General features: G+C 41.6%; 1 protein-coding gene across 2 annotated transcripts; it reads right to left on the reverse strand.

Moving 5' to 3' along the window:
- Positions 1–24930: 24930 nt before the first annotated feature.
- mag (myelin associated glycoprotein) lies at positions 24931–95544 on the reverse strand. 2 transcript variants are annotated; one of them, XM_080850854.1, is made up of 12 exons: positions 95425–95544; positions 64841–64924; positions 64692–64758; positions 60162–60530; positions 58180–58476; positions 57213–57470; positions 43441–43701; positions 42499–42807; positions 42168–42267; positions 36783–36885; positions 31988–32044; positions 24931–26386 (listed from the first exon to the last, which is right to left on the reverse strand). In XM_080850854.1, exons 3-12 carry the CDS (start codon positions 64735–64737, stop codon positions 26228–26230), a joined length of 1959 nt encoding a protein of 652 aa, XP_080706980.1. In that variant the 5' UTR covers positions 64738–64758; positions 64841–64924; positions 95425–95544; the 3' UTR covers positions 24931–26227. The 2 variants fall into 2 exon arrangements, with proteins under 2 accessions (XP_080706980.1, XP_080706981.1); XM_080850855.1 differs by lacking the exon at positions 36783–36885 and having other exon boundaries at positions 26254–26386.
- Between the last annotated feature and the right edge of the window lie 48635 nt (positions 95545–144179).

Consider the following 144179-nt stretch of genomic DNA (forward strand, 5'->3'; position numbering starts at 1 on the left):
TCTCTCTCTCTCTCTCTCACACACACACACACACACACACATAAAATAGCACAGCATTCCAACACCAGATCCAAGCAGCTTGTATGTTGTAGAATTTCTTTCACCTAATGACTATATGTTATTAGGATCAGTATTAAAGACTTCTCTCATATCATGACACAGTTGCTAGTTGTGTGAAACTGACATAGAGGGGATTCCTGAAAAATGCACATTTCAAAAGAGATACATTAGTGCTGTTATTTAAGGTGCTGCGCTATATATTAATTGGAGATCATTTCCAAAATGAATGTTAAACTGGCTTTTGCCAAAAGCAAGTCTTACAAGCCTCCAGCTGGGATTGTCAGGGGCAGGTTTGTTGCCATTGTGGAAGCATATGTTTGGTGCCAAGAACACCAAATGATTTGCATTTCTTTTATATCAATTTTACAAAGCAAAAACTCTCTCTTGTGTAAAAATGATCCAAACTTGAGTGTTGCAATTAATCACAAGTGAAATATATTGGCCCATGAAAAGGCCTAATTCTAGCTGAGGATTTTTTTGAAAGTGGGAGCAATCATTTACTTGCATAACATCTGCACCAAGCTTCTTCACTCAGTGATGAATGTTCCTTTAAAGCTGTATAGTTTGGCGTCATTTAAACCAGCATGAAAGATATAAAGAATTGCACTATTCTGTGCTAGACATTGCACACATCAGTCATGCGTTGAAAAGCAAACCATTTTCTTCATCTCAAGTAAAAAAAGAAATATGAGAAATGCACCCTCTGACAAATAATCTACTAGTTTGAAATATATGTGAAAGGGTAAATGGTAAACAGGATCATGTTAACGGTTACATTTTATCATTACTCATTTCATGAAATTATACGGATTTAGGGATTGAAAATTGGATGTATAATCATTCAAGAGGTCTAATATGTCTGATTTCCACATTTAGAATATTCTGCTGTCAATGACAAATTCTCTTCCAGGGATCTAGAACCCATCTTTAAAAAAAAAAGGGACACATAGAAACCAGGACCAGAGTCAGAACAGCTGAATGGTAAAAGACAACTAGAAGAACTAAAGATTATATCTTTTTAATTTGTTGCTAATGCTGTCATATTGGGATCGGTTTTCTACATTTTGAGTAATAGTATTTCAAAAAGATTATGTCTGATATATATGTAGGTAGAGCATTTATGTAAATGTTTCAAGAAATCATGATCATGATCTTTAATACAAATATTAATAGGCATATTGTCCACCATTTGTCTACAAAAGAATATATGGCTTCATAAGCCCAACTGTTAAACAGTGGTTATACCAGGTATTGATTAAATATTAATTCAAATTCAGAAAGTCTAAATGCATTTATTTCATTTAGCATGGGGTATGATGTACACTAATTTCCTCATTTACTTTTCTATTGGTTGATCCATATGAAAAATTCTTGCCAATTGTTTGAAAATGGAGCAGTAATTTGTGGATATTCTATGATTTTTTTTAAATAGAAAAAGGTATCAAGTCTGTTTATTGCTTCCCTTGATTCCCTTGCAAGATATGGATTAAATATCAAATTAACAATAAGAGGGAACTAACTAAATAAAAAGGTATAACAGTTGTCCTCTTGTTGCATGGGTGACTTCCCCCCTAACATTATTCCTGTTTGTTTCACAGAACAATCCATGAACAGTGACTTTTTTCTTTTGTAATCGCCCTTCATCAAAGAATGAATTAATAAAGGACAATAATTAAAAAATACATAAACATCAATATCAGATCTCAGCATTGTGGAAGTGCATACATTATTCTGGGTAATGATGTTTGAAAGGGATTTCAGGCCCTCTCTGGGACCTTTTTAAACCCCTTAACTCGTAGGCAGTTGCTTATTTTGCAACTCTTTGTTGTTAAACAACAAAGGGAATGGGCTCTCATGATGTTATATTAATCAGCAGATTAATATTTCAATTTGATTTTCTTTATAGTTGAGGTGCTGTTGGCATTTCCATTTTCCCTCCATATGTGCACTGATGTTAAGTGCTATCATTACCATTTTCTACCTGGGGGTCCTGAAGATAACAGGCATCACTGATAGCTCTATTCTAAATAGAGGAGCTTTGGGTAGAGGTTCATGCATTTTTAATGGTGCTATTTGGTGCAGGCTTCACAGCCATTATTTTATAATGTGGCAATGCAAAAAGCTGAGTCACAGATTTTGAGTTCTAAACACATTTCTGTTCAGACAGGGAGGGCAGAACAAAATGAAGAGAGTCCATTTATTGCAGTAAAAATTCATCCCAGTTTATGATGAGGATTGTGCCATGGATGTGAGAGAGTACATGATTATAGAGCTATATAGAAGTGAAGCTCTGTGGAGCTCAATTTAACAATTCCTAATCATTACAGGAAATCATTCCAATTTGAAGCTGTACCAGGAGAGAACTGACGGAAAGAACACTGAAGATCTGGCCTGCAACTGCATCTTTGATGATGAGACTGAAGGCTACCTCCACGGCACTGAGAACTGAATCATAGTTTTCAAATGAAATGCTTCAGTATGTATGAGTAGCCTCTGACAGATATGTAAAACGCAAATGTTTCTGGATATTCCACATTTGATTGTTTGAATACATTAATGTTACAGTGCAGAATTCTGTCAAAATGAATTGCACGTCTTTTTTTCTTGTTTTCGTTGCCTAAGCAGCAGTCAATAAAACATAATTGTAGTACTCACTTCATCCTCTCCATTTAAGTGATCAAAGCAAAGTAAATGGGGCATTATACAATAAAACAACTATACAGGGCAGTTCATCATTCTGATGCACTTAAATAGAAGAATATTTTTTATCAGCATTGTCAAAATAATCATTGTGTCCCCATCAGTGGCTCTGATTTAATTGAGCTACTACTGATAGAAGCTCTTCATGATTGGACTGATGCAGACTGAGACTGCCCTAGAACAAGGCTGTAGGTCTGAATCGAACCGCCCCAGGGTCCTGAAGGGCTGTGCAGACCGGCTGTGCAAGATTCTACAGCACCAAAGAACTCATTCATCTGCCATCAATGACTTTAGACTTGTAACCCTAAAATCTCAAATCATCTTGGACAGTCCTGGACAGACTGGTTTTGACCATCTTATACTTCAGGTGACCTGGACAGTCTGGTTTTGACCATCTTAGACCTCAGGTGAGCATCTCTCTGGGCCCACCGCGGTTGGAATTGAAGATGCCAATGAGCCCTGCGTCAATGAGCCCACTCTCGCCTGGACAAAGCATGCAGTACTGTGACAATAATTTTCGATCGATCGATTCAGCCTGTTTCGATCAATCGATTCAGCCTGTACTGCTGCATGAGAAGCATCCCCATCCCCCACGGATTCATACATATTTCAAGATAAATCATATTAGCGTACATGCAGCATTTATACACGAAACATATATGATTCAATGAAACAGAAACACATAGTAGTTTAAATCAATAGTGGATAAACGGAGAGAGACAACATTCATTATTGGTATTGGTAATAGATCAGCTGAAAGGACTTTGGCAGCATCCCACAGTTGGTATTCTGGAGTCTTGAGTGAGAGGGAAAGAATCGAGACAAAGTGAGTGAACAGAGCTAGGTAGCCTTATATGAGTGTACTCCTCTCTTGATTTGAGTTAGGCACACTGCTTTGGTTTCAATTGATGGCCAATATCCTACATTTGTGTTGTATGCATTAGTGTTATTCCTGTCTCATATTACCTTGTCTATAGGTCGACTTAAGTAAAAACCAGCTCAAATCTCCCTTACTTAAATTAGCCTTCATTCACACTGACTAATCCATCCTGACAGTGTCCAGTTTAGCTAAGGGGTTATAGTTTCACATCAGGTGTTTAATGACTAAATGTAATGTAAATGCAACTGCTGATTCTTTTTTTTAGACGAGGAGTCCCATTGAACTGCATGACTTCCATGGACTGTCGCCACGTGCTTTGGTCTCTGCTGGTCTGCCGCATCTGACTCTGATGGAACAGCAATAGGGCTTCCGATGCCATGTGACTTCCGGAACATTCAAGTTTAAACCTGTTTTGAACTGTAAAGTGCAGTTCCATGCAGAGCAATACTCCAAAGGATCTCTTCTTAGATGAGAAAGCAGCTTGTTTGTTTCAGTATGGAGATAAACATGTGGTAAGGGGACATTTTGAGAGATTCCCTTAACCACTAGCACTAGGTAGTCTTGTCATGTATTCTATTTAAATGACTTTATTTTGATGTATTTCAAATTCAATCCAGGTGATAATGGAGTGATACATAGATTAGGTTGACACAACCCTGCTACCTAAGGCGTACAACACACTTTTAGGGACCTTGCATCTTGACTTACATTTATCAAAATTAGCTTCATCAAAGCTCCTTCAAACTGCTTGTGTCAAACCGATTTGTTGTTTGTGTGCACCAGTTTGATTGGTTCTTGAAATACACCTTAAAATAGGCATACATTTTAACTGGAACCCAGTACTTCAAGTGTAGATGTCCAGTCTGCTTCTTGGGCTGAATGCTGAATGCTATTTGCACATGCAATCCTCTCCTCTGGTCTATAGAATGCCTCCATGGTATTGACACAATATATTTGAACTGTGTAGATCACTGGGCTGCTCCGGCTTTCCTGAAGAAAAAAAATGTAGGTTGTCTCAGGATGCCATATTTATAAAAAGAACAATTTGATACTGTTGGATCATTGACTGTTTTTTTTTTTTTATTCCTTCTGCGTTACATATTTGCGCCTCGAAACCATTTTTTTCAATGCTCCCAATCAGGAAAGGCTAATCAAACAGTGCACTTAAGCGAGCAGTTATAGCAATTACGTAATCTCATAAACACCATCTAATTCCTTGTGGAAATTACAGAATTACCAAAACAAGCTTTGATAGACGTGTCATTTGATATTTCCTCGCAGCAGTTGATTAGTTTATGTCATTTTTTGTAGTGACAGTTCAACAAAAATACTTCTCTACACTCAAGCCAGGTGGACTAAACATACAAAGGTCATGACAACATAATACACAACAAAATGATTGTGAAAAGAAACAATGCAGTTGATTTAACACCCTTTCAACATGTATAAACAATGCTGCTTAGAAATATGAGTTAAAAACACAATAATTCCCATGTCTACCATTACACTTTTCCACAGGGTAGCTCATCTGGCATTCCCTCTACCTTCACTGAAAGCAGTTACTTTTATACACTTGTCATGTCACCCAAGAACCTTCATTTATTGGGGACTAATAGAACTGTTAATTTACTTGAGGTCCCCTTGGGTATAAGACCCAGACCTCAGAACTACACACACACACACACACACACACACACACACACACACACACACACACACACACACTCACACATATTACACACAATTTCAAGCAGGGAAATAATGAGGCGGTGATCAAGCCTCTTCTGCTTGAATTGCCCACAGCTGCAGGCCCCTTGTTGTGCTGGCAGCAGCGGCCCCTGTCACTGGGCTGCACCGCCTCCCTGACCTGCTAATTAGAAGCATATGTAACAGCACTCAAGAATGGCGCCCCTTCTCCCTGTGCCACAAACAGCAGCTGCGGCAGCTGCCCTCCAGTAGCAAGAGGCTTTATTTAATTCAATTACATCTCTGGAAGACAAGTAAACGAGGATGGGCGAAAAGGGGGAGGCAAGGAGGTTGAGGTGGGTGAATGGCTGTCCCCCCTCAGCACAGAGTGTTGACATCCCACACACCTTCAATCTCCTAAAACATTTGCACAGTCAAAGCCCAGGTGGTGTATGGTGCAAATGCTTTGGTGAATATACAACCTCTCCTCTCCATTGGAGATATGGTGGGAGATCAGTGTTGTGGCTTTCAATCAGGGTCAGAGGCCTTCAATGACACTGATCAGTACAGTTCACAAACCACGCAGCCCAGCAATTATTGTCCCACTTTAAGAAGAGAATGGTTGTGCCAGGGGATTTGTGGAGAGGCCAATATCCACTACCATCTGGCAAATAGGGGTGTATAGACATTGAAGACTGGGATTGATTGTGATCTGATTCCTCTATCTGTAGAGATGATGCATTCACACAGCTGGCCATAAGCCCAGCCTTACCACACTGCATTAGAGCTGGAATCAGATTTGCTATGTAGTGCTTCAACAAAGAACTGCATCGTTGTGCAACCGTCCTGCATCATTTGAAGGGTAGAAGGTATGAAGGTTGGCAGTGTTTTTAAATTTTTTTGTGTGCATGGTGAGAGACTTCTTGGAAAACCTCTTCCGCAAAATTTCACTAATAGAATGACTAATTTTTCTTTAATTTATCTTCTTCAATATACCATAGTGTCAAAGTACTGTAATGGTACATGCAATGGCACAGACATGTAACATGAACAAAATGTATTAGTCAATTAGACAAGACAATGTCTTTAAAATGCATTTTAGTTATAGAAAAACAGAAATACTTCTTCATAGTCAGAAAACACACTATATCATTAAAAAAACCTGTTCCCTGGTATTTCAAGTAGGCTGCTATTACTTAGTTCACTTAACTTGCAAGAACAATATAAACATCCCTCTGACAATATGGTCAGCAGTGCTGATTCAACATTTGTGCCATTTCTGTGGAATCTGATGACCCCAATTCACACTAATTGCTGACATCCCTGCAGCTTCCTGCCACTGCAATGATTTCATATGAGGGGATAATTACACATATTAAATTATTAATTGTCATTATCAAAGCATCTGCCTAACTTGTTTTTGCTGTATTGTACAGTTCCTCTGATCTTTGGCAATCATTACTTATTAAAACACTGAATAAGATTGGCGGCAAGAGATAAACCAGTTATGCCTCAACTTTTCCCGGCTCTATGAAAGAGGAACAAAAACTGTTCAGTGGCTGGTTAGAATCCAATTACCAAATAAGCCAATTAATTAAACTAGTATTTTGACTTAACTGTTTATTTATCTGAGTAGCAAGTTTTCTTGGACCACATCTTTAATTGCTGTTTTTCTCAAGGGTTCAGGCTAAACATGGCCAATAAAATGCATTCAGCTTATGAATGAGACCAGTTAATGAATACAAAAAAATATGTATGTAACATAGAAAAATACAAATATCATATCATAATTAGCTTTTTATCATAATGCACTTTTAACAACAGAGTATACAAAGTTAAATATAACATAGAAACGTATAGTAAAGCTGTAAAACATACAAACAAAAGAGAACAAAATACAATAAAGTAAAAAACAGACTCAAAAGACAGTAAAGGACATGTAATTTAGAATAGTCAAAAATCATATTTTTAGATATTTTAGGGATGAAGAATAGTTATTATAATTATTATGTGTAGAAAAGAACTGATTAGGTCTATTGCTCTTAGTATGAGAGAAAATTCCATAGTTCGAGGTTAAGCAAGAAGCTTTAGTAAGATAAAGAACAGGTAAACATTTCAGGTAAATACAGGTCAAAGTTCAAAGTTCAAAGTACTTTATTTGTCATTGCCACAAAGACAACGAGACAGTAGAGGCAACCAGACTTCTTACACAGCTAAATAATAATAAGTCACAGGTAAATATATCAGGTAAATAGCAAGTTGCAGCAAAAGGATCTAAGTAATCCCAACGGAACATATTGTATTATATCAGTAAGCAAGGTAGGGAAAAAAAAATTCAGGAGAGAAAATTAGAACTATGGAAAACTAGAAGAATCTTGAAATAAACTCTGTGGACGACTACTACTACTAATTTAGATTAATGTTTGTGATGCACTTCCATGGACAGAGAGGAGACGATCACATGAATCCTGCCAGCCTGCTTTAGCCTTTTCACTGACAGCCATTGACGTTCTATTGCACACTTGGAAAAGCTGCAGTGGTAAGAGGCTGCTGTGCAGGTGTTACTAACACGGTTCTTGAAAGTTAGATGACATGTCTCAAACACCCACCATGACATCCAGCAGTGTCATTTCTGGAACATATGATACACATCTCTTGCAGGAACCGTCACACAAATGGGTGTGCTGTCATTCAACCTCCTTTTAGTTGTTTGCAAAGATTCATCAGGTTTAAACATTTTCTACCTGGGAAGTCAAATTGCATTTTCAGAAATATGAAAATTATGGATAATCCAATGAAGTAAAATTAATTTAATGTGATCAGGGGAGTTATTCGACAAGGAAGGAAAAGACTAATTTTAAGTTAGACCAAACCATTCTGAAATTGCGAATTAAAATGCATAGTCATTATCATACTGAGGCTATGTATGTATTATATAAATGATAGTGAAGGGCCACTGATAATGAACCTATGTACAATAGGTTCATTATCAGTGGCCCTTCACTATAATTTATATAATGTCATATGATCAACCGAGACCAATCGATTTTTGCCATTTCTGTTCAGTGGTCCTATTTGTATTCTCACAAATCTAAGCAAAAGTAGACAAGAAAAAAACACACCATGTTTCACATCTGTTGTACAAACTGAGATATTGCCGTGTGACAGTAACAGTGCCACTTCAATGAACATTTCCATCACAAGATAATCAAAATGATTCATGCTTTCCATTGACATATATCTGTCAAAAGGTTCGACAAATAGAAATTCTTTCCATTTTTGTCAGCACGGTCTGGAGATGATGCATGCCACATGTCATGCACAAAGGATGAACAGCCTTTGAGGGAACTTCGAAAATCTAGATTTTTCAGAAATTTTTAAATGGAAAAATGTGTGGCATCTCATTGGAAGGAGAATTGTGCTCTAAACTACACGGTCTAGATTAAACCTACAATGTGCTTATTATAGCGCCCCATCATGGCAGACAGAAGGAATTACACTTTTGTGAGATTACACTGAAGAAAAACAGAACCTATGTACAAAGTCTTAACCATTTTAAGAGGTTAAAAACAGCTTACCTGCTTGGACCCCAGCTTATAACAATAATTAGACTAAATCTTATTTCCTTAGTGAGTATTATTCTGTTTGGGAAAAAACAACATCCTGCCATGAAAAAGACCTAGCCAACAAGTCAGCCCTGAAGACTCTAAGCACATCGACCTGTGGGAATAAAGGGACTATTCACACAATGGTAGTCATCTCATTTCACTCAGATACAGAACAGTGTGGAGCAAAGATATCTGAAATGTGGCTGCTGATGGCATTTACGAGGTTACACTGGCTGAGTATAGTGTAGGTCAGAAGAAAACACAGTAGGGACACCAAAGAGAGAGAAACAGACAGTATATGCGCTAGTTATCTACCCACTAGCCACTTGGGTTTGGATTGCAAAACATGTTCACCGCTTACAGCTTTGACTGCTTTGTTCTTCTCCCACCCCTTGGCCTCATCTGCACACTACAGCACACATACTCTGAGACCATAAAATGTCTGATGAAATAATCATTAGTGCCAGGATGTGCACACCTCCTTTCTAACACACACACTATCATATATGCTAGCACACCCCCACCCTAGCACCTCACCTTGGGGACATATTGTCCCCTGTCACCAAAACCTCAGGGACAGAAGGCAGCATGGCGGGATGTCACAGCAGGAGTGCGCAGGGCTGATGAAACCCGGCAAAGCTAATGAAGGCAAGGCCCGTGGCTTCCATGGATAAGCCATATGCTTCTCCAAATGCAAATTACCACCAATTCAAACAAGTTTTTCATCTTGATATATGCAAATGTGTTTATAAATACAATCTTGTAAATATAGTATTAAACTTGTAAAAGGAGGGCCTGAACTATTTTCACACAGCCTCTCTCTATTTATTTACTATGCAGCAGAGATATAAAAATACTCGTCAACACAATTTAAAGTATTTACATGTGCCTTGTGGCACAAGATCAATATCAGTTTGAGCATTTGAATTCCAGACAGATGGATAACGGTATTATCAAAATCAGCAGACTGTGTAGTCCATTGCTGCTCCAGTTTGTTGTCTTTCTTTCTTTAGGAAAAAAAAATAAAAAATAATAATCCAGGGAGAAACTGCTGTGCAGAGAGGTAGGTAAAGAAGGCGTGGAACTATTTCCACTTCTAAACACAAAGTTAATTCAAATAAATTGTTTGGATGAAAATACTTTTTTTGTAGTGCAAGATGTTTCTGACCATGAAAAATAGTATCAATGAATGTACTGATAAATGAAACGAAGAACAATACATTATTTTAGATGCTAATGATCTGTGAGTTTCTTCATCAGTGAAATCACCTCAATGTTGTGACATTTAGTATGTGTAGCTGCCAGGGATGGAGAGCAAACATCAACATCAAAGGCAGAAAATGATAAATAATGCCACAGAAATAATCTCAGGCCAATTAACATGATTGGACTACCCAGAAGCAGATTTCGGTCAATTGTGTGGCCCATAATCCTGTTTTTGGCAACAAAAAAAACAGGCCTTACTCTGAAAGAGATTAAACATGTGTGTACATTATTTAGTACTGGTCCAAACAGTTTAGCTTCCACTGGAGCAGTATGCACACAATACCAACTCATGGAACTGCAGAGAGAACAGGGCTGGCTCTGGGCTCGGGCACACGCATCACTGCTACAGTACAGAGCAGACTTGAGTGATACATTTTAGTGATAATTATGTGACTTGCAAGATCATGTGGTCACACTGTATGGTCTCCTAAAATTGTCTACATATGCTCAGAGATGCTCAGAAGCAAAGTATCTGTCTAAACTCTGTTTACCACAATTTATGGTTGAGGTTAGGGTTAGGGGTTGGGTTTGGTTAAGGTGATGATCAGTGAACAGTTAGAAACCGATGGTTATTAGTTTCATTCATTATAACTGGGCCACTATTGTACTGGGGGAAGATGAGAGACTGCCTTTGAAAACATCAATAACCATTTAGTTATTTTAAATTGTCTGTCACAAAAATACAAAAACACATAAATCATTTATCTTTCAAAAAGCAAAAGTTCCTTTTTTTCTTTCACGTAGGATTGGCACACATTTATCAACACACACATGTACACACACTTAGTCTTGATAGGTGAGGAACTGCAGTTATTGTAACCTAACATCTCACAGCCATCTCATTAGCCCTTGTGCTCCAGTGCTAATTTGGAGGGTTATGAACGGGATGTTAATTAATCACGCTGCTCTCCGAGTGTGGCTGCCCATTGTGCATCTGTGAGCATGCATATCAACCAGGCTGTCGCAAACGCCTCACAGACACACTGCATTTAAGGGTTGTTTAGAGAAAAAGGACTGACAGGAAGTATTAACTATGTCAGGTTCAAATGTGTTATTGTGTGTTTATGTGAGTGTAAGTGTACGAAATATTAAACATAATATACTTTCAGCATTGTTCATTAAACATACTTGTGTATATGTCCTGCATTTATACAGTGTATATGGATATTTTACTACAGAGACATGAACTATTATGTATTATAACCCAATGCAATGGTGATTAACAGCAGTTATTTCTACTCCACTACATTATGTGGTTGTAAAATGTGTCCTTTATTTGTCCTTTGTCTTATATTATTAAACCTGGAGACGAACTGGTACTCATTGTAGATGATCTGGTACTGGTGTGAGTACCATCAGTTTAGGTGAGACTTTGAGGCTAAATGAGAGATAGTTTATGCAAGAGCACCCTCAGCTGGCAGAACAAGTGAGTGGACTTGGATATCATGTATCCACTGTCTGAAGGGACTATACATGTACAAAAATGGATGAAAGCATCTGGAGTCCTTTAAACTGGTTAGAACAGTTTAGTCATCTTTTTAATATTTTTTAACCTTTTAAGCACAGTTTACAAAAATAGAAAATAAAAAAATATTCATCAAATATGTTAGGGATATAATGAGCAATAATATATGTCATCAGTCTCTCAGCACATTATAGTATTCAACTAGCCAAAGTATCAGAATGGGGAAAAGGAGGAGACTGAAAGCAGAGAGGTAAAATAAGACACACAAATATATTGTAATGTATACCGTGTAAGCAAAATGACGTCCCCTCGACGTCCTCTAATGGTCTCTCCGACGTTCCAAAAACGTAAATGTGTATGGTTCCCTTGACAACCCTATGACGTTTTGCACAACGTTCCAAGTTCCGGTGACAATTGACCCTTCCGCGACCACTCCCCAAAACGGTAACTGATCAATCATAGCATAGCAACGGTTACTAAGCTCGGGACCTCAGTCAAGCGAGCCATTTTGATGAATGGAAGACAATGAGAGAGACGTCTGCTCGAGAAGAGAAAATGAAACGTTGTGCTTATGGAGTGTGTAATTCTGACAGCCGATATCCAAAAAGGCTGGAGGGAGGGGTAACATTTTATCCCTTCCCGAAACCCAAGACCCAGAGAGAGAAATGCCTTTCGTGGATCAAACAATGTGGACGACCCCCCCATCAGCTGAATGTCAGCAACGTAAACAGAAGCACCTACGTTTGTTCCAAAAAGCTATGTCGCTAAAATCTGCCCACTGCATCGAAAACGTGAGAAAACCCTTGCTTAAAATACGATTCAGTTTTACCACCTTACATGTTTGCGTAGCGGCGACTGTGTAGATAATAGAACGCATAAACATAGCTGGAATGAACCTGTTAGCCTTAGCATTTGTCTGTCTACAAACACGGCAGGTAATGTCATGGTTGTAGCCTATATAAGCATATTGCAGACCCTTTTGCCTGCTTCGATCTGAGATCTTGCCGTTTTTCCAAAAAATGCTTGTGATTTCTTTGGGTAGAGCTGAAATTGACACGGTTGAAAACATGTTGCCACGCCATTCATACCAATGCTGAGAACCTGGGAAACGTGAATGCTTGACTGATATAGCAACCGTTGCTAAGGGGGGCGGAGTTTGCGGAAGGGTCCATTGGGAAACGTCTTCTATAGGTCCTGGGGACGTTCTGCAGGACGTCCCAAAAACATCCCTAGGACATTGTGGTGACGTCTGGGAAACGTGTTTCTATAGGTCCTGGGGACGTTGCAAGAACGTCCTGAGGGCATTGTGGTGACATCTGGGAAAACGTGTTTTAGACATCATGGGGAGGTTATTAAAGGACGTAGCAGGCATGGTTGCTAGGTTACGGGGACGCTGGCGAGTTTAACGACGCTCTGTCTGGCATAGTTTTTGTTCGATTTTGTACCATAATCTTAATTTAATATAAATGTTAGTTCTTCTTTTGTATTATTAGTGTAGTAAAGCTAAATCGCTGTACTTAGCCATTGTTTGTCGTTCTTTTATTCACTGTTTAAATACGTTTAAAGTCTTTTGTTAGTTCGGCAACCTAACATCTTTCCGGCGACCTGTTTTGAATTGAATTTTAAATTGAGGAGAGGACGTTGGCGTTATTTAAATACAATAGTTAGGCTCTTAGTTAGTCCGGCTTACTAATATCTTAACAGAGACTTATACACGATTTTCGAACGAGGAGGAGACGCTGGTGTTTGTTTTGATTTTACCGTTTCTCCGTCTGACGGCTCAATCTACCGGCTGGGCCAGCTGTCGGTAACATCAACGACACCTTCGATGTAAGTAATGTTGGAGGCTTTATTGCTTTTAAAACTGACCCATATTTACATCTGTTGATCTGTGTATCTCTTCTGCTGGTTTTTCACCCATTGCTACCGAGGGACATCATCCGGAGAGCCTCCCTGCCGTCCCATTCGTGCTGGTTAGCGACGCTGGGCTGACGGGTGGAAACGGCGCTGGACTGGTGTTTATCCTCTGGCTGTCATGGCGCTGACATACTCCACGGCGGAACTGATGAAACTCAACCAACCCATCATTCCTGGTTGCATAGACTTATTCAGAAACCTTGGACTTCTACGTCGCCCTCGCTACATACACAGAGGCTGCCGTCTCACGGATCGTATAATCCACAGACCTTCTGGTACCTGTCATCTCACACCTGTCAATGTTCAGCCAAAGCTATCAGATGCTACTTTACGGGACTGTTTACAAACTTCAGACCGGGGAGATTTTCCGGATGCCGCTGACATAAAAACAAACCTAGGAGTCATCGTCGGAAACATCGCGAGACAACCCAAACCTAGGCTAAATCGAAAACATGGAGTGGATCGCAGTGTATCACAGAGCTTACAGAGACTTCCACCCTAAGCTCTGTCTCCCACCACCATGGAGCTGCTAAACACACAATCCCTCACTAATAAATCCCTCCTCATAAACGACCATATTCTGGACAAAGGGCTTGACTTCATGTGCCTAACAGAATCCTGGCATAAACCAGGGGAATACTCTGTGCTTAATGAAGCATGCCCCCCTGGATATAACTACATGGAGTAAGCCCGCAGCTCTGGTCGTGGTGGTGGACTAGTCATCATACACCGGGCTGAAATAAAACTGTCTCCTCTGCCAATGCCTGAATTTTCGTCTATGGAATGCCTGGCCTTCAAATGCAAACCGCCACAATCCATGACAGTGCTTCTAAAATACCGTCCTCCAAAACCTAACCCAGCTTTTCTACCTGAGATAAGTGATCTGCTAACCTCACTCTGCACTACGTCAACTGACATTGTCATTGTTGGTGATTTAAATATCCATGTTGACAACCCCTCCTGTCAGTTTGCAGCAGATTTTCTGAGTTTGCTTGAGTGTCTTGGCCTGCAGCAGCATGTTGAGATTCCTACTCACACCAAGGGGCACACTCTGGACCTGGTTATCACTGACTCTGCTCCCATCAGTAACCTACAGGTGTATGATATTGGTGTGTCTGACCACAAGGTGGTCTCAATGGCCTTGACTTTTAAGCTGCCTACTATTAGACCTAAGCGTCAAATGTCTTTCCGGAACTGGAAAAGCATTGACTCAGCCACCATGACCATGGATCTCCAGCTCATCACCTGCCCAGCCTCTGCATCAGTGGATGAATTAGTGGAGCTCTATAATACATCCTTGAGCAGTGTTTTTGATCTCCATGCCCCTGTCAAGACACGTGAGGTCAATTTCTCACGCTCTGCTCCTTGGTTCACACATGAGCTGCGGAAAATAAATAGCTGGGCGTGTCCTGGAACGACGCTACAGACACTCTGGGCTGACTGTGCATAAACTGGCCTTCCGTGAGCATCAAAGGGCCTACTCCAACTCACTTAAAGATGCTCGCTCACAGTTCTATTCCAACTTAATTAATAAAAACCCTGGCAACTCTAAACAGCTTTTTACCACCATAAATCATCTCCTGAAGCCACAACCATCCTCTTCAACTGAGGCTACAGAGGAGCAATGCAACAGCTTCATTGACTTTTTCAGATCCAAGGTCAACAACATTCGCTCTCTGATGTCCAGCTCCCCAGCTCTGCTTCCCTATGACACCAACACCTCATCTGCGAATGTGCTGTCTCCTTTACATCTCTCTGAGGTTGGGGAGAGCCATGTTGAAGAAATCCTCCGAAAAATGAGATCTTGTACCTGTACCCTGGACCCCATTCCCACTGCTCTGCTCAAGTCACACATCCCCACTCTCAGTCCTTTCATCACCAAAGTCGTTAACCTTTCCCTTCAGTCAGGCTATGTCCTACCTGCTCTCAAGGTTGCTGTCATCCGTCCCCTTCTTAAGAAGCCCACCCTGGACCCGGAGGTTCTAGCCAACTACAGGCCTATCTCAAACCTTGCCTTCCTGTCCAAGGTGTTAGAGAAGGTAGTTGCTTCTCAACTTCAGGACCACCTCAAACACAACAACTTGTTTGAAAAATTTCAATCAGGATTTCGTTCAGCACACAGCACTGAAACAGCTTTGCTCAGGGTGACAAATGACCTGCTGATGACAGCCGATGCAGGATCACCCTCACTCCTCATCCTCCTGGACCTGACTGCTGCATTTGACACAGTGGACAACACTATCCTGCTAGAGCGCCTCCACACCACCATTGGACTATCAGACTCTGCACTCAAGTGGTTTCAGTCCTACCTTTCTGGCAGAACTGAATATGTCTCACTGGGAAGTTGCAAGTCCAGACAGCTCCCTGTCTCCTGTGGTGTTCCGCAAGGGTCGGTCCTCGGCCCCATCCTCTTCATTATGTACATGCTCCCCCTCGGACGCGTCATCAGCAGACATGGGATGACTTTCCACTGTTATGCTGATGACACACAGCTTTATATCAAAACTGCCCCAAGCCCCACTGCAGCCATGTCATCTCTCAACGCCTGTCTTGGGGAGATAACGGCATGGATGAGCAACAACTTTCTCCAGCTTAATAGTAGCAAAACTGAAGCCCTTCTTGTTGGCACTCCACACCAGGTTCAGTCATCCTCCTTGACTCATCTCACCTTCGACAGCCAGGTTATCCCCCTCTCCTCCACAATCACTAATCTCAGAGTTAGGTTTGACTCTCACCTGAACTTTAATGATCATATAAAACACCTGTGCAAAACCTCTTTTTATCATCTAAGAAACATCACCAAACTCCGCCCCACTTTAACCCTATTAGATGCAGAGAAGCTTGTCCACGCCTTTATCTCCTCAAGACTGAACTATTGTAATTCACTTTTCTATGGGATCACTGGCAAGAATATCCAGAAGCTGCAATACATCCAAAACAGCGCTGCCAGGATTCTGATGAAGGTCCGGAAATATGAGCACATAACACCAATATTACACTCACTACACTGGCTCCCTGTCTCTTTCCGGATAGACTACAAAGTCCTTATAATCACCAATACATGCATTAATGGACATGCACCTCCCTACCTGCAAGAATGAATTACTCCCCAAACCTCCACCTGCACCCTCAGGTCTTCAAACAGCTCGCTCCTCCGCGTCCCCAAAACCAAGCTCCGCACCATGGGCGACCGGGCCTTTTCCTCGGCAGCGCCACATTTATGGAACAGCCTCCCTGACCACCTAAGGGCAACACAGACGCTGGACTCCTTTAAAGCTGGACTTAAAACTTTTTTTATTCAAGAAGGCATTTCTGGCCTTGTGTTAAATCTTTTCTGTTATGCTTATGCTAATATTTAAATTTGTTTTTAATTTTATTGTATTATTATAGTTAATTTCTAATATGTAGGCACTCTGAGATTCTTTGGAATGAAAAGTGCGTTGAAAATAAAATTAATTATTATTTATTATTATTATGGTGGGGGTAACAACCGTTTTTGCTGAGCTAAATGAAAAAAAACAAAACAATAATAGATTGCGCGGCCCCCTAGGGTAGTGACAAGGGATTCAGGGCCTGATTTACTAACAGGATTGAGCCCATTTCAGGTGTAAAATAGCGGTCGTAAACATAAAACGGTATTTACTAAGGGGGCGCATTTGAGTAGAGGCGCATATTAACGCTGTGTGGGTGTTAACCTGCAAACAGGTGGGATGGCACGGAAACGTGGGTGGTAACGTGGGCATGAAGCAATTTAATGGGAGGAGAGAAGTTAAGTGCGCCTTATGATGTATTGCGTGGTATTTTCAAAAACTGCCTGGCGAGTGCACGACTCTGATTTGCGGGCTAATTCTTTGCCTCATAAAAGCACGTCTTAACCAGGAAGCGCATTTCCATTGAGTCTGAAAACATTGATATGGCAGCAGTTACAACAGCAAGGCGAAGAAAGAAGACAGAGACAGCGCACAGAAATAATTTTTTCAACTCGTATAACACTTTTTCAGTTAAGCGAACCACAAATCATTAGACGGTACAGGTTAACCAGCCACGCAATACTTCAATTACTGGACCAGATCAGAGACGACATCGAACCCTCCACCCGGCGATCACATTCCATTCCATCAGTTGTTAAACTCCTGGCAACTTTTGCAAATATTGGCCAAATATTCACCCATGTACTCGACACATTGCTACGGCGCACTGGTCAATATACATTTCCCCACTAAAATAGCTGAAATTAAACTTTCCGAACGTAATTGGAGCCATTGATCGCACCCACATGCAAACAGTCCCACCTTCAATCCACGAACACATTTACCGAAACAGAAAGCACACATATCCAATAAATGTCCAGGTCATATGTGATGCCAACATGACCATTACTTACGTGGTAGCCAAATACCCTGGATCTGTCCATGACAGTTTTATCTTCCGGAATAGTGCCATCTATCCATGATTGAGCAACGGTGATTTTGGAGAGGACTGGCTACTTGGTAAATGTATTTGTTTCAGTGGGGATATATTGTAGTGAACCCATGTCCCTTGTATAACTTATTAATCTCGCCATGTACACATCTATATTGTTACAATAGACAGTTTATGCATTAATGCCACCAATAGCATATTCTTTATAATCGTGTTCTTTTAAGCATCTCGCTGTAGGTGATGGCGGGCAGAGCAATTATACCTGCGTGCACATTGAATCAGGTTCAGTGATTGAGCGAACGTAAACCAAAATATCTATCTCCTCTTCGCTGAACCTTAGTTTTTTCTTCCTCGAATCTCCATGGTGGCAGTAACTTGCAGGCGATTTCTCCCGTCTTTTAACGGTGCGCTAAATAATGATTGCCCAGCGCGGATCTGGTTTGATAAATATCACGGAAAATGCGGGGAAACACTGTGCGTTAATGTGCGCCTGGCAAAGGCGCAGATTAAGCTGTGGTCGCAATGTTAGTAAATCAGGATCTAAAGAGCGGAGTAAGCACAGAGTGCCCAGCGCGGATCTGGTTTGATGAATACCACGGAAAATGCGCAAAAACACTGTCCGTTAATGTGCGACTGCAGATTAAGCTGCGGTCGCAATGTTAGTAAATCAGCCCTCAGTGTCTTGCTCAAGGGCGCTTACAAACTTGATTAGGAGGAATGGGAATTGAACTGGTGACCTTCCTATATAGTCCATGGGCCAGAGGCCAAAATGTCACTTGTCGGTACCACTCAAGGGGGCAAAGGTTACTTATAATTTTTGAAAACATCCATGTCTGTTGATGATATTTTAGTATGATAACCCTTCCTGAGTCACAGCTAAATCAGAGTTATCAGCTGTTGAAGTTAACGCCCCCTTTGGGAAAAATGCATTTTAGACGCTGGTACATATCTGGGTTTAGACTCAAGTTCAGGATATTTGTCAGTGCTTAAAAACACTGGCTCCTGTGCCGTTAGCTTGACGACCCCCCCCCCCCGTATTAAGTTGTGTATTTATTTGATTTGACTGTTACATGTTGATCCACCAAACCAACACCTCTCATATGAATTAGTAAAGCTTGTATTTTTATACTTTCCTAAGAACCTGTGTTTGTACAGATTATTGAGACAGAGTTCCCCTTGCTCTGGCATTAGCACAGATCAATTTAGGTCAAGGGGTGGTGTAGTCCGCTGTGCACTAGGGGGCGCTACACACTCTTGATTTATGTCCTTTACAAAGTTTGCAGCATATTTCCGAGAAAAGAGAGACTCCAAAAGCAGAAGCACAGGGAACTGCAGCAAGCAGCTCAGGGTAGCAGCTCTCTTTTATCTTGGATCAGGCCATCAACTAAAACAAATGAGGGAGTAACCCTACCTGGTCCAGATTAAGTAATTTAAGTTAGTTTGTTAACAAAACAAAAATAAATGTATAAGTTGAGAATATCCTACTGTGTTTTTTTTATTTATTCATTCATTCATTTATTTATTTCATAAATAATTTTGGCGATGGGTGCCCTTTTTTTGGTTTGAGCACCTGCCCCCCAAAATATCTGTGCACGTGCCTGCATCCACTTCTGTGTGGATTATAGGCAATTGAATCAAGTGAAGGGAAAGATGAATTCCCTCTGCCACGGGTTGAGGAAGCCTTAACCAGGTTGATGAAAGCCCGTTGGTATTCTACCTTAGACCTTGCTGCCGGATATTGGCAAGTCAAAGTGGATGACAAGGACGTGGAAAAAAACTGCCTTCACAACCCCAATGGGACTATTTGAATTCCAACTAATGCCATTCGGATTGTGCAATGGACCTGCCACTTTTTAGTGGTTGATGACAAGTTATATATTGGATGCTGTAATTGTCTTTCCTGCTGACTTTAAAACACATCTTGACTGACTTTGTGTTTTTTATCGCCTCTCCAATCAGTGCCTAAAGCCAGGTAAATGCAAGCTCCTCCAAAGCAGCGTCCACAACTTGGGCCACATAGTGTCAGAAGCGGGTATAGCTCCGGACCCTGAAAAATTTACAGCTGTCCAACATTGGAAAGTGCCAACCTCTTCAACCGTGCTGCGAGCATTCCTAGGCCTGTCAGGGTATCATCGCAGTTTTTCCGAGGGGTTCTCCCACAGGGCTACACCTCTGCACAAACTTCTGGGGGGGGGGGGGGGGGGTCCAACTAAAAATCTAAAGCAAGAACCTCTGGCCCGGCTTGGAATTGGACAGAGGAATGTGCACATCTTGGGACAGCTTGGTTGGGGGATGTGGAGCAGTGCTGGGCAGCACGGCTAGCAAGCTATACATTTCAAGTCAAACATCGTTCAGGCAAATTTAATGGGAACGCTGATGCTCTTTCCCGTTATCCAGGAGGTGCTGCAATGACGCAAGAAGAAGAGGATGGCATGGAGATCCCTGGGTTTCCAAGAGGTGACGGTTGAGGTGGTGCAGGCATGGATTTGTGACACAGCTTCATTGTCAGCACAAGACAATCCCTCCTTTGCCAAAGGGTCCTGTACAGGGCAGAGCTGGTCAACAGAAAGGGTGGGCTGAACTGCAGCAGCAAGCCCCTGTGATTTCACATGTGCTGTTCTTCTTTCAGACGGAACGGCCCCTCAAGGCAGCTGAACGGCAACGAGATAATCCTCAAGTCTGAGGCAGATGAGGGAAATGCCCCGGTTACAAATTCAAGAGGGAGTGCTGTACCGGCATACCCAAGACCCCAATACCAGCATGCTGCGCTGCCAGCTTGTGATCCCCCTGAATCAAAAGAAAGAGGAATTTACTAGTGGTCATGATAACATGGGGCACTTTGCGGCAGAAAACACTCGAGGCGGTTGTAATAGGATGGACTGAAGTTGGTATGTGTGGGTGTAATGCCGGGACCAGTGGAGGGGGGGAGCCGACGCACTTAAGCAGGGAGTGCAGGAAGTAACAAGGGGAGGGGAAGAAGACCGCCATATATTAACTGTCAGCAAACGCCCCGCTCCCTCTTGGTTCTTGGTCTCTTGGTCTCCATTGTGTGCAGGGGGTAAGGTAGATGGCGTGCAGTTCATTTTGTTTAAGTTATTTCTTTTGATTTTGTTTTTGTATGCCATCTACTGATTGTAAGTTACTCAGCCAGTGGTCAGCTTGGTAAATAAGATCAGAAGTGGTAGCACTAGTTTTATCTTGGGGATAAGTTGGGCATTCACTTAATAAAGAATAATGGGCCTCATTCTCGATCATTTTCTGAAATGTCGCTAACACGACTTCGTAAAAACAACCTAAGTGAAACACTTCCGCCGCATTCCTGCACGCTTGAAAATGCGTTCATAAGCAGCCGAAGTCTTCTCAGCTGTGTTCCCCCGGACTAGTTTCTTAAATTGATGCGCGTTCTCGTGAAAGTTGATTTGCATACATACACGCCCCGCCAGCTCCTTATTAGGGCACGCAACCGTAGAAACGTGTGCTATCGGAATCTCCAGAATCCACACGAAAGCACCTCGTAAGTCGAGTCATGTCTAAGCGGAAAGCGAGCAAAAAGCGCAGATTTAGTTAAACCGGTGCAGACATGGAGGTACTGCAGGATGTATATGTGTTAACGCGATTGGGTTTAGTGTTTATTTATTTATTCGCTTACATTTTCTGATCCACCGGCTGTTGATATCACTTTGTTTAGATGGGACAAGAAGATGGGCCTAAAGGAAGGAGGGAAACTGATTATGCCCACCCAGGATTCAAGCCCAGTTGCTCCTCCGGCTTTGTTAGATGTGTCAGCTGTGGTTGCAAAGCCGGGTTGAAATCTTGCAAATCAGCAAAGTGTAGCTGTGCAGCTGCAGGTCTGGCCTGTACCAGTTATTGTTCCTGCAAAGGCAATGATGGGATATGCTGCCACATACTCACTCAACAGCAAGAACACAAAGAGAGTGATGAAGGATCTGGAGAAGATGATGACAGAACAGACGAGGATAATGAAGACTAAGAGGCTGCCTTTTGTTGATTAATTGTGAGGCATAGCCGTTTGCCTGAAGGTGTTAGCCAGTGTGTGTTTTTTGTGGTGCAGAGGTTAGGCCCTCTTGGTTAGTCTTGCGTCTGGCGGGCTGACCCGGGTTGCCCAATCTCAGTTTTAACTTTTTCATTTTGGGGTGTTTTAACTGGGTCCTCATTGGATCTTGCGACTTGCGGACCAACCTGAGCAGCCTTTCTGCCTTTGGGCATGACGCTAGCGACTTGCGGGGCCTGTCTTGTATGGCATGTATTTAGTGTATATTTGTACATAGTTCGGTGATCGCACATATGGGACATTCAACAGCGTTACGTTACACACCGGTTCGTCATGTGGTTGGTGGTTACGATGCACACCGGTGCCCAATAGCTTTTGAGGTAGTTTAACCGCGTTTAGTGGGTGTGCCAGAGGTGATACCCTATCACCATCAAAGTGTTTACATTGTATCTGGTGACATCTGTTGACCCTAGCCACCTCACAAGCAAACTGGCCTTCTCAGCTTCAGCGTTCACATGAGGCAACAGGGTGTTTAACCCCAAGGATTTAATTGCAGTCGCAATGCTTTTTACTCTAAAAATGCAAATTTGAATCAGGAGTCAAGTATCAGGAGGGGATTTAGCTTCACTACACCCTGAACAATAATGCTTTAACATTCACAAGAGCACTCATGTTTCTGAAATGTAAGATTGTTGAGTTTACCATGAAAATAACCTTAGATTTCGTCAAAAATGTACAACAAATGTGTCTAAATGTATCCAAATGTGTTATTGAGTTACCATTTTAAAGTAAGAAAGTGCCAGAATTGAATTCAGCATCCTCTAAAACCTCCAAACAGACTCCAATATTGCAGGAATTGGTCACACAGTGCAAAATATGTGGTCAAATTGGACGATTAAGCTAATAATGCTAATTATGCAAATTAGCATCCGGCAGTTTCTGTATACTGGGGACCCATACTTCACATTTCTGCAATAAAACTTTGGTGTACTCAACATTTCCGGGTTCACCTAGTTGGCTACTAGACTATTTGCAGTGTTCGTGTAGCCTACATTTACATTCCCATTCAGTCATTTAGCGGATGCCTTGTCCAAAGCGACGTACAAGGGAGAGGACAGTCAAGTTACGAGCAATAGAGACCTAGTGTAACAATAAATACTATTTTACATAATTGTTAATGATACAAATATCCTCGTATTTATTATTATTATAATTATTTTAATCCGAGGATGTCTGTAGAGTTGACGTGAACGCAATCACCAACGGTTTCTCACAAATTCAGCCATTAACCCAGTTTTTAAAAATGCGATTCCTCAAATAACTACAAGATGGCCCCGTCGGCCATCTTGTGGTTATCTTGTGGTTTGAGAAGATTCCGCCAGAGTTACGACTGCTATTTCGCTTTCTGAAAGTCTTCTGAAGTTTAGAAGAAATCCCACATGAGAAAACTATCGAGAATGGCAAATGTTTTCCTAAATCCACCGAAGTGGAGTTCAGAAGAAAGTCCTTCTTAAAGTCTTCTCAACTGCTGTCGAGAATGAGGCCCAATGTTTTTAATCTATTTATTGCCATAAACATTATAGTCTACAGTGCTGCTTGAAAGTATGTGAACCCCTTGAGTTTTCTGCGTTGTTTTACCATGATTTTCTTTTTTTATCATCACCAGTTTTCCATGTATGAAATGTCAGGTTTATGATTCTCAATTGCATGTACTTGTTTAGAGGGAATTGTGTGAGTAGCCAAAAAACTACATGAAACATGGAATTAGTGTATGTGCAAAAGTACAGTAAGTGAACCGCCGGCTGCATTAGTAAAGTCAAGTAGGTAACAGATTCGGTGAAACACATTTGGGTGCCTAATTAGTCATTATTACACAGGTCTTCTTAATGCTGTAGAATGCTTCATTCACTGTCAAGGACAGTGGCCTTTTTGCCTCTGATTCACGTCTTTCGTAGCACTCCACAAGAAGTCCGGTAACTTATTTCAGAGTTTCAGCGGATGGTTGAGCAGCTGTGATCTAAAGAAAGTTCAACGTCTTTAGCAAACTATTTCTTTGCTTTTTAACACTACGAATGGCAACAAATACATTGTAAAAAGACACAATGTTATAAGTTATTTTTGTTTTGGCAAGTAGCCGTGTAATAAGCTGGATAATGTATAGAACGCCGGGGTGCTGTTCGCCCTGTCAGGGCTTATTTTCCCGATAATGACCGGCGTTCTATACATTATCTCTTACATAAAGCTAACCAATCAAATCACACATCCTTAGGAAAAGGGTTGGGCATCACAGATTAAAAGAGAGAAGAAACCAAACAAACTACTGTAGTGCCAAGGTGTACCCACACAGATCAACAATATAAACAGCACTGTATACAGTATATTTATGGGCCACTGGCTGTAGCCCGGGGTTAGCTGCTTGCTTTTAGGCTTCAACGGGTTGATGTGTGTGGATGTGATGTGATGTGTCATGGTTGAAATTCTGAACTCACTCTAAACTTTGCAATTGTTTGATTGTAGTGTGTCCACTTTGCTGTGAGCTCTTAGTGTGCCTTAACCCCTGAGAGTGAGCAGGGATCCCCCTCCATACTCCCCCCTATGTTACCAATGGTCATCTAAGTACATTGGTAACGTATTGACCTTTACTGTGACTTTTCTTTGGTGCTTTACCCTTGTTTAATCAGGGAGAATCTGGTGTTACATCTATGTATACACGGTTTAAATAGTCCCCCCCCCCCCCATTTTTATAACATACATGCAAACATACTTAACTGTCTTTAGACAAATACTGATTTAAAGGAAAAATCCAGCAGTTCAGTTTTTGTCATTTTCTGTCACACATCAAATAAAAACATATGTTTGTTCAGTCCTAATCTTTATTGGGCTTTGTAAGAAAATGACATTTGGGTATCAGAACAAGATTATATCTAAAATGATGCAAGCACACAACACCATACATATTATACGGTCAATATTTAATAGCAACGCTTTTTATATTGCAAGGTTCAGTTTGAAATGATCAAGTCATCGTACAAAGACTTTACAATGATCATCGATGAACAGTCACGTGGACACTGTATCTCCTGCATGCAAAAATAACAAAATGTATCCCCAAGTTTTTACAGTTTTCACAACAGGATTGGTCATAATGGATTTTTGACATCCTTGAAATGAAGCCTAGTTATTTGTTTATGATGTGATTATTTGGTATGGCATGCTGTGGACCTCCATTAAACTTCATACCCCTCCCTTGTCAGCTTTCAAAAAAGTTCAACTATTTAGTTATTTAATCCATTACTGTACTGTGTTGCCATGGTTTACAGAAATATGCAAGACATTAATACACAAACAAATTCAGATTTAACAGTGATTACAGTACCTTCAATAGCAGTCAGTAGCATATTATTTTTATTACATTAGACATTATGCCTAATTTAACTTTGAATACAAACATGAACCACATGGTAGCTGAATCCCATAATAAACCCACAGCATTTCAAGTTCATCCATAGGCGCACGCCTTACATGGGGAGGTTTAGTGGAAGATGTAGGCTTCATGCATATTAGACCAATTTAAGGTGTGTGGGCATACATTGTGTTAGATGTAGGCTTCATGCTAATTTGACCAATTTAAGGTGGTGGGCATACATTGTGTTTAACAGGGAAAAAAACTCCATACGCAAACTCTGGGAAGAATGGACACATGATACGATGACCATATGGTCAGAATGTGGTAATCAAATCAATCTAAAGAAATCAGTCAAAATACTGAAAGTCAAACAATGAACTACGTGAAATGTAGAATAATATATAAATAATATGCAAACAGTAGTGGTAAAGTTCGCTCAAACATTATTCCAAGGTTGCTGACACAGAGGCAAGTCTTCCCTGACACTTTGGGTTTCACTGGATAGAGAAAGGATAATGCATGGAAAGGACACTAAAGGTAATGAAGGACTGAGTAGGAACATATGGTCTGTGAATAATGTTGTGGAGAGGCGCAGGATTTACTGTTTGTAGAAACCACTTTTTGCAGTAGTTTGCAGCTGTTGTCGGACATACTGATTTGCACCAAACCTTAGCAAATATTACTTAAGAAAATAAGATCAATGCTATGGTGGTAACTTGGAGGTGAAGTGGTGTTGAGTAGTGTATGGGGAGAGTACTCATAAACTGTGTCCGATGCAGCAAATGTGTCAGAGAAGCATTGCTCTTCACTTGGTTTTGATTTCAGTGTAGTCACTGGTGTCGTCCCCGTGACCTGCTCTCCCCTCCCTAGGCCTCCCTCTCATGAAGTCCAGGGCAGCGTAGTTCAGCTCTGGCCTCTGTAAGCCTGCCACAGAGCCCACAGACTGATAATCCCCCTCTTCTCCCTGCAAGACGGACCAAGCAAGTGGCAAGTCAGCACGGCAAAACTCAAATCTCAAACTGATAGTAACTAACACTTAGAGGACAAGTTATTTTCATTGCAAACTTAAAGCTCAACCACAAACATCAAAGTAGTCCAAACTTCTGCTTCTGCCTAACACTTTCTCATGGTATGGCATATTGTGTCTAAACAACAACAGAATATATATGTTGTCTGACAGAATATATATGCATTCAATAGTTACACAGAGCTTTGCGTTTTATTCTAACAAGCAAGGATAAATGTTCTTGTGTGAATGCATTTTAGGAAATGCTAGAGACGGAGAATACAAAATATAGTGGTGATCATCAGGGTCCAAGCAGCATGTGTGAAGTGCCTCAAGAAGCCAAATTTGAATGATTTGAATGAAAGAGGACCAGTTATAAGCTTTTTAAGGAATAAAAGGATTTTGAAAATGTAACAAACAAAATGTAGCACCTCTGTGTAGTTGATTTCAGTCAAAATTTGGAACATAGCTTCTACAGTGCCCTCCACAATTATTGGCACCCCTAGTGAATATGAGCAAAACAGGCTATGAAAAAATATGTCTTTGCTGTTTATCCTCTGAGTTTTTCACTCTAAATATGCACAAAAATCTTACCTTTTCATTGAAGTAAAATTATACAGCCGCGGAAAAAATTAAGAGACCACTTCAAAATGATCAGTTTCTCTGGTTTTACTATTTATTGGTATGTGTTAAAGTAAAATGTACATTTTTGTTTTATTCTATAACCTACTGGCAACATTCCTACCAAATTTCAAATAAAAATATTGTCATTTAGATCATTTATTTGCAGAAAAATGACAATTGGTCAAAATAGCAAAAAAGATGCAGTGTCTTCAGATCTCGAATAATGCAAAGAAAACAAGCTCATATTCATTTTTAAACTACACAATACTAATGCTTTAACTTAGGAAGAGTTCAGAAATCAATATTTGGTGGAATAACCTTGATTTAAAATCACAACTTTCATGTGTCTTGGCATGCTCTCCACCAGTCTTTCACATTGCCGTTGGGTGACTTTATGCTACTCCTGGCGCAAGAATTCAAGCAGCTCGGCTTCTTTTCATGGCTTGTGACCATCCATCTTCCTCTTGATCACATTTCAGAGTTTTTTTTATGGGATTCAGGTCTCGAAATTGGGCTGGCCATGACAGGGTCCTGATCTGGTGATACTCCATCCACACCTTTACTGGCCTGGCTGTGTGGCATGGAGCATTGCCCTGCTGGAAAAAACACTTCTCAGAGTTGGGGAACATTGTCAGAGCAAAAGGAAGCAAGTTTTTCTTCCGGGACAACGTTGTACTTTGCCTGGCTGAGGTTTGTAAAAGACCATAAGGATTGAACCAAAGCGGACTGGAGGGTCTCCTAATTCGTCTTCTCTGATGAGTCCAATTTTCAGCTTTGCCCAACACATGGTTGTCTGATGGTTAGACGGAGACCTGGAGAGGCCTACAAGCCACAGAGTCTTGCACCTACTGTGAAATTGGACTCATCAGAGAAGACGAACTAGGAGACCCTCCAGTCGGCTTTGGTTCAATCCTTATGGTCTTTTACAAACCTCAGCCAGGCAAAGTACAACGTTGTCCCGGAAGAAAAACTTGCTTCCTTTTGCTCTGACAATGTTCCCCAACTCTGAGAAGTTTTTTTTCCAGCAGGGCAATGCTCCATGCCACACAGCCAGGCCAGTAAAGGTGTGGATGGAGTATCACCAGATCAGGACCCTGTCATGGCCAGCCCAATTTCGAGACCTGAATCCCATAAAAAAAACTCTGAAATGTGATCAAGAGGAAGATGGATGGTCACAAGCCATGAAAAGAAGCCGAGCTGCTTGAATTCTTGCGCCAGGAGTAGCATAAAGTCACCCAACGGCAATGTGAAAGACTGGTGGAGAGCATGCCAAGACACATGAAAGTTGTGATTTTAAATCAAGGTTATTCCACCAAATATTGATTTCTGAACTCTTCCTAAGTTAAAGCATTAGTATTGTGTAGTTTAAAAATGAATATGAGCTTGTTTTCTTTGCATTATTCGAGATCTGAAGGCACTGCATCTTTTTTGCTATTTTGACCAATTGTCATTTTTCTGCAAATAAATTATCTAAATGACAATATTTTTATTTGAAATTTGGTAGGAATGTTGCCAGTAGGTTATAGAATAAAACAAAAATGTACATTTTACTTTAACACATACCAATACATAGTAAAACCAGAGAAACTGATAATTTTGAAGTGGTCTCTTAATTTTTTCCGCGGCTGTATATATAAAAAAAAACATTCACATTAAAAAAAGATTTTTTCCAAAAACATGTGTGCCACAATTATTGGCACCCCTTAATGTAATGTTTTGTGCAGCCTCCATTTGCCAATATAATAGCTCTAAGTCTTCTCCTATAATGCATGATAAGGTTAGTGAACACATGGCACGGGATCTGAGACCATTCCTACATGCAGTTTCTCTCCAGATCCTTCAGATTTTGAGGTCAAAGTTTGTAGACTTGGCTACAGTTTTTCCCACAGATTTTCTATGGGGTTTAGGTCAGGGGACTGTGATGGCCATGGCAAAACTTTTATTCTGTGGTCGGTGAACCATTTTTGTGTTGATTTTGAGGTGTACATTGGATCATTGTCTTGCTGGAAGGCTTTTTTTTTTAAGGCTTACTAGAGGGGGCTGTTAGGTCTTCATTTAATATCTGCTGGTATTTGATGGAGTCCATGATACCATGTATCCTAACAAGATGTCCAGGGCCTTTGGAAGAAAAACAGCCCCCCAACATCAAAGATCCGCCACCATACTTCACATTGGGTATGGGGTGCTTTTCTATATGGCTATCTTTCTGTCTACGCCAAACCCACCTTTGATGTTTGTTGCCAAAAAGCTTTATTTTGGTCTTATCTGACCATATAACTGGGTCGCATTGAAAGTCTGACTTACATTTGGCAAACTGTAGGCGCTTTTGTTTGTTGTTGATTGACAGCAGAGGCTTTTTTCTGGCAACCATCCAAAACAACTTGTGGTGATGTAGGTGGCGTCTGATGGTAGTTTTGGAGCCTTTCTGACCCCAATACTCAACTAACCTCTACAATTCTCGAGCTGTGATCCTTGGAGATTATTTTGCCAGTAGAACCATCCCCCTCACGGTGCGTGGGGTCAATGTACAGACACGTCCTCTTCCAGGCTGATTCTTAACATCTCCTGTCGCTTTAAACATCTTTATTATTTCCATGATAGTGGAAAAGGGTATTTTCAATTGTTTAGAGATTTTCTTGTGTCCATATCTTGATTTGTGCAGCTCAACAACTTTTCGTCGCACATCGTCACTGTGTTATTTGGGTCTTTCCCATAGTGATGAATGACTAATGGAATTTGGCCTGTGTCATTTCATATTTGTACGCCAGTGGAACTGGAAGTCATGGTTGACCTCATAAGAGTTCCTTATCAAACAGGTGAACTTAAAAATGTCAAACATGACTAGAAATATACCTCAGTTAGATTTGAATTAGAGATTTTTCTAGGGGTGCCAATAATTGTGGCACATATGTTTTGGGGGAAAAAATGTATTTAATGTCAACAGTTTTTTTTTTTCTTTTAATAATTTTACTTCAAAGAAAAGGTGAGATTTTTGTGAATATTTTGAGTGAAAGACCAAGAGGATAAACAGCAAAGACATATTTTTTTAAAGCCTGTTTAGCTCATATTCACTAGGGGTGCCAATATTTGTGGGGGGCACTGTATGTGCCATTCTGAATTAGCTTGTAAAGTTTAATGAAGATCAGCCATTCACAAAGGCAAAAACCGACTGCTGAATATTGACTGGCCATTTGGCACCCATTTTGTAGAGTCTGCCAATTGGCACTTCATGAAATATAAACAAATGAGCCAAGTATTAGTGTACCAATTTTTTGATTATTTCCTGTAATATTGCAAGGTGTCAGCTGTAGCTCCCCAATGGACAAAATGTCATGACATTTGCGAATGTGGTAGTGATTGGTGTGTATCAAGTTGTCAAGTTTGGGCCTTTACATCACAAGATATTGGCCACAGAGTCATTGGCCACACCTTCAAATATAATTGAAGAAAAACTTTAAAACGGCTTGCCAATTGTCCATATTGTCTGTAGATAATGACGTACACAAAATTTGGTGAGAATTGGATTAATGTCCTTAAACTTGAAGGACAAAAATTGGCAGCAAAAGGTGGGTCATGGGTCAGCCTTTAAGGAAACAGAAGGGTAAAAATAGTTCTAGCCCATATGATTTCTAAGATATGAGCCAAAATGTAAATACACTTACTATAGTGTCCCCTTTGTTATGTGTCGGACTTGTCTTATTTTTTCTCATCATTCTAAACACTCCACATTGACAAAGCAAAATCAGGTTTTTAGACTGTTTAGTTCATTCATTAAAAATGAATAACTGAAATATCATAAGTATACGTCAGTATTCAGACCCTTCACGTAGTACTTAAAGCACCTTTGGCTGCACTGATCCTACAAGCTTAATACACCTTTTTTGGGAATTTTCTCCCATTTTTCTTGGCAGAGTGGTTCAACTCGGTGCACAGCCATTTTCAGATCTCACCAGATTCTCTATTAGGACTCTGGCTGGGCCACTCCAGGACTTTCACAGTTTTCCTGAAGCCACCCGTGTGTTTTGTTGGTGGTATCCTTCAGGTTGTTGCCATGTTTAAATGTAACCTTTGCCCCAGCCAGAGATCTTAAGAAAAGACTCTCACTCAGGATTGGTCTATATTTTTCTGCATCCAACTTTTCTTCTATCTTTACTAATCTCCCTGTCCAGCTCATAGAGCATTACCACAGCATGATGTTTCCTCCAGTGTGTTTAACTGTAGGCATGGTATTAATGATGTGATGCTCTGTGCCTGGCCACATTGCTCAATCTTTGTTTCATCAGACCATTTGCTTCTCGTGATCTGAGACTCATTCATCCCCAATTGATCAGTTTGGCTGGGCAGCCAGATCTAGGAAGACTGTTGGTGGTTCCAAATCTCTTTGATTTCAGAAGGAAGGGAGGCTGCCTTGGGCATGTCCAATGCTGAGGATATGTTCTTGTATCCTTGTATCTGTTTCTTGACACAATACTGTCTCGCAGCTCTACGGACAATTCTCTCGACTCTGTAGCTTGGTTTTACCTGATACACTTTCAACTGTGATGCCTTATATAGACCGGTGTGTGCCTTTCCTAATTAGGTCGAACTAGGCACACATACAATCAAGTTGTAGAAGCATTTCAAGAACCACTGATAGAAGTAGGATGCACCAGAGCGAAATGGCATAGGGTGTCAATTGCTTAGGGTCTGAATACTAAATGGGATATTTCAGTCTTTCATTTTTATGTGGTGTGTATACCTTACAGTTTTTTCTCCCCATACCATTTTGTGAAAGAACCTAGTTAATAATAACTATAAAATCGTTAATAATAATAATCATGACAAAAACAATAGGGTTCCAGCAGCTTCTCTGCTTGGACCCCTGATTAAAGATGAAACCAAGACTGTATGCCAATGAATGAGTTAAGCAAAAATGCTTTGATATGTTTGCCTTACCGTGGTACTCTCTTCTAGGATGGAGTTAAACTTTGAGCCCAGCAGCTCAGTCTTAAGCTGTTTAGTTAAAGGAAAATAAACAGAGAGAGGCATAGAAGCATGATGGTTTAGAGAACATTGGCTCAAATATACTCCACCTAAGGGTAAAAATGGGAATCCTGTAGAACATCATTAACAGCTAACAGCAGGTCTACAACTGAGAAGTAATCAGCCGCTTAAGTATCACAAAGCATTTTAATAAGTTGCTTATTAGCAAAGCAATAAGCAAGCAAGCACATGTGAACACAACACTGTAAACAAAAGCTAGGGTTTCCATTTTCATATCAACTAGCAGGAGAAATAGCTAAATTTATGGAATATTTCTGTGACCATGGAGCCATGAAGCATTTAGAATGAATAGGCTGAGATGCTGTGATGCAGTCCTGCTGAACCAGAACACAGGCACAAATCTAATAGTTTTCATATGAATAATAATATCCACGCTGTCATTTACACAGAAGTTTGACAAGCCACTAGCATTCTATACCCCCATGAAATTGGGTTTACTTACATGAAATTGGGTTTACTTACGGGAGTAATAAGGCATACTAGGATATTTTAGGGAGTGTGGAAGTGTTTATGTATATGGCATACTAGGAGCAACAAAACTGTTAAGTGAACATGATGTAAATTTGTGTTAATATTGTGTAACTCTTCCAAAATACAGTACATATTTATCAGTCTCCCTCTGCTTCTTCATTTAACCAACACGACTGTATTGCATTCATTCTCTAAGTTAACTTGTGCTATCTGCAAACCTGGCTACCTGTTAGCTAGTGACCTAAATTGTTTCCTATTCCACACACCAAGCAAATGGGGAGCAGTGTATTACTAGGTTTGTCCACCCCTACCTATTAGTCACAGAAGTAACTAAAAGATTTGGCCAAGATGGCCTAGGCTACAGGCTTCATGTAGTATAACAACAAAGATAGATGGATTACGTTATTGGACTACATTAAAGGACTTTGGCTTCCTGAAGAAGTAGAGTTTGCCTGGTCCCTTCCTGTAGACAGTCTCAGTGTGTCATTACCCATTCAGTCTGTAGCCCTCCACCACCTCAACCTCTTCTCCCGGGTTGGATATCGTGTGCAACTCAATCCTGGTCCTCTTGAAGTTCACAACCATCTCCTTCGTCTTTGGCACATTTAAGACAAGGAGGTCGTTCCCACTACATGCGTCAAAGCGGTCCAAAGGTTCCCTGTTTTCAGTCTCTTGTCTACCACTGATACACCCAACAACTGCAAATGTCTTAAATCTGAACATTTCTGCAGATGACAGGACTTCAAGGTGAGTGTACAGTCCACTGTGGTGCTCCTGTGCTGGTAACCACCTGCTCAGACACACAATCCCTCAATTGCACAAGCTGTGGTCTATCCATCTGGTAGTCAATAATACAGGATGTTGTGTAGGTGTCAATCTGTAACAGTAAACATGGCAGATTTTGAACTGGAAGTTCTGCCCTGTCTTATAAATAGACAATGACATTGTTGGAAATGGCATTACAGATGTTTCGAGTTATGTATCTCTACCAATTCATTCAGATAGGAGCCTGATGTTGTTTGCCCGAAATAGCTGTTCGGGGTTTCCACATTTTCTAAATGTTTTCTAAGACTATTTTGTAAGTTATTGTATTCGTCAGTATTAATCCAAAGGAAAAGCTTTGGAGGTTGATGGCAACACTAGTATCACATGGTTGTGAGACTGTGGTGCAAGGACTGGACTGGAGATTCTAGACAAATCTGATCGTATTTTTCTTGACAGCACCGATATCAGAGGACCTCCTGCAACTGCTCTAGAGTCATTGAGGGCAGATGGAGAAAACTTCGACAGGATGTCTTCAACAGCTCCTCCTAAGGTTAAAGAAGTGCAGTGGAATGCCACATAGCTGGTCTACATGGGCCTTCAGGATCCTGGGGCTGATGCCATTCTTCTGACACAGCCTCTGTAGCTGCTTCTTCACCTTGCTGCTGGAAACAGACAGATAGGTGGGGGAGGTCAAGGGGGCACATTCAACTCGTTGGCTCTGTTCAGGTTTCCCTCAGACTGATTCCCTTTCATCTTGAAGCCTGTGATCATATTCAATCCTGACCACACATCCCTCACGTTGTTTTGCTGGAGCTTGTTCTTCAGCTTTCGCCTGTACGCATCCTTGCTCTCCCTCAGCCTTATGTACAGCTCTCTCTGCACACGCCTTAGTAATTCTGTCCCCATACCTGAAGGCTCTCTTCTTCAGGTCACTAGTAATCCAGGACTCATTATTTGGGAAGCATCACAATGTCCTGGTAGAGATGGTGCTATGGACACAGAATGTATTATACCCTCTAAAGCAGTTAGTCATTGAGTTGATGTCCTTTCCATAGGGCTCACAGAGTACATCCCAGTCTGTGGCGGCAAAACCCCCCTGCAGAGTCTCATTCACTACTAATGATCAAATGGAGTGTGATCTGATGTGCCAGGGGAGGAGGGCAGAGGACCTGCATGATGCATAAGGTAAATCCAATGTTTTATGGACTGGTGCCCCCAATTGACAATTTTTGGAAAAGTTGGAAGTGTTGAAGAGAGATTCAGTTGAGATTCTGGTGTTATGTAGCATGACATGCCACGTCGTAATCACCTGATGGCAGGATGTAATCAGCAACAATAATGTCACACGTGAGCTCACTTGGCAGATAGAACGGACGCAAACTCAGTAATGCTCTTTTAGCGTAATATGGCTGTGATTACACCATATGTTGACATGCACTGCAATCATTCTCCTTTCTGCTCGATTTGCAATACCTGCAGACATTTGTATGATTACTAAAGATCTAGTTGACCAGTATTGTCTACATCAACTTTGATTGATATTTATGTTTTACTTTAACTCAGTCGAAGCAAATAGGGGTGTAGGTCAGGGGTGTAGGTCTTCATTTAAAACTTTTGCTTCTGAACTTTCTTATAGGCAAATCAGTAATGTTGGTCAATGGGGTTGCTACTAAACACTGTTTTTGCTTCAGTTATTTATTGTATTATGTGATCGGGTGTAATAATGCTAGCTGCATAACTTACTTAGTGGATATCTTGACAAAAAGCATAGGGGGTTTTGACATAACGTAAAAAATAAAGTGTTATTGGTTTACTTTCTGATGATCATTTACACATTTATGAATGTTTTAAACACAATTTCTTCAACCTCTAAAGCTTAGTGACAGATGGTTATATCTGCTGGCTAATTAACACTTCCTAATACAAATACTAATAGATGTAAATATTAAACACTTAATTGTTACTGGGTATTGTATCTGATTTTAACAGAGTGAACAGAGATGTTGTTAATGTAGTACACATTTGTGGCTGTTGATTGCTTCTGTACATTTCCACATTTAATGGCAAATGGCCAACTTCCCTCATCGTTTTTTTCCTGTAATTATCAGGGAGGTTGGCCCCATGCCAACCTTGATTGAGTCTATGAACTTTGTGCGTCACTACAGCATGAACACTAAAATCGGGATGTGCCACTGAAACAGACTTGTCAGAATGCCCAGGCTATTTAGTATGTAGTTTATGCCCAGGCTATTTAGTATGTAGTTTATGCCCAGGCTATTTAGCATGTAGTTTATGCCCAGGCTATTTAGTATGTAGTTTTGTGGAATGGGCATGAAGCGACGATGAAATGACTCTTGAGATTTTCTCACTTTATAACAAAATATGCATTTACATTGACAAAACAATTATGACTTCCCAATTATTACTTCCCACACTATGCCCCTGTTTCCATTGTGCTTGCACTAAGGGGGTTCAGGCTCTGGGCTCTGTAAAGTGCCTTGGGACAATTGTATAAATATAACTGATAGAATTTAATTGAATTGTAAGAATTATTTAAATCTATGGCATGGCACTGTTCCACTGACACTAGGACAGTAGAAGTGATTTATGATTTCCCAGTAAAGTGAATTTTCAATTTGAAATATTCAAACCGAACCACATCGAGTAGTTGAATACTAATCTCAATTTAAAACCAAAACTTGTGGTGTTGTGGTGTTAAGTGGATTTGCATAGCCACCTAGAAGTGATTTCAAGTTGTCAGTAATCCTAGCACATCCCCAGCTCATTCAGAAGTTTATACATGAGACTCATGAGGGCAGAAGTGAGTGAACAGACTGAGCGACTATTTGATTTGACCGTTCGGGGACTAATTTTATGCCATAGATGCTGTGCAGGTAGGTTACTAACAAAGTTCTGAAGTCCTGAAGGGAACAGAAGAAATCAGTAAGAGATAACGAAATGCATGTACCTAATAGAATAATTAATAATCATCATTTAATACTTTTCCATTCTGATGCATTGTATTTTCATTTTCTCGTTTGGTTGTTCCTGGCTTGTTTAAGTATGCCCTTCTCCTACACTTTTGCCCTTCATCAGTGATACTTTTTTAAAGTGAATGTCTATAATGCTTAGTATTAGGTATAGCATAATGCATAAAGAGAGTGTCTATGCTGTTTGGGATTAGGAATAGTATAATGCATAAATTGAGTGTCTATGCTGTTTGGGATAAGGAATAGTACATTACATGTAAACATGATGTGGCCCAGTTATTTGTCACACGAAGAATAATCTATTAACTGTGCCAGTGGGAAGAATGATTCCAGCCGGCCGTAGAAGTGAAAATGGAATTTATGAAAACCCCAGAAGAAAAAGTAAATGTTTTAACACAAATGACTATTATTACTTTGACTCATTCCATAGGCATCACCATAGTTATAATATTATTTCTCACCACTTTCTTCCTGAGACTGTGTTTGTCCTTCTTGACTGCGCTGTAGAACATTGATGGATTCTCCAGTTGAGAAACCAGGTCCTGCCCAGGGTTGCCATTCTCTCTGGGGGACATGTGCCATATGGTCAGACACACTTTCACTAGGACTGTCTCTATGTCTAGGAACCACAATTAGCTTGATCATTTTAAAACAATCTTTTATATCACTTGTCACATCATTTTACTATAGGGCCCCTTATGGACTTTAGGGATATTATTTTTTGGATATAGAGCATCTCTATGTTTTTGACCTCTATGTCTGGTAAATGTGGTTTCCTATTATAAGATTGATTGTATACTTGGAATGCATTTATACAATCTATATGCACGGCCAAACGTTTTTAATATAAATAGGTAACATCAATTGAATTATGTACTTAGCTATATCCATTTGCCTGATTACCTCAAGAACCTCACTATTAATTCTAAACACTGCTGTGTACACTTGATATATACTGTAAAAGCTTTAAGCACTTCATCACATATAGAATGATTAAACAAATGGTCTTACCTGAAATCAATTGAATACTATGTCATAAATCTAACAAAACAAAATCAACATTTCTCAGGCTTTCCCCGTGCCCCTTAGGTAACTCAAATACAGCGAGAGTGCCCTCTGTGTGGCCCCCACAGTGGAGCAAACAGGAGCAAATGATCTCTAATGAGCCCGCACCAATGAGAAACCACACAACATGTGATGGCTGTCTTAGTTATGGTTAAAGCAGGATGGTGTGTCCCATAGAAAGCCCCCATGGGTGCCTTGCCTTTCATGGGGAAATGTGACAGTGCCCTGTAGAGTACAGGAACATAATAAAGTGCCTTTTTGGCTCTCTTTTAGTAAAGAAGATGCAATCCCATGAGTTGCCATTATAATGGGGTTAGCTGGATGTTCTGTATGGCTGCCCATATGGAGATGAAGATTTGATGTATTCATAAATAACATGATTAAGTGCAGTCTAAAGTACACCCTTATGAACATAGCTTTTTGCAGTAAAATAAATATATGAAATATATATGAACAAGGATGTATTACTAATGCTATTTATTTTCCTACGTTTACTTTCTGTGCAGGCCTGTACAAAAGCTTTTTTTAACATGCTAAATAATATGCTAGATAGATACTGTCTTGGTAGCCAACTATATATCCTGCTTAGTAATAGCTACACTAAATATGTGGGACAAATTAAACTACAGTAAATAAAACACATTTTTATATTATATTATAATTATATTATTAGCCCAGTTGAGAAATTACTTAAAATAAGGCCCTCTGAGAGCTTGCTATTGTCAAATGAGAGAGATATCCACATTGACAATGACACATTCCTAAGCATCTGCAAACTGATGGACAAGAGGATTCTACAAGAGGATTCCTTGTGTCGGACTCCGCCCTCACCTGATTATTGTCTGCGATGTGTACACCTGCCCTGACTGAGAGAGGTACGTAGAGCAGGTGGATCATAATGTACACTTTAGTATAGCTTAAACATGAGTCTGAGTGCTGTAACAGTGTTTTAGTGTATTTGATAATTAGTATAACAGTATAGTGTATTTCGGAGTTAATGTCTATATTTGTAAAGTGTATTTGAGAGTTTAGGATTGCTAGCTTTGCTAACCATGCGGTTTTGCTTCTATGCTACTGTTATATCTCAATGAAAAGCTGCTTCAGCTTAATTGTCTCTTTCTCATGTTAGGCTGTCTATCTGGGGATATGTGATCGCTTTGCTCTGTGTTTGTATTAGGTGTCAGGTATGTAACCAACTCATTGCCATGTAAATCAAATAGTTTGTATTTTTCTTATAAGAGTAAGTTTTCTATTCAATGTTGCTGAATAGCACAGGTTAGCATAGACCAGTGACCATGAACACCATGAGGGCAACTCTCCGATGTATCTGTAATCATTCCAATGTACTTTATTTTCTTATTGAAATATTATTATAATCAGTCTGTGTTTACCCTGACTGAGAGAGGCTGTCGATCTGGGGATATGTGATCGCTTTGCTCTGTGTTTGTAGTACGTTTCAGATGTCCTGAATAAACGGCTGGGTGCCAAAAGAATCACCGTGTCGGTATCGAAATCACAACGCAAGACAGTGTACTACACCGCTACATAGGTAAACACTGGAGAAACAGTAAGCAATAAGCAGATTAAGCACACTGTTTGTTTATGTGCATGTGTTACTATAATGGTAGCAGCATCTGTGTGTGTGTGTGTGTGTGTGTCTGTGTGTGTCTCTATTTTTTATCAGCATAGTCTGGAGATAACGTATATCCAATTTTTGGGGAATTGGATGAACAACCTTGAAAGACTTTTGGCAGGCAGACATCTGCAGGATTGTGTGTGTTATTTTTCAGGAGATTAGAGGGGAAAATATTTTGTATTGAAACCTGTGCGGTTCCCGAGATATGAGTTAAATGTAAAGTGGCTTATTACAGTAGTCCTTTCACTTGTGTGAATCATTTCACCAATGTGAAGTTTATGGTAAAAATGTGGTGTTTGCGTGACTTTTTGTTGGCCATCACATTTTAACGAGATAAATAGGAAGAGGAACAAGAGGAATCAGAACAAATACAACAGGGATCCAACTGATTTTCTACCTGTTAACATGCACACAAGGAATGCATAATATGTACTCATTCCAAAAACGGATTTATCTTTCAGGCCTATCTGCGCATGTGTGAATGAACACATGAGTGTAATGGCATACCAAACCCTTATTCTGTTCATTCCTATGGTGATGGAGTTGTGCCAGGAGGGTTAGGGTGATGGAGTTGTGCCTGGAGGTAAACACCGAAAGTAAGGTCTTGCGTGATTTTTTGGGTAACGGCAATTTATAAAATACAATGTATACATTGATTAACAAATTTAAACTGTGCTTTGGAAATAAAGAGAGTGGACATTTATGTGATATGTCTGTAACAGTAGCCAGCGGGTGAAGTGCTGTGCAGTGAGTAACACTAGCAGTAGCGACAGACACTAGCACCCATGGGTTTAACCTTCTTGCTAGCATGCTTACACCCCACGTTGTGAGTTGGAGTCTTGCGTTAGACTGTGCTGGTCTACACAACACAGGTTCCATTGGTTCTGTAGAGCCGGAATGGGAATGAGATTAGTGATGAGTGTAACGGTAGACAGTGGGTACAGGGAGTAAACCTGCCTGAGGTTACGATACATGTGAGATGTGCAGCCCTGTCCCTGCAAAGGGGTGTTGAAGTGACCATCAGTATGGGGATGTAGTGGTAGCAATAGAGCTCTCTCTATGCACCCATAGAAGTGTGTTTATGTCACAACTGACTGTGCCCTGCTTTTATTCCCATGCCTGATCTGTGCAGTTTCCGTTAGTGGACTCTACTACTGTTGAGCAATCATTCAATTCATTTTTGCAGAAATGCATCTCTAGTAATTATCATTCTGCGTATTTCGTGCCCGAACTCCTTCTCCTACAGTTTGAGAGTTACTGACACCATCCAATGTTTACATGTCCATCCTTATGCTTTGATCCTGGCAGGTATGGTTTTTTGATGCGCCCAGACGTTCTTTTTTTTGTTTTATATCCCTTTTTATCAAATTGAAATGAACAGAGAAACACATTAGGAGAACCTGACAGCCACAATCACGTCACAAGACACCGGTCACAACAGGTTAGATTGCAGGAGCAGGCTCTGTTTGTGTTTGTCATTACCTTGAAAATTAAATGTTATTCAACTTTTTGTTATATTTCTTTAAATTCTCGTTACATCTAGCCTAGCTGTGTATACTGTATGTTTGCAGGTGTCTGTATTGCAGTTGTGAACAAAATTCATTTAAATGTATTCATCATATGTTTTTCTATATTTTGGACTTGGAATAAGTGGCTTTAGAGGGAAGCCTGACAGAAAGGTATTTCTTTTGGCTGTACACATTCAAAATCTAGAGTAATTATGCTGGTCTCAACAAAGCCTTGGTGTTTCTACACAAACACAGAATGGACAGCTAATGGACTGTAAGGAACAATTCCCTGAATTAGACAAAAAGTGTATGAGATTAGTATCGTAGGCTGTACCTTTAATAGCACATGCTCTATTTAAAGAAATGGCTAGTGTAGAGCCCTGCTGACTTCTGTAGTAAATTCAGTATTACCGGTCTGTTTAACCCTTGCCATACACTTTTATCACTCGCAAAGGACTCATGTAGCACCTACTCAAGTGTCACCAACTGAATTAGATTTTAGTTTTACAATGAACTGCAAAACAATGGCCCTCATTCTCGACAGCAGTTGGGAAGACTTTCAGAAGGATTTCAGAAGGAACTCCACTTCGGTGGATTTAGGAAAACATTTGCCATTCTCCATAGTTTTTTCTTCTGTGCTTTCTTCTGAACTTCAGACGACTTTCAGAACGCGAAATAGCAGTCGTAACTCTGCCGGAATCTTCTCAAATGCGATTCCACGGGCCATCTTGTGGTTATTTGAGGAATGGCGTTGAGGAATGACATTTAAAAAAACTCCTCAGACATCCTCGGATTGAAATAATTATGATAATAATAAATACGAGAATATTTGTATCATAAACAACTACGTTTCACATTTATAGTCCTAATTCTACGAGGTAGTATTTATTGTTACACTATGGCGTCTATTGCTCGTAGCTTGACTGATCTCTCCCTTGTATGTCACTTTGGACAAAGTCGTCTGCTAAATTACTGAATGTGAATGGACACGAATACTGCAAATGTAAGTGAATAAATAAATAACACTAAACCCAATCTCTAAGAACTAGTAACATTTACTTAGACAGCACTGACTGCAGTTTATACTGCTACTCGTGACCGGTCTTCACACTAATGGTGGCTATTTAAAAAAAAAAAAAAAAAAAAAAAGTGACTTAAATGTGTTTTACGGACTTCGGAAGTTCAACGTAATAAAAGATCTCCACCTTATTAATGAACACCTGTTACAAGTTGCTTTCGTGTGGATTCGGGAGATTGCGACAGCACACGTTTCTAAAATTGTGTCTCCTAATAAGGAGCTGGCGGGGCGTGTATATATGCAAATCCACTTTCACGAGAATGCGCATCAATCTAAGAAACTAATGGGAAGGAACACAGCTGAGAAGACTTCAGCTGCTTATGAACACATTTTCAAGCGTGCGGGAATGCAGCGGAAGCGTTTCTCTTACGTTGTTTTTGCGAAGTCGTGTAAGAAACATTTCTGAAGAATTACAGAAAAAAATCGAGAATGAGGGCCAATGTCTTTATATGCCCAAGTAATGACAAAGCATGACCAATTCTATCAAATGTATACATACATGACCATGTTAGTTGTCCAACCTCTACTGACTTAGTTCTGGCCATGTCATAACACTTACTTCTTGTTGTTATGGCCAACATATCTCACTGCAGCAATGATGAAGGCAATAACTGCTACTCCTCCAATAGTTCCCACTATCACAGCCATCATATACTTTTCTGAAATACACAAAGTGACTCCATTACAACATAGTACATATTAATGACCACTAGCACCATGCATCCCTGATTGAGAGAGGAAATAGTCAACCTACAGACTCAAATCCTAGGCAGTGAATTAACTTTAAATTAATTTTTAACAAATCATGTTCCTCTAATTCGTTCCTCTGTATTCATTCAGAAACATTATTTTCTGTGGTTCATGTAAGGAAGGAGAAAGTGCTCACTCACTCTCCTGCTGCAGTTCCAGTTGGACGGTTTCAGTGCCATATATGTTGGTGATGCTACAGTGGACATGAATACCAGTTCCTCCATTGCCCATTTGTTCACCCTTGTCACGCAGCTTGATCATTCCAGTTGATGTGAAGCCATCTGTGTGTGTGTAGTAGTTGAAGCGATTCTCTGTCTCATTTATGGTGATGTTCAGGTCAGGAAGGTAAAACTCAATAGCTGGCTCAGGGTTTCCTGTTGCCATGCAGACGCACTGGACACCCTCACGGACTACTGTGCATTTGGACTCGTCCAGAAGAATGGGAGCAACTAGAACACAAGGAGGAGGAAACGGAAAGGAAACTGTGAGGATTGAAGAGAAAACAGATGCCACCATACAAATGTGATAGGAGTCCACGGGAGCCCTTAAATTCAGTGAAGATATGATTAAGATGTTTCTTTATCCTCTTGTCAAAGTCACACAGGCAAGTAGGCTCTGCTGCTTCAACATACAGTGCATTTGGAGCATTTTCAGACCCTTTCAAGTGTTCCACATTTTGCTATCCAATTTTGATTTTAATACATTAACAAACCACTCCAAACATATTTTTGTTTTTGCTTTGTCATTGTGGTGTAATGTGTGTAGATTGATAAGGCTCTTTGTTCTAGCTTGGTATTTACAGGAGGTGAGAATTTGTGCTTTGAGTGTCTCTGTAGAATAGATAGAGCTCCCCAACAAATTGTTTGTGTGTAGCCATATCTGTGTCATTGGGTCTGAAACTTGAAAGGGTCTGTACTTTCTGGATGCACTGTTTATGTACACCACATGCCCATAATATCAACAACTGATGTCTTTAGCTCTCCTTCATATGACTACATGCCTTAACAGAGAATATTATATAAATAATTCATTATTGTTAGAAATATAACTGGTAAGATTGGTAAGATTAGGTAATCACATACACTCTACTGTGACGTTGAGCGAGCTAGATGAGCGCCCATGCTCATTCTCAGCCAAACAGCGGTACTGGCCGCTTCCCTGAGGTGTCAGCTCCTCCAGTTCCAAGACAGAAAGCTCATCAGCTGTGATGGTTCCCACCAGCTCCCCATCCTTAAGCCAGGTAAGAGTAGGCACTGGGCTGCCTTGTGTGTTGCAGTGAAGGAATATAGATGTACCCTCCACCACTGTCAGAGAGCCATTCACCCATGGATCACGGGGTGGAACTGCAAAGGTATGAAGACAGAACGGACATGGAAATAAATGAGATGACAAAGAGAGAGGGAGAGAGTTGGGGGGGGTTTGATGGTAGAGTAGATCTTGAGATACTGCATTATGTGAGATGTATCATACCCTTATTTCACCACATTTGCAGAGGGTGATTGATTTTAAAGTCAAAACTCCATTACATATAGAGAATATTGACCATAGAAATTGGGCAAGTGATGGCAGATATACATTGGAAAACACAATGCACATAGTGACTTTTCCAGTCAGTGGAAAGCAAATGCTGATTTTTGTTGAATGTATGCCTACTAAACTTGCAGCGGACTGCATATTCAATGTCACTGCACTCTCACTGTAATTTGTGGCGCCCGGTATAAAAGTTCAATTTAATGAATAAAAAGGCAATGAGTTTAGTGATCAGGATATAAATATTTTCTTTAATGTGGTGTCAATGTGGCGTTTGCTAAGTTGCTCAGTTTGCTAAGAGGACTGTGCCTGTCTGGTACAAATGTAATGTGTGCTATGCTATGTCAACTGTAGCATGATGTTCAACAGAAGAATATTAAATGGTATTTGTAAATACGTCACCAATTTACACGTGAAATAAACCGGAAGAGACTAGCTAACCAGATGTCATGCCAGAAACATGGCTAACTGTACATTGTAATGCTGTTTAGTTCATAGCAAGCTAAGGGTTGCTAGCTGGATACAGGGCATTTAGGAGAAAATTAAGGCAATCTTTCATCAAATGTAGAAACCCTTATCTGCCCTGAAAATGTCCAGTTAGCTAGATATCAGGTATTTCTCATCAGGTGTAAATTATTGATTGTAGATTGTTCTTTGTGGATGAGGAGTCCCATTAAACTGCATGTATGGCTTTTTTGGGATTTCCCTTTTTCCTCCACATTTAAGCCACGCCCCCATTGTATGACACATTGCAGAAGTTGTGTGTATGCAAATCATGCATCTATTGCCCCTCCCCTCAAACTCCTCAAAGCCTCTCCTCCCCCAAACAGAGGAAGAAAGTTGACATTGAAAGAGATTGTGTCAAAAAATGCTGACATGAATAAAAAAGAGAAGATCATCATTGAAAAAGCACATCTGAACAAACAGAAAATATACAAATTTAAATAATAAGATTGCAAAATGTATGGTAAAAAAAGGATCAAGTCCGTTACAAACTCCTTTCGATGCATTTTTTTTTTAATGCCAAACTTAAAAGACTCTTTTTAGCTCCTTTGACATCAAATATAGAGATATTACAGGGCCGGAATTCTATACCCACAACCTTTTGGATTTTGGTTTTCGAGGACAGTCAGTCAAAGGAGTTTAAAGGATTTGTATGAGGCTGCTGAAAAAGCAAGCCATTGGTTCTGGCTAAGGCATTCACAGACGACTTGGAGTACTACCTGTATTATTATTACGCCACTCTGTCTGGCATAGTTTTGTTTGATTTTCTACCATAATCTAAATTTAATATATATAAAAGTTCTTCTTTTGTATCTATTAGTGAAGTTAAGTTAAATCGCTGTACTTAGCCATTGTTTGTCGTCCTTTTATTCTCTGTTTAAATACTTTAAAAGTATTTTGTTAGTTCAGCAACCGAACATCTTTCGGGCGACCTGTTTACAATTGAATTTTGAATTGAGGAGAGAACGTTGGCGTTATTTAAATACATTAGTTAGGCTTTTAGTTAGTCTGGCTTACTTATATCTTAACGGAGACTTATGCACGATTTTCGAACGAGGAGGAGACAATGGTGTTTTTTTGGTTTTTACCGTTTCTCCGTCTGACGGCTGTACCAGCTGGGCCAGCTGTCTGTAACATCAACGACACCTTCGATGTAAATAATGTTGGAGGCTTTATTGCTTTTGAAACTGACCCATATTTACATCTGTTGATCTGTGTATCTCCTCTGCTGGTTTTTCACCCATTGCTACCGAGGGACATCATCCGGAGAGCCTCCCTGCCGTCCCATTCGTGCTGGTTAGCGACGCTGGGCTGACGGGTGGAAACAGCGCTGGACTGGTATTTATCCTCTGGCTGGCACGGCGCTGCGATACTCCACGGCGGAACTGATGAAACTCAACCAACCCATCATTCCTGGTTGCATAGACTTATTCAGAAACCTTGGACTTCTACGTCGCCCTCGCTACATACACAGAGGCTGCCGTCTCACACATCGTAGAATCTACAGTCCTTCTGGTACCTGTCATCTCACACCTGTCAATGTTCAGCCACAGCTATCAGATGCTACTTTACGGGACTGTTTCCAAACTTCAGACCGGGGAGATTTTCCGGGTGCCGCTGACATAACAACAAACCTAGGAGTCATCGTCGGAAACATTGCGAGACTATTGAAAAATCGAAAACATGGAGTAGATTGCAGTGTATCACGAAGCTTACAGAGACTTCCACCCCCAGCTCCATCTCGGGTGTAACAAATCTCGGCTAGACGCTCGAGTTTCGTCAACAAAAATCAGGGTTCGTAAAAGCCACGCAAAACAGAAAATAACGTGAATGTTCTATTTATTTAAAGTGTCTTGTGAGTGATTAGGGGATAGGGAATAACAACAAGTACTCAAGAGTCCACAGGCCACAGAGTTAATATCTAGTCCACATGAGGAAGCAAGGTGCGCAAAACATAAACGCGTCAGTTTATCCACACAAAATAATGGGAACAATGCACCACGAGCTCCGACGTGCATTCACTGTCCCGGTCAAAAGTATATTCCACGGCAATTGTCCAAGAAGCAAAAAGATAATCCTTCCTTAAAAAATGCCACCAGCGCAAAATAAGGAAAAAAGGGATCGCTCTCACCTCCTTAGAGTGCTCGTCGTGTACAATCCTTAAATAGGGCGGGCTGTATAAGGCTTAATCCGTTTTAGTCACTGCAATATATATTCCGGTCTTTGCGGTAGTTCACGAGGACATCGTGTAGGTTTCGCCATTGAAAGCAACTACCTCCATTCATTTCCCCTCTCGGGTTTCCGCGTTCCCATTTAAAAAGAAAACATGTGATCGCGCATAGCGCAGCAATAGGACAGACAGGGAAAGGGAGTGAGTGAGAAGGTGAGTGACGTGAGAAAAACCTATCCTCTGCCCTAGCCTTCCTTGCTCTACAATCTGCTACTCTCATAGGAAAACAATCGAACACATTAATAGAGATCTTATATTATGATTACAATCATTGAAAAGCAGAGCCATATTTATGTGGCTGATGTCACATAGTCCCCCCCCCCCCCAGACTGGTGATGGGAGAAGGACCAAAGTAGGACTTCAAATTCACAACGTTCACTGTGTCCGTGGAGTCATCAGGGAAACAAACTCTGTAGTTCAGAGGTCCCAACTTCTTCTGCACAGTGCATGGACCAGTCCACTTTGGCGCCAGTTTGGCAGTGAATCCTTTTGAGGCATCGGACAATGGATGGGCTTTGACCCACACCATATTCCCCTCTGAGAATTCCACGTTGTTCCTCTTTAAGTTATAGTAATTGGCTTGTTTTTGTTGGGCCTTTTTAACATTTTCTTCAACTTCCCTTTTCAGCTCCAGCTGTCTTTCCAGAAGCGAGTGGGTGGATGAGGTTGGTGACGGAGCTTTGGGCAAGAGTTGGTCGAGGGGGCCTTTCAGAGCACGTCCCAGATGCAGGAGAGCTGGAGCAAAACCAGTGGACTCCTGCCAGGCGGAGTTGATGGCAAACCGGAACTCGTGTACCCATCTGTCCCAGTTGTTGTGCTTATCTGCAACATATGATGCAATCATCCTCTTGAGTGTGCGGTTGACTCTTTCTGTCATATTTGTCTGGGGATGGTAGCTTGTGGTGAATTTATTTATTACTCCCCATGACTTGCACACTGCTCTGAGTAGGTGACTGGTGAACTGGCTTCCCCTGTCCGAGAGGAGGTATTTTGGTGTCCCCCACCTGGTGAATATCTCCTCTGTGAGAATCCTCACCAATGTAGGTGTTCGACTAGTACGCACAGGGAACAGCTCAGTCCATTTGGAGTAATAGTCTACAAGGACGACCAGGTAGAAGTTACCTCTTCGGCTGCGAGGGAAGGGGCCCATGAGGTCAATACCCACCATCTCTCCCACTTCAGATACTTGGGTTGACTGCAACAGGCCACTGGGCCTGGTGTTAGAAGGTTTGTATTGTTGGCAAACAGTGCACTCTTTGATATGGGTCCAGGTGTCTTTCCGGACATCTGGCCACCAGGCAACTTCCAGGATGCGTATAAGGGTCTTCATACGCCCAAAGTGTCCACCTAGTGGGTTATCATGGTAGTATTGCAAAAATGAGAGATGCAGTTCTTTTGGGACAACGAGCTGGTACTTAAATCCATCCCGATCAATTGGTACTCTTCTGTAGAGCAGCCCTTGTTGGTTGAGGAAAGAAATTCTGTTTGGAGGAAGAGAAACACGAGACGACTCCGATTTCCGTTACGTAACTGTCTCTGGCTTGGGCCGCAGCAAGTTCAGCTAGAGAACTTGGAAGGTCAGCAGTGACTTTGGCAGTGCTACGGCATACAGCAATGCTTGGCATGACAGAAGCAGTATTAGGAAGTGACTCTGGGATTCGTGACAGGGCATCAGGAACCACGTTCAATGTCCCCTTCCTATAGCGTACTGTGAATGTGAAGGGTTGAAGTCTCAGGGTCCAGCGGACGAGGCGAGAAGAGGTCTTTGGCGTGTTGAACACCCAGGATAATGCTGCATGGTCCGTCACCACTTCAAACTCCACCCCCTCAAGGAAATGTTGCCATTTTTCAACGGCCCAGACCAGCTAAACACTCCTTTTCAGAGACGGAGTAGTTCCGCTCCGCCCCATTCAACAAACGGGATGCAAAGGCAACCACATGCTCTCCATCGGCGTCATCCTGTGTCAGTACGGCACCGAGCCCAACATCACTGGCGTCAGTAGAGACTTTGAAGGGCTTGGAAAGATCTGGGTGTGTTAGGACTGGAGGGGACTGTAGAGCCTCTTTAAGCCTTTCCCAGCTCTTCTCGCAGTCTTCCGTCCATTCCCATGCAACATCCTTTTTCTTGAGGTGGTTCAAAGAAGCTGCTAGATCGGCAAAGTTCTTAATGAACTTGTGATACCAGCCAGCTAGTCCAAGAAACCGCTGGAGCTCCTTGATATTCTGAGGTCGAGGGTATTCACTGATGGCCTTGAGCTTCTCTGTATCGGCTGAAACGCCTTGACTGGACACCTGATGACCTAAGAACGTCAAAGATGTCTTAAAGAAATGACATTTCTTCAGGTTCAGTGTCAATGAGGCCTGATGAAGTTTCTCAAACACTTTTCTCAGGTCTTCCAGATGAGCCGATTCAGATTTCGAATACACGATGATGTCATCAATGTACACAAAACAACAAAAACCCTTCAGCTCAGCCAAGACATTCTCCATAAGTCTTTGGAATGTGGCCCCAGAGTTCTTCAGGCCAAAAGGCATGGACAGGAAATGGAAGAGGCCGAATGGCGTGATGAAAGCTGTTTTTTCAACACTGGCCTTGTCCATGGCAACCTGCCAGTATCCAGAGCGTAAGTCCAACGAGCTGAACACACATGCACCCGAAAAGGACTCAAGGATGTCATGTATCTTGGGCATGGGATAGGCGTCAAACAGAGTCTTCTTATTCATGCGTCTATAATCAACACAGAAGCGCCATTTCCCATCATGCTTCGGCACCAGGACGACCGGAGAGGCCCACGGAGAAGAAGAAGGCTCAATGACTCCATCAGCCTCCATCTCTTTCAGCTGCTGCTGGATGATGTCTTTCTTCAGAGGTGATACACGATAGGCTGGACAGCGTAAAGGCATATCGTCAGTGAGGCGGATAGTGTGTCTCACGACAGATGTTCTTCCCAACTCTGCAGAACACACGGATGGCCATTCTTGCATCAACTGCAGCAGTTCAGGTTTAGGCTCTGAAGGCAAGTTAGAAAAAATGCCAAGATGGACCGGTGGTGTTTTGGGGACGGTGTTCTTAACAGGCAGAGCATAATAAATGGAAACATTTGCTACCCCTTCAGCTGTGTGCCACTCTCTCTCCCTTTCACTCTGGTCCATGTATGCATGGTATGTTATTTTATCTCCATTTTTCACACCATATGTTCCCCGAAGGAAGTCAAGGCGCATGCCACTCTTTTGCAGAAAGTCTAAGCCTAAGATGACTGGGAAGGCTAGATCTTCATCAGCAAGAACATACATAGAGTGGGTCCAGAAACTATTATGGAGGTCAAGTGTACACTTGAGTTTGACTCCAACACTTTCTTTTCAAGTTCTTTCAAATGATTATTAGTTTCCTGTAGGTTTCTTTGAAGCTCGTTTATTTCTGCTCGGAAAACCGGCATGTGATTGGAAGATGTATGGGGAACCATTTCCTCTTCTTCCTTTCCTTCTTCTTCCTCTTCTTCTTCCTCATCTTCCTCTTCATCCTCCTCATCACCATTATTACTTTTCCCACCCCTTTCTTGTGTATCAGAGATTGTAGTCCTACTCTCATCTAAAAGGGAAGCCCTACTCTCATCTGCATCAAGGTACATTGCACTAAGAGATTGAGTGAGCTTTTCAACTCGCTTTCTGACGGTAACGTGAGGGTTCCGAATCTGGCCAATTTCAGGAGGTATTGGACTGCTCATGATCTCGTTTTCCCTCTGAACCGACATTCACAAGTTCTACCGTCTCCATAGTGGAAAAGAGATATAGAGAGAGAGATAATGAAAAGCGTTATATCTATCAAAAAATGCGTGTTTTATCCCCGTACTGGCCACCACTGTAACAAATCTCGGCTAGACGCTCGAGTTTCGTCAACAAAAATCAGGGTTCGTAAAAGCCACGCAAAACAGAAAATAACGTGAATGTTCTATTTATTTAAAGTGTCTTGTGAGTGATTAGGGGATAGGGAATAACAACAAGTACTCAAGAGTCCACAGGCCACAGAGTTAATATCTAGTCCACATGAGGAAGCAAGGTGCGCAAAACATAAACGCGTCAGTTTATCCACACAAAATAATGGGAACAATGCTCCACGAGCTCCGACGTGCATTCACTGTCCCGGTCAAAAGTATATTCCACGGCAATTGTCCAAGAAGCAAAAAGATAATCCTTCCTTAAAAAATGCCACCAGCGCAAAATAAGGAAAAAAGGGATCGCTCTCACCTCCTTAGAGTGCTCGTCGTATACAATCCTTAAATAGGGCGGGCTGTATAAGGCTTAATCCGTTTTAGTCACTGCAATATATATTCCGGTCTTTGCGGTAGTTCACGAGGACATCGTGTAGGTTTCGCCATTGGAAGCAACTACCTCCATTCATTTCCCCTCTCGGGTTTCCGCGTTCCCATTTAAAAAGAAAACATGTGATCGCGCATAGCGCAGCAATAGGACAGACAGGGAAAGGGAAAGTGAGAAGGTGAGTGACGTGAGAAAAACCTATCCTCTGCCCTAGCCTTCCTTGCTCTACAATCTGCTACTCTCATAGGAAAACAATCGAACACATTAATAGAGATCTTATATTATGATTACAATCATTGAAAAGCAGAGCCATATTTATGTGGCTGATGTCACACGGGCGACCTGTTTATAATTGAATTTTGAATTGAGGAGAGGACGTTGGCGTTATTTAAATACATTAGTTAGGCTTTTAGTTAGTCTGGCTTACTTATATCTTAACGGAGACTTATACACGATTTTCGAACGAGGAGGAGACATTGGTGTTTTTTTGGTTTTCACCGTTTCTCCATCTGACGGCTGTACTAGCTGGGCCAGCTGTCGTAACATCAACGACACCTTCGATGTAAGTAATGTTGGAGGCTTAATTGCTTTTGAAACTGACCCATATTTACATCTGTTGATCTGTGTATCTCCTCTGCTGGTTTTTCACCCATTGCTACCGAGGGACATCATCCGGAGAGCCTCCCTGCCGTCCCATTCGTGCTGGTTAGCGACGCTGGGCTGACGGGTGGAAACAGCGCTGGACTGGTATTTATCCTCTGGCTGGCATGGCGCTGCGATACTCCACGGCGGAACTGATGAAACTCAACCAACCCATCATTCCTGGTTGCATAGACTTATTCAGAAACCTTGGACTTCTACGTCGCCCTCGCTACATACACAGAGGCTGCCGCCTCACACATCGTAGAATCTACAGTCCTTCTGGTACCTGTCATCTCACACCTGTCAATGTTCAGCCACAGCTATCAGATGCTACTTTACGGGACTGTTTCCAAACTTCAGACCGGGGAGATTTTCGGGTGCCGCTGACATAACAACAAACCTAGGAGTCATCGTCGGAAACATCTCGAGACTACCCAAAACTAGGCAAAATCGAAAACATGGAGTAGATTGCAGTGCATCACGGAGCTTACAGAGACTTCCACCCCCAGCTCCGTCTCGGGCGACCTGTTTACAATTGAATTTTGAATTGAGGAGAGGACGTTGGCGTTATTTAAATACATTAGTTAGGCTTTTAGTTAGTCTGGCTTACTTATATCTTAACGGAGACTTATACACGATTTTCAAACGAGGAGAAGACATTGGTGTTTTTTTGGTTTTTACCGTTTCTCCGTCTGACGGCTGTACCAGCTGGGCCAGCTGTCGGTAACATCAACGACATCTTCGATGTAAGTAATGTTGGAGGCTTTATTGCTTTTGAAACTGACCCATATTTACATCTGTTGATCTGTGTATCTCCTCTGCTGGTTTTTCACCCATTGCTACCGAGGGACATCATCCGGAGAGCCTCCCTGCCGTCCCATTCGTGCTGGTTAGCGACGCTGGGCTGACGGGTGGAAACAGCGCTGGACTGGTATTTATCCTCTGGCTGGCATGGCGCTGAGATACTCCACGGCGGAACTGATGAAACTCAACCAACCCATCATTCCTGGTTATATAGACTTATTCAGAAACCTTGGACTTCTACGTCGCCCTCGCTACATACACAGAGGCTGCCGCCTCACACATTGTAGAATCTACAGTCCTTCTGGACTAGTCATCATACACCGGGCTGAAATAAAACTCTCTCCACTGCCAATGCCTGAATTTTCGTCTATGGAATGCCTGGCCTTCAAATGCAAACCTCCACACTCCATGACAGTGCTTCTAATATACCGTCCTCCAAAACCGAATCCAGCTTTTCTACCTGAGATAAGTGATCTGCTAACCTCACTCTGCAATACGTCAACTAACATTGTCATTGTTGGTGATTTAAATATCCATGTTGACAACCCTTCCTGTCAGTTTGCAGCAGATTTTCTGAGTTTGCTTCAGTGTCTTGGCCTGCAGCAGCATGTTGAGATTCCTACTCACACCAAGAGGCACACTCTGGACCTGGTTATCACTGACTCTGCTCCCATCAGTAACCTACAGGTGTATGATATTGGTGTGTCCGACCACAAGGTGGTCTCAATGGCCTTGACTTTTAAGCTGCCTACTATTAGACCTAAGCGTCAAATGTCTTTCCGGAACTGGAAAAGCATTGACTCAGCCACCATGACCATGGATCTCCAGCTCATCACCTGCCCAGCCTCTGCATCAGTGGATGAATTAGTGGAGCTCTATAATACATCCTTGAGCTGTGTTTTTTATCTCCATGCCCCTGTCAAGACACGTGAGGTCAATTTCTCGCGCTCTGCTCCTTGGTTCACACATGCGCTGCGGAAAATAAAAACGGCTGGGTGTGTCCTGGAACGACGCTACAGACACTCTGCATAAACTGGCCTTCCGTGAGCATCAAAGGGCCTACTACAACTCACTTAAAGATGCTCGCTCAGTTCTATTCCAACTTAATTAATAAAAACCCTGGCAACTCTAAACAGCTTTTTACCACCATAAATCATCTCCTGAAGCCACAACCATCCTCTTCAACTGAGGCTACAGAGGATCAATGCAACAGCTTCATTGACTTTTTCAGATCCAAGGTCAACAACATTCGCTCTCTGATGTCAAGCTCCCCAGCTCTGCTTCCCTATGACACCAACACCTCATCTGCGAGTGTGCTGTCTCCTCTACATCTCGCTGAGGTTCGGGAGAGCTATGTTGAAGAAATCCTCAGAAAATTTTGATTGTGTACCTGTACCCTGGACCCCATTCCCACTGCTCTGCTCAAGTCACACATCCCCACTCTCAGTCCTTTCATCACCAAAGTCGTTTACCTTTCCCTTCAGTCTGGTTATGTCCCACCTGCTCTCAAGGTTGCTGTCATCCGTCCCCTTCTCAAATAGCCCAACCTGGACCCGGAGGTTCTAGCCAACTACAGGCCTATCTCAAACCTTGCCTTCCTGTGCAAGGTGTTAGAGAAAGTAGATGCTTCTCAATTTCAGGACCACCTCAAACACAACAACTTGTTTGAAAAATTTCAATCAGGATTTCGTTCAGCCCACAGCACTGAAACAGCTTTGCTCAGGGTGACAAATGACTTGCTGATAACAGCCAATGCAGGATCACCCTCACTCCTCATCCTCCTGGACCTGACTGCTGCATTTGACACAGTGGACCACACTATCCTGCTAGAGCGACTCCACACCACGATTGGACTATCAGACTCTGCCCTCAAGTGGTTTCAGTCCTACCTTTCTGGCAGAACTGAATATGTCTCACTGGGAAGTTGCAAGTCCAGACAGCTCCCTGTCTCTTGTGGTGTTCCACAAAGGTCGGTCCTCGGCCCCATCCTCTTCAATATGTACATGCTCCCCGTCATCAGCAGACATGGGATGTCTTTCCACTGTTATGCTGATGACACACAGCTTTATATCAAAACTGCCCCAAGCCCCACTGCAGCCATGGGGAGATAAAGGCATGGATGAGCAACAACTTTCTCCAGCTTAATAGTAGCAAAACTGAAGCCCTTCTTGTTGGCACTCCACACCAGGTTCAGTCATCCTCCTTGACTCATCTCACCTTCCACGCCTTTATCTCCTCAAGACTGGACTATTGTAATTCACTTTTCTATGGGATCACTGGCAAGAACATCCAGAAGCTGCAATACATCCAAAACAGCGCTGCCAGGATTCTGATAAAGGTCCGGAAATATGAGCACATAACACCAATATTACACTCACTACACTGGCTCCCTGTCTCTTTCCGGATTGACTACAAAGTCCTTATAATCACCCATACATGCATAAATGGACTTACACCTTCCTACCTGCAAGAATTAATTACTCCCCAAACCTCCACCTGCACCCTCAGGTCTTCAAACAGCTCGCTCCTCCGCGTCCCCTAAACCAAGTCCCGCACCATGGGCGACTGGGCCTTTTGCTCGGCAGCGCCACACTTATGGAACAGCCTCCCTGACCACCTAAGGGCAACGCAGACGCTGGACTCCTTTAAAGCTGGACTTAAAACTTTTTTATTCAGGAAGGCATTTCTGGCCTTGTGTTAAGTCTTTTCTGTTATGCTTATGTCACATGTCGGTCCTGGGTATTATTGTTGTTGATTGTGTAATCATGTGTGTGGTGTAATATTATTGTGTGTTGTGCTGTAACCAGTGAGCAGGGGGGAACTGTGTGGCAAGAACTCTAATATGGACTAATGAGTTGATGGACTAAAGGCCACGGACTTTGAGTGAACTGATGTGATTGGGACGCTGGCCGGAGAAATCCTTTTTATACAGGGTGACGGGAAAGGAACAGGTCTCAACTTCCCAGGGGACCCTGGGGCAATGACGCCGGCGTGTGAGACAGAGATGCGTGGTAACTCACCAACTTAAGGAAAGTCATTGTTTTATTGCAAAATAATATGTTACTGAATGGGTCAGCTTTGAGCCTGCCGTTGGTTTAGTGTGTGCTTTTCCTTTGTTACGGTGGTGAAATCCGGAGCTGCAGCCAGAGAGGACGCAGGAGTGACATCGGAGGAAGGGGAGAGAGAGACGCAAACTTTAACCAGCCAGAGTTTGTGGAAGTGCGACGGTGGCGTGATCCGCCCTCCGTCATCACGTATCGGCGAAGCTCTGCTGCACCTACTCCTGGACCGAGAAACTGTTGGATTTGTTATTGTTTTGTTTTGGTTTGGTCGGCGACGGGGGACGCCGCCGACCAAAAGGGTTTTCTTCACTTCGCGATCCGGCAGCGCACCCGCTTTGCGGGACAGGCAGTGACTGGGTGAGCCCCTCTTAATGGGTTACACATACCGGGGAGGTAAGGCAGCCTATGTGACGAGCGCCTGTTTATGGTGACAAGGAACCAAACTAACTTTTTAGAGGTGTAGCTTGCTGTGTGTGTGTGAGCCATCTTTGCAGTGACATTTTTGTACATTGACATTTCTATGTGTGATCACGTGTGAAATATAACGCCAGTGTTGGGCCTAGCTGGGGAACTGTATTGAGGGCTTCACTATGAGATTTGTGTTTTGCTTCCAGTGCATGTATTTATTCTAATTTGCCTCTGCCAATAGGCTGTACCCCTCCCCCTTGGTGGTGCCTATCTGTGGCTATAGCAGCCTCCTGTGTCTGATTGGGGTGGGTTATGTGGAGATAGGCTGGGCCTAAACCATATGCTAAATCTTGCCCAGTGACTGTTTGTAACTAAGCATGTGTGTGGCTGCCGGCCTTTAAAATAAAATTACTAAACTTGATTCATGTCTGGTGTGTTGCGTCTCCGAGGGATCAGAACAACCTGTGACCTGTGACAGTTAGGTCACAGTGACACTTATGTTAACAATTACATATTTTTTTTAAATTTTATTGTATTATTATAGTTAATTTCTAATATGTAGGCACTCTGAGATTCTTTGGAACGAAAAGTGCGTTCAAAATAAAATTGAATTATTATTATTATTATTATCTGAGATATGCATATGAAATCTTTTTTGAGATCTGTCTTGAGGTGTATCTTGTTGACTCTGGTGTCATGTCTTAACCCATCATGTCTATGGACACCACGAGGTCCATATGTTACAACTGGATTGAAGCTGTTGTGAGCTGTTGTCAATTGGCCTTATTGTTGTTGAGTATTGTTGACCGTGAGGGAAGTCCCCAACCAAGGAATTTTAATTATTTTGATTTAACATCTTTTCGAGTGCTATAACTAAAAAATATACAATGGAATACATAATGACTCATTTCTTGTGCATCTTCTGCCATAGCTTTCTCAGAAACCCCTACCCTCAATCCTCCGATGAATACATATGCATCAGAAGAAAGAGCACAGAGCACAAACCAAGGGGAATAGACTGCACTATACTACTACGCTATGACTATACCATGAAAATTCATTTCAAGATCACTTTTCAAACTTGCTCCCGTAAACACTTGCATTAAAAATCTACCTATCCTTGTTCCAGGTCTATTATTTTGAAGTCAATGTATTTATAGATCTCTTGATTATCCTGCTGGATGCTCTTGATTTAATAAGATTGTGCCACATATAAGGTCAGGCAGTATGCCGTACAGAAAAACGTTGTAAGCATCATCAAGGCAAGGAAAGCACCTAAAACTCTATTATTTACCTCCAATATCAGTCTTGTTCAGACACAGGGAAACCTAAGGGTTTAGACATTGTGTAAACTCACACTTGACAGCCAGGTACATAGAGGTGTTCATAACGCCGTAGCCATTGTCCCCAACGCAGGTGTAGATGCCCTCCTGGGAGGGGTTGAGCTCCTCTAGGTAAAGGGAGACGTTTGAAGCTGTATCTGACAGGAGCTCTTCATCTCCAAAGAGCCAAGAGATGCGGGACACTGGGTTACTGTCTACTTCACAATGAAGAATCACTGCACTTCCCTCCATGACCTCTTGGGAGACATTTACCCACACAGTCTGCGGGGCATCTGCCAAAGAACACACTCATTAGTCTCTATACATTTACATCACATCTAACTTTTTACTACTTAAAAGTAAATGACTAAATCCAACACTATCATTGCAACATGAGTCATCCCATGTTAAGCCACTAAGGGCTTTGTGGGTCAAGTCAGGGATTAATGCAGCCCTGCTAGTTCAAAGTTCAAAACAATACAAGATAGTTAAGTTTGTTTGCCCTTATCAGATTCTTTGGTTCATTGATGATCATGTGATTATTCGAACACCAATGACATTTCATTTAAAGAAAAATGAAAACAGGGAAATGTATTTTAAGAAGTACCTGTGACACCTCCATTTTATATATATATTATATTTCGATCTGTTTCAGAATCAATTATATGAATTTGTTTTATGTAGCATTCTTGACAATTTAGTAAGTGATAATGTGTAATTTGCTGGTCTGACTCAGAAAATAAATCCCGACAGGACAAACAATATGCCAACACGCAGTGGAGGAGCTGTGTAAGTATGCTGTATGAGAAAGCTCATTCATCTCTGTATGTATAAGAGACAGTTATACCAAATTAAACATTAGCAGTGTTTTGCATCTTAGGCATTCCTATTATGAACTCATCTGGTAATTTACGAAGTTGTCAAGTCTAGGTAAAGCCAATGTAAAGCTAGTTTTGAGGTGAGATGTCGTCGAATGACCCAAAAACTTTTTCCACAACTTACACTTGACATCCAATGCAAGGAGATGTTCATACACAAAGGTGGTGTTTGGGTATTGAACTCGACAGCCAAGCAGTTGGCCATTGTGCATGGGTCTGGGAGTAAAAGTTAAAGTGCTGGATATCACTGCTGTGTTGCTGTCTTCCAAAAAGTCTGCAGTGAAGAGAGGGTCTGGTAGGTAGTCTGTGTACATCCAGTGTATTTCAGGGATCATATCAGGACAGTTGTCAGGGGCATAACACGTCAAATCAAGGCTCTCATCACTAACAATTTCCTCAGGTACATCAATGTTTGGTTGGTCTAAGGACAAGAGAAAACAAGAACAATTAGGGTAGAGGATTGTTAGGTGAAGAGGACATGGCTATATATGGAAAAGCAGCCAAAAAACTGCGATAAAGGTCTAACAAACCATAAGTACATTCATTTCAACTGGGGGTCTGTGATTCGAAGAAGAAAAATAGTAGAGCATTTCAGAATACTATTCCCGAGACTGGGACTCACTGTCGAATAGAATTGCTGTCCCTACCACCGCAGCCATTTTAGTTCCACCAGCTGGTGTGACATGGTGTAAGTGTCTCTTCAGCTGTCCGCTATCTTGACTGAAGCATGTCATATTTCAGTTCATTTTTGTGTCACTTAACCTGTAACATTCATCTCCGAACACTAAAAGGAGATATATTCAACATCCACGTTTGTTTTTCTTTCCTAGACAAAATTACTCTTCTCTAAATCATCTCCCCTGATTTTTGTATTGTCTACACCTTGCACTATTGAAACTCTGTTTCTTGTACACTTTGTTTCTCAATCCTGATTAGCCCCTTGACCTGGTGAGACTTACTGATTCTGAGATGGTTGTGGAACACCCCTGCTTGTTTACACTTGACTGATTGAGATTTGACTTCTGTAGGTGAGTGAATGAGGCAGTTGCTGACAATATGTTTACTATTTTGGAACTTTTTCTTAAGAGACAGTGAGACTCTAGGTGCGGCATTCTATTGTGCCCTATCTGCTGATCTCAAGGAGTGATCTTGAGCCACTGGTAGCACTCCATGGAAAGTTGTGTATCTGGGAGTATCTGGACAAAATAAAAGTCCACCAAAGCTGGTATTTGGACACTGCAGGCTTTCGGGAACACGCCTGGCCACAGTTGTTAGTTTATGGCTTGTCTTTTCAAATGAAGCCTGCACCCCTTCCCCTCTCCCTCCCCCAATGAGTAGTTGAGGGAAGTAGTTATTAAGTGAAATATTTAATATCAATATAACTACTTACAGTATATAACTACTTCTATTCTAGCAAGTTTTTTTTTTAAATATAGGCCTGCTGTAGAACTGTACTGTGATGTTTTCCCTATCAACTCTATTGCATTACTTTTCATTTGTTTTACAATAACAACTTAAAAGTTTTAAAATAGAGTTTATAGTGAAAATTGGGTAGACATAGCTTTTTTCTGGTTTGATATGTTGACACATTATAAAATCTTTTTTTAATTATAAAAAAATGATGTATTATTATTATTATTACTGTTCCTATTATTATTGTTGTTGTCTGTGCTGAATATCATGACAGAACTGACACACCTATTTGTTTTTCAGTGATGATTTACAGAAAGGAATTAACTATTTGTTTGCTCATTGGTGTTGCCAGAATGCTCGTTCCAAACTACAGACATTTTATGTCATTCAAGTTGTCTAAGGCCGGATTCAGAGTCAGTTTGATAATACCACAGATAGTTGGACAATGGTAGCCCTCTGAAGAAACAAAAAATACCACAGCCAAAATATTCCATGTTTAACATGAAATTAATAAAGGTAGAAAAAACACAAGATAAGATACAAAAAAAAAAAAAAAAAAAACATTTTTAAGGTTGAATGTAAGGATGAATTAATCATATTGTGCTTCCTATCTGACATGAGCCCAAACATTTATTTTAACTTATTAATTCTTGATTCATAACTTAATCATTAATATTTCCACAACTTACTTACCCAGGACCTTAAGTTCTGAGAAATCTGGATATGTGTAAATATTGGCTCCACCAAGGTCTGCACGAAAGTAGTATCTCCCAGAGTGCTCAGGACCGATGTTGCTGATCCTCAGTGTACAGTTCTTCTGGTGCAGGTCACCCAGTAATTTAGTGCGGCCTTTGTAACTCTCATGCACAATGTCTGTCCGAGATTTGTACACCACAGGAGGGAACAGCTGCGGGTAAGGCTGGCCAAAATACCATATTCCATGGACCCCACGATAAGGCCTGACTCCCGAAGGATACATAAATGAACAGGGGATAACTACACATGAGTTGGTCATGGCTGAGATATCCCGTGGCATCCACACATTCCACTGTGTACTGACAGCTTAGAAAGTTGAGAAAGCAAAAAAAGAAGAAGTATTACAGAGGGAAGAAAGAAGGAGCAACAGCCCAGAACACCAATACAGAAACACCAATTTCACTTAATGCAAGTCTACATGCGACTAAATCTTGGCAGGCATCTTCACAAATGGACAGCATTTTTTAATATCACAATTCATCTGATGTATATGCAAATATTCGATGTTTACCGTCACACAATCTTTTTTTTTACTCTACTCTCTAAATTACTCTAACACATACAGTACGTACATCTTAAAGGCTGGGAATTTCTCCATACACCATGTCAAAATATATATATTTTTTTTATCAAGATAATAATTAAATACTGAATTCCGAAAGTCTTAACCCCTTCGTGCATGGTGTCCACATGCATGGAAAGTTAATAAAACTTCATTTTGTTTTGCATTATCAAAGTAATATTCTCCAAACCACATAGGGGCAGTGACAGTAGACTCAGAGCAATATAATAACAATATGTATAATCTTGTATTTGGAATGTTAACTGTCTAATGACATCATTAAGTCAAGATGGGTGATGGTGCTGAACATGTGCTGAATACTCCAGGCATATCTGTTAAAAACTTCTACCCAAGAACGCCAAATCAGTCCCAAAAAAATATTAGCATGTAGGGGAAAGTGTGTTGAACAAATCTGTGTTACAAAAAATGAAATTTGACGTAAAATATAGTTTTACACCCTAAAAACCAACTGTCCACGTATGTGGACGTCATGCATCAGAGGTATCGGATGACGTCCATGCATGTGGACACCATGCATTAGAGGAATCAGATGACATTAAATCTAATTATATAACCTGCTATTTATTTTTATTTGCTTTGTTCAAATGAAAGAAACAATCATATATCAAACATATCAACATAAATATTTACGAAATTCCATGAAAATAATGATTTTCAACCTTGGTTATTTATTTGTTACCATCCCTTTGTTGCACCATATTTTAAAAAAATTCAAAATGAATTTCAAGTTTAGGTTCATTTTGAGTAAGAAAATCAATCCCAAAAAAATCTAGACCATTTTTTTCATAATTTATGCATGAAAGGGTTAAAGTAATTCCATACCCACAGTACGTGTCATGTAGCATTTTCTGATACTGACAACACTGTTCAGGACATCAAAATTACATTTTCTACTGTGACTCATTTGAATTTGAGTGCCATTTTAACTCATCTTCAACAATTACAAAGATAGTGATATGTGAAGTTGGGTTTTCATGCAATCTGATTTTTTTTAAAGATATATATGGAATATGTTTTGCAGGTATGCAGGTCAAGCTCCACAGTGCTATGGCATGGTGTTGTTTTGTGGTGAGAGCGCATTGTTTACTTTATTGAGTTACCCTACTAGTTGAGTTACTACCCTCGAAGATGCAATAATGAAGCCTTTGAAAGGAAGAAGCTAAAGTATGCAGATCTGGTAGCGAAAGTTAGAGGCTTTGTAGCTAAATCAACCCCAACACTTCTGCTGGATTTTGGTTTTGGAGGACAGTCACTCAAAGAAGCTTGTTGCTGTATCCTGCTGCTCAGGTTCTATGGTTGGGCAATCATGTTGTTGTGTTAAGCAGGTGTGGACAGACAGTGCATGTTTTATTGTGAAGGAGTGCCTTGGTGAATTCCAGGTACAACGTGTGGTCGTGTTGCTGCTGTCACCAGTCAGTAGAGCGATGTTGGTGTGTCCTGTTGCTCAGCTTCAGGTTGTTATATTGTTTCGATTAGGTTGTTGGGTATACTTGCAAAGCCAAAGGGCCACTTCATATCTCCCAAAAAGTTAAAACAACAGGAATTGTGTCAAATTATGATTTGCACATAGGATGAAGGTCTGAAAATGTCTCCTCTCAGGCTGTTTCTCGTCCATCTCACCTTCTTGAAAATGTGATTATGTTGTGGAGTTCACAACGTTAGCATCTGCCAGATTTATTATTATGAATAATAATAATAATAATAATAATAATAATATAGCTTATTCATATAGCGCTTTTCAAAGTTCTCAAAGACGCTTAAAATTAAGACGTAAAACGGAAAGAATTAAAATGGGGAGTGGGTTTGTGTGGGGGGGAGAGAGTTAGTTGTGGTAGGCATGGCTGGAGAGATGGGTTTCAACCTTTTTAAATGATGACAGTGAGGGGGCATTTTTTTTTGTGTGGTAATGAGTTCGACAGGTTGGGGGCAGCGACCAAAATCGCCCTGTCACCCAAGGCACTTGGTCCTCGGTATTTGTAGGAGGTTGGCATTAGCAGGCCTGAGGCATCGGGAGGGGGTGAAGGATGTCAGGGAGGTAGGGGGAAGCCAGGTTGTTGAGGTCCTTGTAGGTGTTGAGGAAAATCTTGAAATGTATCCTGTGATTTCCAAGTCAGTGAAGGTCATGGAGGACACGGGTGATGTGATCACTTGAGAAGGTATTAGTAAGTAGGCGGGCAGCAGAGTTCTGTACGTACTGCAGTTTATTAAGGACTTTGTTTGTGGTACTATAGAGGATCCTGTTGCAGTAGTCAAGCCTGAATGTTTTAAATGCATGAATGAATGTTTCTGCAGCAGTGGGTGACAGTGAGGGTCGGAGGCGGGTAATGTTACGGAGGTGGAAAAAGACTGTTTTGGTGATCTGTTTGAGATGGAGCAGGAATGAGAGAGTGGGGTCAAAGGTGACTCCCAGGTTACAGATTTGGGTGGAGGGGGTGACAATGGAGCCATCAATATTGAGTATGAAATCGTGAGTGAGGCGGGTAAGGGAGTCTGGGCCAATAAATAAGATTTCAGATTTATTGCAGTTAAGTTTTAGAAAGTTTCTTAGCGTTTCTTAGGATGTTTTAATGTCGATTGGGCAAGTGGTGAATGTAGAAACAGTGATGGTCTTGGAGAATAGGTACAGCTGAGTATCATCGGCATAACGATGAAACTGGAGGCCATGGTGGTGGAGGATCTGTCCAAGTGGGAGCATGTAGAGGATGAAGAGAAGGGGACCAAGCACGGAACCCTGGGGGATACCATGGGTGATAGTAACTATGGTTGATTTGAAGTAGTTGGTTGAAATGTATTGATGTCTGTCAGTAAGGTAGGACTGGTACCAGGAGAGGGCAGTGCCAGTAATACCAAGGGTGGAATGGACACGTGTGATGGGTGTGGAAAAGTTATTAGTAGTGCTGAAGTCAAGAAGGATGAGGATGCTGATGGAACCAGAGTCTGATGATAACTGGATGTCATTTGTGACATTGATCAGTTTCAGTGCTGTGTTTTGGGCGAAACCCAGACTTAAAAGGGAGTCAAGATAGGATTTTATCTGAATGGCAACAACTCTCTCCAGTATTTTTGACAGGAAGGGCAGGTTGATGATGGGCCGGTAGTTATTGGGGGAGTCAGGGTCAAGCCCAGGTTTTTTTTGAGTATGAGGGTAACTGCTGCAAGCTTTAAGGTGGAGGGGCTGTAGCCAGAAGACAGGGAGGAGTTTACTGTATTTGTTATGAGTGGACGGAGGATGGGGAGACAGGCCTTGACGAGGGAGGAGAGGAACGGGTCCAAAGCACTAGTAAATGACTTCATACCGTCTACCACTGAGAAAAGGTCAGTGAATGATGAGAAGGTGTGATCTGTAAGCAGTGGGGGGTCAAGTTTGGTTCCAGGAGTGGTGGAGGAGGACAACTGGTTGTGGATAGTGTCCATTTAATTTTGGAAGAAACATGATAATTCATTGCATTTGTCAAAGGTGAAGGAGTGAGAGAGGTTGTCCATGGGTTTAAGGAGTTTGTTGATGGTGGAGAATAGTGTCCTTGGGTTATCACAGCCAGACTGTATTATTCCTGATTAAGTTGCAGAGATTAATTAAGAATCGAAACGACATCTCGGTCCTCTCTAACCCACTTATCTGACCGCTGGTTCCTAAAACCAGTGACTCGGGGCCCATCCCCGAGAGAAGCCTGACAACTTTGTATAAATAAAAAGGATGAATTCAAATTAAAATGTATTAAACAAACCAACTTTAATTTGATTATAGACTTTAACAGAACAAAAGGGGTGAATACCTCTGCAAAGCACTGTACATACTGTAGCCATTTGAACTGAACTGAATAGTGTGTACACAAAATTGCATACAAACCCATGAGAGGAGATATTCATAAAGTAGGACTACATACCTTTGATTGCTATGACGATGAGCAGAAGCAGCCCCCAGGCCTTCATGGTCCTCTATGCCACAGGTATCTGGAGGGAAAAGGCAATGACATTACTGTATGAACTCAAGCTCCAAACACATAAAACACCATTTGACAACTGCCTTCATTACCTTGAACACCTAACAACTGATGACTGAAAAAGGTCCACAAGTGTGCTCTTTACAGTTTCACTGGTTTAACCACCTTCCCCGTGTCTGTGTGTGAAAGTGACAACAGAATACAGGAATGACATCATCTCTTGTACAAAGTTAGAATCTGGACACACATACATTCAAACAACCCTTATTAGTGTTAAACCAAGGCAGTTTGTGTTTGCCCTTATGTAAGTGTGATATAGAAAAACTTTTCTGAAATTATGTTTTAGTATTAGGACAGACATTAAATGTCCATGAACTCATAATCAATTTAAATTCAACACAATATCAATTTAATTTCAACACAATATCAATTTAATTTCAACACAAAATTAAATTAATTTCAACACAATATCAATTTGTGGACCCCCTCGAAAACGAGATGGTACATCTCCAGGGGTAAATCCAGAATCCACCCCCCCCCCCCCCCCCCCCCCCAGAACGTTTTTTTTTTGTACAATAAGGCTCCATTTTGCCAGTTATAAATGTTTGTAACTGATTACTAGATGATGATGTGTTTCACACTTTACAATAAGGCTCCGTTTTACCAGTTATAAATGTTAGTAACTGATTAATAAAGGGTGATTTGTTGTGTAATGAGTAGTAAGCAGTGACTTCATCTTTAGCACTCTGAGATTCTGCTGGAATGAAGAGTGCACTACAAATAAAATGAATTATTATTATTATTATTATTAGATGGATGGATACTTTATTAATCCAGAGGGAAATTTTAGGACATCCAGTAGCATCCAGACTAGAGATGCGCGGATGGGCTATTATTTCATCCGCAACCGCATCACAAAACGCATGATCCGTCCGCTATCCATCCGCACCAATTTTTTTGACCAATTTTCAAAACCGCACCCGCCCGCCATCCGCCTGTTGTTTTTAGGTATAGGCACTCAGACGCGAGGCTAGAAAGTTCTTGCCTGTTCTTGAAAGGAGACTGATCCAATGCCGCAAAGATATTTAAAGGAAAAAGCCCATAGTATGAAAGCCTATTGGCTATGTTGTAGCCTATCCCCAGAATATTATCAGTGAAGTGACGTCTGTCTCCGATCGATGCACAGGGAGAAACTTTAAAATAGCCAAGCACATCGGCAAACCTGACCTTACCATAGGCTAGTAGGCCTACACTTTTTTATCATTGTAATAAAACGCAATTTTGTACACCATTTTAATATGGTAATATAGCCTACTGTTTTTAGTTTAGAAGGAAACGCTGAGTCTATTAATTCCGAAATTTCACCGCATTGTAGGCTTTATACTGTAACAACCCCAACACTTGCCTGCTTGCCTTGCAAATCAAAGTTTTCCGACTATTTTTCTTACCTTCTTTCTTAGCTGGTGATGTTACTGAGCTAGAAGTTTAACTTGTTCCTTTGCGCTGCCAATGCCCAATGTCACTTCTGAGTCAAATCACTCCATCATCTCTTTGAAATTCCTTATTCCACGAGTGGTAGGCTACAATGACTGGCTGTTTTAAAATATAACTAATAGCCTTACGAAACAAAATAACCCAGGCAGTTTCATCTACGACACGTTAAGGCTTCTTCCAATACTGACAGCTGACTCATAGCTTGCAGGTTTGCGGCGTTGCAAAGAGACGCGACATGATAGGGATCGTCACTTAATTTAAACTTTTTTGCTTCCTTTGTTTGCTTTGTATGTATACACGGAACAAGGCCAATTTACTGCCTGATGAAAATTTGATTATTTCCAAATGTGCTTAGATGTAGGTAACGACATTTAACAATGTGTATATATTTTGAATTTCGTTGGGTAAACCGCCACCCGCCCGAATTTAATTAAAATATTATTTTTTGTCACGTCATCCGTCAACCCCGGAGTCCGCGGGTGCAACCGCCAACTGCGCATCTCTAATCCAGACACAACATCCATTTTTTTTTCAATTTGAATTTGAATTACATGGGATGCACACTATGGCCTTATCTGGTTTTCCAGAGCTGATATAGAACAAAAGAAAATATATTTAATTGTGCTTTCTTTGTTAGCTAGTGACGTGACGACATAGGTCAGAAGGTCACAGACCAGCGCGCCCATGGCAAATAGGGAGCTTGAGTTTTATATCTTGCCTAAAAGGGGGGGGGGGGGAGGGGGCTTTTTGTGTTTCCGTTCCGTTCCCACTCCTTTTGAACGTGTTCTCCCTATGTGGATGTGATTTGTGGATGTTGTGTCTGGATGCTACTGGATGTCCTAAAATTTCCCTCTGGATTAATAAAGTATCGATCCATCCAAGATCAAGTTACTGCTTACTACTCATTACCAGAGCATGTGAGCTGAGCGGAGCGTGGAGCGGGTGGTGGAGCGGAGCGTAAGAAATAGGTTGGAGCGGGTTGGAGCGCAGAGCGGTTTTAAATTCAAAGGCCGGAGCGGGGATTTCACTCCGCTCCAGTCCGCTCCGATTTTAACTGCTTCTAGCGGCTTACATGTAGGTGGTTCACGTAGAATAGAATGGGTTTCAATGGGCCAAGCAACCTGATTGGATAAAACGCGTCACGTGAGACCCTTCCACCCCCCCCCTGCAACACTGGCTCGTGTGCCCGCGAGAGTAGCAAGATGGAGTTTGGGAAGTACTTCGAAAAGCAAGGTGATAGGTCATATAAATGCAAAATTCAGGTCAAAAAGCGAGAGGAAGATGTAGAGCATGTGGCGACATCATCGCTGTGGAGAGTCAGATCTTTGTTCTTTAATAAACTGTTTCTCTGGTTGTTGGCATTTGCTCAATGGAATAGACTTTATTTAAATTCATGTTTGACTTAAAACCTAAGTCAATGCCTATGCTGTAGTCTGTGCCTATAATCTGTTATAGTCTGTGTTTCAACTTCACCACGGAATCGCCGAGACGAGGATTGCACATTGTATGATAAAAGGTGGGATACAATATCATAAAAACATTATACAAAACATAGCTATTTGTGCTAGTCTATCTTTATAACGTAGCTACGTTTCAGGCAGTGCTGTATGGAGTGGGCTAGATAGCTGTTTATCATACCTGGTCGTAATTGATGACTCAAAGATGACTTGTTAACTGTCCTTGTACTGTTATCACATCTTCTAGTACCTTTTTACGATATTGGAATGAGTTTACGGGTATTTATCTAAGTGTAAACTTTGTCAGTTCTAGCTTTGGGTAATCCTGCAGTTGTAGGCGATTAGCACACAAAACGTTCCTGCAAAGCGATGGGTCTGACGATAACTCAGATTTGTTTACACTTTTATTGGTACGTGACACTTTTCGGTCAAAAACTTGACAGTCATACTGGTTTAGGCCCATTATTATCAGCAGGTTAGGTGATATGACCGTCCGTTTGTCTGCATCATTTCGAGTAACTGAATGAGACTTGACACATGTATCGGTGACATCAATAAATGAAACGCCCAAATGTCCCAGGGCCCTGGCATAATTACATAAAGAGAAAATGTCAGAAAATAATTTCTCCTAAAAATTTGAGCGGAGCGTGGAGCGATTTCGCCGGAGCGGCAGGAAATTTAAGATGAGCGCGGAGCGGTTTTGAGCGGAGCGCCCTGGCACAACGTTGAGCGGCAGAGCGAACGAGCGGACATCCTCCTGAGCGGGGAGCGGGAATTGCCCGGCGCTCCGCTCCGCTCACATGCTCTGCTCATTACACAACAAATCACCCTTTATTAATCAGTTACTAACATTTATAACTGGCAAAACGGAGCCTTATTGTAAAGTGTGAAACACATCATCATCCAGTAATCAGTAACAAACATTTATAACTGGCAAAATGGAGCCTTATTGTATTTTTTGGGGGGCGGGGGGGGGCACGTTGTGGGGTTTAATCTCTAGTAACAAATACAAGAATGGAAGGGAGTGTGCAATTAGGCTAGTAGAGCAAGTTAAAGGATAGACAGTGGGTTGCCAAGATGGGGATCTTCCCAAATAGTGAGCCCGCATCGACTTATAAAAACTGTGTTAATAACTCATTTATAAGGGCTTATTCATGACTTACAAAGGGTTTACAACCTAATTAATAACCTATTTATAAACCATTTATAAACCATTTATAATGGAGTCTTATTGTTTAATTTCAACTCAATATACATTTCTTTTTGGACAAGGGACATTCCGTGAGTGGAGATATCCTGGCACAACCCCGCTCGGTCTCCCACTGCTAGTAATCACTCGCACCGCGTTTGATACACTTCAACGGTTGAATTGTACGCCGTCAACATTCATTTCATTCAAAGCAGAATGGCAGGTAGCTGTTTTAAAACGTCAAACTTGACAGTGTAAAGGAAGGAAATGGAGTAGGGTGCTTGTACAAATGAATAAGTAATGTGAAGAGTAATGCAAATGATGTGTGCAGAGTGACAGTACTCGTTGCTTGGCAAAGCTTGCTATTTTTGAATCATTTTGGGGGGCAGAGAATGAATAAACAAATTGAAAGACATAAAAGCAAAAATTGGGGTCTTCAACCTCAGTTAGTTTGGTGGTAGAATTTTTGTATAAAAACAATATGGTTGTGATATGGTTGTGGGGATATTCTATTCCACCAACAACCCTCTCACTCGTGTCATATTGCTTCAATATAGCAGCATTAACAGGGATAAGTCAAGGTGTTTTACAGATAGCAATGTCTTAACTCTGAATTGAAAGCATATTCTGACAGTAGCAAGGGTCATTCCCTTTACACTTTGGAGAGAGCCTGGTGAACATGGACTACCTTTAGGTGAACCCTTTAGTTGCCTGAATATGAAATTAAATGTCTGAAAAACACTACTAAAAGCCTGACTGCTGAGAGGCCGGCAACAATGTTGTAATCCAGATGAATTAACTACACCAGGAGTATCCTGGGAGATGGGAGTGGTACCAAACACGCAACAAGTTCGATTGAGAAAAGAAAATGCACAGCAGTTTTCACTCTGAGATCGTCCCAGGAACGTCTTCTATTATGGCTTATAGACGGCAATACATTTCATATCTGCACATTCAGCCTCTCCACTCTTGATTGTGGAATTGTAAGATAGTCGCTATTTTTGCCGCAACAAAAACTATAATTCAATTCAAATCAATTGGTTATTCCTAGCCTGACGATGTCATACTCATAATTCTAGTCAGAATATGAGTCTGATACTGCTCCACTGGGCTGTGATTATGGGGCGTGTTTCAACGAACCAGGAAAGAAAAGGCCTCTTCGCTCAATTGGATCCCTAGAACCAATCAGAGCAACGTAGTATAACCATCTGATTCATTAAACCTTTACCGGATCCCGTAGGAAGGACGGCACATTTTTTTTTTTAGATTGACAAATGCCTTAATCGCGTTTCTCTGTTGCACTTTCAAAATGAATGCTCTGTCAATATCTGTGAGATATGCATTCTCACGTTATACTTATTAGCAGCGAGGCTAGCTAGCTACTATGTGTTTCAATGGAAGCGTTAGCAATAACCTAACAATAAATATCTAGAGAGCTTCAGTTAAGACCTACAATACTCTACAACATTCGTGTTGCACATACACAACTAACCGAGTCAATGTAGACATAAAACAGTTGTGTAGATAGCTTAATTCACATAAAATATTTCCCACTAACAGGCTCCCGAGACGCCGCCATCTTGGTACGATTTCGAATCTACCGTTAATTCAACTCAAGCCATCTGTCCATCATCGTATAAAGCCCGCCCTGACAATTTGATTGGCTGTCATGTTTTCGACCGGGAATCATTTCTCCCCAACGGAGCAGTGCCAGACCGAACTTCCAGACTAAAACATTTTGTGGGCATTTTGTGTAGCCTTTCCGTAATGACATACCAAAAGGACAAATCATGGGGACCAAGTACCAATATGTATTTGAATGAGGAGGAGGGAAGAGAAGGATAGGAAATTAGGCACGGACAAATAGGAAAGAGAGGTGGAGTAGACAAAAACAGAGAGAAATGAAGGTTTAATGCATGAATGCATGGCGTGGGGAGCTTTGAATATGCATTCAGGCATTTGCTCTGAGGCCCACTCAAAACATTCCTCTATGCATGCCAGTCTCAAATTCCTCTCCTCCCCGCCTTCCCATTCCTTACCCTTATTTGCTTTCTATTTGACAGTGCACACACTAGTGACACAATGACACACTTTTCAACACTGACACTTATATTGTTTAACAGTATTTGAACCATTTAAAGTCTGATAGACCTGGAGTAGACTCATTTGCTAATTAGTGGCTGGCACAACCTCCAAATGATCAGATATGTGTGCCTTTAGTCCTCCCCCACTCCTCACTCTTACATTCTGCGCTCTGAGTTGAGTGCTTTGAAGATTGAGCCACATGTATGGTCATTACGGGTTTCACTGTTTGACTGCAACTATTCAATTTTTCTCCTATCACTGCTTCCCACTGGAATGTTTCTTCTTCTTATCTCTCTCTATACTTCAATCATTCCATTCATTTCTCACAAAGCTACAGTAAAGTTAAAGTTCAGAATGGACTTACCAAATTGATACGCAGGTGTAATACTGTCTACACAGCAGGCACGTGCACAGATAGACCCCTAGGGGTGCTCAAGCACCTGCCCTTTTGCCCTGTATGAGAAAAGTGCCCCTTCTGCTGGAGCCCAATTTTATCTTCATTCATCAATATCTCAGAATCAAAATTACTCTCTCTGTCATCAATTCCCCCAGAATGTGTTTTGATAACTGACGGGGCATTTATTTGAGTTCTTGTGAAAATTTCGCCCCTGCCGCGCCCCTCTCTCCTCCTCCTAGTGCTCATGCAGTGTTGAGCGCCAGGCCAAATGTCTTCTCGGACCCACAGCATCAGACAAACAGGAGGTTATGACGGTGTTTGCATTAGCGCAGCTGAAAACATTACGTTGCAACTGGTCCGACGTTTCCTAAAAAATAAACAAACAAAAAACTCACGAATCCGTGATTTCGAAATCCTATTCCGGCTGTTTACTGACGTTTGTCATGTTTAACAAAGAGAGAGAGGGAGAGAGATACAGGCAGGCAGACAGACAGACAAGCAGACAGGCAGGCAGATAATTTAAAGGCAGTTTTACTGTTCTACAAATTAGACAAGTTCACTAGTTTTGTTAAATTTAAAATCGTAATAATTACACTGAAAGGCAGGTTTTAAGATGAGCTTCCTGGTTAGGTATATTGTGGTATGTTATTAGTGTAATGCTGCTTATGCTTCAAATCTGTCAGAAAACAGTGGGGAAAAAATGTGTGTGTACTGTGTAGTCAGCTTTATAGAGATTATGTAAGTCACTCTTGATTATTATGCACAACATTGATTGATCATTTACAACATTTGCAGCATAATGCCAAAAAAAGAGAGACTCCAAAAGCTACAGGACAGGGAACTGCAGCAAGCAGCTCAGGGTAGAGGCTCTCTTTTATCTTGGATCAGGCCATCAACTAGGAAAACAAATGAGGGAGAATATATCCTACTGTGTTTTTTATATATTTATTTATTTATTTATTAGTGTGCTTGCCCGAAGGGAAGCACAGTATTGTTCTTCATAAGTTTTCTTTATTTCTTTATTCTCCCCGTTTTTCTTGCAGCTTACTACGCCTCGCCCGAGAGATAGAGACACCGTTCAAACACCGAAACGTCAGGCCTGATCCGGTGCAACCTGCTATATCTTTTCGTGGCGGTACTCCTTGTCGCTCCTTTTTTATTCCTCTTTTTTCATCCCCTTTTTCCCCCATAGACTTGCATGGCAGAACTGTGGGGCATTATGACATCATAATAGGCTCATTAAACTGGCTTGCACCTGTGCTTCACTGAGTTTCACTGACACCTGCGCCAAATCCAAGGAACCTTCTCTCTCAGTCCCTCTCAATTCAACTTTGAAAAAGAATAAGAGTAACTACAGTTTCTAACCTAGCTACCGTATTTCCACTTCGTTAAGGTGAGTTGAATGGCAGCATTTTCAGGGTACTGACTGAAATTTTAATGGAAACTGATAGTGTTAGCCGTAGCAGCTAACTTCTCCCATCCATGGGAGTATCCACTGGCAGTTTCAGCTTGCCGTAACGGGGGATAATTTTCCTTAATTCAAGTTGTGAAGTAAACCTTTCAAGTAATTCATGAATTTAGTTGTGTGGATATAGTGGGTTAAGACTTGTATTCCTACTACGGTAACGTTAGCTATCCTAGCTGTGTTAAGCAGCTGTAATATCTGAGTACGGGGCTAAACGTAAGCTACCTAGACCTATACGTTGTAGACATGCAAAAGTAGCTTATACTGAAAGAATGGTTAACTTGTTAGCTCACCAGTTTATTTTGTTGCTAATGTGGTTGGAGAGGATTAAGCATGACCGATAGCGTGAGTTAACATTAACCCGTGTCTGGGAGTAATGATTCATGAGACCTTGAACCATTAGGTTACCTGAAAACCGTTTGAGGATGTACCTGGACACAGCGTAGCTGTTGTAGTGTGCTCAGTTTTCGAAAACTAGACTGAAACTAAGAAGGATAACTATGACTAAATGTGACTAAAACTAATATGCATTTTTGTCTTAGGACTGAATCTAAAATAGCTGCCAAAATGAACACTGATATAGGGGACCCCTTAATCTGCAATTCATGGTTGCTAGCTCTAATCAGATGTACTAACTAGGCTTATAAGGGAAGACTAACTTGTTATGCCAACGAACACACTAGACCCTTTCACAATAAACAAGCAAACAAACAAACAAAAACAGAACAACAAACATACCCTCATATGTCTAAACGTCAGTGGAGCCAAAATATAATGGTTGAGCTTGGTTGCTTGCTAAAATATTTTGGTTGAAAACAAAAAGGTGTATTCAGTGTCACTGCAGATGGTCACACTGGAAGGTTGGCAGATTCATCCTACAACCTGCATTCAACGTTGTACTAAACACAGAAAACCCAGTACTATACAGATTTTGTTCTCAGATATCAGTCTGTGAGGCCCCTCAACAACATATGCGCACTCGGCCACTGCAGTTGCTTGTGCTTGATGGCCGCAACAGAGCAAGCACACTCTCGCAGTTCGTTCACGAAACGCATTCTAGTTATTATTATTTTTGAATTTTATGAATAATTTTGGTGATGGCAGCCCTTTTTGGTTTGAGCACCTGGCCCCCAAAATGTCTGTGCACGTGCCTGCTACACAGACAGCTAAAGCTACTTCTTATATGTGCAAAAGATAAGTATTCGGCAGGTACTTTTACCTGAAGTAATAAACAGAACAATACAATTAAAGTAGAGTGAAAACAAAAGTGATTTGTTGCAGAATGCAACAAAATGTATAACTATTAAATATCCAATTATAGTAAAACAAATTATTATAGTAAAAATAACTATACAATCTAGTATTTATCTCCCTCTGGAACGAAATACTGTTTTCTGGTCGGCTAATGGGGTGTACATTAAGTTCGTATAGATGGACACCTTGGACGTAGTCCCAGTAGAAAAGTTAAATCTCCGTTCCATATCAATGCTCTTGAATGGTTACCATTGACAACCAACGTAACGTTTATTTTTTGACAGCTAGGATAAAACGAACCAAGATGGCGGCGTGTTGGTAGAAGTTAGTGGGAAATGTTTTATGTGAATTAGGCTATCTACACGACTTTTTATTAATTGGCTCGGTTAGTTGTTTATGTGCTACACGAATGTGGCAGAGTATTGTTAGACTTAACTGAAAGTCTCGAATATTATTTGTAGGTGGCTGCTAACGCTTAGACCAGGGGTGTCAAACATACGGCCCGCGGGCCGGATCAGGCCCACCTAGGTGTCCAGCTCGGCCCGTCGGATGGCTTTGCTAAGTGTGAAAAGAAAGACATAATTGCAAAAGTCGCTGCAATACCTAATCAGTCCACTGGGGGCCGCACTGTTAAACTAACATTACACTGAGAACCATAACTAACAGTTGAAGCTGCTTGCAGCTAGCAGCTAGCTATCTAGCTAACTATCTAGTTGAGAGAACATCCCTGAACAGTTATGATTCATGTCAATAAGTATTATTACCACTAATAGTATATAACTAGTCTCTCCAACAAATGTGTTAATGTTGAAATAAAATGTTAATCTTAAGTCTAAAATTGCACGGTGAGCTGTCCTAGCAAACGCCAGCTAGTTGCAAGGAGCTTAATACTGTATCAATGTGTATCAAAACGTCCCAAAAGGCCATTATGAACTTTTGTATTTGAAACTTTCTAGCATTTTGTTAATGGCACCATGAACACACATCCCTTGAACAATAACGTTACCAGCACCTATCTACCTTGCTCCACACTGCTTAGTTACTGCACTGTACAGATTGTCACCACCCTAGCTAGCTATGCTAGATGGATACCTCCCCAGATTTTCTCGCCAGAGACGGAATTAAGACTAAACATAAAGAATCTTTGAAGGTAATTAGCTAGTTTGAAATATTATATACAGATCTTACCCAGCGGTGAAAGAACATGACTAGTATGCAAAGGGGAGCTTGTTGCATTTAATGAAGAGGTCGTAGGGTTTCTAATGTTTTTGATTGAGACCTGTATGCTTTTGCGTCGATTATTGATGTGTCCACTTCGTTGTTTATCTTGATGTTTTGGATACATCCTTCAACTGCATATTGCAGTCTCTTTTGCAATATGAAATTGCACTTGTTTTCTTAATAAATGTCAAGGGTTGTGAATCAGAATGTCTCTTTAGAATATGGAAGTTTATGAGTACCAACGTTTTGTCACTTTTTTAAACGGTAATGGCTTTAAAAACAGCGTAAATGCGATGTCTGCTCCTCTGCAGACGTCAAACGCGTCGCAAGGCGAGGGAATATGTGGAGGAGAGCCAGTGGGCTGATGTCTTTGTTTGTGATATATTAGAAAGACCTTAACATAGGGTTTATCATCCAAAAGCCTTCACCAATGATTTAAACATAGAGAAATTGTCATTATGTATGCGTTATTATGCTATGATTTTACTGGTCCGTCCGGCCCACTTGAGATCAAAGTGGGCAGTATGTGGCCCCTTAACTGAAATGAGTTTGACACCCCTGGCTTAGACCAAAAATCCATTGAAACACATAGTAGCTAGCTAGCCTCACTGCTAATACTATAACGTTGCTCTCACACGCAAGTTAGTGGCGATATCCAAATCAATATAAACAAATATTAACAAAGTTGAAAGTGTCCCATTGTAGTTTTTGTTATTTTAATGGCAGTCACTGGGCATCGGTGCGAGTCCAGCCTGAAAAACTATTCGACCCCAAGTGTAGTTGACAGGAAGCGATGGAGTGACATTTTAACGGCCAGTGGTCCACCTCACACGGCTAACTCGCCTGTGCCTCAACGCCTTGCTGTCGATTGTGAGCCTTCGACCAAAATTACCAAACTTGACCTCCCTGTTGCTCTGTCCAACTTCACCATCAACGGAAACGTGGAGTTCAACTTTAAATAGTAAAACCTTATGAACAACACCTGTGTCCGTGTGTCCGTTTACAGAGGAGAGCTCATGAGTGTCACTTTGCAGCAATGCCCGGGGAAACTAAAGGTCATATGATAAGACAGCTAAATTAACAGGAAGGGGGGAGGGTCTGTTCCACGCACTACTTTCTCACTACTTTCTCTAATGGGAGCACTAGGCTTCAAATCAAGAATTCATCAGGTTTTTATGCATATTAAGTTTCCTAAAGATAAAGGAAATTCTAAATAATAATAATAATAATAAAAACATTTTTGGATGTTGTAAACGGGAGATTAGCGGGATAACGGCCTTCGAGCTGTACAGTTCTACAAAGATAATGGAATGTCTGTCACAAATGTAATTTAAAAAGGTGAGTTATCACTTCTTTCCAAGGATGACACTGGAACAGACAGCACTAGGTACTGTAGGTAATTTCACCCAAGCAGGTAGAATAGCATTACAATAGTCTAGTTTAGAAATAACCAGGGCCTGAATTGTGTATTATTTTTTGTGGGATAGGGTCTTACCTCCCGAATATTATTAATGGTGAACTGACCTCGAGACAGAAGCCACATGCCCATTCAAATGATGTTGGTCGTTGATCATAACACTCAAGTTTCTTGCTGATGATGATGAAACAAGTTGAATTATTCTTTGTGGGAATGGCTAGGAATTCCAGGACTTTAGTTCATAGAATCACCTTGGAAGGACATGAACAGCTGAGTGCCATCAGCATAACAGTGGGAGGGGAACAAATGGGAGTGCATGATGTCCCATATGGAAGATAGAACATAGGAGGGGTCCGAGTACAGATCACTGAGTCACTACAGTGAAGAGTCGCTGACATTTTGACACTTGTCCTTGCCAAGATACTCAATGAACATCCAGTGAGGTAACAATTTAAACTAACTGTGAGCTTTCCCCAAAATGACCAGAGTGGACAGCATAGAGAGGAGGATTTCTGTGCCAGAGGCTGATGAAAAGACTAGTACATTCCTAACTAAGGATTGAGCAGAGCATTTGGGAATACTAGAAATCTCTAATCGACAGTGAAAAGGTTACTCAAACCACCTTAACCCAATATGAACAGCAACCTTTCTAACAAGCAATGCTCTGCTTTTTGGGTGGTTTTGAACTCCAACATGGTCAAATTCATGAGCAGCTGGCCTCTGCTAACATGACTCATAGAATGCCCTCATCATCAAGCACCATAAACTATCCCCATCCCTGTCCTTTGGGACCTAAGCCTTCCTACCAAAAATCTAATTTCTGAACTGTACAACGTCCAATTCCTCTATCTGGATTAAATCCCCAGAACCCAGTGGTGTAGTGGTCTTTGGAGAAGTGGGTATACTCTTAATGTTTTTAAGCAGCCCAAACAGCACAGGATAAATGCCCTGTTTTGAGAAGTGGGTATACGCAATGCTGACTGAAAAATAAGTGGGTATATACGCAAGTATACCTGCGTATACCCTGGACTACACCACTGCCAGAACCCTAGTAAAAGCATGCTTGCCTTCTATCATACTGATAACCCCCACTTTCAACTCCTCCTTGTATGGGGCGCCGTTTGTAAAATGTTGCATGTTCTAAAATCCTGCTCAGTTTTGGCACATTTTGCGTTATAATATGGGGGAAAAAGCTCGACAATATTCATATGCCACTTTTTCAAACATTTAGAGAGAAATTCATGTAAATTCATGCAATAACTTTTCCAAGGATAATTGTTGGCAGTAACATAAAGTTGTTAAATAATATGAATCTTTCATCTAAATGTTAATGTTAAATGTTATATGTAAATGTTATATATATATGTAAATGATATATGTAAACGTAAATATTAAATATAAACGTAAATGTTTAATGTTATATATAAATGTTAAATATAAGTGTTAAATGTAAATGCTAAATGTAAATACTAAATGTAAATGTTAAATGTATATCTAAATGTTAAATGTAAATGTTAAATTATATCTAAATATTAAATTTTCAGTTTAAATGTCAGACTTGAAGACTGAGCCTTAAAATATTTACGGTAATTGGCTTTCATAGTTTTCACGTCATGTCAGAGTAAGCAGCTTGCGGGCAAGAAATACCACTGGAATTTATAAAGGAACTGGCTAATAAAGGATTATAAAGGAATATTTCATTCAAGATTATTTAATATCTTCGCTTTAAAATGGTCTGACTTAGGTAGTAAAATGTTTTGTGACAGTTGTTGCTAGGTTGGCTGTTCAATTCGGCGAGGAGACAAGCCCGGATTGTGTTCCCAGCTGATTCTGGGTCAACTTTTCTTAGACAAGCAGTAAAGTAGCCTTATCTTTGGAGCTTGCAATAAAAGCAGTAACCCTGTTTTGGTCGCCTCGTTTATCAGAATAACTACCTAAAAGGGGAATAGATCAAGAAATAAAGTCAAGAAAACAAAGCATCAACACGATTACAATTGGATTATCAGGCTTCTGCTGTGAGGTTGCAACAAGTAGCCTACCTAAGCTAGTAGGCTAGGCTACTGTATTTCATCATCCAACTAGTAATACTACAATGCCAGTAGAAAATATATGGGAAGATATTTTCAGGTGGCATTCGCCAGACCAGCTGGTTGTTCTTGTGTTAACCAGGAAATTGTGTCAAATTATAGCAATGGGTAGGATAAGGCTGCCCGCTAACAGCATACTCGCTAGCTGGTAGCTAACTATTCAATGGCAATCACCTTCCAGACGACATCGTAATGAACCCATACCCTTCTGAAAATGAAATGACTATCTGTGCTTTTGTAGGCTTTCAGTTTGTGAGGTGTGTAGGGGCACGGATTTTCTATTACATTTTTATATCTCTAAACTGCAGCTCAGGCAGGGACTTCGACAACGTTATAGATATACAAATATCAGCGGGTGCAGTAAAGGGATCACAAGTTCCCAAAATGAATCTTTTCTAGATATCTCTGTCTGGCTATTGTGGTATGATCTGTGTTTGATGGCGATCGTAATTGAGTAGGCTGCGCTGCTCTAAGATGTCCACTGGGTCGACATCTTCGCTGTTCAACTGTACCCATTGTACAATATTGTAATGTTCTGTCGTCAAATCTGACATGCAGAATGAACATATACATTTATATTTAACATATACATTTACATTTAACATATACATTTAGCACTTGATATTTGTATTTACATTTAACATTTATATTTAACACTTATATTTAACATTCATCTATAACATTAAACATTTACGTTTATATTTAATATTTACGTTTACATTTATCATTTACTTAAGCAACAAGGTTCGAGAGGCAGTACGGTATCGTCAATAATGTACTTGTTCGAGGGTGTTGTTAGACCCGACGCGCAGCGGAGGGCCGGCAAACCCTCGAACAAGTACATTATTGACGATACCGTACTGACTCGAGTACCTTATTGCTTTTATAACACGGTTGCCAGCAACTTTATAAATATTAAGTACAATTAAATTATAAACAGTAAGCTGCCTTTCAGCACAAAAAAGTTCTAGTCACCAAACATTGTGTATCGCATTTCAGTAGCCAAGAGAAAATAGTCCCCCTTTGTGTGGTTGTTGCTATGCAACAGACAAATAGCATTGGGAACTTCACGTCTGTTAGCCTAGCACAAAAGGTTTGTTCATGATTAGCTAGGAGATCGACATTGATCTCGCACCATTTAGTTCATTCACATTGCTCATTTTATAAAGTTGCCATTAAAATAACAAAAACTACAATGGGACACTTTCAACTTTGTTAATTCATTTGTTTATATTAATTTGGATATCGCCACTAACTCGCGTGTGAGAGCTACGTTAGCGAGGCTAGCTAGCTACTATCAGTTTCAATGGATTTTTGGTCTAAGACTTTCAGTTAAGACTTACAATACTCTGCAACATTCGTGTAGCACAGAAACAACTAACCGAGTCAATGGAGACATATAAAAAGTCGTGTAGATGGCTTAATTCACATGAAACATTCCCCACTACATTCCCCACAACACGCCGCCATCTTGGTTCGTTTTTTTTAGAGTGCGCACTGATATGGAACGCTCAGGTAGATGAAACAGGTCGTACAGTTACTATATCGCTGATTAAGGCACACCCCGGAACTCACTCTCAGAATGGTTGATTTCACCTACCCGTGTTATAAATATATATATAACATTAACATATAACATTTAACATTAACATTTAGATGAAATTTTCATATTATTTAACAACTTTATGTTACTGCCAAAAATTATCCTTGGAAAGTTATTGCATGAATTTCTCTCTAAATGTTTGAAAAAGTGACATTTGAATATTGTCGTGCTTTTTTCCCCTCATATGATAATGCTAAATGTGCCAAAACTGAGCAGGATTTTAGAACGTGCAACATTTTACAAACGGCGCCCCATATCCCTGTTCACCGAAAGTTAGCATAATCAGACCTTGATCAAATCAACTTTGAAAAGACAAAAACAGGTTTAGACTAGTGCTGTCAAACGATTAAAATATTTAATCGTGATTAATCACATTTTTGTAATAGTTAACTCAAAATGAATTGCGATTAACCGAAAATTTGTATCTATTCTAAATTTCCCTTCAATAATTTTTTTCCATCATTTTTATTTTATTTTAATGCTCTTATCAACATGGAAAAGTGGATTGGCTTGTTCAACGCAATGTTAAAAACAACATTGCCAAACAGGGCGGTACAAAATAAAATTATAAAGTGCATATTTCAGATAAACAAGGACTCAGCCTATAGTGCAGTTAAACCATGGCTTAATGCTTTCTTTTTTTCAAGTTTGCTGTGAAAATAGAAGTCAGGCCTCTTATTTCAAAAACAATGAACCGTAACAGTTAGGTTACCAATCAAAGGTAGCCTACTTCTTCTGTGCTTTCAGCACATTTTCAGACAACAGTGAAGCTTGCTTCTTTTGCACAACACAACTTTTAAAGGTATAAGCTTTCTATTCAGAAGCTTTTTATCATCCATTTCGCTGTATCGCGCTCACCATTCACCCAAACGTAACATTAGCCTACTACACAGTTTGGGAGGACAAAAAGAACGTTAATCTAAACGTAATTATTATTTTTTTTTTTACAACGTGTTTATCTCGCGATAAAAAAAATTTACGGCGTTAAAATGGGTTTGCGTTAACTCCGTTGATAATGCGTTAAACTGACAGCACTGGTATAGAATATAGCACCCTAAGTATAAACACCTATATGTAAATGACCAGTCATCTCCACAATCCTGGCGAAGGTAGTTTTGTCTCTACTCCAGATCTATGAAAATTTCAAATCATGATCATAGTGACCAAAATGATCTTCACTGTACTTATTTGTATTTTTAGATGTTCTGTGTCATGGCTGGTTTACCAGTTTAGAGTGTGAGCCACATGTCAGGGTCCGCTTTGTCGTGTGAAGATTTATTTTATGATAAAAATATGTATTACCTCCGGGTAATGTCTAGATAAGTTCAGGTATGCTGTACAAGTTTTTAAGTTGACTAGGTCTAAAGCGTGGTTGTACTTTGTTTTTTGTGACCACCACCCACTACTTTATGGCGTTAAAAAGTGTATTTCGTGTGCTTAAAATGATGTTTTATTAGTGAATTATTAAGAATTCAGTACTTTTGTTGAGCACATTTTAACAAAACCTATTTTATATATATTTTTTGCGGCATTCATTATAAAGAAATATCAGACCCCTAAACGTTAAGGCTATAAAATCAATGGATTTTTTTTTTGCAACATTCTGAGGAGCCATATAATAATATATGAATAATCATTACAAATTCAAACTAGTTTGGACTTAAAACCACCTTTCTTCCATGTTGCTGTCATAATGTTACCTCTAAACGCTATTTACATAGGCAGTCGCCATTGCAAGCAGTTGCATGGTTTTTGTATTTACAAGAGTCACAGGGATTTTTTACATTTCTGTCATCTTTGATGTTTCTGCTGACTGCTGATGTTTTATAAAATCACAGACAAACTGGCAATGCTTTTTTCCCTTTTAATTCATGTATTAGCGCCCTTACACAACATGTCATTTCTTTTGGGGTCGAAGAACCAAGAAAGTTCCAAGGCTTAAGAGTCTGTTTGATTGTCGTCTTCTTGTTTTGCTTGTTTGTTAGGATTGTTTCTTGCCAGTAAAAAGAGACACTACCATTTTCAAAACCACCCATTCAGAACATAAGGATGGAGTCTTGAATGTGTGCATGGTGTAGGGAGGGAATCAAAGGTTAACTCACAATCCCATACAATCACAATATTTTTCTAGGAAATGGATGTATCACAGCATGGTCAAAGAGGAAACAATTTTTTTTTTACAAAATACAAATAGTGGAAAGTGCACTCTAATTCCAGGCAGTAACTTTAAAAGCCCTTTTTTTGATGGACTGTGTTCACTGACAGTTCTAATTGCATTTATATGACATTTACCAGTCTATCAAGAAATCGTAAGGCAGTGATCAATTCCTGCTCTATGCAGAGGCCCCGAATCCTGCTGTCACCTACCAAACAAGAGTTACAGTAGCACCTGGATCTGCTAGAGCACTTTTGTCTTTTTTTCATCCATTGTGTTTAAATCAGGAATTAGCATATGGTTAAACCCTAAAGAGTCAGCCTCTCCTCCAGTCAACCGGTAAATGTAGTCTTATGTCACCTTAATTACCCTCCCTTTACTAGTGGACTTAACACACATACCTTTTTCTCTTCTACCAGCATTGCTGGAACACGTCTCTCATCTCTCCTCTCCCCAAGAGAGCACACACACCTCTCTTTCCCCGCACTCTGGAGAGTGCACACTCGTCTCTTAGCTGCTCAGAAGAGCAGGCCCACAGTCTCACATTCAATACAACAAACTGTTTGTCTTACAGCAACGACTGCCTAAGATTTCCTGTTAGCCAGGAACGCAACGCTAACCAGGAGTAAGCAAGTTTAGCGTTGGCAGAAACTCTGCTAGCTAACTCTGTGACGGGAGCAAGCCAAGCAAGTATTCGGAAAGACAACCACGTAATCTGCAAACAGAACAAAAGGAGCGATCGGGTCCTCCAATGTACACTGCACAGCAATGGCGACATCACAATTATGACCTCCTTCATCCACAGACTTTCTGCTGTTTGCCTCATCAAAACACTGGGAACCCCTTTCCTCCAAGGGCTGTGGATTGGACTGAGCATCGGGTTACCTTCTATAGGCGAGTGTGAGTGTGGCGAAAAGCTCAGTGAGGGTTCAAAAGTTATATGGGTTTATTCAATCTTAAGAAGGATTAAACAGACCATGAGTCTTACACAAAAAAATGCAGATTAGCCAAATTCGAAATCCAATACAAAAAATGGGATTCACAAAATTCAGCAGTCTCCAGGGTATGTACATACCTGACAAGACACTCCCCACTACGCAGAACAACTAAACATAGAAGTGAATATAGAAAGGTGGCCAACACCATTCATAACAAAGGGGTATACACAAAAATCTATAAATACACAGGTCACACTTAATAAACTAAACTAAATAAACTAAACACGACAAACCCTGAAACACAAATATGGTATTTCTAAGTGTGCTAAACATCAAGATCAAAGAAATAATTACTACGTAATGAATCATATTTCCAGGCATGTAAAAAGACAAAGACCATTTATATTGGCCCTACAGCCATTACAGAGAGTCATCTAATTACACTGGGAACCAATTAAATGTTCCCCCTGTTTCCCGCTGCGCTTATTTGACTGTTGAACTGACAAGCTAGACGAGGACACGAACCCTCAACCAGTCGGTAATCCACCTCGTCAAATATTCAATAAAAAAAGTTTGTGCACCAACTGGGTTCAATGAAATAAATGGTGGAAAGCAAAATTGGTGTTCTAGCCTCCTTTGTACAAGTATAGCTGTCTGTTTGTGTGGAAAAATCCATGTGTTTGGGTATGCTAGCAGTCTTTATTCTGGGGCAGAAGAGCGTCTTTTATGTGCGTCACAACAACCGTCACAGACTGGTAACTTTGATAATTGGGCATTTAGCTATCTTAGCATCAAGTGAAAGTGAAAGTCCTCATCACGGCCTGTATAAGCGTAAGACTGTTTTACCTTTGTCATTTGTAGATTAATTATATTTGTTCACTGAACGAGACATCTTTCATGGTTATTTGGTAGTTGGCTTCGCCACACCATAGAATGCTTAATGTTAGTAATGCTTCCCAAAGACATAGGGTCTTGCATGCATTACTAACCATTTATTTTATCTAACTTGGCATCGTCATCACACAAATTACACATACATTGGCCTTAACATAGCCCACACACGAAAGGAGCACTTAAACGTCACGCTTCACATAGGCTCGTCACACATACCGAACAAAGACTGAACACACATTCTTCCTAACGTGCACCCAACAGTGCACACTCAAGCACGCAAGCTTACAGACACACTCCCCCGTTCATATTTAGATATATTGAGTTAGACATGGTTTACTTCTGATAATTGTAAAGAAATTATTTGATTATATATGCTGCTCTATTTAATATTACACAAGAATGAATGCTGCCAACCTCTTCTATTCAGAACTCCTAAGACCTCAAACTTGCTATTCATGAAGTAACTTTGATTTAAAATGAATAACTACAACTAAAGTTCCAAATTGATAGAAATATATTTTATTGGACTGATATATTACATTGATTTGTGGCTGATCTGTATTTGTACTACTGTGGTAGACACAGTACCGGTTCTTCCAACACGCACACTACGCATGTTGCGTAGGGCCCCGCAAATGTATTATTTATAATAAAGGCCCCGTGGGAAAAAAAAAAAACGTGACAACGTAACTGTCCGTCGCGGACGTCAGATAGCAACCCATGCGCATCATTAGTGTGTAGAAAGATGAAGCGGAGCTATCCCTCGGGGAATGAAAAAAGGAAGGGGAAGGAACTTGAAAATGAACTGCGGGAGCAGCAGTGAGGTAAAGCCTCCTGGTGGGAGAGAGGGAGGGACAGTCCGTGTTAGACCTACATCAACAGGGCGGTGAGCCCTTGGGGATCCCCGGTCTCTGTGTGCGTCTTGCTAGCTTCTATAATTTCAGTTGTAGCCTTGTATAGTTACAACTGGACTTAACAAAATGGAAACTTTGGAAAGTAATGGATACATATTGACTAAGATTGAAGTTTGTTTGATTGGATAGCCCACAGGCAAATATAGACGCAGATACGATTTATTCTTGGTGAATAAATAAAACTCGTGAAATATTATGACAATGCTGCTAAATAATAAACACTTATTAATAGAGTGATATCATACCGAGAAATATCAAACTGTTGCTTGAAGTATTGGTTTGATGTTTCGAGGTTAGTACGTTGTTTATTATGGCATTTTACTCTCCTTTCATTTTATAAAGACACGGTCATTGTAAATCGAAAACATGTCGTTTTGTTAAACTCAAGTCTTCTCACGACTCAATTTGTTTGCCTAGCAACCACTTCAACAGAAAACGGACAATATGGATCTGCTAAATAAAATGGTTTTAATTCCAAGTGATTCAGAGTTTGTAGTCTTTCTATAACAAATAGTTGCTTCTTCTGAGAACCTTGGCATATTTTCACTGGACCATTGAAGATTTGAAAGTTACAACCAATGTGTGTGTATTCATGTTAGCATGGGAGCTGGTAAATTAGCTGTTGATTGTAAATATGCTGCCTTTTAAAGATTTTTAGGTCTTTGTGTTTTTTCTCTCAGTGTTCACACTTTTCTGCTGATTTGGTCTGTATTTATTCTGAGTTGGACCAACAGGTGGTGATATGCAATATATTTAAAAGGGGGATGAGTGGAAGCACTGGGTGTCAGGTGCGACGGTTGAACATTTTGGGGGTTCAGTTAGGAGGGCCCCTTGGCAGAATTTTGCCTAGGGCCCCATGGAGGTCTGAACCGGCTCTGGGTAGACACCACGTGTGCAGCAAATGAGATGTTGTTATTTTCCTTTACTATGTAACAATAATAATTAATAGTGTTTTTTTAATTACATTCAGGTGAATGAAAAGTTTTGTATGAGTTCACTTTCCAAATAATGCCTCGAGAGAAGTGAGCAGAAATCATATTTGGCATGGTCTCCACCAACCTCTATTCAGAACACCATTTTACGAGTTTGCGTTCTAAATTTGCCTACAGAGGAGTGGAAAGAGAGCATGTTTGGCGAGGTGTCTAGCCAGGGCCCTGAAGAGCTCTGCAGGAATCATGCAGGAGTTTACTGCGCAGGCAGGATTCAAGCAGGATCTGCACACCCCAAAGAATGGGAATATGATGACAATGGTCTGGACTGCGTGAACGTGGGTCAGCACAAAAAGCATTTGCGGACCCCCAGCCGAGAGTTTAAGAGGTGACCCGACAGACACTCCACTTGAGGCTGCAAGAATCATAAATGAAGGAGTAGAGTAACTGTCTGTCGGGAGTCCAATTTGAGTGAGAAGAGATTTCAATTGCATTTCCATCGCGTGTAATAAAGCTATTGAGAAACAATACAAATTTGATCTAATCAGTGTGAAAGGCATACTGATTGCTCCATTAATCGGCTTGGTGAAGTGCAGAAATAGGAGTGGCAGCGGACAAGACAGAGGGAGACGACACATGTGACTTGCCTAGCTGGAGCAGAATGCAGGGTGATCAAAGGGTAAGAAGATGATCGGCTTGGGGAACTGCAGCAGCAGGCAAGCCAGAGGGGTGTGGAGCACCTACAATTTGCCCAACTGTAACAGAACAAAGAGAGGTTATGAGAGGAGTAGAAACTGGCATGGCGATAGAGAAAGACTGAGGTATAGGTCCGCAGCAGCTGCAGAATCAAGCAGAAAAGTTAGAGGGGTCTGCCACACCCATAGCTGGAGTGGGGCAGAGGGAGTTCAGAGTGGAAAGAGCATCTGCTAAAAACCTGACCTTTACCTTTAGAAAGGGGCCAAAGAAATGGAGCCCTGCACTGTGGTACTGGTGCACGCGTGATCAGCTGCAGTGAGATGAAGAAGTAGGGTGACAATGGAAGAAACGGGAATGGAAAAGACACCATTAAGCTGTAGGCAAGGTAAAGGGGTGAGCGGCACCTGGATGTTGGCAAGCTTCTGCAGAATTATTAGCAGACAGACAAAGAGAAGCCCCTTGTTCCGTTGCTGGTGCTTGTTTTGTCAACTAGATGGAGAAGAAACAGTGGCGGTAGTACTTCGAATGAGCTGTAGAGTGACCCTGGCCTTGTATTGAGCCAACCAGTTTCTAGAAATCTTCATTGCAACGAAATGCAACTCAAAACACTGGGCACTCGGCACAAATTGGTTAATCAAAGACATGCTCCAACAGTACGTGCAGCAATAGAGGAACACTGCCTCAGTTATCAGTTAGAGTTCAGTTCAGGAAAGGTGGTAGCACAGCTCCCAGGAAAGAGTGGTAAGGGAAAACCAGAGAGAATTTCTGACTGGAGAAGGGCTGCGGGCCAGCGGGAGTGGCTACCCTAAAATGGCACAGAGGTGGTACATCAAGGCAAACCTAAAAGGGGAAAGGTGTAGATATGTAAATTATTGCTCAGAAGGTAGAGGGATAAGGAGCACCTTTAACTTGTCAGGCTGATAAAAGGCTAAGAAGAAGTAGGAAACCTATATAGAACTGATGGTATTCAGGATAAGGAGTTCAGATGTTTGAAGGCTTTAATTCATAGCACTTTGAACTCACAGAGGGAGGTGACAAAACACCTAGGAAAATTCCTCCCTTGCCCTCTTTACAAGCGAAAGAGCATCAGCTCCTGTGAATCAACCGCTGTGAAAAGCTTTTTACCCCCATGTACCCTTTGCAAGCATAAAAATAAGTAGCTACTGAGTAATCCTGGTTATCAATGAGCTAAAAGATCATCGTAGTTTGACAGAAAATAAGATAGCTAGAGAGGGATGCAGGGATGCAGGCAAGTGGCAAGCTTTATAGCATGACTGAAGTTATATTTGTGTTTCTTGAGGCCCAAAGTAATGTGTAGACCAGCACTCGACAGAAAATATAACAAGTAAGTAACTCTTCTGCTGTAGTTTCCCAGCAATCAGTCTGTATTGTTAGGAGACAGAGATCTCCGTTTAAGAGTGAGCGAGTAAGCAAATGCTTTAACAGGCAGGTGGAGAATAAGTTACCTGGTAATAATGGTGCGTTCATGAGCAACATAGGAAGTGTAAAAGTTCCGACATCTGAGTTGGAGAATATACCTGAACTACTAGCAAAGTGGGAGATTTTTGAAGTAGGTTTGACGTCACTCAACATGGCAAGGTTTGCAGTGAAAGATAAACAATGTACTTGTTCTGTGCACAAATTATGGATACAGACAACTCACACCCTTATGAAATATGAAATGTTCCAGTTGACAGTTGTAAAAGGTAAGGCAGTTGTACAACGAAACATGTTTTTTTTTGCATCACCATGGCTTCTAAAAAGGAAATAGACTAACAGCCCAAACATGATTGTTTTTATGGGGCAACAACAGTATTGATTTGGAAGAGCTTTAAGATTGAAATAGAGAGTCTGATAGAATCAGAAAGCAGCGATAATCACGACTCAGAAGATGAAGAGAATGGAGAGGTCACCGATTATTTCTCTTCTAACTTGAATAACTTTTGATTGGGATGATATTTGAATTAAAAAATTGTTCAGGTGTACCCTTGTGGGCACACAATCATATGATGAAACTGACCTCTCCAATGCAATTTCTTACTTGCATCCATAGTGTTATAGATCTAAAATGTAATACAAGTAAGAGAGTGGCTACATTTTGGGAAGCTTATCAACCTCTTTCTAAAATGTACGGATTTATAGTACTTCAATGATATTTTATCATAGTTTGCGGTAACTCTGTAACATAACATGGACATTTGCCACTATCCTATGCCCAAGGCTAAAAAGTAGGCCTTGACATGTGGGCAAAAATTGCCAAAACATTCTAGAATATAACAGGTTAATTGTGATCCGAAGAATGGGTAGGAGGTGGGATATTTTGCTTTATAAAACAATTGATAGTTTTCAGCTGACGTCAGAATGACCAGCTGGCGGGCAAAAAAGACGTTCTACAGCTGTTTAACACGGGAGTTAATACAGAAACCACCCACCTTTCAAGCTCTTGTAATATAAGTTAGTAAAACGGCAGACAGTTGTTGCTCGGTTGGCTGTTTATCTTGGCGAGGAGACAAGCCCGGATTTTGTTTTTATCACATTTAAAACCCTCCCAAGTTGCTGCCTGCTGATAAAAAAAAATGTTTATTTCGCCGTTGCTGTCAGCTGATTGTACGTAGACATCTTCTGTGTCAACGTTTCTCGGACACACAGTAAAGTAGCCTTACTTTTGGAGCTGGAAATAAAAGCAGTCACCCTGTTCTGGTCGCCTAATTCATCAGAATAACTACCTAAAATGGGAATAGATCAAGTAATAAAGACAAGAAACAAAGCATCCACACATTCAAATTGGATTACCCAGCTGCTGCTCTCCCTAAGTACCTAAGCAAGCAAGTAGGCTAGGCTAGTGTATTTTGTTATTCAACTTGTAATACTACAATGTCAGTAGAAAATAAATGGGAAGATCATTTAAGTTGTCATTCGCCAGACCAGGTTTTCGAACTTGTTTATGCTAGGGAATTGTGTCAAATAATAAAGAACATCGTTGGGTAGGCTAACGGCTGCTAGCTTATAGCAGGTACCTCGCTAGCTGGTACCTAGCTATTAAATGGCATTTGTCTTCGCTCTTATTATGAAAATGGTTTTTAGCTTTCACCTTCCAGAAGACATCGTTGTGAACCCAACCACTTCTGAAAATTAAATAACTATCTGTGCTTCTGTAGTCTTTCTGTTTTTGAGGTTTGTATGGGGACGGATTTTCTTTTAGATAGATGTAAATAGCTCCACACTTGAGCTCAGACAGGGACTGTGGGGAGGTTAACGAAATAAAAATGTCAGGACACCTGTAATAAATGTATCACAAGTTCCTAATTTGTTTTCCCTTCTGAATATTTCTGTTTGGCTATAGTGGTATGGTCTGTGGTTGATGGCAATCGTATTTGAGTAGGCACTGCTCAAAGTTTTTCACTGTTTCTCGCTGTTTCGCTGTTCTTTTTGCCCGTCAGCTAACAATTGTACTGACGTCACTGAAAACTATCAATTGGGTTCTAGCGCGTAATTTAGCTGTTTCTGATTGGACGAGAGACGTTCCATGCTATAGGTTATTCGTCAACATACCTACAGTTACGGGACTTTTCACAGCTAAAAATAAATCACTCCGCGATGAAACATTCGCATTGATGATAACCGTTAATTCAAAGTTTTCAAAATTCCAAACCAAGACGTTGACAATGGAACTATTTTTTGTTGCGGAGAAACAATGGCGAAATAAACCATTTTTAATCAATAACTTCGTGTTAAAATGTTAATTTGTTGACAGTAGAATTGTTTTATAAAAGCAATATAGCACTCGTGGGAGTGGGGTAGGTAAGGGATAATCCCACGGGTGTTGTTGCCTACGACACTCGGCCTTCGGCCTCGATGGCTACGGCCGAACACCACCCGTGGGATTATCCCTTACCTACAGTGGTTAAAGTGGGATTTGGTAGGTGGGGGTACTCTATTTTCCGTTGTGGTGGCGGCGGCGGGGGGGTATTTGGTGGATCTGGCGGCGGCCGTGGCGGGGGGGTATTTGGTGGATCTGGTGGCAGCGGCGTTGAAATCACCCATTCCTATATTTTTTTAATCACAGTGATATAAGGAGGTCTAACCAAAGACCTAAACCAGGGATGGATCATGAGCCTTTGGGCCCCTATTTGGTTCCATGAGAAAAATTTTAATTTGGTAAATATGATTTCCTGTATTCTGGTGCATTTTGGGGATGGCCAGCTGGAAATGAACAATTAGTGCTGAAATCTGTTCTGCATCAGGCCAAATCTTAGTCATTCTTACACAGTAATCACAGCGCAAATTACACAGTGCCTACTTAGTTCCATGGCCTGGACTGTCCACTCACACAGCCATTAATAAACAGCACTGCAGACTTCAGTTATTAAATTAAAAATATTTTACTGTTAAATGAATTATCAAAACATGACATAGCAACAATGCTTGGTAGACTTCTTAGACTATCAATTGCTTGATTTTAAAAGAAAATCTAAAAAGAATGACTGTTTAGGCACCATTTCCAGACAAATTCTTACCCTTGAAAATAATCAGTTATTTTTCGTTTACACCCTCTCTTATTTCGATCCTCCTCCATCCTTAAGAAGGAAATTATGAAGACATAACATTACCAACGTGTTTTCCAATTAGGAAACAAGTACCGGTACTCACATTTTTTGTCTTTCTGACAAGCTGACGTGCTAGCCAATAACCAACTAGTTGCAGTTAACCATTGTTAATGTTCGTCATTCTCAGTCAGGGCCAGAGTGATAGAAAACGAATAACTAAAAGCCTGGTTCTTTCTTTAAGTTGTGTTTGTTGCCCTATTTAAAGGCACAATATGCAACAATTATGCTTCAGGATTAGGGTTAGGATAAGCAGTTTAACCTTAAAATAACAGCTTGAAAAAATTGGGGCGCTACAATGACTTTTAATATGGAGAATTGTGTCCGTGCCAATGGCATAGCAGGGTCTATAGGCATTTAACTGCCTTCTGTAGTTTTGCCTGCCGATGCCCGCCGACCTGACTTTGATTACCTTCTGCCGATCTAGTAAGTAGCTTATTTGCCGTCTTGCTTAGTCTTGTGTTGCACATGATTGATGTTTGACTGTGTAAGGACAGTCGTTGAGTAATTAGTTTGTCATAATGTCAAAGTAAGCACATTTCAAGAGATTTCGTTAGTTTTAGCTGCTAGCATACCTTTAGCGAATAGCTATTAATCCTTAATGCACCTTTAAAATATAGACGTTAGACTTTAGCTTACTACTTCACCTTGGACTCCAACATGCACTCGCTCTGACTGGAACAGTCTAAACACTTACCGCAAAGCGTCGTGCTCTCAACTGAACTGACAGGAAGGTTAACTGTTTTGTTTTTTTCGCGCAAAGCGTGTTTGTCAGAGGGATGAACAAGGCGGGGCTAGGGGATGATATTACGTTTTGATTTGATCGAGAGATCTTTGGTGTGGACTGGCCTTAACATACATTTTTTTTTTTTTTTTTTTAAGAATCTATTTATTTATTAATTTATCTGAGGTGCCGGTACTGAGTACCGGAGCGTTCCGGCCCACTTTAACCCCTGCTTACCTACCCCACTCCCACTCGTGCTATATTGCTTAAACGTCAGAACATGGGATGTTATAGAGAGAAAAGGAGGGTATTTTTTCTCCTAGACAGCGAAAGTGAGGTGAGTGACAGCTGTCAATCCATCATATGTGCTCCTGCTGAACTTTGTTTAAAAAAACATCATTAGATTGAACATTAAATTCAGCTTGGATATAAACCCACTTCCTGCCTCCTCTCTGATGACTAGAGTCAGATTTGGTCTGGATATGTTCTCAGCCATACTGTTACGGCTGACTTGCAATATTTACATTTTGTTGAACTCGACCCAATGATCACATGATTGAGGAGTCATGATAGTAGGATAAATGCATATGTGTAAGAATTGATTATAATGAATGTACAATACGGATATTGAAATGTAGAAGCGGAACTCTATTTACTAGATTACACAATAGCCATGACACCCTTTAGACAAATGCACATATCATACTTAAACATTCCCAAAATGTCATTACCTGGACTTCACACTGCACAATAACATGAAAAACTAGAAAATGCATTTCCTGAAGGAAATACCAGTGCATGAAATGCAAAAGTTAGGAAAGGAAGAAGAAAAGAAAGAAGAGTGAAAGAAGGAAAGAAGAAAGGAAAGAAGAGTGGAAGAAGGAAAGAAAAGTGAAGAAAGGAGAGAAGAGAGGAAGAAGGAAAGAAGAGTGAAAGAAGGAAAGAAGAAAAGAAAGAAGAGTGAGGAAAGGAAAGAAGAGTGGAAGAAGAAAAGAAAAAAGAGTGAAAGAAGGAAATCATAGTGGAAGAAGGAAAGAAGAAAGGAAAGAAGAGTGAAAGAAGGAAAGAAGAAAGGAGAGTGAAGAAAGGAAAGAAAAGTGAAAGAAGGAAAGAAGGGTGGAAGAAGGAAAGAAGAGTGAACAAGAGTGAAAGAGAAAAAGAGAGTGAAAATATTGAAAAAAGGAGATAAAAATGGAGTGAAGAAGAGAGATTGAGTGTGAGAGAAAGTAGACTGAGAGGGATAGAGAGAAAGATGGAGAGATGGAGAGAGAAAAAAGTAGAGAATGGAAGGTGTCTTAATGTTCCTAGTTACATTTAAATTGAGAGGGACAGAGAAAAGGTTCCTTGGATTAAGCACAGGTGTCAGTGGAGCACAGGTGCAAGCCAGTTTAAAGACCCTATTATGATGTCATAATGGCCCAATGTAAGTCAATGGGAAAATTTAGATTCGTTTTTATTTAATATCTTAAAAAGTATAAAGTTTAGAAAAGTGAAAACATCAGCATAAGTGTCCTTTACAAGACCTACGCGACAAAGTTTGAATGAAGTTTCTACGTTAAACGGTTCGGGCTGAATTAATCGAAGAAAAAGGTAAGAAGAATAAGAAGAAGAAGAAGAAAATGCCTAGGAATAACAATACAGGGCATTTCATGCACTGTAATAATCCTTCTTCTTTTGAATTGTACATGTTATATATTGATAAATAATGCCTTTATTGTGTTAAAGTAGCAAAATACATGTAAATATATTTTTAAACTATGTGTACTTTTTGTTGCCGAGAACAACAGAAGGAATTGTTTTTGCTGAAGAAAGAGTCCTTTGTAAGAGGCAAGAACAGGATTTTTTTTCCGCAACAGACTCTCTCACAGCTTGTGTTGCTGTTTGTGTGTGACGCGTGCTCTAGTGAACACACATACTCACACACAAGCAATACACATGCACATACAATACCAGATGGTCCACAGCCACTCTTGGTTAGCTGGGTTGGCCACACACACACACACACACACACACACACACACACACACACACACACAATGTCTGTGCTAATATCTTGGCATCAGGGATCTTAAATATATCTTTGGACCACAATGGCCTTTACAATGTGTTTATTTTGAAAAAAAATACAATGTTACAATTTGTATTTGTATTTGTATTTGTATTTAAAATATTAAAATGAGATTGACATGAATGACTGACATTAATAGGAAAGAAATGGATGACATAACCGTGGGCTGAATACACGTATTAAGCGCTATGACACGTAACAGCCATGTTCTAAAGAGATATGGAGCTGACAGAAAGAGAGTGAGAGTACTCTTATGTCTTTTTAGGGCTTGCTCACATATGACAGATGGTGAACCACAGGACTCATAACCTGTGTCACAACCCACTGATAGCCATGCAGACAAATGATTCCAGTTGCTTTCTGAGAGACAAACAGAAAACTCAATTAGCTCTATTTTCAGTGGAATCTCCGAATATGTCACTGCTTGTCTCCATCATGCAGCCTAGACACTACAAATGGTATGAAGGTGAGCGGTTACTACAGTGGTCTTAATGAAACAAATGATTTATTAGTTTCATATCATCAAAAGGAATGACATCTGAATTATATAGGTCACCAACCAAATACTCACTAGGCCCTTCCACAACACCTACAAAACCTTGGCAATCCCCAGTTGCTTGCCTTAAAATGCCCCATCCCTTCTGCCAGGGTGTAGTTAGGCAAGAGACTGGATTTCTTTATTGGTGGAATATGGTCAATGAAAACAAATGTTCTTTGCCTTTTCAGCGTGCTTACATTAAAACCACCTAACAGAAAAGGATATTGCTAGTATTCATATGGCGACCCACTAACAGTAATCTTTCAAATTCAGCAATCATATTAATCCTAACAAACTAACCAATAAATGAGCAAAACAATCAATCTAATTAAATAGTCTCGTACATGAAATAAAATAATTTATAAAAAGATTTGAAAGCCACCAGTCTCTGCCAGCTCTAACAGAGTTGGACTAACAAAGCTGGTCCAAGTGCATCATTTCTATAAGCTAAGTGTAATGTGTACGTAATATGTGCTTGGAAATATAGTGATATATTAGTATCCACTTTACCAACTTTTGAAAATACAAAAAAAAGACTCAGACTCACCAGGGTGTTGGTAGGAACAGGTTATCATAGGCCTTCCCAGCTATCTGATTCTATTCCTCATATGTCGTCAGGGCAAATCCTAGACTCTCTCTCTCTCTCTCTGTACCGTGTCCAGTGGGGGTCAAACAACTACCAGCTATCTACCCATTCCTCTCCTGTTTTCACCACTCCACCCATCTTCTACAGAGAGCTCAGGCATTGTTCAACCCCTGCAGTCAGCCATTGATAAATTCATGACCTGCACTGTCTGCTCGACAAAGAATGTCACTGTCACTAGACACCGTAAGGCTGTCAGCAAACTGCCTCCTCTAACTGAGACCCATTTTATGATAGGAACTGGGTGTGCATATGTGTGTGATGGGGAAATAGACGTTCCAATGTAGGCTGGCACATTGGGTATTCTTCCATTTTTGTATGCGTGTGTCTCTCTCAGTTGCATATTTGAGTAAGTGAGCGAATGTGAGTTCTTGAAAACTGGTGCTTTTGAAGAATTACTTACTGACTCAAAAGCAATGTTTACAGGATATAAATATAAACAGCACTACTTTTTTTCAAGAAACCTTGTATAATGCAGTGAAACCTTCTTTTCCTCGTTCGGTTCTGTACGTGACTCTCTGGATATTCCTCTCGATACATATGGGTAGAGCAATATCCAACAGGTCACTGACATGTAGAGGCTGACTCCAATGAAGTGCACAAAGTCCTTCTTCAACTGTACAGGCAAAGTCCTTACTAAGTCTTAATATTTCTAGATAATGTATATGTGTACGAATATCACAATATACAGCACATCATAGTGCTCAGCAGTACATTGAGGTTGAGGGTCATCACTAATACAAAATAATTTTTAGTTATTAGTGATCTGAAATCTGAAAGTACAGATAATTGATCTATGTAAAAACGGTTTGTATTCAATGGCTAATGGTTGATGATGTTTGATCACAAGTTTTAACACAGCAAATGTTAACATCAACTATTAAAAGCTTCTTACAAAGTGAAAAGGTGCACTACAGGGAAAAATAAATATTCAGAATATTTGGTGTAGGACAACATTAGAATTAGAATGCTATTCTAAACAGCACAATGTGCATTCACATATACAATGCTGTAATGTGTCATAATAGACAAAGTATGTTTAGCAAATGGGTCAAATAAACAACTGTGTTAAGGCTTACAATGTACCAAAGTAGTACAACTTCTTGTTATATGCACAGGGGTAAATAAGTTTACCTATCCATTGTATTCAAGCCTACCTTATTTGGATATTTGGATTTTGTTTGTCACACATCTTAAAAACTGAATATGGTGTTCTTTTACATACAGCCACTTTCACATTTCAGCACATTTTCGAGTGGTCATGCATTGTTTGAGTTACAAGTTGAGCCTTTTCTCAGGTCTGTTCACTCGTTTGTTGTTGAAAAAGCCAGACTATATATGGTAGAAGATCATAAAACAAATATGTGTGTGTGTGTGTGGGGGGGGGGGGGGGGATCTAAGCTAATTTTAAATACAGAATAAATACAAACTGGAAATTATAAAACAAATAAAACAATTCAATAATTGTAATGATTATTTAGTAATTATGAACATTTGATCATTTTAATCCATGCCTAGTTATGTTTTGGTGGATGAAATGAGTGAAAAGTTTGCTAAATGTATGATGATAAAGATAAAAACCAAGGCAAGTTCTCTTCATTTTCTTTTGTAAGTACTCTGAAATATGCTTGGGGAAATATGCATTGAAATGGCAGCAAAAGAATGCCATACTTGACCTATATTAATGTAACTGATGGTGGGTGCAAATGCTACAAGATGCTCTGAGCTCAACTGCATGCATGCACTCACACACGCACATCACTGCCCACATAGTCTCCACACACAGAGGCCATTGTCACCAGAGTCTTCGCTCGAGAACAAAACAGCGCGACTGGAGCCTGACACCGTGAAACACAGAGTTGATGTTCACAGCTAATTGTCATTTAAAGCAGAACAATCCCTCTTTCTTTTCTCCCAGGCCTTGCAGCATGCCCCCTCCCTCTCCTATTGGATCTGTTTAGTCTGTGCACGATTAGCTAACTTGATCTATGGTTCTACATAAATGCCACATCTCTGTCTCTCCCCTCCCCTTTTAATTGAATGGTGTGTTTTTTTCTGTCCTAAATGACTTAGCTATGACAGTGACCATACCTATATATCCATACTATATATGAAAACCTTCAATCATTCATTCTTTGTACCAGCATTGTTTTATGAGATGTAAAAGGTCTTATGCCTAACACAAGCCCAGACCAGAACAGTGGACCTGAATAATCTCCCCCATTACACACATATCTTTCTTCTTACACTTTCTGGGGACTTTGGTGTGTAATGAACCAGGGATGTGTCAAGTTACAACGCAGTGAATGTGTCTCAAGTGATTGTATTATAACGACACCTGTGTCTGGAAGGTCCATTCACTGGTTAATCAGTATTCCTGGCCTTACACCATGAAGACAAAATAACACTCCAAGCAACTCAGAGAAAAGATTATTGAAAAGTATAAGTCAGGGGAAGGATACAAAAACAATTCCAAGGCATTAAACATCCCCTGGAGTTCTGTTAAATCCATCATCAAGAAATGGAAGGAATATGGCACATATGTAAGAGCAGGCCGTCATTGAGTGACTGAGTGCAAGAAAGAGACTAGTGAGAGAGGCCACCAAGACACCTATGACTACTCTGAAGGAGTTACAGGCTTCAGCAGCTGAGATGGGAGAGACTCTGCAGTTTGCATACAACAACTGTTTCTCGGGTTCTTCACCAATCAAAGCTTTATGGGAGAGAGCCGCTGTTGAAGTAAACTTATATTAAATATCGACTAGAGTTCGCCCAAAGGCATGTGGTAGACTCCATGGTCAAGTGGAAGAAAGTTATGTGGTCTGATGAAACCAAAGTGTAGCTTTTTGGCCATATGACAAGACGCTATGTTTGGTGGACACCAAACACTGCACATCACCACAAACGCTCCATCCCTACTGTGAAGCATGGTGGTGGCATGTGGTGGTTGTCTATTCTTTAAGATATCGCATATGAAGGTTGAATAGAAGTGGTTGAATAGAAGTGGACCCAAAATTGAGCTCTGGGGGACTCCACAGGTCAGGGACGTAGGTGTTGAGGTGCAGTTGCCAACTGCTACAAAAAAGCCCCTGTCTTGTAAGTAGGATTTCAGCCACTTGATAACAACACATGAGAAGCCAACCCAGTGTTCTAGTCGATGAAGTAATATGTTGTGATCAACAGTGTCAAAGGCTGCACTAAGGTCCAGCAATACTAGGGCTGATGCTTTACCTGCATCTGTATTTAGGCATACGTCATTTATAACTTTAACAAGAGCTGTTTCAGTGCTGTGAACACCTGACGGAAAATCATCAATACAGTTATTTAGTGTCAAAAATGTCGTTAGCTGATAAAAAAGACATTTTTTTCAATATTTTGCCCTACAAATGGTAAATTGGTTATTGGCCTGTAGTTGTTTACAGTTTTTCACTATTGCTAAAACCCGTTTTTCAAAACAATAACGGCTTTCTCAAAACTGCACACAGAAAACTGAAAACCTCACACACAAAATGCTAAACCTGACACTCCCTTTGCAAGATGACTCTTTGCTATCAAATCTCTTAACTGTTAACAAAATGGAACTCGTGTTTTCATTTGGTACACACAGCTATATTTTCAAAACACACACACAAACATTCATTTAGTACACACAACTAAGCATTTGCTGTACACTACCAAGCATTTACAGCACACAGAAGTGCAAAATTGAAAACACAATCATCGAATCACACCATATGAATGACAATGACTCATTGAGCCATTTCTTCTTTTGTAAAATGTATCAGTATAGGCCTACATTTTTCATAGTCACACATAAAACAGCAATACCGCTGTTCTCACAAACCATATTTACAATTTCAGTGTCCTCTTCCACGAAACACTAGATTGTATTGACATAAAATTGTAAACAAAATGCTTAAAGTTTTTCTCAATTGCTTACACACATTTTTAGAAAGATGCCTCGTTTTCTCAAAACTCTAAACACAAATCCCAAAACAACTAACAAAAAATGCAGAACCCTTTATATCTCCTGGAAAATGCAATTTTGCTTTAAAAAAATATTGAAAGTGTGTTTTCTTCCTCCACAGTGTGGTTCTCTTTCAGTCCTGCAAAATACAAATACTGTGAGCACACTATATTCTATTACTATGCAGTATTACAGCACACAAGGCAAACAGATTTTGTACTTGTTCTCCATCCTGAAGGTTCTAATGAAAAACCATGAAAACATGGTCTACCACAGCGGCCCAAATCTCATTAGAGATGACCATTCTCCTTCTACTTTCTCCTCCTCCTTCTTCACCTTGTCCTCATTCTCTTCCTCCTCCTTGTCCTCCTGTTCCTTCTCTCTGTCCTCCTACTCCTCCTCCTTCTTGTCCTCCTCTCTCTCTTACCCCTCTCCTTCTCTGGTTGTCGATCTTTTCAAAGTTTTCAAAAGTTTACCAAACAAAACAGAGGCTCAAGACACTTTTATGGTGCAGTCCTCACTGCAAATTGGTCAAAAGACCTGAACGTTTAGAGATTTGACTATTTGTGTCTTGCAGGTTGATGCTTTGAGATTTTACTTGAGAAGTGTGTGCAACAACAGAACTTTGTGTACGGTGTTTTGACAACAACGTGATGTGTAATTGACATTAGAGTGTTCACAAGGAAAATCAGAGTCTAATGCAGATAAGGGAGTCTTGAATATTGCCCACTTGGGCCGAGCGATTGATACATGACGTGAAGGTTGTGCAGATTGTGCCGAATTTTCGCTTTTTAGGTCTTAACAATAGTGAAAAACTGTAATGTGGAGCCGTCTAGGTTATCCCTTTTCAGTAGGGGTTTTACAACAGCTGTCTTCAGGGAGTTAGGAAATGCGCCAGTCTGTAATGATTTATTCATGATTTGAAGCAGATTTATTGTTATGAGGTGAATGACAGATTTAAAAAAGCTGGTAGGTAAAATCTCTTTATAACTATGTATAGCATCTCCACAATGACTCAACACCACCGCTCTGATACACTATGTCAGTTAATTATAAATGGTTATAATCTAAGATAGAATGATGCATTATAAATATGTGATCATAAGTTTGTGTGTGTCATCATGAATTCTATGAAGCCTGCATATATGAGGCCCTATAAGAACATTCATGCCTTCAAAAAGTAGCTATAAGTCATTGTAGCACTCATTATAACTATGTACGTAGGTCTTCACGGCACATCGTAACCACCTCTGTGATATATAATGCATATTCATGAATGGCTTATTAGTATGGTGACTAGGCTGCTATACAGACATAGAATATTATAAACTGCCATATGATTCTATAAATGGACTTTGTCAGCTTTAAGAAAAGTGACAAAAAGGGTAGTGTTGTTATGAACAGATATAAGATTATATAAGTGGACTTTGTCAGCGTTAGGTAAAGTGACAAAAGGGTAGTGTTGTTATGAACAGATATAAGATTATTATAAGATAAGACATTATGAACTTGTTCAAACAAATGAGTGCTCTGACAGTAAATACAACAGGATACAGATGAAAACCCTTTTATTTGTAATTCAGCACTTGATGAACATAGCCCAGAGCATTGATAGCAACAAACTTGCTGTAGACAAGTTATTAATTATGTGAGGCATGAAATGTTGTAATACACAGCCACAATGGCCACCGTGTTGCGATCCACCCCTACAGCATCAAATGGATCTTGAAGGCTTCCCGGGCGGCCATATATCTCAAAATAACTCCTTTGGTGTTCCTCGCTTAAAGGCACAATATGCAACAATTATGCTTCAGGGTTAGGGTTAGGATAAGCAGTTTAACCTTAAAATAACAGCTTAAAAAAAATTGGGCCGTTACAATGACTTTTAATATGGAGAATTGCGTCCGTGCCTATGGCATAGCAGGGTTGATAGGCATATAACTGCCTTCTGTAGTTTTGCCTGCCGATGCCCGCCGACCTGACTTTGATTACCTTCTGTCGATCTAGTAAGTAGCTTATTTGCCGTCTTGCTTAGTCTTGTGTTGCACATGATTGATGTTTGACTGTGTAAGGACAGTCGTTGAGTAATTAGTTTGTCATAATGTCAAAGTCAGCACATTTCAAGAGATTTCGTTAGTTTTAGCTGCTAGCATACCTTTAGCGAATAGCTATTAATCCTTAATGCACCTTTAACAGAAAGAGGCATAAGAAGAAAAAGGTACATGTTCATATACCTGAAATAGTTACTCAAGACACCAATCAGAACTTGATGGTAAATTCCAGCAAAGCAACATCAACATTTCTCAAATGCTTTATTTTTTAAAGCCACAGCACACCCTCTCATTGCATTTTATACAGAAACCTTCATTACTATGAAACCCATTATGTTCTTTCTAAAACCAATGTGAAAGTATTTGCCTCATATGGTTTTGTATGGTTAAAGAAAGCAAAGCAAAGCTGCCCTCACTTATTTTCACTGAAAAAAACATATTAATACTCTCTTCCTTACAATTTGTTACAGCTTGCTTTCTTGTCTTTTTTATATTGCTACTCACCCCAGTGTCCTCTGCTTTACCTGGAATATCATAGTCTACACTACAACACCGCATTTTTCTTTTTAGTAACCTTGCTTTTAGTAACCTGGCTTTCAGAGTCTAGCTGCTCAGGTTGAGTTGGTTAACACTATTTTTTCTTCTTTTGCTTCCCTTTATTTTGCTGGGTGGCTCCAGAGATGAACCTGACAGAGAAGACTTGAGGTCTTGGGGACTTTTGAATGAGCTTGAAATGTCACACTTTTTAAATTCTGAAAAACAATCAAGAAATATTTCGAAATATTTAGTAGCAGGAATAACCAAGGTTACATCATTAAATTAACCACATCTTATCTGTTCTTAACAACACTACCCTTTTGTCATTTTACTTAAAGCTGACAAAGTCCATTTATAGAATCTTATATCTGTTTATAACAACACTACCTTTTTGTCACTTTACTTAAAGCTGACAAAGTCCATTTATAGAATCATATGGCAGTTTATAATATTCTATGTCTGTATAGCAGCCTAGTCACCATACTAATAAGCCATTCATGAATATGCATTATATATCAGAGAGGTGGTTACGATGTGCCGTGAAGACCTATGTACATAGTTATAATGAGTGCTACAATGACTTATAGCTACTTTTTGAAGTTATAAATGTTCTTATAGGGCCTCATATATGCAGGCTTCATAGAATTCATGATGACACACACAAAGTTATGATCACATATTTATAATGCATCATTCTATCTTAGATTATTACCATTTATAATTAACTGACATAGTGTATCAGAGCGGTGGTGTTGAGTCATCATGAAGACATTATACATAGTTATAGCGATTGCTACAATGACTTATAGCTTCATTATAAGTCATTATTAAGGCCCTTATAATGCCCTTATAGGGCCTTATAACGCTGGGCTTCATAGAAAGTGTTACCGAATTTTGAATTAACGGTTGTCATCAACGCGAATATTTCATTGCGGAGTGATTTATTGTTAGCTGTGAAAAGTCCCGTAACTGTTGGTATGTTGACAAATAACCTATAGCATGAAACGTCTCTCGTCCAATCAGAAACAGCTAAATTACGCAATAGAACCCAATTGTTTTATAAATATATATAAATATATATATATATATATACACACACACAAACACATAACACAGTCATGGACAAAAATATTGGCACCCCTGCACTTCTGTCAGATAATGTACCAATTCTCCCAGAAAAATTTCGCAATTACAAATGCTTTTGTTTTCACATGTTTATTTATTTAGTTTGCATTGGAAAAACACCAAAAATCTGAGAAATAATGTCAAATCTAACTTTATTTCACACAAAACTCAAAAGATGGACCGGACAAAATTATTGGCACCCATTCAAAATTGAAAGAAATAACTGTATTTCAATCATTTCCAATGCAAACTAAATAAATAAGCATGTGAATACTAAAGCATTTGAAATTGCAACAATTTTCTGGGAGTAGTGGTGCATTATCTGACAGAAGTGCAGGGGTGCCAATATTTTTGTCCAGTCAAGTCAAGTCAAGTGTACTTTATTTTCAAAAATCTATGTAACAGGGTTAGCAAAGAAGTTTGAAATTGCGTTTGACCAGTCTCCAATGTGCAGTTTAAAACATTTAAATAAGACATTGACAATAATCTCTCTCACACTCACACACACACACACACACACACACACACACACACACACACACATACACACATAGCAGCAGTACGGTGTTCATTTTAGGACATTGTCAGATCTCAGTCTCAGTTGTCATTCTCACTTGGTCAATTGTCATTCTCACTTGGCCAGTTGTCATTCTCACTTGGTCAATTCTCATCCTCACATGGCATTTTGTCAGTTGTCATTCTCACTTGGTCAATTGTCATTCTCACTTGGTCAGTTCTCATTCTCACATGGCAAATTTGTCAATTCTCATCCTCACATAGCATTTTGTCAGTTCTCATTCTCACATGGCAAATTTGTCAATTCTCATCCTCACATAGCATTTTGTCAGTTCTCATTCTCACATGGCAAATTTGTCAATTCTCATCCTCACATGGCATTCTGTCAGAAAAAAAGTTCTCACATGGCAAATTTGTCAATTCTCATCCTCACATGGCATTCTGTCAGAAAAAAAGTTCTCACATGGCAAATTTGTCAATTCTCATCCTCACATGGCATTCTGTCAGAAAAAAAGTTCTCACATGGCAAATTTGTCAATTCTCATCCTCACATGGCATTCTGTCAGTTCTCATTCTCACATGGCAAATTTGTCAGTTCTCATCCACACATGGCATTCTGTCAGTTCTCATTCTCACATGGCAAATTTTGTCAATTCTCATCCTCACATGGCATTCTGTCAGAAAAAAAGTTCTCACATGGCAAATTTGTCAATTCTCATCCTCACATGGCATTCTGTCAGAAAAAAAGTTCTCACATGGCAAATTTGTCAATTCTCATCCTCACATGGCATTCTGTGAGAAAAAAAGTTGTCAGTCAGAGCAACATGGGGGGGTTGTTGACTAGTTTTCTGCAGCTTTTACAATGAATACCGCTGTGGTGTTTATGTTAACTGGTACAGCAAGAACTTTTGATACAACACGAAATAGTTGTTTTCTGCAAGCTAGTTCACTCGTGTAAAGTAAAGTAAAAAAAATCCACCGGTGGCCATGGATACTACAAACAAACTTTCCTGAGGAGTCTGTATCATCAACACACGGCGCGACGATAGAAACAACCGTTCCGCCAGTACAGTGGTAAGTTGACCCTTGCATCCTTAATAATACAAATAAAATAATAAGGAATTGTGAGAAAGTGAAGTATTGCATTTGACATGTTAATGGACATTTAAAATGAATGCCTCCATGTCGCTAAACTAACTTCGCTAGCTAGTCAAAGTTAGCAAGCTAGAAGGTCTATTATAGTTAGATAGCCTGGCGCTAAATTAACTTCGCTAGCTAGTCAAGTTAACGAGATAGCATAAGGTCTATGATGACAGCACACATCATTTTTTTTCGTTTAAATCGTTTCCTTCATGGTATACGTTAATGTCGACTGTGGTGTGTAATTAGTGCTATGTATTCAACAGAGTAAGCTTGTTCTCGTCTCCGAGAGGTAGCCTACAGACTGTATTGCTCCCTTTCCTAGAAGGGAGTCTATTTCCTCCTGGAGGAAACGCGCTTGATGAGGTGGCACTAACGTTTAAACCACGCCCCTGAACTTCGGGGGGGGCAAACCGGAGCGTATAATGGGCTATCATAATTAGGTATCTGGACAAATTGGCATATTTTCGAAATACCAGGGTTTGGGAATACTGGGTTTTCGGAACATTGACATGGCACCGTGCACCAATAGGCTAACGGGCTAGCCCACCACTCAAACACACAACATAGAGTGTAGGCTAACGGCTGGCTGTTTCAGAGTAGAGTAGGCTGAGGGCTAGCAACAGCTACAGACTTGTCTTGTATTTACAATGCAAACGAACTTGGCCATAGAACATAGGTCCTAAGTCAAACACATTTTAGAGACGTTTTAATTCATGATCAGTAAGCTTACCGTAGGTCGTTGTATCGTATCTCCCTGGCTGTCGCCACCAGCATCACTGTCATCCACGGGAGCTGATGATGGCCCTGCATTTCAGATATTTTGGCCGATTGGCAGCGTTGGCTTGAAGAGCAAGCCTCATATCTCGCAGTTTCTCCGCACCCCCTTTTCGCTTTCTCTCCATTTTGGACTGGAGGATTCTAACAAAACGTGCGTTTCTGTGCACCGGCCAGGCTAAAGGTAGAAGGTGTTTGGTGATATGATTGGACGAGCCCCTAGTCACTAAAGAAGACAGCCAATGGGCCGCAGACTAGCGTGCGCGTGTCAAGCATGTCAAGCCCATGGGCCACGCTGAGTTTTTTTACCGTCGTAATGCATTATGTAGGCAGGTCCAAATCGAAAGGGGCTTGTGTTGGGTCCAGGACTACTATGCCCATCTCCCTCCATCTTTCAAAACACCTGTCCAGTCTAGCAGGATGAAATTCTGAATTGGGCAGCTGTGGCCTACTGGTTAGGGTTTATAGGGGATATAGTCATGGGGAGTTTTAATTTTTTCCTCACAACTGACTATATTTTTAAAGTATTTTTAACCCATATGTTGGTAATCTTATTCTTCCCAAAGGGCCAAATTCAGGAATGGGAATTAGTCCAGTGGTATATTTGGGCATTCACTTTGCTCCATTCCCACCCATATAGTGTCTGTTTCTTGGGATACCCAAACAACGTTACTGGACCTGAGTCCTTTTTCTTCGGGCACTGCATGCCATTTGAGTGGTAACACGCACCTCAAGATTTGTTAATACCTGTTTGCAGTGCGTGTTCCTATGTGTGTTGTGTGCAGAGTTTGTGTGTGTGTAGGAACACGAATCCAGAGCACGGGTGGCGTGTCGGTCTCACTTCCCTTTTGTTCAGACAGGTAACCCCTTGCAACAGCTGCTCCCTATGCCCCCTACCATCCTGGTGGCAGCCAGTATCAACTATCCCGCCATCTTCCTACCATAGAATTGTATTAATAAATATTGTCATTTTTATAATTTGAATACCTTGTCTCTGTCCCTTACTGGATTGAACCTGAGTGAGAACCCACTTGTCTCTAACAAAAGGTACACATCAAACCCACCTTATATCTTGGTGTGAAAGTCACCAGGTGGCGTAGTCGTCATACAGAGCCAAGACCTTAAAAGTCCCTTAGGTTACATAGCCTTAAGAGCTTTTTCAGAGGCCAAATGCAACTGATGAGAGTGAACCGTCTGACGAGGATGAACCTGTAATACCTGCAGTGTTGCGTCTGAACGCAAATTATTGCTCGCAACATATTGAAAAAATGGAGCTGTGAACTTCAACTTTAGTTCAAAATTTTGAATTATAAACTATGAACTGAACTAGTGGTATAACCCTGGTTAGTATGTACAATTTGTGTTACACCTTGTACACTTAAACATGATGTGTCACTTGCACTTGCATTTACTAGGACGAGGATTGTTCCTGCATACTTGTGTATGCAAGAACATCTTGGTTACGGATGTTACCTCAGTCCCCTAAGCGGGACCAGATGTAACATTTGGGAAACGACACCTTCATTGAGCACTTTCTATTCACGCCGGAAGGCCGAATTGCGACGAATCACCGAACTGAGCCCGCCCCCTCAGGTCCCCATAAATTAGGGGTGATTGCGTCGCTCATCCTCTGAAGACTCTGAGCACTGAGCCTACTAGAAGAAAAAAACGCACTGTGCACGCAACACATGTTACATCTGGTTCCGCTTAGGGAACCGTGGTTACATCCGTAACCGAGATGCTCTATATCGCAGGTACTGCGATGTAACATTCGGGACCGAGTGCATTTACGCGTGCAACAGTGTCAGCCAACATACATACGCACACGCCAACCTATTCGCCTTGCCCTCAGAGAGGTTGATGTGGCGGGCGGCGGTGCGCCTTATACGGGGAATGAATTCAATATAAGTGAAAGGGGATCACTGATCCCTTGCTTATGAAACTTACACCCATCTGCGCCATCCACCTTTAATACATAAGGGGAGATAGTCACATAATTTATAAGCATATTCGCAGGCCGCATAGGATCACAGATCGCTCGCCTGTAATACGCTCTGCAGGAAACCAGGCTCTGCCACATCCAACATGTAGTAATTAATAAAGGTGTGGCAAGAGCTCCAGCTTGCAGCTTTGCAAATGTCATCCACTGAAACGCCCTTAAACAGGGCACAGTATGACGAAACCCCACGAGTAGAATGCGCACGAAGCTTCTCCGGGGGCTCCAATGACAAACTTGTATAAGACAAAGTGATAGCCTCCACCAACCAACGGGAGAGGCTCGCCAGAGGTTTGCCTTTGGCGTTTGCACCAAAGCATACAAATAACTGATCCGATTGCCTGAATGAGCCAGTGCGCTCTACATAAGTGCGTAGAGCGCTCACTGGACAGAGCTTATGCAAATGCTCCTCCTCCGCAGATGCGAAAGGAGGGGGCGAGAATACGGCCAACTCAATGACCTGGTTACAGAACGGAGTTGTCACTACTTTGGGTGTATATGCGACGTTAGGCCGCAATACTACCCTATCCCTGGTAATCGAAAACTGAATGCACGACGGGCTGACAGACAGCGCTGGCATGTCACCTACGCGCTTCGCTGACACCAGTGCCAGGAGCAGCGCGTTTTTTAAAGATGCAAACTTTTTGTCCACCGTTTCAAAGGGCTCGAACGGAGGACCTGTGAGCGCCGGTAACACAACTAGCAAATCCCAATTGGGCAATAGGTGCCTGACAGGCACTCTAAGACGCCTTATCCCTGCCATAAAGCCAAAGGATGACTACCGGGAGATTTGCCGTTAATGCCAATATGGCAGGCGGAAATGGCTGCTAAATATACTTTGATAGTAGAAACCGCCTTTCCTTCATCAAACAATTGCTGTAAGAATTCTAGGATGATGCCCAGAGCGCAATCAATAGGGTCGTGCTGACGTGCAGCGCACCATCGCTCGAACATACGCCACTTGAGCGTATACAGAGATCGGGTAGACGTTGCCCGAGCGCTCTGTATAGTATTCACCACTGAATCTGACAGGCCTGATGCTAAGAGCCTGTTCCTCTCAGGTGCCAGGCCCTGAGCTGCCACAGCTCTGGCTTGGGGTGCCAGACCATCCTGTGAGCTTGCGAGAGGAGATCTCTGCGCAGAGGGAGCTCCCACGGAGGTTGCACTGACAATCTGATTAAGTCCACTAACCATGGCTGATTGGGCCAATGGGGCGCTACTAATGTCAGCTCTATGCCCTCCTCCTCCACCCTGCAGACTACCTGATGCAGAAGAGGAATCGGAGGAAATGTGTAAAGACGCATGCTGGGCCATCGCTGGTTCAGCGCGTCCAAGCCTAATGGAGGGTTGTCGCCTCCCACCGAAAACCACAGAGGGCAGCAGGTATTTTCTCTGTTCGCAAACAGGTCCACCTGTGCCCTGTAAAATCGTAGCCAAATCTGGTCGACCACCTGACGGTGGAGGCACCAGTCTGCTGCTTGAGGGTTGCCCCTTGACAACAGGTCCGCTCCGTAATTGAGATGACCTGGAATGTGCACCGCTCTGAGAGAGCAAATGCGCTTCGCCACCCACAGTAGTAGTCGGTTTGCCCAATGGTAAAGCGCAGGGGAGCGCACCCCCCTTGGCGATTTATGTATGCCATGGCGGACATGTTGTCCGTCCTGACGAGTACATGATGCCCGCTAAGTATGTGTATGAAATGCCGAAGCGCTAGGAAAATCGTTCGCAGTTCCAACACATTTATATCCGACGCGGCTTGCGTTGATGACCAACGCCCGTTCACAGAATATCATTCGCATATCGCACCCCAGCCTTCCATGGAGGCGTCTGTGGCTAAGATAACGCGACGCGTCACTATGCCTAGTGGAGCCGCTGGTGAGAGGAAATACGGGGCTCGCCGTATGGCCAAAGCCTGCCAGCATCTGCTATCCACCGTGATCACCATGTCCCTGTTGGAGCTGAGCTTTAAAAACAGATACCACGCCTGAAATGGCCGCGCATGCAGCATCCCTAGTGGGCGGGCAACTGCTGCGGCAGCCATCAATCCCAACAGCTTTTGACAGCGAAGAGATGTGACTTTTTGCCCTAGTCTGAACTGCTGCACACATGTCTCGATGGCATCTATTCGTGCTTGCAACAGACACAACGTCATTGAGACGGAGTTCACTGTCATGCCTAGGTAGTGAGCCGTCTGCTGTGGACGCAAAGGGCTTCTTTCCTTGTTTATCACGAATCCGAGGTGGTACAGGTGTGCCACCACAAGATGGCAGTCTTGCACCACCTCTGCCTCTGAGCGAGAACCAGCAGCCAGTCGCCCAGGTAATTGAATAGGCGAATGCCTATTTTTCTTAACGGAGCAATGGCAGCTTCCACGCACTTTGGGAAAACCCTCGGAGCTAGAGATAGACCGAAAGGGAGCGCGTGGAACTGGCATGCTATTCCGCCGAATGCAAATCTCAGATATCTGTGATGTCTGGGATGAATCGGTATATAGAAATACGCATCCTTGAGATCTATCATGACTAGCCAATCGCTTGGCTTTATGAACTGAATCAGAAGGCGTGGAGTCAACATTTTGAACTTCAACGGCATCAGTGCTTTGTTCAGTACACGTAGATCTAATATAGGGCGATAATTCCCGTCCTTTTTGGGGACGAGGAAATACCGGCTGTAGTGGCCTGCGTTCATGTTCTCTGGCGACACTACGCTTATTGCCCCCTTTACGAGTAACGCATCTATCTCCTGTTGAAGGAAATGTGCGTGAGCTCGTGGCACCATTGATTGAATGACACCCCTGAACCTGGGAGTAGGTCTGCAGTGTGTACCCCGTTGAGACCGTCCTCAGCACCCATGGCGAGACTACGCATGCGCGCCAGCTTAAAACGCAGTCTGCCAGGCTGGGAAATAAGTTGAATCTGTCGGGACCTAGCCCGCTCATAACTAATCTGTCTAAACCTAGATCTGCCTCTACTCCTAGGGAGGAGGGTGAGATCTGGGGTTTCCCCCTCATGGTTTGAATAAAAAATTAGTTTTGCGAATGCAATGGGTGCATCGCGGGAGGGGAAAAGCAAGCTTGTCTTGTGTCTGCGCCTAACGGGACAGTGTCGAGAACATGGGGATGTAATGCTTGTGGGAACGTTTTCGCTGTGCTGGACATGAACCTTACATGAGCGCATCTGGCAACCTTCCCAGGTGGTAGCGGGCACACCACCTCCCCCCCCTTCCTTTTCAGGGGACGCCAAACATCAGGGCGAGGGAGGCCACCTGGCCCGCCACTGCTCACAGGGCGAGGGGAGCACCGCTCGACCGGGGCCACCTCCCTGGACGGCACGGGCTGCGCTCTCGGGATGAGGTCCCTTCACTCCCATAGAGAAAGGTGCCTCGTGACTTGTGCCGTCGTCATGGCGGCACAGAGTGCACACGCGGGAGGGATATCTCCAGACAACGCTGCCTCCGCGTGTGCTCTACCTAGGCAGAGCGCACAGTGGCGATGTCGGTCCCCCTTCTCGCGGGGATGGCCACAGTCCGGGTAGGGCTTGGACATCTTCATCTGAAATGAAACACAAATTAGCAAGAGCTATATCAACGTAGTACGTTGTAAGCAGTAGTGAGATGGCAAGTCGAGGACGAGCGTGGTCACCAGCTAGACAGCAGCTTGCTTAAAGCGTTGAATATCCTTGCAGCACTCAGAGCTTGTAAGGGAATGAATCCGCAACTCACCAACTCGAAAGAGTAAAATAGCACACAAGAATAAAGGATACGCTGAGCGTGTAGAAGGTTTTTTTGACAGTCTGTAGCTTCCAGTAGCCGAATAGTCAAAAGAGGATGAGCGACACAATCACCCCCAATTTATGGGGACCTGAGGGGGCGGGCTCAGTGCGGTGATTCTTCGCAATTCGGCCTTCCGGCGTGAATAGAACGTGCTTCGATTGGTCAATGAAGGTGTCATTTCCTGAATGTTACATCGCAGTACCTGTGCGATAGGGAACAATCCAAGGCCTAGTAAATAAAAGTTTGGCCAATATTTTGAAATGTGTCGTGTTCATTTATAGGGTAAAATTGTACACTTCTATCAAAGGTTAATCAGTTGCTCAACAGTTGATAATGTCTTGTTTTTCAGGATGACCACAAGAGCTAGAATTTATCTCTAAGATAGCCTCAGAATGTACCATTCAAGCTTCAATTTTTCAAATGCTTCACTTCGTGGAAGGGGTAACCATCCCCTTCCACACCATCCCCCACCTTGGTCGCGTCGCTCCCTCGGCGCGGGGTGGGCTCCCTGATGCAATTTTTTTCTAGAAAAACCCCTGTAGGTAGTATAGGTATACGGACGTTCATTCTTATCGTTTATATTCTCCCTATCAAAGAGAGTGGCAGGATATCCCATCTTGTTTAGTCTGCTTTTATGTGGTCCATCAATTTTCCATAGTTGACCTTGAACAGTTTTGATAAATCTTTTGTAATGATAATTCCCAGGTATCTAAATCCCTGTGACCAGTGAACATTAAGGGCCCTATCTTGCCGATCAGAAACGCAGGTAAGACGGCGCCAAGCGCAAGTAGCTGTGTGGGCGGCTCTATGGCGCAGTTGCTATTTTAACGGCGGAAAAAACACACTTGCGTCCAGCGCAAGTGTCAAAAGGGTTGGTCCAAAGGAGGTTACTCAGCCATAGGTGTGGTTTGGGCGTAATATGCAATAAACCAATCAGAGCGTCATCTCACATTCCCTTTAAGAGCAAGGAGCGCATATTGCAAAGCGGCTTGTTATCGTAATTGCAGAATCACCGGGAGGAAGACCGTGAGGCCACCAGAACGTGTGTTACCAGAAACAATCACGGCAATATTTTCCCATGCTTGTTTGGAGAAATGGTTCTACTTTTCAATATCTCGTTTGTATTTTTTCAGTTACTAGCATTCGTTTTTTGGTGGCAACAGAAATAAAAGTCACAAAAACATACTTTCCGATGTTTTGGGTTCACCCTCACTGAATCACTAGGTTATGTATGCATGGTAATATTATTGCACCCATCGGCACATGCAGTTCAACCTCACGTCTTCTAAAGTCATCTATCCTCATTTATGTCATTGACACATCCATGATTCATGGCAATGTTGTGTAAAACACTGGGGGGGGGGGGGGGGGCACGTATGTGAATATGGGTGCAGTCTATAGCGCCTCTCAAAGTCCAACCCTAACGTCCTTGTCGTGAGAGGTGGAAACAGGTAATGCTGGCCAATAGGGCACTGGTGAAACTCATAGGCCAATCCCCTATGAAGTGGATAAAAACGATTACTGAAACATTGATGAAGAAAAAGAAACCCCGCAACCTGAGAGAGGAAGACTCTCCAACCATAAAGGCTGAAGAGGAAATGAAGACGCATTTCGAAAACCAAACGGAGAGGGTGCGTCAGAATCTTCTATCTCCCAGGCAACCCACCAACATTGCAACCTGGAACATCAGGACCATGTACATAGCAGGAAAAACTTCAACCATAGCAAGTGAGATGAGGAGGTACAAGATCGCTATCCTCGGTCTGTGCGAAACCAGATGGCTCCAGACAGGAGAGGTGAAACTGGACAGCGGCGAATCCGTACTCTATTCTGGACACCCGGATGAAAAAGCACAGCACACAGAGGGAGTAGCCTTAATGCTCTCCAAAGAAGCACAGAGGGCCCTCATCAGCTGGGAGCCCATTAACTCCAGGCTTATTACAGCAAGATTCAAAACTACCCATAAAAGAATCAACCTACAACTCATACAGTGCTATGCACCCACCAACAACACAGAGGAGGAAACGAAAGACATCTTCTATAACCAACTACAACAGCTACTCCAGGCCAGGAAAGAAAAAGATATCACTATACTCATGGGCGACATGAACGCAAAGGTGGGAAACAACAACAGTGGATACCAATTTGTGATGGGGAAACATGGAATCGGCTGCATGAATGAAAACGGCGAGAGATTTGCAGACACCTGTGCTGACTACAATCTGGTCAGAGGTGGGACAGTCTTCCCACACAAACCCACCCACAAAGCTACCTGGATGTCACCTGATCACACCACCGAAAACCAAATCGACCACATATGCATAAACAGGAAGTTCAGGCGCTCTCTCCTAGATGTCCGTGTGAAGAGGGGAGCAGACGCTGGGTCAGACCACCACCTACTGGCTGCAAAACTCCAGATCAAGCTGAAGCGATGCAACAACCCCATCAACACAAGAACGAAGTTCAACACCCAGCTCTTCCAGGACATAGGAACAACTGAACTGTACCAAACCACCTTACAGAACAGGTTCCAAGCCCTGCAAGAAGAGCAGCACAAATCAGTGGAAGAGCACTGGAGCAACCTGAAAAACGTATGGAAGGAGGCATGCCTAGAAGTAGTGGGCAGAAAAGTAACAAACCATAAACCTTGGTTATCAACAAACACACTGAAGAAAATTGAAGAGAGGAAGGCAAAAAAAGACACAATAAACAAAAGCAAAACCAGAGCCAAAAAAGGCAGCAGCTCACAAAGAATATGAAACAGCAAATAAAGAAGTGAAGAGAAGTGTAAAATGTGACAAACGGAATTACATCGATAATTTGGCACAGGAAGCAGAGGAAGCAGCTGGAAAAAACAACCTCAAGGAACTCTATATGACCACCAAGAAACTAGCTGGAAAGTTTAGACAGACAAACACCCAAATTAGGGACAAACAGGGACGACTCCTCACCACCAAGGAAGAACAACATCAAAGGTGGACAGAACACTTTAAGGAGCTGCTCAACAGACAGCCCCCTGCCCAAAAGGTAGAGATCCCACCAGCAACACACACGCTGGACATCAACTGTGGCCCCCCAACAAGATCTGAGGTGAGGAAGGCCATCAAGGCATTGCGACGTGGCAAGGCAGCAGGGCCAGATGACATCCCATCAGAGGCTCTACACGGGGATCTCGACACCTCAACTACCATGCTCCACCAGATAATAAAGACCATATGGCTGGAAGATGGAAACATACCGACAGACTGGAAGGACGGGCTCATTGCTGTCATACCTAAGAAAGGAAACCTCAGGGATTGCAACAGCTACCGAGGGATCATGTTGCTATCAACACCAGGCAAAGTGTTCAGCCGCATTATCTTGGAGAGACTTCGTAAGGGGGTTGATGATGACCTGAGAGAAAACCAAGCTGGTTTCAGAAACAAAAGATCATGCAGCGACCAAATTGCTAGCCTCAGGATCATCATTGAACAGTCTACAGAATGGCGAACACCGGTTCATGTCAATTTCATAGACTTTGAAAAGGCATTTGACAGTGTAGACCGTGAAATGCTATGGAAACTCATGGCACACTATGGAATTCCAACAAAGTATACCAACATCATTAAGAACATGTACTGCGACATGCAATGCAACGTACTCTTCCAGGGATGCGCACAAGAAAAATTCAAAGTGCTCACTGGCGTGAAACAGGGCTGCCTGCTTTCCCCTTTCCTCTTCCTTTTGTGCATTGACTGGATCATGGTACAATCAACCCACAATAAAAAGACTGGCATCCAATGGACTCTAACAGAACATCTGGAGGACCTCGACTTTGCGGATGACATCGCACTACTCTCCCATAGCCACCAACAGATGCAGGACAAATCCAAACTGCTAGAAAAAACGGCAGCTGGACTTGGACTCAAAATAAATGGACCAAAAACCAAAGTAATGCGGATAAACACCAAGAGCACGGACCCAATAACCATCGGGGACCAGATGCTGGAAGATGTCGACAAATTCACCTACCTAGGAAGTGTGATAGCTGTTGATGGCGGGACAGAGGAGGACGTGAAGACAAGAATTGGGAAAGCAAAAACATCTCACTCAAGACGCAGCTTCAAATCTTCAACTCCAACGTCAAAACTGTGCTGCTCTATGGCTCCGAAACCTGGAGAACCACCGCTAACATCACAAGCAAATTACAAACCTTCCTAAACCACTGTCTAAGACGCATCCTTGGAGTCTTCTGGCCAAACACAATAAGCAACATCAACCTGTGGGAATACACAAAGCAAGAAACAATAGATATACAGCTGCTAAGGAGAAAATGGAGCTGGATCGGACACACACTACGAAGAAACACAACAGCAATAACAAAACAGGCACTGACATGGAACCCACAAGGCAAACGGGGTAGAGGACGACCCAAAAACACCTGGAGAAGGAGCACAGAGCAAGAATTCAAGAAGAAGGGGCTGACGTGGAAACAGCTGGAGAGGATGGCTCAGGACAGACGAGGGTGGAAACAATTCATCAATGGCCTATGTTCCGAGAGGAATACAAAGGCTTAACTAACTAACTAACTATAGCGCCAAGGACGCCAGGGAACCCATACTTCTGTACCCGATTCAGCACCCTCCGGGGCAGATGCACCCCCTCAAGGGAGTGCGCAGCACTCGCTTGATCGGAAAGGAAAGCAGTTTGCCTAAACAAACGCAGGGAAAAATACTATACTACGATTTCATTATTTGTGAAAGAGATGGAAGAGAACACAAGTGATTACAGTCTTTAGAACTGTTCTAAAGAGTACAAACAACCAATGTTTTTACAAAAAGCTCGGATAATAGCGAACGCAAAAGAACACCTTTTTGTTCTGTGGAAATATATAGCCTACCCCAGCCATGACTACAAAATGAATGAACTTAATTTTCCTTTGAGCAAGTTGAATGTATTTGACACGGCGTTTCACAAGACTAAATATCGAATTTCTTCAATTAACCTGAATCATTTGGGTCAATGTGTACGATGTATGCCTATTTTTAAAATATCTTGGATATGGATATCACAATGATTTCCTCATTTGGTAAATACTTTATTTTCCTTGTAATTATATATGGCTTGCCAAAAAATTGGTGTAAATCTCTCGTGAAGACGACAGCAGTAAAGTGTAGTCTATAGGTCCTATACTGTGCGGGCAAGCACATGCGCCCTTCAAATAGCGTTCTGAATACGCGTTACAGACTTTAGACATTGCGCCTCTGACATTAGACCAGCTTTTTTGTGGTCAATGGCGCACGGCGCACGGCGCACGGCGCACGGCGTTGTTTTGAAACTGCAAAATACCACTTGCGCCAGAGAAACGCCTTCTCTGTTCCGTCCCCGCCCATGTCGACGCAAGTTCATTTCGAAGCGCGCCTCTGGAGGGAAAATCGCGCTGTGCGCCGGGTGCAAGATAGGAATGATACATGCGTCGGTGACAATGTCAATTGCGCTGGGTGCAAGATAGGGCCCTAAGCCTTCCTGTTAGTTGTATAGGCCATTGTCCAATTATCATCATTGCCTCTGATTTTGATTGGTTGATTTGGTAGCCAGATAGTTCTCCATATTCTTTTAAAGTGTCCATCAACGCAGGAACAGATATGACTGGATCTCTTATGTAAGTCAGGATATCATCTGCATAGAGAGGCATCTTTTGTTCCCTATTTCCCATGTCCTTTATACATTTTATTTCCTTTTTTCTTATAGCTTCTTCCAAGGGTTCATTATTTATAGCAAAGAGTAAGGGACTGAGGCAGTCTCCCTGTCTCACCCCCCTCTGCAATCCGAAGAACTCAGAACAGCATTTATTAACTCTGACACGCGTCTTTGGGTTTTAGTATATGACTCTGACCAAATGTATGAACTCTGGGTGAAATCCCATTGCCGATAGTGTTTCGTACAAGAAGTCCCAGTTCACCGTATTAAATGCTTTCTGTGCGTCAAAACTTTTGAGCATTGATGTCTGCTTATTTTTCTTAGCACAGGTAATACTTTAGGTTTCTTCTTATACTATAAGCACCCTGTCTGCTGAGAATGAATCCTGTTTGATCCCGGTTTATCAGTGTGGATACATGTTTTTTGACTCTTCTTGCTAAAATACTTGTCAATAATTTCTGGTCATTGCATATCAGGCTAATGGGTCTCAAACCTTTGCAGAGTGTTGGGTCTTTTCCTTCTTAATGAATCACAGATATAATGGCCCGTGACCATGTCTCAGGGGGGTCATTCTTGGAGAGAGCATATCTAAACACCCTGGTTAAGATCGGCACCAAATAATTTATAGAATTCTCCAGAAAATCCGTCCACCCCTGGGGATCTATTATTTTCTAATCTTTTATTGCATCCCTTATTTCCATTTCTGAAATTGGTGTTACCATGCTTAGTGATACTTCTACTGACAATGCAGGGAGGTTTAAATTAGCTAGGAAGATATTAGTATTGTCTGTTGTTGTTTGTGATTTGGGTTCTTTGTACAGATTTGGGTAAAATGATGCAAATGCATCTGCTACCTATTTGGGATGAGATACGTTTCTTGCCACTGTTGGATGAACAACCTTAGAGACAGTTCGGTTGGCCTGAGCCTTGCAAAGTTGGAAAGCTAGGAGGCGGCTGGCTCTGTTGCCCATCTCATAGTATCTCTGTCTGGTGAATCGTAGAGCTCCTCTGCTTTATATGATAAATGCTTATCCAAAGATTTTCTTGCCTCCTTAAGTTCTGTGGCAGTATTAGTTGCTCTAGTTTTGTGTTTCTAGGAGCTTTATCTTGTTTTCTAGGCTCAACTTTTCCTCCAGTCGCCTTCTCTTTTGTTGTGATGATATCTGTATGAGTTTCCCTCTTATAACTGCTTTTGCTCCCTACCATAACATTGACGGAATAACTTCTCTACTATCATTTGTCACAAAGTATTCTTTTTATTGTTGTCTCAAATCCTCTACTGTTTCTGTGTTGTTCAGTAGAGATACATTCAACCTCCAATATCTGAAAAAAAAGTACATGCCCAGGTCTATTTTCAGTATGATTGGGGAATGATCACTCAGAGTTGGTTCAATGTGAAATTCTATTACTTTGTACATGTATTGTTGAGGAAGACAGAAGAAATCAATCCTTAGCTGTTGTGTACATTAGAGAAAAAACTGAAATCTTTCCCTTTAGGGTTTTTAGTCCTCCATGGGTCTACAAGTCCCAGTTCAGAGATAAAATTATTCAGTGTATGTGCTTTTGGACTTTGGGGTCCTTTTTCTATTGGGTTCCTGTCTTTTTTCCCATTTTGCACTGCGTTGAAGTCCCCTCCAATTACTAGCATACCATACCTTTTGAATTTTCTGCGATGATGTTTGAAAATTCTTTGAAAAAACCTGGATCGTATTCGTTTGGAGCATATAAATTCAAAATGGAAATCTCAGTTTCTCCAACACTACCAACCACCATGAAGTATCTTCCTGATTTATCCTGCACCACATTCTCTGCACTAAAGGCCAGAGTTTTACTAATACAAATTTCCACCCCTCTTTTTTCCCATATGAGGCCCTATACACCAAATTTACCCATTCCCTCTTTAGTTTTATGTGTTCTTTCTCGGATAAGTGGGTTTCTTGTAGCAATGCCATTGAACATTGCATTTTCTTTAACTGATAGAATATTTTTTTTTCCTTTTTATAGGATGGTTTAACTCACTTTGAATGGGGTGACGTCATCCTTTGGCGAACTGAATTGTGGCTCCGTTTGGTTCGCGTGCGTTGGGTTCTATATCGTTCCTACTGACCGCCAGAGGCGGTGCTTACAGCACATGGATATTATCACACGGAACGTGCAGGTCGAGACTTAATAACAACAAAGTCAAACGTGACCTTGGTGACGTCACCCGGTGACCCCGTGACAGGGGTTAATACACCGGTGAACCCATCTCTTTTCACTTCTCGCATTTGCGTTTGCAGGTTTGATGTGTGAGATCGATCGTGGACTAAACCGTAAAGTTTTGTACCTTTTTTGGTTGGGGCTGTGGTTTCACCCCCCAAGAGACTGCGTTTGGTCAGTAAATTGTTTATTTTCACTGTTTATTTCGTGCGCCGCCTTATAGAGTGCTCTCGCTCGGATTGGGGCTGGGTGCCTGGCACTCCGAAGCGGTGCGTCTCTCGCCGCGGGAGGCTGCCTTAGGCGTTGAATTGGAGGTAAGGTTGTTTTCTTACCAGTTTGTGTTTAGCGGTGTTTCTCGCCGCTGTTTGATTTATTAGCGATATTTTGTGGCGCCCGGCGCCCATTTTGTTGCCTTGTAGCTACCTTGTTTGTAGCCTTCTTATTTAACTAAGTTTACCTTAGCTGTACTACCGGGGGTGTGCTCGCCCCTGTGTTCTGTTGCCGCCTAGCTCTTTCATTTTGTGCTAGTTATTGATAACGTAGCCTTTGTTATCATTGTTTGATTCTGATTATTGGTTGTCTTTTTATATTAGACTAAAAATACTGTGGGGTGCTCTCGCCCCTGGGTGTCTTGTGGCCTTGGTTATCTCTTTGTTTTTTAAGACAAGAGATACTAGTGGGTGTGCTCGCCCCTGTGTTCTGTTGCCGCCTAGCTCTTTCATTTCTGGCTAGTTATTGATAACGTAGCCTTTGTTATCATTATTTGATTCCGATTATTGGTTGCTTGCAGGCTTAGTTTAGCCTAGCTTGTTTGACCCTTGTTATTTGTTGTAAACTACTAATAATATTGTTGGGGTGCTCACGCCCCTGGGTGTCTTGTGGCCTTGGTTGTCTTTTTTAGTTAAGACTAAAACAAAAAAAATAAATAAATACTGTGTGGGTGCTCTCGCCCCTGGGTGTCTTGTGGCCTTGGTTGTCTTTTTTAGTTAAGAAAGAAAGAAAGAATACTGTTGGGGTGCTCTCGCCCCTGGGTGTCTTGTGGCCTTGGTTGTCTTTTTATATTAAGACTAAAAATACTGTTGGGGTGCTCTCGCCCCTGGGTGTCTTGTGGCCTTGGTTATCTCTTTGTTTTTTGTCCTTATGTATTAAGACTAAAAATACTGTGGTGGTGCTCTCGCCCCTGGGTGTCTTGTGACCTTGGTTATCTCTTTGTTTTTCTTTTTAAGACAAGAAATACTGTTGGGGTGCTCTCGCCCCTGTCCTCTCTCGTCAGCTTGTCCCGTCCGGTGCCTTCGCCTGACTGGGTGACATGGAGTATATCCATTGCTGCGTGAGCTGCCGGGCGAATCTCGAGATGGAAGACGGGCATCGCGAGTGCCCCTCCTGTCTGGGTCTCGGCCGCTTACAGCAGGGCTTGACCGACCTTGCCTGCGCTGACTGCATGTGCCTCAGCATGGAGGCACGGACTGCCAGGCTTGCGCTGGTGGCTGCGCCACAGGAAGCTTCCCTGACCCCGGCGGGGCAGGGCGCCATGTCTACTGCAGCGACAGTGCCCAGCAGGCGCCATGGGGTGGCCTCACGCCCGCCTTCAAGGCGCATGAGTCGTGCTCGGCCCCTTTGGCGGCGAATGTCCGCAGTTTGTCTGCTGAATTGGAGGAGATGAAGGCCCTGTTGGCTCGCCTTCCACCTCCGGCGGACGGTGGTACCCCTGCGGCTGACCAGCAGCCCGCGCGCACGCCACCGCCTCCCAATCTGTCACCGGCCGCCCGCGGCCTGGACGATGTGTCCATCCTGGCTTCGGAGAGCCTTGACTACGATGGGTCTGGGGCCACTGACTCTGCCTCCCAGGCTGGCTCCCGGGCCACCAGCCGTGGCTCAGTGGCAGTGTCGGAGCGTGGGCGCTCCACCATTCAGCCCGCCTTGAAGGCCGCACTGGCCGCCTGGGGTTGGACTCTACCCCGGCGGGCCAGCCTCAGCAGAGCGCCTTCTTTAGAGGCTCCACGCAACCCTCCACATTGGCCGTGCCGCCCTCGGCCCCCTACATCCAGGAGCTTCAGAGATGCTGGACGGACCCCAGGCGTTTTTCGCACCTCCCCACCGAGTGCAGGGCTCTGGCGGACATGCAGGATGCCCCTGCGTATGGCCTCCAGCAGATGCCCAACATCGAGCCGTCTATGGTGGCATTGGTCCTGTCCCCCAACGAGGCTCTGCGCCCGGACGCTAGGTGCCCCCGCGCTCAGTGCCGCATAACAGATGATCTGCTTGTCCAGAGCTATGACACGGCAGCGCGGGTGGGACGCCTTAACAACTCCACGTCCCACCTATTGTTGGCCCTCGCCCAAACATCTCAGGGGACGGCCGTGGGCTCTCAGGAGCTCTGCGAGGCTGCGCTCCAGGCCTTCGCCTATTCAGCGCGAGAACTGGGAAGGCTCATGTCCTTTCTGACCCTCGCCCGCCGCCAAATTTGGTTAGCCCAGTCGCCGCTGGCGGAGCCGGACAGGAGGGTCCTGCGCTCTCTCCCTGTTGTCCCCGGGGAGTTGTTTGGCCAAGCCGCGCAACAGGCCCTGGACAGGAGCGTTCAAGTCGTCCAGGCACGGGAACAGTATGCCGGTCTGCGCCAGCTTCCCCAACGTGGCACGGCTTCGACCTCCAGGGGGCACGCGCCGGCGCGGCAATTTCGGACGGCGCGATATCGGCCACGTACCCGCCAGGACTCAAGGCGGGCCGAGGACTCAAGGCGGGCCGGGGACTTTCGCCAGCCCCAAACATCTCGGGCCCGCGGCGCCGCTACCTCCACCCAACCAGCCCCTCGTCGCACCTATGATGACCGACGGGGGCGATCTGGACGACGCTGACGTCGTCACGCCGGCGGTCGGCCATGTTGCAGAGCGGTCGGCCATGTTGCAGAGCAGAGCAGGGTCAACCTGAAGAAGAGTTTGTTGGTTCCAAGCCAGGAGTCTGTCTTTCTCGCTATCCACCTGGACTCAAGGTCGTTGAGGGCTACTGTCTCTCCGGCCAGGATCGCCGGCATCCACCGGCTGCTCGGACGCTTCAGGCGTGGCAGGTCACTCTCCCTCAGGTCCTTCCAACGTCTCCTCGGCATGCTGACCGCTGCCTCTTCTCTGGTTCCGCTAGGGCTGCTGGAACTGCGCCCGCTCCAGAGGTGGCTGAACAACCTCCGCCTCCACCCTGCCTTGCACAGGCACAGGCTGGTCAAGGTCTCCTACACCTGCGACAAGCTCCTCCGTCCTTGAAGGCAGAGGGCTTACCTCCTGCAGGGTGTCCCCCTGGCTGCCGTCCCTTCCCGGCGGGAGGTCGTCACCACGGACACCTCCTTGGAAGGATGGGGTGCGGTCTGGCAGTGCCGGATGGCCAGAGGCCGCTGGAATTCTCTGCAGCGGCGGCAGCACATCAATGTGTTGGAGCTGCAGGCTGTCTTTCTCGGCCTGCAACGCTTCCTCACGGGCCTGGCCGGCAGACACGTTTTGGTGAGGTCCGACAATTGCACGGTGGTGTACTACATCAACCACCAGGGTGGCCCCAAGTCCCTCCAGTGCTTGAGAGTGGGCCAGCGTCTGCTGCAGTGGGCCCATCGTCGTCTCCTGAGCCTCCGGGCTGCGTATTTGCCAGGGGCCGCCAACAGTGCAGCGGATCTGCTGTCCCGGCGGGGCCCCGATCCCGGGGAGTGGCGGCTCAACCCAGCGGTGGTCCTCGCCATCTGGGACCGCTTTGGCAGGGCAGAGGTGGACCTCTTTGCTTGCCAGGAATCGACACACTGCCCCTCGTGGTTCAGTCTCCACGGCCCCAGTCCCCTGGGCCAGGACGCACTGGCACACGCGTGGCGACGGCTTTATGCGTTTCCCCCGCTTCCACTGTTTGTGCAGACTGTCCACAGAGTTATGGTGGACCGTCATTCGCTCCTGCTGGTGGCTCCTCGATGGCCGGGGAGAGTGTGGTTTCCTCAGCTGCTACAGCTTTTGGACCCCTGGTGCCTGCCGATGAGGCAGGATCTTCTATCTCAGCTGGGCGGCCAGATCTGGCACCCGGATCCGGCCCGGATGCAGCTCTGGGTTTGGCCCTTGAGGGGCCAGACCCCTTACTAGGGCTTTGTGAGCCGGCGGTGGTCAACACCATTGCCAGCTCAAGGGCGCCCTCCACCAATGCCCTCTACGCCAACCGGTGGAGGCTATTCTCCGATTGGTGCCTGGCGCTGGGCGTGGAGCCTACACGCTGCCCCCTGCCTACCATTCTGCGGTTCCTCCAGTCACTGTTTGACAAGGGTCTGGCACCTTCCACCATCAAGGTGTACACTGCTGCCATCTCTGCACACCATGCCAGGGTTGACGGACGTACTGTGGGACCCCTTCCTTTGGTGGCTCGCTTCCTCCGGGGCGCTCTCCGTCTGAGGCCCCCCCGGCGGGCCCGGGTGCCCACGTGGGATCTGCCTTTGGTGCTGCAGGCTCTCTGCGGTGCGCCATTTGAGCCCTTGCTGACAGCAGATGTTTCATGGCTCTCCATGAAGACGGCGTTCCTTCTGGCTATTACATCTGCCAAGCGCGTTGGGGAATTGCACGCGCTGTCGGTTAGTGGGGACTGCCTGCAGTGGCGACCCCGGCGACAGTGGGGTCACTCTGTAACCTAACCCCTCTTTCCTGCCGAAGACCCTCTCTTCCGGCTTTGTTAATCAGCCTCTCAGCCTATCTGCGTTTGCAGCAGATCAGGGCGAGAGGTCAGAACTTTTATGCTCTGTTCGTGCCCTAAGGATGTACGTGTCTCGTACTGAGGGCTTCCGTCTGAGTGATGCCCTGTTCCTGTGCCACACCGGACCGAGGAGGGGCCTGGCACTCTCTAGGCAGAGACTGTCCAAGTGGATAGTGGAGGCCATACGGCATGCCTACGGGTACAGTGGCTCCGCGGTTCCTCGGGATGTCCGGGCGCACTCCACTCGTGGTATGGCGGCCTCCTGGGCTTCGCTGAGGGGCGTGCCCCTCTCCGACATTTGCAGCGCTGCCTCCTGGGCGTCCAGCTGCACGTTCACGCGGTTTTACAGGATTAATGTTGTCCTTCATAATCCTGTCCCGCTGGCGGTGGTTCCTGGCCCGTCCCAGCAACACTGAGTACGGGTAGGTACTCCTCGTGACTTTGTTGGTATTGGTCATCCATGTGCTGTAAGCACCGCCTCTGGCGGTCAGTAGGAACGATATAGAACGATGGTTATGCATATAACCACGGTTCTATGAGTTCCGGATGACCGCCAGAGCTTGGCAGTCACTCGGGACTCTATGCGAGAAGATTTGCCAAGAGATAGCTTCCTGGGTTCACCGGTGTATTAACCCCTGTCACGGGGTCACCGGGTGACGTCACCCAGGTCACGTTTGACTTTGTTGTTATTAAGTCTCGATCTGCACGTTCCGTGTGATAATATCCATGTGCTGTAAGCACCGCCTCTGGCGGTCATCCGGAACTCATAGAACCGTGGTTATATACATAACCATCGTTTCATGCTTTGCTTGCGGCAAGAGTTGAAGAAGGTTGAACTTTTCAAGAGGCAATGCATGCGTCAGCCAATCATATTGCCTTTCATGCATACCTGACAGCACAGGCGCTAGCCAATCATATCCCGTATATGCTCACGTCTACAGAGCGGCAAACTAAAAAAAAAAGATGGCTGCCAAACTCCGTAGATGGTCTTATTTGTACCTACAAGTTGGTTGTTTGACTTTTTTTTGGTTAGATTTTTAAAAAGTTACCGAGAAATAGACACTGTACAATATAAAAACCCCTTTATTGTAACTGAAAAATACGTATCATAGGATTTGCGAGGTCTCTGAGCACCCTGTCTAATGATAGCATGCTACGACTCACAGGGTAAAAGCTTGCTAGTGACGTGATTGGTTTGATGACCTGTCAATCTCACTATAACGCCTCCGGTATCAACAGAACCCCATGCGCCAGACTCCTCCTCCGCCTTCCGTTGGAGCAACGCATTCCAACGCAACAATGTGAGAGAGGCGTAACCCTGACGCATCAACGCATTCCAACGCATCAATGTGAGCGAGGCGTACTGTTCACTCGCACCTGCATTCTCACTCACCTGCACCACATTAAGGATCACCGAGGACTAATCACATACACCTGATACAGTCCCTTCATATACCTCACTCACAATGCACTCGGTGTCTGGTATCGCACTTCAAAGGTTATCACACGTCTCAGCTCTTCTTGAAAGATCGTAAGAATCCTTGTCTTCGCTTGCCTGTGTTTTGTTACGCTCTTAGTTTTGTTCTTGTTTGCCTCAGCCTTAGTTTAGTCCTTTCCGAGTTTGACTCGTGTTTTGTTTTCCCTCCTGGTTTTGTTAGTTAGTTATTTACTTTCAGAGGTGGCCTCTTTGTTTTGTTTTCGTGATCGTGTGAACTCGTGCTTTAGTTAAGCAGTGCCGTGAGCCTGCGCCCCTGCTGGGCTGGACTGTTCCCCTGGAAAGAACGTGCCTTTTGTTTAGCTGTCGGTATCCTTTGTTCTCTGTGCTGTGTATCCATTTGCAAAATGGTCCCGATCCGTCCCATGACAGGATAACAGTACCCCTTCATTCTGTCTTTAAAAGTTAACATATATTTCCAGAGATATACCCGTATTCAAAAAACACCTTATGTGACTGCATAGTTAGTGTGCTTGCCCGAAGGGAAGCACAGTATTGTTATCGTCAAGTTTTCTTTATTTATTAGTGTGCTTGCCCGAAGGGAAGCACAGTATTGTTATCGTCAAGTTTTCTTTATTTATTAGTGTGCTTGCCCGAAGGGAAGCACAGTATTGTTATCGTCAAGTTTTCTTTATTTATTTATTCTCCCCGTTTTTCTTGCAGCTAACTACTCCTCGCCCGTTTGAGATAGAGACGCCATTCAAACACCGAAATGTCCGGCTCGATCCGGTGCAAGCCGCTATGACTTTTCGTGGCGGTACTCCTTGTCACTCCTTTTTTATTCCTCTTTTTCATCCCCTTTTTTCTCCATAGACTTGCATGGCAGAACTCTGTGCATTATGACATCATAATAGGCTCATTAAACTGGCTTGCACCTGTGCTTCTCACTGACACCTCCGCCAAATCCAAGGAACCTCATTTTCTCTGTCCTTCTCAATTCAACTTTGAAAAAGAATAAGAGGAACCGTATTTCTCTGTCCCTCTCAATTCAACTTTGAGAAAGAATAAGAGTAACTACAGTTTCTAACCTAGCTACCGTATTTCCACTTCGTTAAGGTGAGTTGAATGGCAGCATTTTCAGTGTACTGACTGAAATTTTAATGGAAACTGATAGTGTTAGCCGTAGCAGCTAACGTCTCCCATCCATGGGAGTATCCACTGGCAGTTTCAGCTAGCCGTAACAGGGGATAATTTTCCTTAATTCAAGTTGTGAAGTAAACCTTTGAAGTAATTCATGAATTTAGTTGTGTGGATATAGTGGGTTAAGGCTTGTATTCCTACTACGGTAACGTTAGCTATCCTAGCTGTGTTAAGCAGCTGTAATATCTGAGTACGGGGCTAAACGTAAGCTACCTAGACCTATACGTTGTAGATATGCAAAAGTAGCTTATACTGAAAGAATGGTTAACTTGTTAGCTCACCAGTTTATTTTGTTGCTAATGTGGTTGGAGAGGACCGATAGCGTGAGTTAACATTAACCCGTGTCCTGGGAGTAATGATTCATGAGAGACCTTGAACCATTAGGTTACCTGAAAAACGTTTGAGGATACCTGGACACAGCGTAGCTATTGTAGTGTGCTCAGTTTTCGAAAACTAGACTTAAACTAAGAAAGATAACTATGACTAAATGTGACTAAAACTAATATGCATTTTTGTCTTAAGACTGAATCTAAAATAGCTGCCAAAATGAACACTGATGGGGGACCCCTTAATCTGCAATTCATGGTTGCTAGCTCTAATCAGATGTACTAACTAGGCTTATAAGAGAAGACTAACTTTTTAGGCCAACGAACACACTAGACCCTTTCACAATAAACGAGCAAACATGAGAGAAAAACAGAGCAAGCACACTCTCGCAGTTCGTTCACGAAACGCATTCTAGTTTATTTATTTATTCTCCCCGTTTTTCTTGCAGCTAACTACTCCTCGCCCGATTGAGCTAGAGACGCCATTCAAACACCAAAAAGTCCGGCCCAATCCGGTGCAGGTTACTATGACTTTTCGTGGCGGTACTCCTTGCCACTCCTTTTTTATTCCTCTTTTTCATCACCCTTTTCTCTCATTGACTAACATGGAGGAAGGTTGAGCCATTGTGACGTCACCCGCTCTATCAGTCGCTCTCCATTCAACTGTAGGAATATTAAGAGACACCTTCCAGGGCTCTACAGTGCGAGTATTTCACTCGCATAAATAGGTACGTGCAAACTAAAAAATAATTTACAAGCACAGTGTGCGAGTGACAGACAGTTGTCAATACGGCGCCAAAAAGTGAAGCATTCCATTGATTTCACATGGAAACAAGTGACAGGGTCGCGACTCCAGGGTTTTCGACGGGACCAACAGCAGCATCATCATCATCTGGATTTACTGACATTTTCGGTATATATAAACACATAATATCAATTGGTAACTGGTGTGTTGTATCCTGTTTATGTCTGATACTTTATAAACATTTATGTTTTACGTTAACTTATTACACTAGGCAGCAGTATTGTGAAGTAGAGCTAGAAATGGCTTTGCTAGCTCCCATATTGTAGCTCACACCAGCAACTGCTCAATTTAGGACAGAAAGGAGTTTGGTAAATTAGCTAGTAACTGTTAATGATAACTAGTTATTAGAATATATTAGCCAACGTTAAGTTGACTTCAAAGGGGCAGTCGAGTGTTTAGGTTGTTTCAGCTAGCTTGGAAAGCTAGCTAATCATTTTTGATTGAAGCTTCACGTTAGCCTCGGTAAACGTTTAGCTAGCTAACGTTAGCTAACTATGAGGTAGCATATCCCAAGTTATACTAGCTTTTGATAGCTAGCTAGTAAACTCATTGCAGTATGGGCTAAAGGACAGGGCTAGCTAATCATTTTCGATTGAAGCTTCACGTTAGCCTCGGTAAACGTTTAGCTAGCTTACGTTAGCTAACAATGAGGTAGCATATCCCAAGTTATACTAGCTTTTGATAGCTAGCTAGTAAACTCATTGCAGTATGTTTCCTTTTACCAAGATAACAATTTCGGACAGGCTACGCACAACATTAATCAAGCAAAAAATAAATGAATATGTGACTGGTTTGAATAGCCTTGTTTATTTGGGCAATTGTTATTATCATTGACACCACTTTCAACTGTCAAAACTATCCGTCTAGCTAAATCTGTTGGTAATGAGATTTCACAGCATTTCATATGGAGGATATGTGGTTGATTTAATCTAGACGTGATATTCTCATATATTTGAATGACAATTCTGTTAATCAAGTATTGCCTTAAATTATTATTTCCATTGATTTAATTGGAATTCAGCTGATCTGTATCTTGGAGACTAATTGCATCCACAATTTAAGTACTGCAAGCTAGACTACTATGCAGTAGACACAACACAGGAGGTCCCTGGGCCTGAGAAGGGAAGGGAAGAAGTTTAATGTGGCTATAATATGGAATTTTAAATGTGCCTAAAACTAGACTAAATTGTAATGAGTTTTCGAAAACTAGACTGAAACTAAGAAGGATAACTATGACTAAATGTGACTAAAACTAATATGCATTTTTGTCTTAAGACTGAATCTAAAAATAGCTGCCAAAATGAACACTGAGAGAGGGGACCCCTTAATCTGCAATTCATGGTTGCTAGCTCTAATCAGATGTACTACCTAGGCTTATAAGAAAAGACTAACTTTTTATGCCAACGAACACCAATAACTAGAACTAATTTGACAGACTATAAACCAATGTGATACACGTGCTCTCTATCTATACAGTAAAAGTGTTGCTTACGTTTGATACTAGACCTACAGTCTAACTCTAACTGCATTAAGTCTAACATATAGGCCTATCTTACAATAAACTTTAAGTAAAGCTGGCTATGTAACCGCATTCATTCCAATATTGTTGCAGAGATGTTTCCTTTTACCAAGATAGCAATTTCAACAATTCACTTAGCTCACTAAGTCAGTATAACGAAACTCTGAGATACCCTCATATGTCTAAACGTCAGTGGAGCCAAAATATAATGGTTGAGCTTGGTTGCTTGCTAAAATATATTGGAAGAAGGCCCCACTACACTGATTGAGTAGATGTAAATACATGTTAATTCATAGGCACTTGTTCTCTCTGTCACAGAGCAAGCACACTCTCACAGTTCGTTCACGAAACGCATTCTAGTTTATTAGTGTGCTTGCCCGAAGGGAAGCACAGTATTGTTATCGTCAAGTTTTCTTTATTTATTTATTCCGTACGTTTTTCTTGCAGCTAACTACTCCTCGCCCGATTGAGCTAGAGACGCCATTCAAACACCAAAACGTCCGGCCCGATCCGGTGCAAGCTGCTATGACTTTTCGTGGCGGTACTCCTTGCCACTCCTTTTTTATTCCTCTTTTTCATCCCCTTTTTCTCTCATTGACTAACATGGGGAAGGTTGAGCCATTGTGACGTCACCCGCTCTATCAGTCACTCTCCATTCAACTGTAGGAATATTAAGAGACACCTTCCAGGGCTCTACAGTGCGAGTATTTCACTGGCATAAATAGGTACGTGCAAACTTGAAAAATAATTTACAAGCACAGTGTGCGAGTGACAGACAGTTGTCAATACGGCGCCAAAAAGTGAAGCATTCCATTGATTTCACATGGAAACAAGTGACAGGGTCGCGACTCCAGGGTTTTCGACGGGACCAACAGCAGCAGCAGCATAATCATCATCTGGATTTACTGACATTTTCGGTATATATAAATACATAATATCAATTGGTAACTGGTGTGTTGTATCCTGTTTATGTCTGATACTTTATAAACATTTATGTTTTACGTTAACTTATTACACTAGGCAGCAGTATTGTGAAGTAGAGCTAGAAATGGCTTTGCTAGCTCCCATATTGTAGCTCACACCAGCAACTGCTCAATTTAGGACAGAAAGGAGTTTGGTAAATTAGCTTGTAACTGTCAATGATAACTAGTTATTAGAATATATTAGCCAACGTTAAGTTGACTTCAAAGGGGCAGTCGAGTGTTTAGGTTGTGTCAGCTAGCTTGGAAAGCTAGCTAATCATTTTTGATTGAAGCTTCACGTTAGCCTCGGTAAACGTTTAGCTAGCTAACTATGAGGTAGCATATCCCAAGTTATACTAGCTTTTGATAGCTAGCTAGTAAACTCATTGCAGTATGGGCTAAAGGACAGGGCTAGCTAATCATTTTCGATTGAAGCTTCACGTAGCCTCGGTAAACGTTTAGCTAGCTAACGTTAGCTAACAATGAGGTAGCATATCCCAAGTTATACTAGCTTTTGATAGCTAGCTAGTAAACTCATTGCAGTATGTTTCCTTTTACCAAGATAACACTTTCGGACAGGCTACGCACAACATTAATCAAGCAAAAAATAAATGAATATGTGACTGGTTTGAATAGCCTTGTTTATTTGGGCAATTGTTATTATAATCATTGACACCACTTTCAACTGTCAAAACTATCCGTCTAGCTTAATCTGTTGGTAATGAGATTTCACAGCATTTCATATGGAGGATATGTGGTTGATTTAATCTAGACGTGATATTCTCATATATTTGAATGACAATTCTGTTAATCAAGTATTGCCTTGAATTATTATTTAGATTGATTTAATTGGAATTCAGCTGATCTGTATCTTGGAGACTAATTGCATCCACAATTTAAGTACTGCAAGCTAGACTACTATGCAGTAGACACAACACAGGAGGTCCCTGGGCCTGAGAAGGGAAGGGAAGGAGTTTAATGTGGCTATAATATGGAATTTTAAATGTGCCTAAAACTAGACTAAATTGTAATGAGTTTTCGAAAACTAGACTGAAACTAAGAAGGATAACTATGACTAAATGTGACTAAAACTAATATGCATTTTTGTCTTAAGACTGAATCTAAAATAGCTGCCAAAATGAACACTGAGATAGGGGACCCCTTAATCTGCAATTCATGGTTGCTAGCTCTAATCAGATGTACTACCTAGGCTTATAAGAGAAGACTAACTTTTTATGCCAACGAACACCAATAACTAGAACTAATTTGACAACTATAAACCAATGTGATACACGTGCTCTCTATCTATACAGTAAAAGTGTTGCTTACGTTTGATACTAGACCTACAGTCTAACTCTAACTGCATTAAGTCTAACATATAGGCCTATCTTACAATAAACTTTAAGTAAAGCTGGCTATGTAACCGCATTCATTCCAATATTGTTGCAGAGATGTTTCCTTTTACCAAGATAGCAATTTCAACAATTCACTTAGCTCAGTAAGTCAGTATAACGAAACTCTGAGATACCCTCATATGTCTAAACGTCAGTGGAGCCAAAATATAATGGTTGAGCTTGGTTGCTTGCTAAAATATATTGGAAGAAGGCCCCACTACACTGATTGAGTAGATGTAAATACATGTTAATTCATAGGCACTTGTTCTCTCTGTCACAGAGCAAGCACACTCTCACAGTTCGTTCACGAAACGCATTCTAGTTATAAAATACACATGTAATATTCACCATTGTGGAAAACAAGAATACACAATCAAAACAAGGAGGAAGTAGACTTCCAAAAACCTGACTGATCTAACAAACATTAAATCAGTCTCAACAAGGACAGAGAGTTGTGTCAGGTCTTTCCAGGGGTGTGCACTCATTGCGACTAGGCTAAACGCAAGTCCGGTATCTTTGCTAAAGCCTGTAGTGCTCGTCGAAGTGGAGCGTAAAGAAACAAAAAAGAAAAGGCTCCTTGGCTGATGAGAACCTGTTTTTTTCATAATGTTAATAGACTTTCTATGATAAAACTAGCCAGATAAGCCGATAAGATGATTCTTCATTTTCCTCAAAGTCTACTCACAGTCCAGTGTGTTTTTACTTGTTCCTATATTACCGCCATGAAGGAAGCTTTTCAGATCTGCATTGGACATCACGTTCGCACTGTTTGATGTTGAAGTCTCAGTCCAGCTATTCTGTAAAAGTTCCGCCCGGAGCGTCTCCCGTTCATCAGGGTGCACATGGATACCAATAGCATGAAGTGTTGGTGCCGCATCCGACAGTGTCATGAAGGTCTTAGCTCCCGTCCTCAGGTGAATATTCAGTTTGGCAAGGAACGGCGATTGAGCTTTTATGTTCTTCTCTTTAAGCAGCTTTATCACCTCCCTAATTTGCTTTTGTTTCTTCTGGATGTCAGATGTGTAGTCTTGCCCTTTGTAAATCACTCCTCCTCGGTGTTTCCATGCTTCCTGAATGACCAATTCCTTAATTCTGTAGTCGAAGAATCTGACGATAATTGACCTCAGAGGGCTCCCTGGGTCTGTCGGTTTCATGGTCAAAGATCGGTGTGCTCTCACTATATTATACACTATATAATTCAGATCCTCTGGTAGTGTCAGTGATTTTCGGATCAGATTGCTTATGTAGCTCAGCAAATCGATGGTTTCGTTGTCTTCTGTTACTCAGTATATACGGAGATTGTTGCGTCTAGCTCTGGACTCTAGATCCACACATTTTGCTGTTAGGCTAGCATCCCGTTGTAGTAGATAACGAAGGGCTCTTTCATGCCTTTGTGTCTTATCTTCGGCAGCCCCAAGCCTCTGTTCGTATTCTGTCACTCGTTGTTCAAGCTGTGTCGTCCTTTCAGTTACCTCACTGAGCGCAGTTTCTACTCTTGCTAACAAGTTTTTGGTGTCTTGAGAGGCTTCAGAATGTTCTTTTCTGTATGTGCGCAATTCGGCTAGCACAGCCGCCATGTTCTCTTCATTGTCACTTTTACTTTGTTGGTCTTTGCAGGGTTTAGAAGTTTGGTTCTTCTTCTTTTCGGTATCTCTTTGAACACTAGTAATCATGGTTAGTTGTTGTGAGTAGCTTATATGGGAGACAAAAGTGTAAATACAAGTTCTCCTCCAGGAGCTTCTGAATCAGGCTGTTGCCTCGGTCATGACGTCACAGGAAGTCTCAGTGACTCTTTCGAGTTTAAATGGAGCAATATCATCCATGATGTTAACCATTTTTGAGCTAAAATTATACATTAAATCATCTACTGAGTCTGATGGTTGACTGTTCAAAGAGAACACCAGTGTGATCATTTATGATTCTCTTTTCTACTATTTCACAACTGTTCTGAATTTGTGGGGATATAAATACATCAAAGAAGATGCAGAAATGATCAGACAATGCCAAATCCATGACAACTATAGTGATGTTAAGACCCTTTGTAATGACAAGGTCAAGTGTATGGCCATCAGTGTTAATTTTGGCAGCTTTTTTAGATCTAGTCTTAGTCTTTAGACAAAAATGCATATTACTTTTAGTCATATTTATTCATTTATATCCTCCTTAGTTTTAGTCTAGTTTCTGTTGATGAAAACTAGTTTTAGTCACATTTAAAAGTCCATCTTAAAGCCACATAAAACTCCTCTCTTTCAATTCTCAGGCCTAGGGACCCCATGTTTTGTGTCTACAAATGCATAAAAGTCAAGCTTGCTTGTGGATGTCTCTAAGATACAGATCTCCTAGTACAGTGGTCGTCAACCCGTCGATCGTGATCGATCTGTCGATTTCGAAGACCTTCCCTGTCGATCTTTACAATATATTTTTTTTAAATACAGAAAAACAAAAAGAGCAACGTCAGAATAGATCTCCACCTGCTTCATGAACACCAGCTATTTAAATCCGAGTATGTCTGTAGATTTGATGTGAAAGTAATCACCAACGATTTCTCACAAATAAAGCCCTTCCCCTTAAATGCCCCTTCTAAAGCAGCTTGCACACTGCCCCGACAAATGCCTATATTCTCCAACAAATGCCAACAAACACCAACAGTTGGGTCTGTGTGCGGCAGCAGTTGGTGTTTGTTGGTCATTGTCGGATACTGTCGGAAGAGTTCAGCATGTTCAGTCGGATAAGGTTGCAGAATGTCTGCCCAATGTAGAGAGATTTCCAACATTCTGACAGCTCGTCTGACAGCTCGCAACTAGGCTCAACTTGCTACAGCTTGTTGCTCTTGAATGACTTTGTTTTGTTGGTTATCGGCCAGTTTGTTAAAAAAAACGATATCCTTAGTCTATTTATAAATTAACATTATGTATTAGCTTACCAAAACTATTGGTTTTCGAGACAGATCTATTTTAATTTCTACGACTCGTTTAACACTGCAACGTGTTTCTAAATATTAATATGAATGTTTACCGTGACACCTTACATGAGTACGTTTGCGCTTATGTAAGTTATCAGCAACTCCCACTTCGTTCCAATTACTGCGTTGGTTTTCGAAATATTAATATGCACGCATACTGTTGAATTAAAAGTTTTGGCACCCCTCTGGGGCTGCATGATAATTTACTCTGGCTTATCAAAGTGGTATGTTATTCATTTTCTAGTTAACACTGAGTACTGGGGTGTTTTCCAGACAAAGATATTTAGTGTAGCAGTATTTAATTGTGTGAAATAAAATCAAATGTGAAATAGGCTGTGCAAATATTTAGGCACCATAACCAATTTCATGATATGAATACATGTAACTACTCAATACTGAATAATTGCAACACATAATTAGTCTGATTAGCTTGTTAAGCCTTCACTTTCATAGAAAGGTGCATTCAATCATTAGAAAAAACATCTAAGGTAGCCAATTGCAAGATGTGCTTCTCCATGATTCTTCTCTAAAAAGTAGCAATATGGGGGCCTCAAAACAACAGTCAAATTATGTCAAAGATCGTTTATCATTGTGGTTAGGGGAAATTGATGTGAACAAGAATACACTTAATTACTTACACCACATTTACACATAGCCGAGTATTTACAGAAACGAATATTTCTGCCCCTCCGTTTAAAAAAATAACGTCGTACACACAAGGTCGTTTTCAAAAAAGTTTCTGTTGAAATGAAGCCACATATACGCCCCCAAGCGCAATCATAACTCTGCCAAATCTGTAGGTTTACATAAGTAGGCTAATCCATTAAATTGGATATGAGTCCTAGATATTTAAGTAGATCCTTTACGTTTATCTGGGCTACTACAACAGGTAGACAAGAATGTAAAACTCGTTGTCCACTGGTGGAAGTGCAGGGGATACCACTGTTAAAGCCAATAGTCACACACTGGGGAAGGGTTGAGAGATTCAGTTATAGGGTTGAAAGAATGCAATCCTGCGTTTGCATTAACATATAAATGAGCACTACCTTAACAGCATCCATGATCAATAAGCAAACTAACTGTAAACATAGGACGCTTACATGACGTGATGCATTTTTAGTCGTATACTGTGACGTTTGAGAACCTAACACTCCGTTTGACCCAGTGCACACGCAAACACAAAAACAGAGTTTTCAGATATCTCCACTTTGGCCGGAGTTTTTAGAAATTCTCGTTTTCCGTGATAAAACATCCATTTTCGTGTGAATGAAAGGCCAAACCGCATGAAAATATATGCGTTTTCCCACTGTGTAAATGGGGTCTTAATTTCAGTGCAACATAAAAAGGAACATTTTGTTTACCGGCATTGGCATTTTCACAGATGAAATCACCAAATATAAGTAAAGGACTTATAGACTGCCTCAGACTGGCTGTGCTTATGAGCCAAACTACAAGGAACTCACAGACAGTGTTCAGTCACAGCCATAAAACTGAGACCCCATTTACACGGTGGGAAAACGCAGATATTTTCATGCGGTTTGGCCTTTCATTTACACAAAAATTGAGGTTTTATCACGGAACACGATAATTTCTAAAAACTGCGGCCAAAGTGGAGATTTCTGAAAAGTCAGTTTTTGTGTTTGCGTGTGTCCTAGGTCATACGGAGTTTTAGTTTATCAAACGTCACAGTATGCGACTAAAAATGCATCACGTCATGTGACCGCCCTATGTTTACAGTTAGTTTGCTTACTGATCATGGATGCTGTTAAGGTAGTGCTCATTTATAGGTTAAGGCAAACGCAGGATTGCAATCTTTCAACCCTACAGTATAGGCTAACGGAATCTCAACTGTTTCCCAGTTTTCGGAAAACAAACATATAACACACACACGGTTCATGTTCGTACAGTATATGTAGGCAGTGTAATACTGCCGTGACGGTCGCCATGGCGTGCGTCCCGTCACAAGATGAATTACCTTCTCTATTTGCTTTATTAGAGAAAAAGCGTTTTCTTGGCCCAATTTTGTCTTTCTATGAGCAATGCAATAATCGATGCAGCTTACATTTCAACATAAAATGGATAAAAAGTTTTTTTTTTATTACAAAATCGATTTAAAATCGATAATCGATTTAAAATCGAATTGTTGACATCGGAATCGAATCATGAGGTGCCAAGAGATTCCCACCCCTAATAACCAGAGTGTCCTACAATTACATCATGGAGAGACATTGTTACAGAAATCTACAGAATGTAGCAGATTACAGCTCATAATAACCAAAGAATGGAAACATTTCTTGAGCACTGGCAAAAGTGGTGCAACTATGTCACAGTGTAATGGCCTGACTGTATTTCTTTACCCTATTGAAAATTATGTATTTATAGTTTTGTTACTTTGGTATTGTTTTTGTATGTTCATCTGTATGTTTGTTTGTTTGCTTTTTTTGTTTTACTTCTCTTTATCCTCATTTCTACACTTGAATAGTAAGAAAATAAGTATACTGTTTGAGACCACTTCAAAATTATCCGTTTTTCTGGTTTTACTATTAATTGGTGTGTGAGTTAAATTAACATTTTTGTTTTATTCTATAAACTACTGACAACATTTCTACCACATTTCAAATTAAAATATTGTCATTTAGAGCATTTATTTGCAGAAAAATGACAATTGGTAAAATAACAAAAAAGATGCAGTGTTTCCAGATCTCGAATAATGCAAAGAAAACAAGCTTACATTATCTTTTTAAACAACACAATAATAATGTTTTAACTTAGAAGAGTTCAGAAATCAATATTTGGTGGAATAACCTTGATTCATAATCACAGCTTTCATGTGTCAGTAGTTTATAGAATAAAAAAAATAAAATCATTTTACTTTAACTCATACCAATAAAAAGTAAAACCAGAGAAACTGATCATTTTGAAGTGGTCTCTTATTTTTTTCCGCGGCTGTATGTGTATGTGAGATTCTGATTTTTTTTTCAGAACAAATAATATATTTGGACCGCTTTTACAAAATCCAGAGTTTAGGAAAATTCACGTGGATTAGTGTTCTGAGTGTCACCTATCTAATGGTGCATGGTTTTGGATGAGAGCTGTCGAGCCTCGTAATACCCATCAGTGACTTGAGAGCAAGTGCATTTAAGTTACCAAGCTAATCTTTAGCACACCATTGCAATTGTTCTAATGGCATGACAATATTCACTCCACAATAGAAGCAGAAGTGCTCCAGGGCACAACTAGTGGTGCAAATGTGGACTGCACCTAATTACCTATGTGTAGACACAATCATGCTTAATGGTAGTTATTTTTAAGCATATCTACTTATGAATATAGAAAGAAAATGTAGATATGCAGTGGTGGCCAAATTATTAGAACACCTGACAGATCTGAGAATATTGACCTTTTTTTTGTCTCCAAAACATGATTTCATTTCATAATGTAAATGAAACATGCAGATGGTTGGTCCAGTAAAAACAGTTTTCTACACGCTACTCATCACCTTAGCAAACAGTGTAATAAAGAAAGAATTGCAAGAAGCTTATCTTGAATGATTTTAATCTTAATGATTTTGTGTCCAATCTTTGGCTTTCTGATTCAGATGGTCTTTGCATGCAAAAACAGTTATTTGTTCTTATTGGCTCTTGTGGCAGGCCCGTGTTCAGTTTTGATCATTTCTTATACAGAAAAAGTTCATGGTATGTTTTGGTTACGCGACTGTAGTACACTACATGATAGTTGCCATTTCTGCATTCTACACTGTATGCTAAGGTGATGAGTAGCGTGTAGAAAACAGTTTAAACTGGACTTGTAGTATACAGTATGGAGTAAACCAGTATGGTATTTTGAACACAGCATATACGTTTATTGGTAACTACACTTGAGGCTGTCTCCTAAACTTCACTGGTGCTATTGTGTCAATATCCCTAAAACACCATTCATTTTCCTATAGAGAACAAACCAGACTGGGCCAAAGTGCTTATCCGTCAGACACATGATATCACGCATCACCCTGTTTTGTGTCATAGAATATACAGCTGGGTTTTCCAAACAATTTAGACTTTGGTTGAAACGCAACCATACTTTTGTATAAATATTTTCCTTTTCCTCACAGGTGACCCCGTATTTCATATGTCTTGCTGACTGCCAGCCTTATAACACCCTTGCCCACTGATGAACTTTGTCCTACATTTACATCACAATTCATCTTTAAAGAATCTTGTACACCTCTGGACAGTGTGTGGGTGTAAGTAAATGCCATTACCTTTTGATTACAATTCAGACTCTACTTGCCTGGAATCTTGTGTGCACCCTGTCAATACACACTTGTCCTGCACACATTTTTTTTTATTTGTACACATCATTTAAAGCAGACAGACTTGGTTTCACAGATGCTATGTATATCCTGTCAATTGTTATTTTGCAATGTCTGAAGCTGTATTTATTTAAGAGGTAGGCTACAGACTTTGCATCATTGAACAACCAACTCTCTGGCTAAAGTATCTGTGCTATGTCATTTAATTGGTATGCTGTCCCTGTTCATTATATCAATATTGCTCATTCAGGAACACGGCATTCAAGACCAGATAAGATGTTCTAGGATGATGGGCATGGACAAAGTTTGCTCCATTGACAAACTGCAACCAGAGGATGTGCACCAACCTTGTTCCATGATGAAATGTTCATGGACACATATTCAAAAATGGGTTTTCATCATGTTTGTAAAGACGTACAATATGAACGTTTAAATGTCACATAAATGATAGTGATTCAATTGTTAACGCTCATGAAAAGAAAAACATAATTCTTGCAGTTTATGTAAGATCAAAAAGCTTACCGTATCTGTTAATATTTCCCTGGTGAACAGTCAAGCCTGAGCCATATTATTGGCAGCCGTGCGCTATCCAATGGCTATTGCTTCTGTTCCCTTCTCCCCAGCTCCAATCTGTTTTGGTCACCCGCCGACCCACACTCCTCCCCCTTATGCTGTCTCTCTCCTTCACTCATGGAGTCAAATAGAAATGGCTGAATGGTATGAATAGATACATTGATGATTTACAGTGTTGATACTGATGATGCCACTGGAAATAAACAGATGACAGGCATGCTCACACTTTATTCCCAAATGCATTTACATAATACATACAAGATTAATTTCAGGTCCTCATCACATCAGCTCACTTGACTTTGCCAAAAGACTGCAAGTCCCATAATGCACCACCAGCAGGCCAGTGTAGGCTGCTCATTACTCATTAAGTTGGAACACTCTTGGAATGGAACTGACCACTGGTACTGTAACCAGACTTTTATTGTGATGATTAATTGGTTTTGGAAATGCTGCTATAGTCATCAGAATCAAAATCAGAATCAGAATTGTAAGCTAATGGCCCCCTACTTAAATTTAAGAATGCCCAGGACAAAGAAGTACCACCAGTATGTAAATATAAAAATACTTGTATTTGGTATTGAAATGTTGAGTATAATTTACGTGTTAAAAGCAGCTTGAGCTCCAAGCAATCTCCAACAGATAATCCAGTCACAAGCCATCGGTCAAAAGTGGACCATTCGCCAGTCAATCCGGGCCGTGATCTGTTCAGTGTAGCGAGTTCGATGTAACGTTGCGCCCAACGCCCCCTCACGTCGCTGGGATTCCCAGGTGACATCAGTCGCTGCCTCCCTGACCTGGTAGACACTTTCACCACCTAAAAAGTAGTAATCAGAACTCCGTCATGAAGGATAATCTACTTTCCTTCATGTTGGGTATTGTGAACATTGAGTCATTCACGTCGTTCTCGGCTTCTCTTGGTTCCAATGGTTCGTCAGTGGAGTTTCTTCCAACCAGGAAACGGCAACCAGCAGGCCTCGGGTAACCAGGCAAGGGATCAACACCCCGCAGGCCATGTACACAGAAGGAATTAAACGTGCAAAGATAAAAGAAAGCTTATGTCCCTTAGCTCAGGGGTTATGAGCTTTGATCACCCAAAAAACGGAGTTCTCCGGTACGATGGCGTGCTCTCGTCTGCTTCTTCCCATGCAGTGTTAATTTTGGCAGCTATTTTAGATATAGTCTTAGGCCCAATCTCAATACTTCCCCTTACCCCTTATCTTACCCCTTACCCTTGAAATTGCGCGTTCATGTGAGAGCTAGTGGTGTCTCAATACCCAATTTGATCAAGATTAAGGGATAAGATCGAGTGCTATGTACCCCTTATTTTTAAGATTATTTAAGAGCTCACTTGAGAGCAATTACCTCCAAGGGCTATCCCAGAGCACATAGCGAAACCAGTTCGGGAATTTTCAAAAAAAAAATGGCTGCTTGAAGCGAGGAATATTTTACATGAATGAAGCTATCTACACAACTTTTTATATGTTTATAATGACTCGGTTTGATCTGAAATGTACTACACGAACGATGCATAGTATTGTAGGTCTTAACTGAAGCTTTCAAACGGTAGTTTTAGGATACAATTAGCGCGTATACCACCACTCCATTGACTTATATGGTAGCTTGCCAGCTATCATGCTACATACACTACATGTAAGTATTTTTGGCTTATAATTAATTTAAAAATGACGATAGTCTTGTTTCGTGCTCTACACAGTTGTATACATATATATTTGCAACCATGTTCTTAATTAGACTTTTTTTTAAATCGCTAGTTTCATAGCTCATACAGTCACGCATGACGTACCCGAAACCGAGTGGCGTCTCATTTCATAGGGGAAAGTTTTCAGCCCTTGGCCCTTACACTTGCAAGTGCTAGGGTTAAGACTAGGGATGCACCGATACCACTTTTTTACAAACCGATACGAGTATGAGTATTTTTATTTGTGTACTTGCCGATACCGAGTACCGATACCGATACTTCTAAGATTTGGTTTCCATGAAAGATTTTATTTTATCCTCTGCAGGTTATGTCAAGCCTATAGTACAATATTAACAGAAGGCGATCCCAAGCCAAAAATAAACGGAGCTTTCTGGTTTAAACAAAAAAAAAAAGAGTCAATATCATCACATTAGACAAAATGTAAATATAGACAGATGGCAATTTAATTTGCTGCATAGTTAACAACACAGTCTGCTTAACAAAAAGTGAACAGAACTATCCTGGATAAGAACATGAGCACAGTTCAGTTACAAAAGGATCAACAACTCTCTTCCTCCCCTTCTCTCTCTCTCTCTGTCTGTGTGCGTGCACGTTTTTTTCTTTTGAAAGACGTCAGTAAAGATTGGTTGCTTTGGTCTCTTGAGCCACTGGCACGAGTGAACTTTGTGTGCTTAGCATTATGGTGCGTCTTCAGATGTTTAATCAAATTGCTTGTGTCAAACGAAGTACTTTCCTTTCCGCCCCTCGACACTGTAACAGTGCAGATCTTACACTGTGCCTTACTCCTGTCATCATTTATCTTAAAATGAGTCCAAATCGCAGTTAAGGCAGCACAACGGTATAGCGATTTCTTACTAGAGTTTAATGTTGACAATGAACTCGGCGGCTTCGTTCTTGCAGCCAAATTGACACTTGCCTGAAGTTTGACTGTGTTAGGGAAGTTGTTTGTAACCTAGCCAACATAGCTATCACAATAACATTGCAAAGAAGTTAACGCAAAAGCACTTAATATTAGCATCAGGCGAAAAAACGGAGAAAAAAAACGTAATACTAGCATCAATGTCCAAGAGTGTTAAAACAACCTTGCTAACATCGCTAACGGGATGTCTTGCCAGCGGCTATTGCTAGCGGGTGTTTATGACAAACTAGCAAGTCAACAAGCTCCTGAAACACAAGACAAGACAGACGTCCTCTTTTACCCTCACATGTCCTCCTTTCGAGACCTAAATGCGTCCGGGTAAAAGAGGAGAAAACAAATATATTCCCGTCCCGTCAATCAACCGTAGCAAATGGCAATAATATGTTATAGGCGCAGCGTCGCTAAAGACAGTAGGCTAGCCCCTACACTTTGCCTATGTAACAGCAGTTCTAAGTTAACTGCAAAACATAAAATAGCCGAAGATAGCACTTACCTTTACTGGAGGTCGTACGTGTTAAGTTTAAAATCTCTAGCGAAACCGTTAGCTTACGCAAGCCACCTCCACACATCGTATCCAAGCTGTTATTGAATTAATTTAAACTGCAAGCTCAACCTCAACTTATCTGTCTGCAAAACCGCTCTCGGCCTCTATGCAACTCGCCGCTCTCACACCTGGCAGGCATAGACAGTAGAGGAGAAGAAAACACACGCGTTAAGACGCAACACTGGGTATCGGTTTTTGGTATCGGTAATTTAAAACGAGTACGAGTATTTTAACGAAGTATCGACCCGATACCCGATACTGGTATCGGTATCGGTGCATCCCTAGTTAAGACAAGACAAAGACAAAGCAAAAGGGGCAAGGGGAAGAATCGAGATTCGGCCTTAGTCTTTAGACGAAATTGCATATTAGTTTTAGTCACATTTAGTCATTTATATCTTCCTTAGATTTAGTCTAGTTTTCGTCGACGAAGTCTCATTACATTTTAGTCTAGTTTTAATCACATTTAAAAGTCCATCTTATAGCCACATTAAGCTACTTGACTTCAATTTGCAGGCCTAGGGACCCCGTGTGTTGTGTGTACAACTGCATAATAGTCAAGCTTTCAGTACTTAAATTGTGGATGCAATATGCCTCTCAGATACAGATCTCCTACTTTATGCCTACAGCTGAATTAATTAAATTTAAATAATCACTTTAAGGCAATACTTAATTAACAGTATTATCATTTAAACATAAGAGTATATCAAGTGTAGATTTTGAAGATTCAAATTATGTGATAGCACAACACAACTACTATGACTACATGGCCTTAAATCAACCACATATCCTCCATATGAATTGTTGTGCAATCTGCCAACCAACAGATTTAGCTAGACGGATAGTTTTGAAAGTTGAAAGTCGTGACAATGATAAAAACTATTGGCCAAATAGACAAGGATATGTAAACCAATCACATATTCATTTATTTTTTCTTGATTAATGCCATGCGTGGCCTGTCCTATAGTAGACTTTTCTGCAATGAGTTTACTTAGGGTGACCAGATTTGAGTTTGTGAAAAAGAGGACACTTTGTCGCGGGAATATTTTTCAATGCGTTTTGAGCTTAACTCAAAAGGTTCTACGCTTGCGCACGCATGCGTAAAACCCAGTTTGGAGTGATTGCGCAATCCTAGGGGAGGCACTGCCTCCCTTGCCCATAGACACCAATGCATCTGCCTCCCTTGACGGCACGTCCATGTTCATTGGTTGATCACTGTCACTGGGAACCGGAAATGCGCAAATTCAGCGATTTTGATAATAAAAATTCTCGAAATGATCGGAATCATGCAGAAATGACACCCGTAACACAGATAACTAGAGAAATATGAATATTTATTTTATAATACATAAATATATATTATTATTATAATTTTTTTTTTTTTACTTTTCAAAATGACAGGCTCTGCCTCCCCTGCCTCCTATGACTGCACGTCCCTGCACAAGGCCCAGATGACATTTCAGGTAGGGGGTGTGCTGACCAGCTAGCAGGGGTCTTCACTGACATGTTTAACCTCTCCCTCAGCCTGTCTG

Source organism: Sprattus sprattus (genome assembly GCF_963457725.1).
Source record: "Sprattus sprattus genome assembly, chromosome: 14".
Classification (NCBI taxonomy): Eukaryota; Metazoa; Chordata; class Actinopteri; order Clupeiformes; family Clupeidae; genus Sprattus; species Sprattus sprattus.

What these genes read in the sequence shown, in the direction of transcription:
- mag (XM_080850854.1), bottom strand. Translation starts at nt 64,737, where the DNA reads ATGAAGGCCTGGGGGCTGCTTCTGCTCATCGTCATAGCAATCAAAG. An exon ending in CATCGTCATAGCAATCAAAG is followed by an intron (nt 60,531 to 64,691) that starts GTATGTAGTCCT and finishes CAACTTTCTAAG; the next exon opens with CTGTCAGTACACAGTGGAAT. An exon ending in CTCAGAACTTAAGGTCCTGG is followed by an intron (nt 58,477 to 60,161) that starts GTAAGTAAGTTG and finishes TCTTGTCCTTAG; the next exon opens with ACCAACCAAACATTGATGTA.